Here is a 144,179-nt window from a genome sequence, read left to right as displayed (position 1 = left end):
GCTAGCACCTCCCAAGGCAGGAAACCCTTTGTCCAAGCCATCCTCGCTGGAAGGACTCCCAGCAGCAGGAGGTCAGACTTGTGTCTGTGGTGGCAGCATCCATTTTGTGATGCTGAGGCTCGAGTTAACTTTAACCGGGGTTCACAGTTACATACATGTCGTGCCCCTCTAGAAGGGTGGAATGCTACCCCCGTCGCCAGAATTGGCGAGGGGGTAGTATTCCATATCGTATGACACCTTACTCGACATGTTTTGATAATGTTATACCAGAGTTAGCATTTAACCGCGAGGTTGATAATGCACTTAAGAGTATATGGTATAGTGTTATCATGGAACAGCTATTAGGACTTGGTTCCGCAAGCTGCAAACGGGCTCAGCTCATGCCAGAGCACCATCTCACATAATTCCAAGCACTCTGCCTTCAGGATTGATAAGGCCTTCCATAGGAGTGACTGATAGGAATATATGTGTCCATTTTAGGGTTAGATATAGGTATACTATATCTACAGCAAAGGGTGTCTACACCACCTTGCCCCAGCTGTCATGCAGCCAGTTGTGTCAGATTTAGATGGCCAGCCAGGGGTGGCATAATACATGCTTCAGCCCCTGGTAGGCCCTGGGTACACCTATGCCCTGGGTACAAGGACTGATAAGGTGGCCCAGTACCAATTGGTAAATGCACCTAAAGTACATGGTTGTCAATTTAGAGAGAGAACAGCTAGGCCGTGGGTCTGATTAGCAGGCCCACAGCCAGGGAAAGTCATAAACCAGTGAAGCTAAAAGCAAAAATCTGGGGTGACCATAGGATTGCAGACCCCACTCTCCTACATAACCCCCCCCCCAACTTAGGGACATCAAACTAACCTTGACCAGGTGAGTCTTCCTGTTCTAAGTGGAAATACCTGGAGAGACCATCTGCATTGCCATGGTCAGTCCCTGGTCTGTGCTCCACTGTAAAGTCCATCCCCTGTAGGGAAATGGACCACCTAAGAAGTTTGGGGTTTTCACCCTTCATCTGATTTAGCCATAAGAGGGGCTTATGGTCGGTCTGAATCTTGAAGTGAGTTCCAAACAAGTATGGCCTCAACTTCTTCAGGGCCCAAACCACAGCAAAGGCCTCCCTCTCAATAGCTGACCAACGTTTCTCTCTAGGGGTCAGCCTTCTGCTTATAAAAGCAATGGGCTGGTCATGACCATCAATATTCAGTTGAGAAAGGACAGCTCCCACACCCAACTCAGATGCATCTGTTTGGACAATGAAGGTTTTGGAGTAGTCAGGACTCTTGAGAATAGGTGCAGTACACATGGCCTGCTTTAGGTCATCAAATGCCTTCTGACAGCTAACTGTCCACTGAACTTTCTTTGGCATTTTCTTGCTTGTCAAGTCATTAAGTGGTGTCACAATGGACCCATAATTTTTGACAAACTTCCTATAGTAACCAGACAGGCCCAAGAAAGCTCTGACCTGTGTCTGGGTGGTTGGAGGAGCCCAGTCCTTTATGGCCTGTATCTTGCTCTCCAATGGTTGAACCTGGCCTCCACCCACAAGGTGGCCCAGGTACACAACCTGACTCTGCCCTATCTGGCACTTAGTAGCCTTGATTGTGAGGCCTGCCTTTTGCAGGGCCTCCAAAACTTTCCTCAGGTGGATCAGGTGATCCTCCCAGGTGGAGCTAAAGACAGCAATATCATCTAGATATGCTGCACAGGAGTCATCCAACCCAGTGAGAACTTGGTTCACCAACCTTTGAAAAGTGGCAGGTGCATTTTTCAAACCAAAGGGCATCACCACAAATTGGTAATGACCTCCTGGGGTAGAAAATGCTGTTTTGGCCTTGGCATCCTCAGCTAACCTGATCTGCCAATAACCAACTGTTATGTCAAATGTACTTAAGAAAGTTGCAGAAGCCAACTTGTCTATCAGTTCATCTGCCCTAGGTATTGGATGGGCATCTGTCTTAGTGACAGCATTGAGACCCCTGTAGTCTACGCAAAACCTCATCTCTCTCTTACCATCTTGGGTGTGAGGTTTAGGCACTAGAACTACAGGACTAGCCCAAGGGTTCTCTGAGGGTTCAATGACTCCCAATTCCAACATATTTTGGACTTCTTTCTTTATGCAGTCCCTGACGTGGTCAGGTTGCCTGTAGATTTTACTCTTGACAGGCAGACTGTCACCAGTGTCCACCTCATGGGTGCACCAGTTTGTCTGACTGGGGGTCAGTGAAAACATTTGCCTGAAGGATTGAAGAACCTGTTTACAATCCTCTTGTTGATGTTCAGAGAGGCTGTCAGAAAAGACTACACCATCTACTGACCCATCATCAGGGTTCTGAGTGAGCAGGTCTGGGAGAGGGTCACTCTCTTCCTCCTGCCCCTCATCTGTGGCCATGAGCAAGCCCATGTCCTCCCTGTTGACAAATGCCTTGAGCCTGTTTACATGAAGCACCCTGTGGGGGCTCCTGGGAGTTCCCATGTCCACCAAGTAGGTGACTTCTCCCTTCTGCTCAATGATGGTATGGGGTCCAGACCACTTGTCTTGGAGAGCTGCTGGGGCCACTGGCTCCAACACCCACACCTTCTGTCCTGCATGATACACCGTTAGGACAGCCTTTTGGTCATGCCAAGCTTTTTGAAGTTCTTGGCTGGCCTCAAGGTTTTTAGATGCCTTCTCCATGATGACGGGGAATATTCAAGCATGTGAATCTATGAAAGACACCCCTAATACTGGAGAAGTAGGTCAATCTTATTTACCGATTCATAAATACCGAATTTTACCGATTCTGTATTTATGAATCGGTAAATAAGATGTAGGTAAAAATTTGGTAATTTTGACAGAATCGGTAGGATTCGTTATTTACCAATTCGGTAATTACCGAATCGGTATTTGCCATTGATTCCTATTGGCCTTGAAGCCCGTAGGAATCAATAGCAAATACCGATTCGGTAATTACCGAATCGGTAAAAATACCGAATTGCCAAGGGGGACAGGGTGTCACTTTGACACCCTGTTACACCCCTGTTTTTGGCGTGTGTGCCACGTGGCACAGGTGTACATGCACAGATGTGCATGTACACAGGAATTCGTTATTTACCACCCAATGGTATTAGGTGGTAAATAACGAATTCTAAAGGCCCTGTAGCACTGTTTAAAGTGCTACCTACATAAGAAATTACAGATTCGGTAATTTTACCGATCGGTAATTTTACCGAATCGGTCAAATTTACCGAATCAGTAAATTTACCGAATCAGTAAATTTACCGATTCTGTAATTTTACCGATTCTGTAAAATTAAGGATTCGGTAAATTTACCGAATCTATATGTTTTTGCTACCCCTACATACCAATGTCCAAATACCAGTCGGAAACGGCCGAAAATCGGTATTTTCGGCCGTTTCCAACCGGTATTTGGACACCTACATCTGGCCCCAGAAGTCTTCATCAGGCCCCAAAAATTCTAATGAAGGGGGGTCCCAAACTTCTAAGAAGAAGAAGAAAGAAGGTCCAAAGAAACCTTGGTGTAATTATTGTAAATCTGCCTCGCACTGGTTTAGTGAGTGCACCAAGAAAGGTACAGCCCCTACCACTGTGGCCCCTAAGGCACCTGCACCCCCTAGTACAGTTAACAGTGGTAGTTCCGAACCCAAGGCTATAGTGGGGTTAACCATGGGTACTGAGGTGGATTCTGGCTTAGTCAGGACACCAACCCAGGCTGTTCTTGTCTGTGATGTGGACATGGCTATGTCCTCTACTGTGAGTCCCAGTACTCTGGGCAAGTACAGGCAAACACCTTTAATCAATGACAAAGTGGCTCAGGCCTACAGGGACACATGTGCCAGTGTCACCATGGTGACACCTAACTTTGTGGACCCTGGACAGATTGTACTGGGTGATAATTACCTGGTGACCAATGCAAGCAATGTCAATACTACCCATAGTGTAGTTAACTTCTCCTGGGGAGGGGTAACTGGCCTTAAAAGAGTTGTGGTAAGTGCAGACCTCCCAGTTGAATGTCTGTTGGGCAATGATCTTGAATCCTCAGTATGGTCAGAAGTGGAGTATAGGACTCATGCATAGATGTTAGGCATATCAGCTCATGTCCTTGCTGTGACCAGGTCACAGGCCAAAACGTGCCAAACTGAACAGGCCTTGGATCCTGAAACTATGGACCAAGTGCCATCCAAGAGAAAGCGCAGTAGGGTTAAGGCAGTGCCTTCCCCCCTGCCTACAAGTGAGGATCAGCCTTCTCAGGAAGCTGATTCTGAGACTCCTGAAGGAACTGTCCTAGAAGAGCTTGAACCTGAACAGGTTGAGTTTCTGGGGACAGGGGGACCTTCAAGGGCAGACTTGAGGCAGGCACAGTTAGACTCCCCCTCTCTTGAACCCCTCAGACAGCAAGCTGCTTCTGAGGCTGCTGGGAATGCTACAGGTACCCATAGAGTTTATTGGGATGAAGGACTCCTTTATTCTGAGGGTAGAGACCCCAAGCCTGGTGCATCCAGGAGGTTGGTCATACCTCAGGCCTTTAGGGCTTTCCTTCTTACCTTAGCCCATGATATTCCCATAGCAGGACATCTAGTCCAGAACAAGACTTGGGACAGGCTTGTCCCTCACTTTCACTGGCCCCATATGTCAGAAGATACTAAGGAGTTTTGTTGCTCCTGTGTGACCTGCCAAGCCAGTGGCAAATCAGGTGGCACAACAAAGGCCCCCCTAATACCACTACCTGTGGTGGGGGTACCCTTTGAAAAGGTAGGGATTGACATTGTTAGACCAATGCATCCCCAAACAGCCTCTGGGCACAGATTAATACTGGTGGTAGTGCATCATGCCACCAGGTATCCAGAAGCTATTCCCCTAAGGACCACAACAGCACCTGTTGTGGCAAGAGCCCTCCTGGGAGTTTTCTCAAGAGTGGGCTTTCCAAAGGAGGTTGTCTCAGATAGAGGTGCAAACTTCATGTCTGGGTACTTGACTGCTATGGGGAAGGAGTATGGTGTTAATTACAAATTCACTACACCCTACCATCCACAGTGCAATGGGCTTGTTGAAAGATTCAACAAGACCCTCAAGGGTATGATCAAGGGTTTACCTGAAAAGCTTAGGCGAAGATGGGACATCCTTCTACCCTGCCTTCTGTTTGCTTACAGAGAGGTCCCACAAAAGGGGGTTGGCTACAGCCCTTTTGAGCTTTTGTTTGGGCATCCTGTAAGGGGACCCCTGTGTCTGGTGAAGGAAGGATGGGAGTTACCTCTCAAAAAGCCTAAACAAGACATAGTGGACTATGTACTTGGTCTCCGCTCCAGGATGGCTGAGTATATGAAGAAGGCTCCTAAAAACCTTGATGCTAGCCAAGAACTTCAAAAAGCTTAGCATGACCAAAAGGCTGTGCTGGCTGAGTACCAGCCAGGACAGAAGGTGTGGGTGCTGGAGCCAGTGGCCCCAGCAGCACTCCAAGACAAATGGTCTGGACCCCACACCATTGTTGAGAAAAAGGGAGAGGTCACCTACTTGGTAGAGCTTGGAACCCCTAGAAGCCCCCACAGGGTGCTCCATGTCACAGACTCAAAGCATATGTTGATAGGGCAGACATGGGCTTGCTCATGGCTACAGATGAGGGACAGGAGGAAGAGAGTGACCCTCTCCCAGACCTGTTGACTCAGAACCTTGATGATGGTTCAGTTGATGGTGTGGCCTTAGCTGGCAGCCTCACTGACCAGCAACAACAGGACTGCAGACAAGTTATACAGTCTTTTAGACATATGTTTTCATTGACACCTAGTCAGACTAACTGGTGCACCCATGAGGTGGACACTGGTGACAGTCTGCCTGTGAAGAGTAATCACGAATACGTTTATTTGATTTGTAAAAAAAATCATAAAAGGGTGGAACTTACCACCATGCCTGTGAAGAGTAAGATCTACAGGCAACCTGACCATGTCAGGGACTGTATAAAGACTGAGGTACAGAAAATGCTTGAGTTGGGAGTAATTGAGCCATCAGAGAGCCCCTGGGCCAGCCCAGTAGTCCTTGTACTGTGATGTATTCCTATAGGTTCTGTATCGATCCCCCTATTCCTGACCCTATTTTGGTTAACAAACTAACAAGTTAACTAGCAGCCATCCCATGAGGCAGAAAACCCCCATGATGCAGGAACCGTTATCTGATAAAGCCACACTACGGCACAGGAACGTGTTATCTGATTAGGTCATAACGCTTGCCATCTAATTAGACAAGCGATATTCCTCCAGCCCCTGATAAGGCATACGGAGTTCTCAAAACAAATCAAACCTATGACAACCTGGGAAAAACCCTGCGGCCATTGTTTTGATTTCACCGAGAACTTCAGCAAAAGAATGTGCTAACGACCTGGTCGTATGACATCCTTATTGACGTATCTATGTCCATCCTTACGTCAATCTCGGCACCTTAAAGGTATAAATATTACCGATATTGCCCTATGCAAACACACGCGGTGGTGACGAGATCGGAGCAGCCAGACTTGCCGAAGCCCAGAGCAGAGCAGACCCCGCTGGCGCAGCCCCGCCTTCCTGACGCGCTGAGAACGAGACGCTGCCTTTTCTCCTGCCGAGAAATCCAGCTCCGGCGCTTCCGGGTAGCCCTCGCAGGCAGCCTGGAATATCGAGACCAGAGACGAGAGATACCATCCCTCATCCATCTTAGATTCCAGGTACAGAACTGAATAACCCCTCACAGAGAATTCTTTAGTCAGTCACTTGGCAAAACAAACTTAACTTAAACTGTAACTTTCTATTCCCGCCCACGCATTAGACTTAGGTCAGGTACACGGGGTAGGCGTAGTTAGAAACACCAGTTGAGTACGAGTAGTCAAATGTATATGTGTATGTAATATATCTTATTCATTTTAAACCTTCATATGGCTTAGAAACCATATCAATGTTTTTACAGTATTATTTTATACTTCTGCTTTTAATGTATGCACTTTACTTAACCATAAGTATTGCAATAATATCGATCCATTTCTCTTGTATGAGAAAAGAGACTGATCAATAAATAACATCTTTTATTGAACACGCCCGTCTCTTCCTTTTCTCTACAATCTGATGAGACTAAGAATGCACGTACTGACTGAGTAAAATAAATTGCCTTTTGTTCACACGACTCTCGAGATACACTCTTGATTAGGGGAGAGCAAAGTTGTCATGTTCTATGGTTGTCAGAAACTAAATCCCTTCTTGTCTATCCAGGGAGGTTCAACTCCTCCTTGCCTATTCGAGAAAGTTTCTAGTGAACTCTGAGCTAGCTGGCAAACCCAAAACTTGAAGTCTAATCTCGACAGTAGTAGACCTAGTTAACGTCTGGTCTAGGCCTATACTATTGAAGGTATTATTCCAATGCGCAGAGCCTATTGGGATAATAGGAACTACACTACATGGCGCCCAACGCGTTTGGAAGGGCGATAAAACTAACGTAAGACATTTAGAGAAACTCAGTCGTGCTTTCTCACTCAGACCCCTTTTTCCCATAATACTCCAAAGACGTCTGGAGTGGGTGAAAGGTAATATCCGCCAAACCTCGCAGGAGGAAACTCCTATGTATGGTACTTGGTTTAGTCAACGTTGAAGGATAAACCGTTCCAAAATATTGTGCATCTAATCTTTGTTTCCATAAGAAACCTGATCTACAAACAAACAAAGTAACCATCCTGTCAGTAAAATGGTAGACAGTGATGATGAAAGAGAGGCAGTTAGATTAGCAACTGAACTCGCAGCAGCTGATACTGCACTGCAAGAAGCAGACCAGGATATAATACTCATCCCGGTCATCAAAAGGAAATCTATAACCTTAAAACTTATAGAAAATGGACTGACACCTAGAGGTGGTACAGTCATATTCGTAATTGAGGCACACGAATATCGGCAGACAGAGGTATACTATTCATGGATACATTTTCCAGCAGCAAATGCTGTAACAAAGTACTTCCACTATTACAAAACAGAGGAACCTCCTGAAGAGTATACTCCTTTCGAGGAGGTGGAAGTACCACTTAAATTTCAAGAGCACCTGCTCTTATTTAATGGCGCCCTAAAACACAATAATCACATCACCAGGCTCGGTCCTTTAGGTAGACCAGGAGCAACGTGGCCGGTCCTAGCCGGATACACACCACATCCAGAGTTCGAAAGAATGTCTGCAGCAGATCTTTTAGTACAACTAAAACAATTAATAAAGATACATAGACAATTAGTCCAATATGTGATGCGGACTTCAACAATTCAGCCAGCAATTAAAATTCCACAGCTGACCCCTCACCAGGGGAACACAAATAAAATTACACCACAGAACATACAATCCTGCCTAGGTAAAGTACCAGCTAAACGGGAACAAATACCATTCTGGTTAGCACAAAAAATCACCCAAATAGAGGCTGTGTTTCCAGACACGACCCCGTTAGAAAAACACAGGATTCTGACTATCTGTCTTCCAATGGGAATCGCACCACACATTGAGGACTGTGACACTTGGGGTACAGTCTTTGCTTCCATCTACACAAAAACGCACGGTGTTCCATCCATTTCGGTAATACCAGATGTGCTAAAACAAATTCAAGACGAATATGGTCCAGAACCCGCTTTAACTCTTGGTATGAAATTACTAAAAGACTTCAAGCAGGTCTCGGCTATATTATTAGCCAACATAAAGGGAGAAGCAGCGAACGTGGCGATCCGCCAGAGGCTAAAAGAGACAGATATAGCAGACCAACCAGCTGAAATTGCTAGAATCATAGAAAAATCCTATGAGGAACTAGGTAGAGATAGTTTCGGTGGAATACCAGTAAAACCACAACTGATTGAAAGTCCTGAAAAAATATTTTTTAATAATAACTCAACATCACAAAAAAAGAGCTGGGAATCGAAACAAACAATCCAATCCTAAAGAAAAGAAATTCCAGTCCAGAGGAAGGTCTCCTAGGCGAAGAGAAAAATCTCCGAACCAAAGACACAGGTCACCCCAGAGTGACCCCTCTGGGAAAAGATATAACCTTAGAAATAGGGATAATATAAAGAAGCCTGATAGATATCAAGACATTGATACACGTCCCTCTCAATCTTTTCAGACTTCCTCGCAGAAATCGGAAAGAAGAGGACGATCAGAACAAAGAGAAGAGCACGCCAAGTCCAAAGACAAGGAACCTGCTCAGCTAAAAAAGAAATTACAATTTCCAAAAAAGAAGGTAGCCAGTATCAAGGTAGTTAACAATGCCGAGAATACTGAGGACACAACTGAAAAACGGAGAATGGGCTCAGACAATGCTAGACAGCGCAGCAGAAGTGAGCATAGCTCGCAAAGTCCTTATGAATCATCTGGAGACAGTGGACACGAATGAATATCTTCAAGTGGAAACTGCAGACACCAGAGTTAGCAAACCTCACAAAATATATGAAATAACTTTACGTATAGAGGGGGATAAGACTAGAAAAATAAGGGGACTATTTTGGGATAATCTCTCCAAGGGCTATGACATCCTTCTAGCTGAAAAAGACTGGCCACCAGAGTTTGTCAGGGATTGCCCTCATGGCGAAGAAATAATTATGCCTGCCTTCTCAAATCACATCCCAATTCATAAAAAATACACACTTGCTAGGAAGTGGGCAGTAGCCCTAGCTCCTGCTTTATATAAAAATCACGTAGGATGGGATGAGGACTCTCCTCCTCACAAAATCCAGTTAAAATCACAACCTACTGCACAGAGACAGTACCCAATTAAGCAAGAAGCAAAAAAACAGGTAAAAGAAATCCTAGATCAGCTAGAATACCAGGGGGTGATTGAAACTTGCACCTCACAAATGAACAACCCTTTGTTTCCGGTCTCCAAACCAGACAATTCATATCGTCTAGTTTTGGATTACCGACACCTTAACTCATGTTGCTAAACTTTTGCAGTGCAAAACTCGCATAGTGCTGCACTAATGAATAACATAGTGCGCAAAAAATACAAAACAACATTAGACATCTCTAATTGATTCTTTTGTCAAAACATAGCACCAGAGAGCAGATATTTGTCTGCATTCTCAATAAATGGCACTCAAAAACAATTCTGTCGGTTAGCCCAGGGGTACAAGAACAGCCCGGGAGTATTCTCAGCGAGAGTAACAGAATTACTACAAACATATGACGACGAAGCATTATCGTATGTCGACAACATATACTTAACAGATGATGACTTGGAGACTCACTTGAAGAGAGTGAACACCATAATACTTGGGTTCGCAGCAGAGGGTTACAAATTCAACTTTAAAAAATCCAGAATTGCCCATCTGACAGTCCTGTTTTTAGGATATGAATTATCAAGTGAAGGCAAAAGCCTGGCTGACAATTTTCTAGAGAAATGTGCCGTACTCCAAGCACCTAGAACACTAAAAAACCTACAGTCAATTCTAGGCTTCCTAAATTTCGGAAGAACATACATTGCAAATTACGCAGAAAGGGTCAAACCCCTTTATGATCTAATAAAACCAGATTTTAAAAGAACCAATTGGACTCAAATACACACAGAAATTCTGAGATCCTTACAAACAGACATGCTAATTAAAACAAAATTAGAAACACGTGATAACACACGCAATCTTGTGATTCGAGTCATCCCAGGAAGATGCGGATTCACATACCTGACCTCTAATGAGGGAGAAAAGGTACCAATTGCATTCAAATCACATTTGTACACAGAAACTGAAAAGAAATTCAGCATTAAAGAAAAAATTGTTCATGCAGTTCAAACCGCAATAGCTAGAGAAAAAGATCAAGCTGACGGTAGACATATCACAGTCAGAACAGCAGAATCAGCCTTTGAGGCATTAACAACACCGTGTAATTTACCAACAACAACATTGGATCCGGAATGGATACAATGGGTGAATTCCATTACAACGGACAAAGTATACTACTACTTTGATCCAGAACTAGAGGAACTGAAAAATCTAGAATATGAAAGAACATTCCCTCTGCCAATCGACATTCTGCCCTTACGACAATACGCTTGCGTAATCTTTCCAGACGGACATGCTCAACCATCCGTTTGGGGAGAACAAGCATACAACCCAACATGTGAGTTTACAAAAGAAGTGTGGCGCGGACGTAAACTAAGACCTCTATTAACAAAAACACACTCAGTAGAAACTAATTCAGAACAACAGACTGAAATAATAGCATTGAAAATGGCGCTAGATAATGCGGATCGCGAATTCCCGACACTTATAGTGTCCGATTCATATTACTGCGTCAAATCATATAACAAGGATTTGCAGACATGGATTCAAAACGGTTACAAAGATGACACAGATGCAACAATAAAGCAAAAACTGCTTTGGGAACAAATAGCTCTTTTACAAAAAGAACTACCAAAGACTCACGTGACACACTCACTGAGTCATCAGCGTGATGGCGTTCACGTTGCAGGGAATTCATTGGCTGAGACAGCCACAGCGGTAGCAACTAAATCGGCTTCCGTAGTTCGAAAAAAGCGTACAGTGAAGTATATTGACGGTGAAACAATGCTGGCAGTAAAAACGTCATCAAAAGGTGACTGCTCAGCGCTACCGATCAACTATCCACTCAATTATACATACATAATCGATGCAAACTCCGTCCCTTTTGCTCGAATCCCTGGAGTGGGGGATAGAGGGATTCCAAACATGGACAGGAGAAACTTGTTAATCGCAGACGCACATATGGGCGAGGGTCTCAGACACCTCAAACTAAAAGATTCTCTGGAAGAATTACAATCAAGGTACTGGTGGCCAGGCATGAGCCTGCATCACACCGTGTTAGTCAAAAAGTGCCCCAACTGCAACAGGAATCGCAGTGGTGAGAGAAACGGTGTAATACCGTGTCGTTTCACTCCAGAAAAAATCAACAGTAAAAAGCAAGGCTTGCGATTAACATATACAGGCTAGTTTCCACTTATAATGTAGATCACCAGCCCTCGGCTGACGTCTGGACTGTTATACAAAGATTTGCGAGTCTAAATGGCATATACGCTAAGAGCATGCTACGTTTGACCATTGTTTTCACTCTAGCCCTCCAGCCTGAGGGGAGACATGGCCAAATGAGCATAGCACAGCGGGAATCTTCTCACTTCCTTCCTGAGGGATACGGGATGGTGTAAAGAAAAAACCAAGGCATAAAGCAATCTATAACGGAAAGGATATTAGGTTCGGGAGCTGGGTGGGTCAAACATCTAATAAGTGTCCAACGTAGTCTAAATAACCTGCCAAGAAATTCTCTGAAGGGATTCAGTCCGTACGAATTATTATTTGGAACTAGGATGTTAATCTCTGACCTTGTCAGTCAGACTTCAGTGGTAAAGGAAAAAAGCTTTGATATCAAAGATCGTTTGGCTATTTTACAGGACTTAAACGAAACAAGAAAAGACCTGAGCAACATAAAGTTGAAACAGCAGCCAACAACCACTGAAGAACCACCACCTGTCCCAGCAAGACCTGTCTGGATTCCAAAAGTCGGGGATCTAGTCAGAGAAAAGATCGCGGTAAAGAAGAAATTTGGGCCTTCTTACAGAAAAGCAGTTCCTGTCTTGTCTGTCAACGGGACAAGATCAGTAGTACTACCGCCACTTGCTGGTAAAAAGGAGAACCGAGTTGTATCCATCGACCTGGTAAAACCACAATCATGTGGCCGATAACAAATAGTAGGCCAAGTGGACTCCCCATAAGTAGCAGAACACCAAGGTTCGCTACCAGTACAGAGGTCCTAACAAAGAGGCTAATCACATTCGAAACGCCTACAGAAGAACGACAAGGACTATGCAACAATGCAATGGAACTTAGACCTCTGAACACCCAAATAAAAACATTTAGCAGAGACACACCAACCTATAATGAAGTAACAAACGACTATGCAAGAAACAGTAATCCTGAAGCAATTGGAACAATTGACAGAACCGCATCCGGCTACTTCATAAACTTCGATGATTCCTCCGAAGGTTTCACTGAATCAAAAACACAGCCATCAACAAAAACCTTTAAAGATAAAGTTAAAGTACTTTTGAAACAACTGAAAGAAACATATCTGATTTCTCCATGGATTGAATTTTGGGTGGGTTTTGGCGCATTTATCCTCATACTTTGGCTCATCATGGTACTAACTTTGGGACGCTTCATTGAGGGAAAATATGCTAAAATGGACACAGCAAGTCAGAAAATCAACTTGATCCTCAAACCACACACATCTTCACACGTCGAGAAAAGAGAACTTTCTTCAGTCAACTTCACAGCCAATCCTATACCGGGTGGGGTAGCATGGGACAACACTGACTACGAAATCTATGGTCCGGTTGAAATCCTGAAATATCCACACCAAATTAAAATCTCATTGAGTGACTTCGTAAAACCAAGCACATTTGCTGATGATTGGGACTTTGAAAGTATAAACAATATGATGTCTGACTTAGTGATGTCTGCTAAATTTACCAAACATGATTATTTGCAGGGTTCTACAAATTATGATAGTATGTACTGTTATAACCACTATGGTAACCATTTTCTACATAGATCTGCACAACCTAGAAATGTTTTAAATTATAATCAATGGGAACATTGTGCAACCCCTCCAAAAGGAAGCTCAAGAACCGTTTATGACAAATATTCATACTTTTCAGGTTTTAACATAAGTAATGCTGAAGCATTTTATTTCAAATTGTCAAATAAGACAGGGACAAAGACCATGATAACCAACACAAAATTGATATATTCAGGCTCATTCTTTGAACAAATGAATACTTTTGGTTTTGACTATTGGGACAAAAATGTTGAATTGAAAAGTGTTTGGGGCACAAGAGAATGGCAAGTACAGGGTATAGAATCTTTGTTTAGAGCCTGCATGATCCCAGAACAAATTATATTTTTAAATGACACTGTTCAACAAACTACCTGTCATGGCCTAGCCAAAATCAAAGACTTAAATAAACCGTCTATTCCAAAACCAACAATGAACAGCAATAGCTCTACAGATGAGGAGATAGATGTAAATTATGTATTAAACCAAAACAGAACACATCCTGATTGGAAACAGTGGTTGATCTGGCCCACAGATACTAATAACTGTCAAGACAGATTCCTGAACAAAACACAGGGGTTCAAAATGACCAGGCCAGACCCTAGATATCCCCAAAGACATCACCCAGGGATAATAACCACCTACAGTGTGGGCAAATTATGCCTTCAATGGTTACAAACTTCCACACTGGCAGAAATTAAGCAACACCTAACTTTACTTACTGATGGTGCTGACTTGCGTGATTTCACTATGGGACCACGCAAACAGCGTCAAAAGCGTTTCATAGCAGCCTCTGTATATGCAGCATACAATGAGGCCTGGAAGGTTACTCAAATTGAGACAGCAGAAAGGATACGGGAAATTGACCGTATTAATTTGGAAAAATCACTTTCTGTAGTGGACAATGGGTTAATGACTCTGTCCTCCAGAATTTTTTCTCTGGACAGCATTGTGTCTTCAGCAATCGACATAATATCGCAAGACTTACTGTTGTTACAACACGGTCAGTCTCAATTGCGTTCTATTGTACAGCTTGGCTGGACGTTACAAAATCTGCGTTCAGGCTATGTGCCTTGGCGTTTAATCAACACAACGTCACTTTTCAATATCTTTAACCTTACTGATAAACAAATCAGTATGGCCCAGAAAGGTGCTGATTATATAATCCTGAGCATTGAGAAACTCGAAAGATTACCAGTGACAATGTCAGAACGACCTGTCAGTGAATGGATAATACATGGGATAATTAATATTCCAATATCAACCTTCAGGTTTCAATACTGCCAAAAATATATACAGGCTGGCATGTACGAAAAATTGGGAAAAGGGTACATTAAAACAATATGGAACTTGCCCTATTCACATGCATGTGTCAGTAATAAAGGACAGAAAGTGTTTCTTAGTGGCAATAATTGTGCGATGTCACTAAGCGGTACACTTCTGTGTAATGGAATTAGTTTGCATGGAGCCTGTGAAGGGAACTCAAATAACCTTTCATGTCACCAGCTAGGCACACCTGCGACAGAGATAGAACCATTCTTTCAAAGGCTCTATAATGGGAGTTACATTCTAATTGTGGACCGCAGATGTTGTAGTCTTATGCCCGGGACTCCTTATCTCGTAACTACGACTGCGAAGGTCAAGTGCTGTGGACGCTTATTGTTCCCCAGCTCCTTTCCAGACAGGGAGGCAAGGGCATGGCCCAACTTGAAAATTACTTCTATTCGAATAGATACTTTAAGCAGAATGAAAACAGTGCTTCTTCAGACGCCGACAAGGCTCACGTCATCAAAAGAAACGTATGATCTCCTAGTCGCAAGGACGACTGCAGAGATACATTCATTGTTATCGACTAATTCCCCCATACATTTCGCAGAAATCCTGAATGAAATCTTAAATATTTCTGATACCAGTGGAGTCTCAAAAGTATTTAAGACAGTTTTTTCGATGGCATTAACACCATTCAAAGCCATACTGGGTATTTTTCCAGATTTCGTCCATTCGATTTTTGGCGGACTTCCCCTCATTTTAGGACTAATTGCAGGAATCCTATTCTTGGTCCTAATATTTCGTTATGGCAAACCATGTCACAGACAAAACACCTGCGACAAGGGAAGAAACAATCCTAGCCATTGGATACCGGGACCGGATATCAAAAATCCTGGGACTATCCCGGCTTAGAGACCTGAACATGACTTGGTTTCTTTCATTTCGACCAATGTGGCATCGATGTGTTTTACCTGTATTAAGGTGCCTGATATGCGGAGAAGAATGCATGTTAGACACCTGTCTGACGCTACAATCGGATGCGCCAATGGATGCAGAAACATTGTTGAGTCCAACAAAGGCTCATGCTTTGTGCTGCCCTCAACGGCTACCAATCCTGATGACAGCATTCGTGGAAGCTTCACCACTACGATTAGGGGGTAGTGAAGTTCAAAATGAAAGCAGCATCGATCAGGTACGACCTTCTGTCAGCAATCCAAATCAGAATGTCAATGGAGACAATCATGCGCACGAATGCATGGTTACACCTATTTCCGAGTTAGTGGAACTCTCCCAGGAAGCTGTTGACAACTTTTTCGAGAGTCTAAATGATATGATGTTCTCACCAGAGCAGAAATAGAGACTTTTGAGCAAGCTCGTACACGGCGTTCCCTGAATTTGGCCTTCAACTAGAAAAGCATAATACCATGAACATTTTTCCCTCCAGTTCACGGACGGCAATTTTTACAGCAGCCCCAAAATATTTTTGCATATTTTTCGGGACACTATCTTCTGCTTAAAGTAAGAACTATTCTTAGAGAACTAAGATTTCTACCTTTTAGATAGCTTATAGACATTAGCTGCCCGCTGGTATGTTCATAATTATTTTATTCTGTGATGGAATGGTCTCGAACTTTTTTCTGTATTAAGAGCCATTTCATGTGTAAATTCTCATATACCATTTAGCAATAATGTATACAAATGCGTGATTACTTTAGCATTATTTCACAGCTTGAGTGCATACAATACATGTAAATGCTTTTTTCCCGTATATTTGATAATTTCAAAATGCATTTATGTATTTTGGGGTGGTAAGGTATACACGATACTCTACCGTATGTTTTACTATGCATAGATTAGTAAATATGTCCATAGTTAGCGTGGAGTGGGTGTGATGTATTCCTATAGGTTCTGTATCGATCCCCCTATTCCTGACCCTATTCTGGTTAACAAACTAACAAGTTAACTAGCAGCCATCCCATGAGGCAGAAAACCCCCATGATGCAGGAACCGTTATCTGATAAAGCCACACTACGGCACAGGAACGTGTTATCTGATTAGGTCATAACGCTTGCCATCTAATTAGACAAGCGATATTCCTCCAGCCCCTGATAAGGCATATGGAGTTCTCAAAACAAATCAAACCTATGACAACCTGGGAAAAACCCTGCGGCCATTGTTTTGATTTCACCGAGAACATCAGCAAAAGAATGTGCTAACGACCTGGTCGTATGACATCCTTATTGACGTATCTATGTCCATCCTTACGTCAATCTTGGCACCTTAAAGGTATAAATATTACCGATATTGCCCTATGCAAACACACGCGGTGGTGACGAGATCGGAGCAGCCAGACTTGCCGAAGCCCAGAGCAGAGCAGACCCCGCTGGCGCAGCCCCGCCTTCCTGACGCGCTGAGAACGAGACGCTGCCTTTTCTCCTGCCGAGAAATCCAGCTCCGGCGCTTCCGGGTAGCCCTCGCAGGCAGCCTGGAATATCGAGACCAGAGACGAGAGATACCATCCCTCATCCATCTTAGATTCCAGGTACAGAACTGAATAACCCCTCACAGAGAATTCTTTAGTCAGTCACTTGGCAAAACAAACTTAACTTAAACTGTAACTTTCTATTCCCGCCCACGCATTAGACTTAGGTCAGGTACACGGGGTAGGCGTAGCTAGAAACACCAGTTGAGTACGAGTAGTCAAATGTATATGTGTATGTGTATGTAATATATCTTATTCATTTTAAACCTTCATATGGCTTAGAAACCATATCAATGTTTTTACAGTATTATTTTATACTTCTGCTTTTAATGTATGCACTTTACTTAACCATAAGTATTGCAATAATATCGATCCATTTCTCTTGTATGAGAAAAGAGACTGATCAATAAATAACATCTTTTATTGAACACGCCCGTCTCTTCCTTTTCTCTACAATCTGATGAGACTAAGAATGCACGTACTGACTGAGTAAAATAAATTGCCTTTTGTTCACACGACTCTCGAGATACACTCTTGATTAGGGGAGAGCAAAGTTGTCATGTTCTATGGTTGTCAGAAACTAAATCCCTTCTTGTCTATCCAGGGAGGTTCAACTCCTCCTTGCCTATTCGAGAAAGTTTCTAGTGAACTCTGAGCTAGCTGGCAAACCCAAAACTTTAAGTCTAATATCGACAGTAATAGACCTAGTTAACGTCTGGTCTAGGCCTATACTATTGAAGGTATTATTCCAATGCGCAGAGCCTATTGGGATAATAGGAACTACACTACAGTACCAAAACCTCACACCCAAGATGGTAAGAGAGAGATGAGGTTATGCGTGGACTATAGAGGTCTCAATGCTGTCACTAGGACAGATGCTCACCCAATTCCAAGAGCAGATGAGCTCATTGATAGGTTGGCTTCTGCCAAGTTTCTGAGCACATTTGATTTGACAGCTGGCTATTGGCAGATCAGGTTAGCTGAGGATGACAAGGCCAAAACTGCTTTCTCAACCCCAGGAGGTCATTATCAATTTGTGGTGATGCCCTTTGGCTTGAAGAATGCACTTGCCACTTTCAGAAGGTTGGTGAACCAAGTCCTCACTGGGTTGGATGACTTTTGTGCAGCTTATCTTGATGATATTGCTGTCTTCAGCTCCACCTGGGAGGATCACCTGATCCACCTGAAGAAGGTTTTAGAGGCCCTGCAGAAGGCAGGCCTAACTATCAAGGCCACAAAGAGCTAGATAGGGCAGAGTAAGGTTGTGTACCTGGGCCACCTTGTAGGTGGGGGTCAGGTTCAACCACTGGAGAGTAAGATCCAGACAATCAAGGACTGGGCTCCTCCAACCACCCATACACAGGTCAGAGCTTTCTTGGGCCTGTCTGGTTATTACAGAAAGTTTGTTAAGAACTATGGGTCCACTGTGACACCACTTAATGACTTGACTTCAAAGAAGATGGCAAAAAAGATTCAGTGGACAGTTAGCTGTCAAAAGGCATTTGATGACCTGAAGAAGGCCATGTGCTCTGCACCTATCTTGAAGAGTCCTGACTACTCCAAAGAGTTTATTGTCCAAACAGATGCTTCTACGTTGGGGGTGGGAGCTGTGCTTTCGCAACTTAAGGTAGATGGTCAAGACCAGCCCATTGCTTTTATTAGGAGAAGGCTGACCCCTGGAGAGAAACGTTGGTCAGCCATTGAGAGGGAGGCTTTTGCTGTGGTTTGGGCCCTCAAGAAGTTGAGGCCATACTTGTTTGGTACTCACTTCAAGATTCAGACCGACCATAAGCCCCTCTTGTGGCTAAATCAGATGAAGGGTGAGAATCCCAGACTGCTCAGGTGGTCCATTTCCCTACAGGGGATGGACTTTACAGTGGAGCACAGACCAGGGACTGACCATGGCAATGCAGATGGTCTCTCCAGGTACTTCCACTTAGAACATGAAGACACAACTGGTCAAGGTTAGTCTAATGTCCCTGCGTTTGGGGGGGGTTATGTAGGAGAGTAGGGTCTGCTTACCTATGGCCCCCCCACTTTTTGCTTCACTGGTTTTCGACTTAGAAGTGGCTGTGGGCCTGCTAATCAGACCCACAGCCCTGCTGTTCTCTCTCTAAATTCACACCATGTACTTTAGGTACATCACCAATTGGGAATTGGGTCACTCTTATGAGTCCTTGTACAGTGTACCATAGGTACCCAGGGCATAGGTGCACCCAAGGCCTACCAGGGGCTGCAGCATATCTTTTGCCACCCCTGGCTGGCCATCCAACCTGACATAACTGGCTGATCACTCAGCTGGGGCAAGGTCGTGTAATCACCCCTTGCTTAGATATAGTATTCCTATATCTAACCTTATATCTAGACACATATACACCTATAAGTCACTCCTATGGCAGGGCTTAACAATCCTGGAGGCAGAGTGCTTGGTTTTATGTGAGATAGTGCTCTAGCATGAGCTGAGCCTGTCTGCAGCTTTCGGAAGCATGTGCTTATAGCTGTTCTAGGATATTGCCATACCATATACTCTTAAGTGCATTATGAACCTCGCGTTTAAATGCTAACTTTGGTTTGGCTTTATCAAAACATGTCGTGTAAGGTGTCATACGCTTTGGAATACTACCCCCTCACCAGTTCTGGCGACTGGGGTAGCATTCCACCCTTCTAGAGGGAGAAGACATGTTATTCCTACTAATCAAACTACCACTAACATGAATCCTTATTGTCCTAACTGGGCATCAGTCCCCTCCTACAACAATTCATCTCGACCAATTAGAAGCACCAATCTCCTCTCAGAGAGCGACTTACGCTCCCTGGTGAGCTCATACGACCCCACCCCCTCGAAGCTTACTACTCCCGCATTATCGGGGATACCTACCATCCCCCCAACCCCCATTGGACCACCAAACCAAACACTAGAGGCGTCACAAACAACAACCTTAGAAGAATCACTATCACTCAGGAACCTTCCCCAACCATCAGCACACCCAAACTCAAATGTATGCTCCTAAACTGCAGATCGGCCGCTAGACATGCTGCGAACATAGCGGACGTCATCCTCGCACATGAGCCAGACCTGATAATGCTAACGGAAACCTGGCTAAAGGAATCCTCTACTCCAATCATTGATATTTTAGTTCCACCTAATTACAACATCATCAGGCTAGACAGAGCTCAAGATGATAAGTCGGGAAGAGGCATAGCATGCATACATCGTATTAACATCTCTGTAAACAGAGCCATCTCCCCAGTATTCCAGTCATGTGAATACATGTGCCTTAACATCGCTAGCAAGGTCAAACCTGTCCGCTCTTTGCACATCATCTATCACCCACCAGGGGAGGACCTCGCCTTCACCGAACACTTCATGGACTTAGTATCATCATACGTGGGGCGACAAAATACCCAAATTTTCCTCGGAGACTTCAATCTCCATTGGGCTGATCCTAAAGACACAGCAGTGAACAGTCTTAAGAATTTCCTTGCTGACCTAGACCTAATGCAATTCTGCGACACCCCAACACATGACAAAGGATCGATCCTGGACTTATTAATCTCTAAACCAGGCTCCATTCAGCTAGAGTCGATCCTACCCTGCGATTGGTCAGACCATCACATCATCACCTTCATCATTAAGGAAACGGTGAAATTGAACTCAGCTCAATCCACAAGACCCAAAGTGTGGAAAAGAGACTTGAAAAAACTCAATCCCACCACCTTGACTCCTTCCTGTTCTAACCTTCTGTTACCTCCCGCAGGATCCTCCACAGTTCACGAGCTCACCGACCACTACCTCTCGACTATGACAGCAATAATAGACGAGGTTGCACCTCTGCAACTCAAAAGAGTTTCTTTGAAAGATTCTAAACCTTGGTACAATGGTATACTCAACGAGGATAGGCGCTCACTTAGAACCTCAGAACGGACCTGGAGATGTATACCTTCCGCCAACCACCTCAAGACCCTCAGGACAAAGAGAAATGCATATTTCCGGAAGATCAAGCGCGCCAAAGCCGACTTTTTCAGCCTTCAACTTGATCAGGCAAAAAATCGGCCCAAAAAACTCTTTGATCTGATTAAAACCCAATCTAAGGCGGCACCTCTTCACCTTCAAGATAGAGAAGGCTCTCAACCAAACTGTGAAGAATTCTCCACCTACTTCACCTTGAAGACGGACACCATCAAGAACGACCTCCTAAAGGATCTAACCCTATACGCTAGACCAGACACTAACCTTGCCTGCTCCCAGAACAACGCCTGGACAACTCTCCTCGGAGTCCAAACCTAAAAATAATGCGGATTGGTCATCATTTACCTCCTACTCCGAAGACGCCTTAGGCAAAATCCTCAGCGCATTGAACCCAGCCAACCACTTCTCTGACCCACTTCCGGCAAACGCAGTCAAAGACCTTACCCCACTGCTTCTTCCTCTCTGGTCCAAGATCATAAACAGCTCACTTCAACAAGGATGCATCCCAGACTCCCTCAAAGTAGGCCAGGTTGCACCCATTCTAAAGAAGCCCACAGCAGACCCCAAGGACCTTAACAATTATCGCCCTATCTCTAATATCCCTCCCTTAGCCAAGTTGTTGGAAAAATGTGTGCATCTACAGCTAACGAAACATATTGATCAGTTTGACCTTCTCAACAAATACCAATCAGGTTTCTGTGCTGGCCATAGCACAGAATCAGCCATGACACACATCATTGACGATGCACTGCAAATACTTGATCAAAACAGATCCTGCCTACTCATCCTACTTGACCTCTCCTTTGCCTTTGATACGGTCAAGCATGAGAACCTGCTAGACCTCCTGAAACACAGAATGTGCCTATCTGGGGAAGTGCTAAGCTGGTTCACTTCATTTCTCCAAAATCGGACACAACAATTCAAAGTCAATAACACCCTCTCCAAGCCCGTTCCAGTTTCCCTGGGTGTACCACAAGGGTCCGCACTATCCCCAACACTGTTTAATCTCTTCCTGGAACCCCTCACCGAAATTTTACAAACATCTAATGTGCAATATCACATGTACGCAGATGACACACAACTATACCTCAAGATACATTCCCTAGAGGACATCAAATTACTAAATACAGCTCTTAGGAATACCCAAACTTGGCTGGCAGAAAATCATCTGAAACCGAATGCCCTAAAGACTGAATTTCTACTAATTGCTCCACCGGCTCAAATCCCGAAAATGCAAGATTGGATCAAACATATTACGGCGTTCAACGTTCAACCTATCATTGTGGACTCAGCAAAGTCACTAGGAATAACGTTAGACAGTAATCTCAAAATACAAAAACATATCAGTACTGCTACAAAGGGATCCAACTTCCAGATAAACACACTGAGGTAACTGAAACCCTTCCTACCACAGAATGACTTCAAGCAGGCAGTACAAGCTCTGGTTATACCCAGAGTGGAATACGGATGTGTTTCTCTCTGTGGCTTACCCAAGGCAACTACTGCACCTCTGAGAGCCTCAATCAACGCTGCAGCAAGACTCATAACTGGATTTAAACGTAGCTCCCACATCTCTCCGGACCTTCAATACCTGAACTGGCTACCCCTAGAGGCGAGAATCCAGCTGAAAATTGCATGCATGACGCACAGAGCCATGCATCTTAAGACTCCCAGTTACCTGGCACAGAAATTGACGATCTCAGGTGGTTCCAGAACCTCTAGAAATGCAGAAAAACTACTACTGAAACCACAAAAATTCCATAAGAAAAAAACTTATAACAGATCCTTCTCTGGGATGGCACCCAGAATTTGGAAAGCCTTACCACCAGAAATCAGACTTAACCCGTCCACTACCTCTTTTAAAAAGGAAGTTAAAGCCATCCTCATGGCCAAATACACTTGAGTAGGACTTGCTGAAACCCTGATACAAGACGCACTCGCGCTCCCATCCACAAGACAACTCTTGATGTTAAATCTAGCTATGTTGCAATGACTACATGTTTTATTCACTTGTGTTGATCTGCGCTTTTTTTGATGTATAAGTAACATTTATTGTTTGTATAGCGCTCTGATATCCGCTAGGATCTTGTTCGCGCTTTATAAAACTCTCAAAATAAAATAAATAAATAAATAAAATCCCGGTTAAAGTTAACCAGAGCCTCAGCATCACAAAATGGATGCTGCTGCCACAGACACAAGTCTTACCTCCTGCTGCTGGGAGTCCTTCCAACGAGGGAGGCTTGGACAATAGGTTTCCTGTCTTGGGAGGTGCTAGCACCACCCCAGACAGGCTATAGTGTATTGGGGCAGGGAGGGCTGAATGAAATGACACTGCCTGGGGCACACAAGGTGTCCCATGCATAGTCCAGTTCAAACCGGTGCTGGGGCACTCCAGCCCCAGCTCTGGCGTGAAAATGGGCAAAGGGAAAGGGGTGTAACCACCCCCTTCCTGGGTCCCACCCATAGGAGGAACCTAGCACGTAATCCAGCCCCTAAATTTGGTATATAGGTAGGAGCTGAGTCCCAAGACTTTAGATTTATCCTGACTGAAACTCTGAAACGAAACTCTGGACCTTCGACATCCTACTCGATGTAGAAGACTGAAGAATCTCCCTTGTGGTCAAGGAGTGACCACCCTGCACGAGCAGGCACCATCAAGCGATCAACAGTTTGCTTTGTCGACACTCCCACCGAAGCCCGAGCACAGAGCCTGACAAGACCCGGACTTCCAGACTTCCTTCAGCCCGATCCACAGCCACAGCAAAGCTGAGACCCGTGGAGGCGACGCGAGACGTGGGGCCGGCCATCTTGGAAAGCCAGCGAATTGCTTTCCGTGCAACTTCTGAGGCACCCTTGAAGTTGTGCATTGGGTATTGAGAAGCTCCAGCCCCGAGCACCAACTGCACCGAAGATCAGCCCTCCACGAGTTCTGCGTGGGGCCCTTCTGCATTTTCCTGCTAGACGCGTCTGCCCGGTCACTTGCCCGTTGGCTAGTGGCCTCTGTGACGACGAAACCTCTGATTTACACTGCTGGTCTGGTTGCTCCAGACTGGCCCCTGCTCCCCTGAATAGGAGCAGCCCATCAGACCTTGCTGGTCTGATTAAGAAGCCATCTTCCTTTTCTGCGTGGGTTGCCTTTGCCAAGGCTTGTTGACTCCAATCCGGAAGCTGACACCGCCGACAGCGAGATCCTTCGTGGGACAGTCCGTGCCCAGCTCCTGGTCGTCGTCGACACCTCCTGGTCCACGTGGCTGCAGAGACAAGCTTCATGACATCACCCGATTGCTTCGCGACATCGCCTGGTTCCTTCCTGGTCACTGGCTAGTGACCCAGACTCTGTCCCTTCTGCTTTCAGGTACTCTTCCTCCTCGATCCGCCCTTGGATCCAACCGGACACTTCTCTCCTGGTCGCCTGCAGCATCTTTCTCCCAGGCTCCATAGGAATCAGCGACGAAACCCGACACACTTTGACACCTATGCGCCCGCTTCCTGTGGGTGAGATAACGCGAGTATTTCGGTACTCCTGTGGGTACTGACTATCCTAGTGTCCTAGTTTCAAGTAGCTTTTCCCTAGTCCATCCGGAAGTGTCCTAAAAGAACTAGTTTCCATTTCTTTCGTTCCCATCCTAACTCTACTGTAACTTGCATGTGTGTAAAGACACTGCACACGCATCCTGTGGGCCTCCTGCTCCCTAACCTTTGGTAGTACAGCGTAGCCCCAGCGATTCTCTAGGCCCTAGGCCTATCCTTTGTTCGTGAAGTGGTTCTTATACCACTATTTTAGTATATGGTTCGAAGTGCCCCTAGGGCATTACTGTATTTTGTGCAACTTATTGTATTTTAATTAAGTATCTTGTTATGTGCTGGTGCCTCTGACCTCAAAGAGTTCAGAGGATTGTGTTAGAAATAAATACATATATATTTTGATATACAACCTGTGTGGTGTCCTTTCACTTGGTACTAAAGGGGTTACATATGGTAAAACAGCTGGCTTCACATGCCCTCTTGAGTTTAGCCTAAGACTGCTTTGTCCATGCTACCACTAGGATAGCTGGTCTATAAGGTTGACTTTACAACCATCACCATAAGGGTTGTTTGGACTGGTGCAAGGTGCTCACTAGAATAATGAACATCATATACCAGGCCAACTTCTCACACAGATGTGATGCCTGAGGAGTACATTAAAATTAATGTCTCATGCTGCTGTCAGATGCATCAAGGGTGCAGTGAATGGAGATGTTCGCAATTAATTTACCCTCTGAGATGATCTCGTATGTCCTTTTTTATGTTCCTCAGGGAGATGTTGGCGGAGCTCTTCCATCTCGTTCCAATAAGCTCTGTCATAGCGGAAGAGCAGGCCAAATGAGTTGGCAATTCTCCATTGGTTGGCAGCCTGCGCACCCACCCTCTTCCCTGCTGCATCTATCTTTACTTTCTTGGTCTGGTGGGGGTATCTCACCAGATGTTTGCAGTTTTGCCCATTTTCTTGGGGTGGAAACCATCAAAGAATCAGGAGGAGTTAGACTAACGTATGTAGGGTCACCTAGGTGAAAGTCTATATACTTTTTATTGACTCTTGGAGTAATGAAACATGCCTTAATGGGTCTTTAAGATGTCAGGTGTGTGTCTAAGCATACATTTAAGCATCACCAGATACTGTGCCGAATGTTGACTAGTTGATAGAGTCTCAAACAAAAATCTTCCTCTAGTGTTTGTGTAGAGCTGAACCTTATGATATATCACCATTCTTCCTAGGTCATGGTAGGTAGTGGTGTCGTCTGGGGGAGACAACTTTGCTGGGTAAAGATTAGGGTTTGTGTCAGTAGGTTGGTCCAAATCATAGGTTTCCCACTAATCATCCTGAGGTGAAATGGAATACTGATCTCAGTCAGCCCTGTCCCCTAGGATAGAATTAATAGAAACCTCTAGGGACTATGATGCTGTTGTAAGAGGTGACGGCACTACAGCAGGTGGTGGTGGCGGAAGGTGTGCACAGGACTAGTTGCCTTGTCACTCTTCTTTCTATGCTTTGGAGGTATAGGTATGTCCAAAGTCTCTTCAAAAGTAAGTTATCTCTTTGCTGGTTGTACACCAGCATGAGAAGGTCTGGCCAGGATACAGCCAGAATCCAGGTGAATGACCAGATGTTTTTGGCACAAATCTATTTTCTCCTGCATGCATTGAAGCACAGGCTTCACTGTTTTGGATTCAACCATGCGCTGTGCGAAGGAGATTGATTTAGACTCTGACACAACCTTCAATGCTGAGCCTTTCAACTCTGAGGCCGAGATGCTGAGCCTTCAAATCCTTGACTTTCGATGCTTAGGGTCTTGGATAGATCGAGGGGTGATTTCGACATAGAAATGGAGTCGAATTTTGGCACTGTGGTAAAGATGGGTGGAAAAAGAAGCGAGGAAGCTGTATAGGTGTAATTTTGGCATGAGTTTATTCACAATTAGAACCAAGGTAATTGCTTTAGCTGAAAGTCTTCTATATTGTTCTCCTTTTTTCTTGTCTCTTGAAGGTCTTCCGCTTTCTGTGGAGGAGGCCCCTGGGAAGCTCGAAGATAGGAGGAGAAGAAAGAGACTGTAATTATGTATGTCTCCCCATGAAGGGTAAGGACAGACACCTTCACGACACCCGGGTGGAAGAGAATAATTGAAGAAAAGACAAAAAAAAGAAAATGGCACAAAAGGAAAATTATGTAAGGGCTTTTCCTGGGATTAGAGGTTTCCTATAATGTGTCCTCTGCCACTGGTGAATGTCTTGGTTTCCTAGAATAAACCAAGAGGTGATCAGGTTATTTTCCTTTTTTTTAATACCAGAAAGAATGCTTTAATCCCTTCTTAGGGTTGCTCAAAGGGAATTGTCGCCACACTCCAAGTATATTTTTCCTTTTGTGCAGGTGGTGGGACTGCTTTGTTTTTTACATATCCCCCTCCCCCTCCCCCTTTTAGTGAATAAGGATCATATGTCCCCTTTTAGTTATAAGCAGTGAGAAAAAACCCAAGCTCTTTAGTGGTTCGCCATGCGGGGGTCCCTTTTTTGTCACCTCTTCTGTGTAAGAAAGAAGAAAAAGAAAGAGAAAAAAACAGTAATGAAGGTAAAAAGATATTAATCTACAACCACCCTCCTGACCTCCCCTGACTCTCCACTTCCAACCCCCCTTGCTGCATTACGTACCGCCTCTGCCGCAACTTTCCTGAGTTGTGGCAGCTCCTGCATGTGCTCCTTGGACGACCACTACTCCTCACACCACTCGTCTGACTCCCGTCGAGTTTGGCATCTCCTACTCTCGACTCGGGCGGATAGGTCTCTCTGCCGTTCTCTGGCCTCCCGCTCCGCCTGTGTAAAAGAAAGATAGTCCTTCTTTAGTGTTTTGATGGGAGCTTGTTTCTTCTTCTAGGTCCTGTCGGCGTCGTCGGAATCTGGAAGGGCTGGAAAGCATTGAGGTAAGTCGAGGGGGCTTCTATCGGGGTCCCCTAATGATTCCCCACATCCACCGACACTCTGGCCTCTGATGGCGAGTCAGTTCGAGAGCCTGTCTTCTGCTGTTTTTTTCAACACCGAGCTGTGGCTGAGCGTATCCGACACTTCTGCCCAGTGCAGACCATGGCCAAGGACAGTAGTGACGCAAGTAAAGATTTTGTTTGGTCCAGTGTTTTTGGAAAGCGTTATTGGTTTTGGGGTCAGGATGGAGGGGGCACTGTACTCTCTGTTTGTGGTGGCATGATGTCCTGCAATTTGAGCTCAGAGCCGGGCTGTATATAGGCAACAAGGATACCTCGTCTGCTGCTAACACCTGGGTGTGGGCCTTTTCATGAGGATCTTTGGTTCCAAAAACATCCGGCATGTCCTTAGCACTCCAGCGAGACATGTCAAGCTTGTCGATTGCACAGGGTCTTGTCTTATTGGACCGAAAGGAGTTGAAGGCCTTGCAGGTGGCTTCCTGATGGTCCGGAGAGAGGCACAAGTTAAACACCTTATATAGATTGGTGTGTGGGTACTTGGTGTGGCTTCGAGGGCAGAATCTGAAATGCTTTCGCTCCATCACTGGGTGGCCACGGTGTGGAGGGTATGCAGAAAACAAAGTCCACCCTGAAGGGCTAAGGCCCACCAGGGCCGCGGTCAATTCGAGTCGCCTTGATTTAAATGGAGAGAGGAGGGAGACTGAAAAGAAAATAATTGCTTTTAAAAACAATACTGACGGTAAGATATGCAAAGGACAAACAACGACGGTGTTGAACCGGAGCAAAGAAACACATGTTCGAACAGACAGCGGTAGAAAACAATCTAACAATGGAGTCGATGCCCATGCGAAATACCAGCAAGAGGAGTCACTCACCTTGTGACTAAAAAGACTTGCTTCAAAGAAAAACAACTTGCACACTTCTGAGCCCAACACTAGATGGCAGAATTATGCTAAGCATATGTATCTACAGCCACACATGCCTCGAACAGCCCGTTTCCTCACAATGTAGAAGAATGAGATTGGTTGCAGAGGTTGTTGATGTTCTTTGGCTGTCTACTCCACGTTGCCACAATGATAACCTACATTTCTTTATTTGTAACATGAGCTCCAAAGTTGATACTTGAGGTAAAAAGGTGGAATGTGGATGCTGATGCATTATGGATTTCAAGTACATCATCACAACATTCTTGAAATCAAAACTAAACTTGTTTATTCCAAAACCCATACTAAAAGGCAAGATACTGCATGTCATCTACAACAAATGCTGCACAATCAGAATCTTCTTGTTGATTGAAAGGCAGAGAGGGCTATTGAATTATTCTTTTAACAATCTGGGCCAGATTGGACACTGCACTATCTGGATTTTGAGCCATCGCTCTAGTCCACTGAAAATGGAGCACACCAAACTCACTGGAACATAGATTATTTGGGTCCAGATCAATGTCTGTATGCTTCAGAAACCGGGATCATTGTAAGCTAACAGGATGTATTAAATAATGCTGCTCAGCCTAACACTTGTGCAGTTCCCGTCACTGCACTGTGTTATCTAGTTCTTAAAGACAATGCGTAGAACTCAAACATCCTAAAGACTAGCATCTTCTTTTTTTTTCTAGCGACATGCTACTGAAGCTGTTGGTTATATTCAGGCCATGGGACTTATGTGGGAGGGAGGTGCACATTATACAGCACGAAAAGACATTATGCAGCGTAATGCGGCACATTTTGTAATGGTATTCTCCTCCACTGGCTTGTGAGCCCAATGTTTCCAGTGAAGAACGAGGAGAACGCTGATCAGGAACCTAAAATCGATCAGGAGACCTAATTATCGTGCGGTTGCGCAAATCCATAAGTGCCCTCAGTGGTCTCGGGTATTGGTGACGCAGCACGCATCCCTTGTTTCTTTCCCTGTTTTTTATTTTTCCAATTCTTTTTAGGAAAAACTGGAAGGTCGTCTTTATTAGACAACGCCGCCTGAATTTGCGGTTGTGCTGTTGATTTGGCAAAAGTCTTAACACCCAAGCTATTGCGGCCAATGGTCTTATCGGCCTCCACAATAATTTTCGGTAATTCACTGGGTTTTTCGGCATTCGGGCCGAGGCGCAAAGTATTAGACACTTAAAAGTTAACCACATCTCCCTTAACATTAGTAAGGATGAGATCAGCAACTACGTCAAACACTCCGACAAGCCTCATTCCCAAATCAACTGCCGCCTCCCTCCAGACCGTGCTCATCCTGAACATGCTTGATCATGGTGGACAAGACAGTCATAGATGGTGTGCCGAAGCACTTCGCATATACTGCTGCGAAGACTTTACCCCCATTCTCACAATAGGTCACCTCTGGTACTAAGTCTTTCTGCAAACTAATAGTCAGGATCCTGTGTTTTTCCACATGTGTCGTATTAGGAAATATTGTCTCCAGTTGGTCAAATTTCTCAGCAAGCCAATAGGGTAAATCTCCCTTAATTTGGGGGCGCTTGTCCATAACCAAATTAACCATGACGTGACTAATCGACATCCCGGCCGGTCCAACTGGTTGTGCCGCAAGCCCAAGTGCCCCCACCTGGAGATTGCGAGAAACGTATTGTACTAGAGCCCTATGTACCGCAAATAAGGAGGTATGTAGCAGACGTAAATCGTCTACCGGGGCTGTCCGATAACGTGAATGTGGTGTGAACCCAGCCAAAACTGGCCAAGTGGCCCGAGGTATTGACAAAGGGCCTAACCGGAACGGAGTCACGGTGTGGGGGAGGGCGCCATTAAACCAAATACGGTGGTGCCATGCTAAAATTGGAACTTCTTGTGTCCTATATGGCCTATAATTTGCACGTGTGGCAGCGTGAGTATATGAGTGGAACAATTAGTCATCCCCATCTACTGCACCAAACATTATCCAAGAGTAGAAAATCTCAAAGGGAAACTCTGTGTTAGCACCAACCACAAAGATGAAATGCGTTACTTACCTGTAACTGCAGTTATCCAGTATTGGTATCTTTCATAGATTCACACGCCTGAATCATTCCCCGTCGTCGGAATGGGAGTCCCCAGTACATAAATAAAGTAATGTCCCATAGACATATAGATAAGTAGGCCTAAAGGCCTCACATTAGTAACATATCCATGTCCTTTTGTAGAAAGGACCAAACTCTAGAAAAGAGCCAATCAGCTGTCACCTCCCTCTAGAACCCTCCTGGAAGGAGCGTCAGTCCCTCAGATTTTCGTACGCACAATGCTAAGTAGGTGTATTACTGAGAGAAGTAGGTGAGCCTTTCCAGGGGAGGCGGGAGGGTTGCATGTGAATCTATGAAAGACACCAATACTGGATAATTGCAGTTACAGGTAAGTAACGCATTTCTTATCCAGTATTAGGGGTGTCTTTCATAGATTCACATGCCTGAATCAGAGTAGCAAGCAATGAACAAAGCACATTTCGGATGGTATAGAATATGCAAGTCATTAGATAACATATCAAGCGACTATTAGAAACATACAGTTGCAAGCAAGAAATACCATCAAATTATACAATAGAGAAATGTGCATACATGAGAAGGTTGGAGGGATGAAAAGAGGGCTCACCTCTACTGAAACAGATGACGAAGTACTGCTTGCCCCACTACAGCATCCTTCATGAGTTCTGTATCCAGGCAGAAATGCCTAGTGAAGGTATGTGGCGACTTCCATGTTGCAGCTCTGCAAATGTCTATGACCGGCACTCCTGCAAAAAGCACTATGGATGTAGATATTGCCCTGGTAGAGTGGGTTCGCACTTTAGATTGCAGGGGCTGCCCAGCCTGTTCATGACAAAATGAAATAGCCGCAGAAATCCAGCGAAAGATACTTTGTTTGGTGGGTGGAAGGCCCCTCCTGGGCGTACTGTAAGCCACAAATAGCTGGTGTGACTTTCGGAAGGATTTTGTCTTCTCAATATAAAATTTCAGGCAGCGTTTAAGATCTAGAGGGTGTAACGTCCTTTCCGCTGCAGTACTGGGATTTGGGAAGAAGGAACGCAAGACCACAGGTTCGTTGAGATGGAAGTCCGACGTGACTTTTAGAATAAATTTTGGATTTGTCGTAAAATTACCCTGTCTTGTTTAAATTGCAGAAAAGGTTCCTGTATTGAGAAGGCTTGGAGCTCACTCACCCGCCTTGCGGAGGTAAGTGCAAGCAGGAGGGCTGTCTTCCAAGAGAGGTATTTCAGGTCAGCCCTGTGTACGGGCTCAAAGGGATGCTTCATGAGCTGATTAAGGACTGTGTTAAGGTGCCAGGTAGGAGGCAACATCTTCACAGGGGGAAAAGTCCTGTAGAATCCTTTCAAAAACTGTTTGATCAATCTGTGAGACCAAATAGAAGGGCCAGCAGGTGATCTTCTGTAACGGGATATCGCTGCCAAGTGGACCCTGACGGAAGCATGAGCAAGGCCTGAATTTGCCGGATGGAGAAGATAAGGCAATATTTGTTCTGGAGAGGAAGAGAAAGGATGTATTTCTTGATCCTTACACCAGATGCAAAACCTCTTCCATTTCAAAGAGTATGTTTTATTGGTACTATCCGCTCGTGCTCGAGCCAGGATGGCTCTACAGTCCAGCGGAATTGTCAAATTCTGAAGTTCTCTGAACTCAGGAGCCAAGCAGCTAATTTGAGAGAAGCCAGATTCGGATGCTGGACTTGCTGGTTGTTCATCGTGAGGAGAAACGGAAACTGCCTCAACCGTATTGGCGGCTCCAGAGACAGACGGTGGAGTTCCGTGAACCAATGTTGGCGTGGCCAAGTTGGGGCTATCAGAATGAGCGCACAAGGCTCCACTTTCAATTTCCTGAGGACTCTGGGAATCATTGGAAATGGTGGAAAGGCGTACGCAAAGACGTTGCCCCATGCGATTGAAAATGCATTCCGTAGAGACCCTTTCTGGGCATGCCAACTTGCGAAGTGTGGGCATCTGGGGTTGGATCTTGTGGCGAACAGGTCAATCTGAAGGGTGCCCAATTGAGAGAAGACTTGGTTGAGGATCCCTTGATCGAGTTTCCACTCGTGAGGCGTTGTCCTCTGCCTGCTTAGTGAGTCGGCGAGCACATTGTCCATGCCTGGAACGTACTCCGCCCGAAGAGATATATTGTGTCTGATTAACCAGTTCCAGATTCTCTGAGACTCTTGAGAGAGTGAGTCCTCCCCTGTTTGTTGAGGTAGTGCATCGTCGTAGTGTTGTCTGTACGGACGAGCACCAGGGAATTTTTGATTCTTGGGAGAAAGGCTTGAAGGGCAAGGAAGACCGCCCGCAGTTCGAGGAGATAGATATGGAGCCCTTTTTCGAAGGGGGACCACTTTCCGCTTATCTGCAGTTCCTGATGGAAAGTTCCCAACCTTCCAAGGAGGCGTCTGTTGTGATGATATGCGGCGCAGCTGGAAGCAGGAATGGAAAGCCTTGAGAAAGGTTCTGAAAAGACATCCACCATTGTAGAGCCTTGACCATCTGAGGAATCACTTTTATGAGATCGTCGAACGACCCTGTGCATTGGACCCATTGTTTCGGGGGCGCATCCGCAGACGGCAGTGAGGAACTAATAGGATAGATGATGAAATCATTCCTAGTAGGGATTTGAGCGTTAAGGTCCTCTTTGAAGCCACGAGAATAGCCAGTGTCAAAAGCTGGTCCTTCCTCTCCTGAGATGGGAAGGCTTTTCTCGGTTGTGTGTCAAGGGTAGTGCCTAGGAAGTTGATGCGCTGAGAAGGTTGAAGGACTGATTTCTCCCAATTGAGCGTGAGTCCTAAACAATTGAAAAGCTGCAGACAGGCGTTGGAAGACCTGGACGCGTCTTCTAAAGATGGAGCCTTGATCAGCCAGTCATCCAGATATGGAAAGACTTGATGATAGTGCTGTCTGAGATATGCAGCTACTGGAGATAGACACTTTGTAAAGATGTGAGGTACAGACTTGAGTCCGAAGGGCAGGATGCCAAATTGAAAGTGTCTGCCTGCAACCGCAAATCTTAAATATTTTATGTGATTTATGTGAATCGGGATGTGGAAGTAAGCGTCTTGAAGGTCCAGGGACGCCATGTAATCTTCCCCATCCAGGAGTTGCAAGACCTCCTGGATCGTTACCATGCAAAACGACTGCTTCTTTAGGAATGTGTTGAGGGCTCTGAGGTCCAAAATTGGTCTCCACTTCTTCTCTTTTTTTTTTTAACTAGAAAGAAGCGGGAATAAAATCCTTTCCCTCACTGAGACAGAGGGACCTTCTCGATCGCCCCTTTCTGGAGCATAAGAGAGACTTCTCGGAGAAGCAGACGTAGATTTTTGTGAAGCATAGGTCGGGGAGGTGTCTGAGGAGGTATATGCATAAATTCCAGAGAATGGCCAAATTGAACCAATTGTAGAACCCAACGGTCCGTGGTAATTTGCTTCCAATTTTTTATGAAATGGGAAATCTTTCCTCCAATTTTTGATGATGGAAATGAATCTGAGACTGGCTGAAGCGAAATGTCATTGTCTACGTCAGTTTTTTTTTCATTGGCCTTTACCACGAAAGGACGCCTTGTCATAAGAGGATTACTGGCTATGCTGCTGGCGCTGTTGATACTGGGATCGATTCTGGCCTGAAGAATATGATGACCGGTATTGGTAGTACCCTCTATAAGAGGACTGTCCTCTACCTCTAGACCCACGAAAGGACTGACTTTTGTACTGGAGAGTGCCCAATGCTCTAGCAGTGTCCGTGTCCTTTTTTATACTCTGCAGCGCTTCATCAATCTGTGGACCAAAGAGAAATTGGCTATCATAGGGCATATCCAGAATTTTAGTTTGTATCTCGGGACGAAAGGAAGTTGACCTGAATCTATCATCGTCGACGAGCCCGTTGACGGTGTGGTAGTCGACGGTTCATTCATCATCAACGGGGCCGTCATCGACATCGCTAACATCACTGGAGACTTCGTCGACGGCGTCTTTGTTGACAGTGCCTTTGTCGACAAAGTTTTCGTCAATGGTGTGGACGTCGAAGATGTTGACTTTGCCGTCGAGGTCGTCGCCGATTCCGTCGTCAGTGAGTGCAGCGTCGACGAGTGCTTTGACGTCGACGTGTCTTCTTGATGTTTATCAACGACGACACAGTCTTACCTGCCATCGACGATGGGGGTCGTAGTCGTCGACGAGGACAATGACGACGTTGCCATCGACGTAGAAACAGTAGTCGTCGATGTTGTCACATACAATGTAGTAGACACAGCTCTCCTCGACGAAGTCGTCGTCGACGGAGTCGAAGTAGGTTTTTTGAAGGTGGGAACTTCCTGAGAGGAAACCTTCGCAGAAGTAGCCTTGGAGAGAACCTCTGAAAACTTTTTTGATGCCTTCTTTTGAGGAGTTTGAACCGTAGGGTTAGGAGAAGCCACCCTTGGTCTCTTTAGTGAAGACTTGGAAGAGACTGAAGAACCTTCACTTTCCTCAGAAGATTCCAGGTGGTCCCTGTTTTTTAGCCTCTGGAGCCAGATTAAGCGGCGTCCCTCACGATCTTTGAGGGTTTTAGTGGAAAAGGTACGACATACCTTGCAGTCCTTGGAAGAACGGTCTGGATACAAGCAATACAGACAGTCTTGATGTTGGTCATCTATATACAGCCTTTTCTTTCCACAGGAACCACAGGACCTGAAAAGACCCTTTTTTGGTGTCTCAGCCATGAGGATATTAGTACTCACAGATGGAACAGAATAAAAACACCCAAGAACACTGGAAACCAGTTGTGAAGAAAAAACTGAGCAGAGCTCAGAGGAGACTCCCTTAGCACAACGTGCAGTAGAAACTCTGAGGGACTGAGGCTCCTTCCAGGAGGGTTCTAGAGGGAGGTGACGGCTGATTGGCTCTTTTCTAGAGTTTAGTCCTTTCTACAAAAGGACATGGATATGTTACTAATGTGAGGCCTTTAGGCCTAGTTATCTATATGTCTATGGGACATTACTTTATTTATGTACCGGGGACTCCCATCCCGACAACGGGGAATGATTCAGGCATGTGAATCTATGAAAGACACCCCTAATACTGGATAAGAAATGCGTTACTTACCTGTAACTGCAATTATCCAGTATTGGTGTCTTCAATAGATTCACATGCAACCCTCCCGCCTCCCCTGGAAAGGCTCACCTACTTCTCTCAGTAATACACCTACTTAGCATTGTGCGTACGAAAATCTGAGGGACTGACGCTCCTTCCAGGAGGGTTCTAGAGGGAGGTGACAGCTGATTGGCTCTTTTCTAGAGTTTGGTCCTTTCTACAAAAGGACATGGATATGTTACTAATGTGAGGCCTTTAGGCCTACTTATCTATATGTCTATGGGACATTACTTTATTTATGTACCGGGGACTCCCATTCCGACGACGGGGAATGATTCAGGCGTGTGAATCTATGAAAGATACCAATACTGGATAACTGCAGTTACAGGTAAGTAACACATTTCATCTTTGTGGTTGGTGCTAACACAGAGTTTCCCTTTGAGATTTTCTACTCTTGTGACATTCTGCGTTAGGCACTCCGAATTGCGACAAATGACGCCGGAGTGCTGCGCGACTATGCGGTGCAATGTCGATCGTAGCCATAAAGAGAAAGGAAAACAAGTTATATAACTCGTAGCACAAAAAGGCTTAGTAATTCAACATATGAACCTTTTTGAAATTTCAAGATTGAATAAACCTATAACTCATTTATATAGGTAGGTTATGCCGTCACAACTGTTTCCCGGAAACAGGAGGAGTGAGGGTATTGTGGACAAGTGTAAACACTACTAAAAGTGCCTCGAAAATAAGACCAAACATTAGGTGCACCATGTTGCAGGGATTCTGCTCATGCACCGAACTATGCGCAGGAAAACAGGACCTTGGTGTATTGTGGTGTACCAAAAACCCACCTCACTGCCCAGAACCCCAATCCAACTAGCATCAGTGTCTCATTCGTTTTCCGTGCTACAGCGAAGCTACCAATGATTAGACAACCTAGAACATGTGACTTAGTGAACTCTCAGGAATAGTGGGAATCAAGAACACTCTTCTTTCGTTTTTATTTTCATACAAGTCCACAATGTGAGTAGTCAGAGAAACAATATAGTTTAAAAGAACAAGTTACTTACCTTCGGTAACGATATATCTGTAAGAAACAGTAGTTAGTATTAGATTCCTTACCTTAGAATATTCCCAGGCGTCAGTCTGGATCCGGACACTTTTGCGTAGCAGTACCCCTGCGCGTCGGTAGGCGTCGTCTGCAGGCGTCCCCTGCGGCTCCGCATCCGTCGTCGGCGTCGTGCGCCGTGATGACGTCGCTGGAGTATATAGACGCCGCCTCCGCGCGCTGACGTCAGTTCTTTGCACACAGCTTTTCCGCGCCAGAACACGCAGAGCCATGTAAGAACCAACACTGGTGCCATGCGAAACTAGGGCCCTGAAGGGGATGACCTTAACCCTATGTATCAGTTCGCAGAACGGGGAGGATGGGTGGGGCGGTAAGGAATCTAATACTAACTACTGTTTCTTACAGATATATCGTTACCGAAGGTAAGTAACTTGTTCATCTGAAAGAAACAGGTTAGTATTAGATTCCTTACCTTAGAATAGATACCCCAGCAATACCAACCCCGGTGGTGGGTCTGTGAACCAATACAGCTTACACCAGAAAGTCCTGGAGGACAGAACGGCCAAAAAAGCCATCCCTCCGGACTTGACTGTCCAGGCAGTAGTGCCTTGCAAACGTGTGCAGCGAGGCCCACGTAGCCGCCTGACAAATGTCCTGCAAGGGGACTCCCCGGCCCAGGGCAGTAGTAGCCGCCGTGGCCCGAGTGGAATGGGCCCTCAGCCCAACAGGAGGCTCCTTCCGAGCCAAAGAGTAGCACGCTTTGATGCACAGGACGACCCACCGAGAGATGGTCCGTTTATGCACCGCCCTTCCCTTCTTCGCACCCACGTAACCAACAAACAGTTGGTCATCCACCCGGAACTGGCGAGTGCGATCCATATAAAATGAAAGCGCACGTTTTGGGTCCAGACGATGGAGCCGCTCTTCATCCTTTGAAGGATGCGGAGGCGGGAAGAAGGAGGGTAAGGTGATGGACTGCCCGATGTGAAAAGCAGAGACTACTTTGGGCAGGAAAGAAGGTCTAGTTCTCAGAACCACCTTGTCTGGATGAATGGACATGAAAGGAGGTTTGACAGAAAGAGCCTGGAGCTCACTCACTCTCCTGGCAGAGGTGATGGCAACCAGGAAGGCCGTCTTTAAAGTCAGGAGACGGAGAGGACAGGAATGAAGTGGCTCAAAGGGAGCGCACATCAAGAAGGTCAGAACCAGGTTCAAGTCCCACTGAGGCATCACAAACGGAACAGGTGGATACATGTGCGTGATGCCCTTCAAGAATCTCGTTACAATAGGGGACTTGAACAAAGAAGGTTGATCAGGCAGCCTTAGAAAGGCCGAAAGGGCAGAAAGGTAGCCCTTGACAGTGCCCAGAGCAGAGCCCTGCTGGGCAAGAGAGAGAAGAAAGAGGAGAACCTCGGAGAGAGGGGCAGAAAGAGGGTCCACAGCCTTTGCTGTGCACCATGCCACAAATCTGTTCCACCGGCAGGCGTATACCGACTTTGTGGAGGGACGCCTGGCTGCCAGAATCACATCGCAAACTTCAGGAGGCAAGTCAAATGGCCTCAACTGTCGCCGCTCAATCTCCACGCATGGAGGTGGAGACTGGACAGGTTCGGGTGGAGGACCGTCCCCTACTGCTGCGACAGAAGGTCCTCCAGAAGGGGCAGGCGGATCGAGGGACCGACTGACATGCTGAGTAGCTCGGGATACCAGTACCTTCGAGCCCAGTCCGGAGCCACAAGGATAACTTGGGCCCGGTCGCGCCTGATCTTCTTCAGCACTCTGGGCAGAAGTGGTATAGGCGGAAAGGCGTACAATAGACCGCAACTCCACTCGCGCCGAAAGGCGTCGCCGTGCGAGTGCCGTCTTGGAAACTCCAACGCGCAGAACTGATGACATTGCGCGTTCTCTTCTGTGGCGAATAGATCTAACCAAGGCTCTCCCCATTGCAGAAAGAGGCCTTTCGCCACGTCCGAGTTCAGACGCCATTCGTGATCCACCGAGCACCGACGGCTGAGTTCGTCCGCCCTGGCGTTCAGAGAACCTGCCAGGTGTTGAACCGTCAGAGTCACGCTCTGACGTTCCAGCCATTGCCAGAGACGCAGAGCCTCCTGGCAAAGGGTCCACGACCCCACTCCGCCCTGCTTGTTGCAGTACCACATGGCGGTGGTGTTGTCCGTGAACACCTGCACTACACTCCCGTTGACAAAGGGGAGGAATGCCTTCAGTGCTAGACGGATCGCCCGCAGCTCCAACAGGTTTATATGGAGCCGGGACTCCGCCGGAGACCAGATGCCTCTGATCTGCGCCTCTCCCAAGTGGCCTCCCCAGCCCTGGAGGGACGCGTCAGTCACAACCACGTGCTCCGGTTGGGGAAGGGAGAGGGATCTGCCTCTGACCCAATCGCGGTCCGTAGGCCACCACTGCAGTTGTCTCGCAGTGCCCTCCGAGATCAAGACATGGTCGGACAAGTTGCCCTGATGCTGGGCCCACTGAAACTTCAGGTCCCACTGCAGAGCCCGCATCCGCCACCGGGCGTGATGCACCAGAAGGATGCAGGAAGCCATCAGCCCCAGCAGCCGCAGCGTCAACCTGACCGAAACCCGGGATAACGGCTGAAAGATGGGAATCAAAGCCTGTATATCCCGGACTCGCCGTTCCGGAGGATAAACCCGAAACTGCGCCGAGTCGAGAACCGCTCCGATGAAAAGGAGCTTTTGAGAGCTACACAGGTGTGATTTCGGCACATTGATGGAAAACCCCAGCTCGTGCAGGAGGTCTGCCGTCATCTGAAGGTGGTGGACGACTGTCTGGGGCGAGCCCGCCTTCAACAACCAGTCGTCCAGGTAGGGGAAGACTGAAACCCCCAACCGGCGCAGATGGGCTGCGACCACCGCCATCACCTTCGTGAACACCCGTGGGGCGCTGGTAATGCCGAATGGGAGCACGATAAACTGAAAGTGCTCGTGGCCTACCGTGAACCGCAGGTAACGCCGGTGGGCCGGCAGGACGGGGATGTGAAAATGCGCATCCTGCAAGTCCAACGCCACCATCCAGTCTTGCGGGTCTAGAGCAGCCAAGGCCTGAGCCAAAGTCAACATCTTGAACTTCTCCTTCCGGAGGAAGCCGTTGACGTTCCGTAGATCCAAGATAGGACGTAGGCCCCCTTTGTCCTTCTTGGGTACCAGAAAGTAGTGGGAATAGCAACCACACCCTACTTCTGGCCCAGGAACGCGCTCGACGGCCCCCTTGGCCAAGAGGGCCGTAACTTCCTCCTGCAGAAGTGTCAAGTGGTCCCCCGACACACGGTGGTTCTGCGGTGGCATGGCTGGAGGAGTGGTCTCGAAGGGGAGGGAGTAGCCCCTTCGGACGAGCTGCAGCACCCACCTGTCCGATGTGATAGTGCGCCAGCGGGAGTGGTGATGGCGAACCCTGCCACCCACTGGCGTCACATGGGCCTGAAAGCACTGACTAGGAGGATTTGGAGGCCGATGCTGCGGGGGGAGGTGTGGTCTGACCTCGCCGTTGTCCCCGACCGCCTCCACGGCGGACTCCACGGCCGCCACCGCGTTGAGAAATGTGTTGCGGCGCGTGGCTGGCAGCACGTGTGGGACCGCCCCTTCCTTGGCCACGAAAGGAGCGAAACGAACCCGTTTGCTGGCGCTGGGTCGAAAGACCCAAGGACTTGGCCGTGACCCTGGAGTCCTTGAAGCGCTCCAGCGCGTGGTCCGCTTTGTCGCCAAACAGGCGACTGCCATCGAACGGCATGTCCATCAAGGCATTCTGGACATCTGCCGAAAAGTTGGCGGACCTCAGCCAGGCGTGGCGACGAATCGCCACCGTCGTGGACATCGCTCTGCCCAGCGAGTCGGTCGTATCAAGACCACACCTGATGGAGTATTTTGCTGCGTCTCGGCCTTCAATCATAGCCTTGCCGAGCTTTGCCCGTACCTCCTGCGGGCATTCCGGCAGCAGGTCCGCGACCGTATCCCACAGAGAGTGGGAGTAGCGGCCCAAGAGGCATGCGGTGTTGCAAGACCGCAGTCCCAAACTCAGGGACGAGAAGACCTTTTTTTCCATACTGGTCGTACCTCTTGGATTCCCGGTCGGGCGGGGCCGACGGAAATGCGGTCTGGGAAGTCGAGGCCTGGATCACCAGACTCTCACTCTCAGGGGTGGGATGGGTGGACAGGAACTTGGGGTCATCCGGACACGGACGGTGGCGTCTGGCCACGTTCCTATCAACAGGCAAACCTGAAGCGGGCCTGGACCACGTGCCCAAAAGAACGTCAGATAAGGCTTCGTTGAACGGCAGCAGTGGCTCCTGTGGGCATGACTGCGGTTTGAAGACCTCAGTGAGGATGTTAGGCCTCACGGCCGCGACGGGGAGCTCAAGGTGTAAGCCCTTGGCCGCCCTCATCAACACCACTGAATAAGCAGCCCCCGCCTCCGAAGCCACGGTAGGAGGCGAGACAAAACCAGGGTTAGGAGAGTCGTCCAGACCACTGGCGTCACCCAAATCACCTGTCCAGTCCACATTGTACTGACACTCGCGTGACAGAGGGTCCTCAGACCCCTCCCAACCCCCTCCGTAATCTACATCTTCACCATATTCGGAATCAACAATGTAGACCGGCTCCCCGGGGTCCACAGGCCCCATCGGCGTCGGACTCGGCGTCAGGCGACGCCGGTACGACTCCGCGTCCGGAGTCGGAGAGGGTAAGGGGGCGGCGTCTGGGGCAACCCCGATGGAATCGGCGCCGGAGAGGCCGGTAGACCAGCCGGCGTCGACCCTGAGGGTCCCTGCGGCGCCGGGGTCGGAGCCGTCGGCGGCGCCGGAGCACCCGGCGGCGTTGAGGCAGGAGCACCCGAACCGCTAGGGCCCCCGGACGGGAGCACAGGGCCCGAAGGCGCCGTAGGCCCCGTCGGAGGAGACAGTGCCCTCATGGCCATGAGGAACTCCTCTATCTCCCCGGGCGTCGCGCCTTGCCCAGGGACCGTAGGGTATGGAGCAGGCCGCGCCGGCGACTCACGCGGAGCCGCGGGGGTGGAGCCACCCAAACCCCCGGCCGCTTCGCGCAAGCGTCGGGGGGAGTCGGGGGTACGATGACGACGCCCCGACTTCTTGTGTTTCCTACCTGAGGAACCAGAGGAATGGCGACGACTTCCGGAGCGCTCGTGGCGGCTCCGCGACCGCTCCCTCGACCTCCGGCCGGACCGGGACCGCTCTCGACGCGGGGCCGACACCCGCAGCTCGAGTAGCTTGCGGGACCGCTCCCGACTAGCTTTACTCGTCAGGGCCCGGCAGTCGACAGTCATCCACGGCGTGGTCGGGGCCCAGGCACCGGAGGCAGAGTCGGTAATGATCCGTGACCGACATCGTGCGGTCACAGCCGTCACAGTTCTTAAAACCGGGCATCCTACCGGCACCGTAAGAAGAATCAAGGATTCACAAAACTTTGGTCAAAAGACCGGAGTACTGCACTTCTCGGATCTGCGCTAACTGCCACGGAAAAAAGAAGAACTGACGTCAGCGCGTGGAGGCGGCGTCTATATACTCCAGCAACGTCATCACGGCGCACGACGCCGACGACGGACGCGGAGCCGCAGGGGACGCCTGCAGACGACGCCTACCGACGCGCAGGGGTACTGCTACGCAAAAGTTTCCGGATCCAGACTGAAGCCTGGGGATATTCTAAGGTAAGGAATCTAATACTAACCTGTTTCTTTCAGATTGTTTATTTTAACTACGTGCTCTAAGATGCAGTACTTTAGCCAATACTAGCAAACAGATGCATAAAAATAATACAATCAGCATTGTTACAATTCCGTAAAACACAAAGAGAAATCATATTATAAAGATAGTGGAACCAGGACTACAGTGCCGTGTACCACTCTGCCCAGGCTAGTAGCTAGTTTTATAATAATAGAAGATCTCTAGGTTTCAAAAGGGGGGACCCCATACCTCCAAGATCAGGTGAAGTGAATCACATCCCAGGACAAGCACAGCTCTCTGTAGGTGGGAAGGTTTTCTCCAAGTGCCCTCTATATGCATGCATTGCCATATTAAAAGCACCCGAGTTTGTTATTTGCAGCTGCGTTCCTGTTTTGTCTAAGTGAGTGGGACTGATCAACATGAATTAAAGGCATACATTGTTATTCGACCTTGAACACTGTGAAAACTAATGTCGCTGTGTAAGCCTGCACTAGTGAAAAACAGACCATTTTCATGTGAAGAAAAGCAAGCAGTTTTATTTACAAGAACAGAAGCATGAAGTGTTGTGTGCAAAAGCGGCAAGATGGTGTCTAAGCATATGGTTCATTCATGTTAACATAGCAATGTCTGCAGGCAATATCGTATCCTCACTATAGTGCCACAGTGGAACCCTTCATCTGCTGACAGATGTCGCATTTTAAGACGAAATTCTTTGTTTGTTTAGTTAACCCTGGCTACCAATAGTGTTGTTTCAGTAAAGAAATTGGCATGGTAATCACTGCGTGTGCAGAACCTAGACCCTCATGTGCAGCTAGTATTAAGCCTAATCTGCGATCCAGGTTTGGTACTACTCTAACCCCCACTCCTGGAATTTGAGCATATGGAATGTTATTTGCATCTAACTTGTAGGAGTACTTGAGTGGAAAGACTTTTGGCAAGGCTGTGCTGTGTTTGCTTGAAGCAATGCCAGATACCATTATCTTTTCGTCTACTCTCGTATTTGAACGAGTGATTGCAGCTAAGGCAGCAGTTCATACTGCCCCCTTTGCAGCCTCATCAGCCAATGAATTCCCTTCAACGTGAACACAATCTCGTTGATGACTCAGCGTATCACATGAGCTCTCGATAGTTTGTTTTTCAACTCAGTTCCTGCTCCCATAGCATTTTATGCTTCATTGTGCCACCTTTTGAGTCTTTAAACCCATTTTGACCCCAGTAGTGAAGATATTTATTGTATGACTGGACACAGTAAAACAAATCGCACACAATCAGTGTAGGAAATTCTGAATCTGTATTTAGTAGTGCCAGTAACAGGGCTTTTAATTCTGCCAGCTGAGCCGTGCACTCTCCTAAAGACTGTGTCTTCGTACTGCTAGGATAGAACTTGCCGTCCTGCATTTGACCCTTTACAATCACACACGCAGCGCTGTATTGCTGTTTACTTCCTACGACCGTCTGAGCAGATCGGTCAGTGTAAATAATATTCATACTGATCTAGAAGCATCAGCTCATTTGGAAGAGGATATTCTTGTTCATATTGCAGAAATGCTTATGTTGTAAGTGTAAAGTCAGATTTGTAATCTACATCCATTGCAGTGAGAGAATTAACCCATTGTTTCCATCTTGGATGTAAAGCTTTAGCACTTGGAATGCTTGCTTTTGTAACATCCTCTAAGGCTGGTACCAGAGCGATGACAATTATTCACTTCCCCTGAGCTCTTCCTCTCACTACAACAGTCTGTACTGTGTGATTTGTATGCTATGGGTACTGTTTTACCTTGATTGAAGGTTAGGTAAGTGTACCCAGATTGACCCGCTATAACACAGATCACCAAATTTGTGGTGTTTACACACGTGGATAAGTGTTTTGAAGCTATCTTGTCAGCTTGTAGGTAACGAAGGATATCTGTATTTTCCTGTGTCCAATGCTTAACTGAGTAAACAGGTCTTACTAGGCCGTAGAAAGGTTTCACTATTTCTGCGTAATCTAAAATGTATGTTCTGCCAAAATTCAAGAATCCCAATATGGATTGTAGATTCTTCAAAGATTTAGGAGGTTGGAGCAGCGCACACTTTCTAAAAAGTTAGCTGCCAGGCGTTTCCCTTCACTTGAAAGCTTATATCCCAAAATTAGGACATTGAGGTGGACTATTATCGATTTTTTAAATTACATTTTTAGCCCTCAGATGCGAACCCCAAAATGATGTTGCTCTCCCTGGTCAAGTGATTCTTCAAATCATCATCCGTCAGATAAATATCATCTACATAGGACAATGCCTCTTCACTCAAATTCTGAAGTAACTATGTTACCCTAGTGGAAAACAACCCATGGCTATTCTTATACCCTTGGGGGAGTCAATAACATTGACGCTTAGAACCGAGCGCTGAGAATGCTGTTAAATATCTGCATTCAGGTGCTATATTTTGGTAGAAAAATCCATTTGAGATATCTAATTTGGTTTTGTATTTCTTCCACACAATGTTAGTCATTAATGCGGCACTGTGTGCATTCGGTACTGCAAATGTTTTAGTGCATGTGTTCAGATGTCTGTAGTCTAAAACTAAACGGTATGAATTATCTGGTTTCATTACGGGAAACAAAGGATTATTCACTGAAGATGCAGGTTGGCTAGGATTTCCCTGACTTATTTTTTCGCTTCTTGTTTTATTGGGTACTGTCTCTGTGGAGTTGGAGAAGTTTTTACTGGGATTCTATGGCGAGGTGACTCAGCATCCCTTCCAACAGGGTTGCGATATAATGCTGGAGCAAGTGCTACCGCCCACTCCTGTGCGTATGTGTGTTTTAGGCGGCCAATCTTTTTCAGCTAAAAGGATGTCATAGCCGTAAGTCATGTTCTCCCAAAAGAGAACTTTAATTTTTTTGGGATTGTCCCCCTGAAGTGATCTCCAATGAGCAAGCAGCAGTAAGGAAACAAAGAGTAGGTAGTAAACCAGGAGAAGTTTATTGTACATCTACATCTAAGAGACCTCAGCCACCAACAGCCAGACCAACTGTAAAAACCTTAAAGAACAAAATTCTCTGACTAAGGAGAGAATTCCACATTACACAGAAGACAGGTTGATTAATACATAGTGAAGAATACCACATACCTTCCCCCTTATAGCAGAAACATAAGGAAAAAGTTAAAAGAACAAAAACAATTAGCGAACACAATCCTGCAAAAGATGAGGAGTGATTCTCACACGCAAAGAACTCCTCCTTGGCGCTTGAGGCGCAGAACAAGCCGCAGGAACATCAGTACTTTGAGAATCACGAGGAGAACACTTGGCAATCCTAACAAGATTCCATATCTTATAGTCACTGGTCTTGACAGCATTGTTGAACAACTTAATGATTTGCAAGGGTTTACCAAACTTGGAGACACTGGCACCCTTCCTTGGTAACTTCACTCTGACCCAGTCACCAACACCTACAAGTGTCTTCTTAGCAGCCTTCCCCACATCAAACAATTCCTTCCTCCTCTGCTTACACCCCAACTCTTTTTCTCTCCAAGCACCAGTACTTTTAATCTCACAGTCAACCATTTTCCTACAGGAGGCCACCCATGATGGAATCATTTTTAAAAAAAAAATCTTTTTATTGTTTTAACACACAAACAAGACATCAAGGTGGGCCAGCACAAGCATTCAATATCCAAGTACACTTCTGGCGAGAATACAGTACATGAATAATAGATCAACATTTCTGGGTTTAGTTCCCAGGCGTTCACCATGGGCAGTTCTCTCCATCAATGTTCCTAGTCCGAAACCTCAGTGCGAGGCATGCAACAGTGCTCTATGTGTGGCCCCCAATGTCCACAACAGCCCCCATCCCCCCACCCCTGCTGCCAAAACCATGAGTCAGTGAAAGTGCGTGAGTAGTGTACTGTTCTGGTATATAGTCTGTGCACTAGTTTCTCTCCCTTCACATCAAAAACCTCCCAGTGCTTGCCCTGTCGTCGAGGATCCAACCTCCCGTGAAGCCCCTGAAGCCATAGGAAGCCGCTTACTCCTGCCCCTGCACCTGTACCTCCTCTAGTGACACATCCGATTCCATATCCGCGTCGAGCAACCCAAACCTTAGCACCAGAGCCTCCCACGCCCGCGCCGCCTCCAATGCCCTATCATTGTGGGATCTATGTGCTTGCTGTAGACGAACGGAGCTCTCGCTGCCCGCCCACTTAAGAAATTCTGCCTTCCATCTAGCATAACTTGGGCCCTTCGCCGCCTTCCAGTGTGATGTAATTTCCCTTTTGGCTAGGATGAGGCCCAAATCCATGAATTTGCTAGTTATTTTATTTTTGCTGGTGTGGGGGAACCAATGCAGCAGGCATGCGCCCTTGTCCATGTCCATCAGTCGCTCAGTTACTCTACTAAGAGATGAGGTGACCTCCTCCCAATATGGCCCCACAAGAGGGCAGTCCCACAGCATGTGGCATAGATTCGCTCCCTGCAGATGGCAACGGGGGCAGTGCGCTGTGTCCACACGAAAGTATTGATTAATTTTAGCTGGTGTGAGGTAAGCCCTATGCTGAATAAAATATTGGATAAGTTGGAATCTAGCATTTCTAGTGCCCTTCCAAGCTCTCTTGAGTATCTGAAACCAGGCTGCATCTGGAATATCCTTGCCGATGTCTGTCACCCACTGCTCCCGCAGTTTTTGCAGCGGGTTAGCATCTACTCCCAGCATCCGTCTATAAAGGCAGGTAACCGCCTTAAATGTGCCCGCTTTCATCACAACATATTGACAAGCCTCACTCAGAGGCGGTTCCGATAAACCAGCGCCCCAGTGCTTTTGTATGGCTGTTATCAATGTTGCATGCAGCAAATAGTGACCTTGTGGAAGCCCAAAGGTGTCCTGTAACGTTGCATACGGTAGTAGAGCACCATCCGCATACAAGTCACCTACCACCTGCAGTCCCAGTTCTTCCCACTCCGCTAGCCCAGACCAATCACCCCCATGAGGCAAGGCCGTGAACATGCCCAGTGGTATCTCGGGCGCGTACAGGCGTTGTACCCCAAGTTTAGTGTGAAAACGTTTCCAACATTACCTCAGGGTGCTCTCGGTCAACGATAGATCCACAAACCTCAGCGGTTGCTGTAAAATTATAAAGGAGAGTACGTGCCTTTGTACTTCCGGGACCATCCCATGATGGAATCATGTTAGTAAAGGCCGCCCTTCCTTTTAACAGTCTAAAGGAAGCCACACCAGTAGATAAATGAGGGGTATATCTATACTCACAAACTTTCCTTTTGATAGCAGCCTCCCAATTATCACCAGAAACAACCGCTAACTGCATGGCTTCCTTCAACACTTTAACAAATCTCTCCACAGCACCATTGCACTCGGGATGGTATAAAGCAGCCTTTTTATGCTTTATACTCCTTTCCTCCAAAAAAATTCTCAAAAGAATGAGAATTAAACTGAAACCCATTGTTGGACAATAAAGACATGGGAAACCCTTCTCGTTCGAAACGTTCGTCCAAAAATGTCACGACAACTTGAGATTCAACAGAATTAACAATCTTTACCTGACGCCACCTAGAATACAAGTCCACGGCGGGCGTGGCCAAGCAGCATGGCCGACAGGACGTGAGCTCCTTCGGTTCCCTGCCGGCCGCCGCTTTAATCCTGCATATCTGATCCTTTCAGCTCCCCTCGGCGAGTAACCGAGGGACCCACGATCCCGGACTGCGCTGGGCTCTCCTCTGCCCCGTTTGGAGTCGGCTAGCGGACAGATCGCTGGAGTGCTCGGCCCGGCCAGCCTGGCGCTGGACCTATATGTAACGGAGGCCGGTGACTGCGGCCTAGCCCCAGGCCTTCTTGCTGTCTGGGGCCCGTTCCCCATGCCCTGGCTGAGTCGCTTGACCTGGAGGTGAGGAGGCAGCCTGTCCGGTTCCGGACAGGGCCGCGCAAAATTGAGGCCGGGGACTGGCCCTACTCATGAGAACGGAGAGTGGAGTGTGCCCGGGAGGCCCACTGCCATCAGGGCTTCCCCCCCCCCCCCCAAGTGGAAGCAGTGACGGAGGACGGCCGATCGGCAGAGGCCTGGGTCTAAATTGCCCGGAGGCGGGGCTGTCTGTGCCCAGGCCGGGGGCTCCAACCTAGGCCCGAGTGACGTGTCTCTCCTGGCGCAGGGAGACCAACTACTGCTGCGGAGGCCACCCGCGGTGACTGGGGCATTGGAATTGTGCCGGAGCGTTCAGGCGGACGGTGGCCTGGAGTGAATACCGTTGTGGGCAGCGACCTGAGGGGGCGTGGAGGGAGCGGCTCTCTGCACCTGGATGGGGCCACCCCCCCAGATCGGGGCCTGGCCTGGCGATACAAGTGGCCGAAGGATTGGTCCCGGGGGAGCCCACTGACACAGGGGCCCCTCTGAGTGGAGTGGGAGACGGCGACCGGCCGGGCCCTGGTCAGACTGTGCATGACAGAGGAGGGTGTATTCTGTAGCATCCTACATGTGGAGACTCCGGGAGCTGGAACCGGGGACTGAGCCTAGTTATTTCTTGTGACCCATTGGAACCTGGGACGCATACCAACAGTCCTCCTCAGAATCGGTCCACACGCGTGAGGGAGTGCTTGGGTGGGTGACCGTGGTCTTGCGAGCCGGCCCCTACAGGACAACTTTCCTAGGGAGACACAGGCCGGAGTTGGGACTGTGACGTTCCTGGTCAGTGGGGGGCCCGGATATTGATACTGTGGGCCGAGGTGCCTGGTGCCCGGTACGGGTGGGACATCCAGGCGCTCTGTTGAGTCGAGGGTCTAGTGGAAACATCGGAGAAGTCTGGAAGGACCTCTGTCGCAATTCATGATGCGCAAGGACAAAACGCCTCGGGCTGCGCAGCCCAACACTATAACGCAGTATACTACGCAGAGGCTCCCCTCGCAGAGACTCACACGCCAGTCGGGGCAGGAGGGGGGGATCTGGCACCCGAAGAGCCTTCACGGGCGGAATTGTTGAAAGCGATACAGTGGTCCCACTCGGCCATGGAGCAACAGATCGAGACTGTGTCCATCGACGTGAACCTCCTACGGACTGACCTGCGCAAGGTGGCTGATAAAGTCACGGATGCGGAGGGGAACATCACTCAACTGCAGGGGGAGGTCGTGTCCCTCAAAGAAACGGTCTCACAACTTTCTGCCACGACGGAGGCCCTATAGCGTAGGGCAGAAGATGCGGAAGGGAGAGCGCGCCGCAGTAACATAGGTGTGCTGGGTATTCCTGAACGAGCGGAGGCGAGCAATCCGTACGGTATTGTGCCCTGAAGGTCTGGCTGACATCTTTGTGATAGAAAGAGCCCACAGAGCGTTGGTCCCACCCCCAAGGCCTGGAGTCCCTCCACGGGCTCTCATTGCCAAAATCCTAAACTACCGCGACAGGGACTGCATCCTTAGAGCGGCAAGGGAGTCTAAGGACCTTACGTTTGAGAATACAAGGGTGTCCATCTTTCCACACTATACGCAATTGGTTCAGGAGCAGCGCAAGTCCTTTCTGGCAGTCAAACAAAAGCTCAGGGAGATGAATCTACAGTAAATGCTGCTCTACCCAGCGAAGCTCAAGGTTATATCCCAAGGGAAGGCACACTTCTTTGGAGCTCCTGCAGAGGTGTGGGAGTGGCTTGAGATTCGGGGGGATGCCCTCCCTCCTGGAGAACGGGAAGGGGCCCGTAGCACATGGGGGACTAGGTACTCGCACAAAATGATACAGAGTACTGTCTTGGCTTCGTAGGCATAGGGTTGCGATTGCATGCCTTCAGGAGACTCATCTTACTGAGGAGGAGGCGCAGAAGCTGGGTAAGAAATGGCGGGGCCAGGTGTTCCATTCTTCTTATTCCTCATATGCTAGAGGGGTGTTGAATTGGGTAGCGCCTGGGGTCCCGTTTGCAGTCCAGTATGTAGAGGCAGATATTCAGGGTAGGTATTTGCTCCTCAGGGCGAAGTTGGATGGTAGGGATGTTACCCTTCTGAACACATATGCACCGAATGTGGATGATCCGGGTTTTTTCCTGGCTCTGGAGGATGTCCTGGTGGACGACCTAGGGGCGCCACTTTCTGGCTGGGAGACTTTAATTGTGTTCTGGACCCGGTCCTGGATAGGTCTCCGCCACGGGAGGGCACGAAACCCCGAATGACGGGACAACTTCACGAGGTTATGGAGAATATAGGGGCTATCGATAACTGACGGCAGGCCAATCCGACGCTGCAGGTATATGCCTGCTTTTCTCCCACTCGTAATACACACAGTCGCCTTGATAGGGTACTAGTAGCTAACGCGGAGAGCAGCATGACTAAGATTTTTGCTTTTTGCTTCACTGGTTTACGGACTTTCCCTGGCTGTGGGCCTGCTAATCAGACCCACAGCCTAGCTGTTCTCTCTCTAAATTGACAACCATGTACCTTAGGTGCATTTACCAATTGGTACTGGGCCACCTTATCAGTCCCTTTACCCAGGGCATAGGTGTACCCAGGGCCTACCAGGGGCTGAAGCATGTATTATGCCACCCCTGGCTGGCCATCTAAATCTGACACAGCTGGCTGCATGACAGCTGGGGCAAGGTGTTGTAAACACCCTTTGCTGTAGATATATTATACCTATATCTAACCCTAAAATGGACACATATATTCCTATCAGTCACTCCTATGGCAGGCCTTATCAATCCTGAAGGCAGAGTGCTTGGAATTATGTGAGATGGTGCTCTGGCATGAGCTGAGCCAGTTTGCAGCTTGCTGAACAAAGTCCTAATAGCTGTTCCATGATAACGCTATACCATATACTCTTAAGCGCATTATCATCCTCGCGGTTGAATGCTAACTCTGGTATAACATTATCAAAACATGTCGAGTAAGGTGTCATACGATTTGGAATACTACCCCCTCGCCAATTCTGGCGACGGGGGTAGCATTCCACCCTTCTAGAGGGACACGACATGTATGTAACTGTGAACCCCGGTTAAAGTTAACTCGAGCCTCAGCATCACAAAATGGATGCTGCCACCACAGACACAAGTCTGACCTCCTGCTGCTGGGAGTCCTTCCAGCGAGGATGGCCTGGACAAAGGGTTTCCTGCCTTGGGAGGTGCTAGCACCACCCCAGACAGGATGTTGTGTATTGAGGTAGGGAGGCCTGCAATGAATGAGACATGCCTGGGGCACACAAGGTGCCCTGTGCATACACCGGTTCCAACCAGTTGCTGGGGCATCCCAGCCCCAGCTCTCGCGGGAAACCGGACAAAGGATAGGGGGTGTAGCCACCCCCCTTCCTGGTCCCACCCAGGGGAGGGACCTAGTCAGTAGTGCAGCCCGCTTTAGGAGAATAAAGGTGGGAGCTGGTCCCATTCCAAATTAGATTATCCTGAACTATTCAACAAGAAGAAACTCTGGCCTTCGACATTCTGCTCCACAGAAGACTGAAGAATCTCCCTTGTGGACAAGGAGTGTCCACCCTACAACTGCAGGCACCATCAAGCGTCCAGCGGCTTCACTTTGTCGTCTTCCCTCGAGGATCCAGACTTCAGAGCCCGACGAGACCCAGATTCCCAGACCTCTCCGACCTCAACTCACATCTGCAGCAAAGCTGAGACCCATGGGTGAGACGAGACACGTGGGACCGGCCATCTTGAACGAACCTGCACTTCGCTTCCAGCACGACTCCCGAGGTAAACTCGAACAAGTGCTTTGGGGACTGAGAAGCCTTAGCCCCGAGCAGCCCCTGCACCGAAGATCAGCCCTCCAGCATCCACGAGATCTGCGTGGGGCCCTTCTGCTTGGTTCCTGCTCGACGCGTTGTCTGGTCACTTGCCGGCTGGCTAGTGGCCTCCTAGACAACGAACTTTGAAATCTTCACTGCTGATCTGGTTGCTCCAGATTGGCCCTTGCTCCCTTCCAAAAGAGGGGCACCCCGGACTCTCCTAGTCCGCACCAGACGCTTTCTTCACTCACCGCGTGGGTTGCCTTTGCCAAGGCCTGTTGAGTCCCAGCCCGGATTCGACACCGCCGACAGCGAGAGCCTGCGTGGGGCAGCTCGTGCCTCCATCCTGGTCGTCGAAGACACCTCCTGGTCCACGTGGCTGCAGAGTCAAGCGTCCACTCTTCACCTGATCGCAACGACGACATCTGGTTCCTTCCTGGTTCCACACCGGTCACTGGCTAGTGACTTTGAACATTGTCCCCTCTGCTTTCAGGTCCTCTATTTCACCGATCCACCCTTGGATCGCACCGGACATCTTCCTCCTGGTCGCCTGCAGCATCTTTTCTTTCAGGCTCCATAGACTTCAACGCGAGAACCCGACACGACTTCGCACCTATGCACCCGCAGCCCGTGGGTGAGGTAACGAGAGCATTTCGGTGCTCAAGGATAGTTTAACTGTCCTAGTGTCCAGTTCCACAGTCGTTTTAGTCCTACCTAGTCAGGATTGTCCGTACTCACCTTTTACTTGAACTGTACTGTCCATAGACGTTGTTACGCATCTCGCGTGTGAGTTCACACTCTGCACACGCGTTCCGTGGGCCTCCAAGTACTTACCTGAAGTTAGTATAACGTGGTCCCATCGATCCTACAGCCTCTGGACAGCTCCATTTCCTTTATCGACTCTCACATTCCACTTACTTAGTATATGGTTTGTCGTTCCCCTAGGTCACCATTGTAATTTTGTGCAACTTGTAGTATTTTTCGTAAGAGATTGTCATGTGCTTAGCCCTCTGACCTCATAAAGAGTTCAGAGGTGTTGTTATTAATAAATAGACTGTTTATTTTCATAACAACCTGTGTGGTGTCCTTTCACTTGGTATTCAAGGGGTTATATTGTGGTAAAACAGCTGGCTTCACATGCCAAAAGAGTTTAGCCTAAGACTGCTTTGTCCATGCTACCATTAGGATAGCTGGTCTATAAGGTTGACTTACAACCAATCACCATAAGGGTTGTTTGGACTGATACAAGGTGATCACTAGAACTAGTGAGCATCATATATCAGGCCAACTTCACACAATGGGGAGCTCCAGTTTCCCGTCCACGTACTTGGAGGTTCCCAGTAGATATCCTCCGTGACTCCGTGGGAAGAGCGCATGTTGAGAAGGCCCTATCAGATTATGTATAACTTAATTGGGAGGTGGGAGACTTGTCGCTGGCCACTAAATGGGAGGCCCTGAAGGCAGTGGTGAGGGGAGCCTGTATGGGATTGACGTATGGAGTCCGGAAACAGCTTCTCAGGGACTTGCAGGCAGCAGAGGAGGGGCTATTGCATGTCCAGACTGCGGGGTCTCCTGACGACCTACAGCGTACGGACGAACGGGTAGCCCAAGGGAAGGTCCATGACATACTGGACCGTCTGGATAAGTATACCCTAGGCCAATATAGACTGAGGCTTCATAGAGAAGAAGACAAATCAGGGCGATTGCTGGCCTGGATCCACCGTAAGGAGCAAACTCCGGAACGTATTATGGCTCTGCGGGACGCCCATGAGACTGTGGTCCATTCAGAAGGGGCGATTCTTGAGACTCTTAGGTTCCACCTCCAGCGGGTATACACTGCGGACCCGGGCATCTCCGAGGCCTCTTATTCCCCTTATTTGCAGGGGCTAACCCTCCCTTCTAGGTTATGTTATGTTATTTTTATTTGTACCGCGCACAGCTGCCCCAGCGAAGGGGCGTCCTGGCGCTTTGACGAGGTAAACACAACACCAGAAGACACAGTAGAGGCAGGAAGAGCATCAGGAAACTAAACAAATAAAAAAGTCTTGACAGCCCGTCTAAACTGAAAAAGGTCGTCAATCGCCCGGATATGTGGAGGAAGAGAATTCCACCACATAGCCGCTCGCACACGAAAAGAGCGACCACCCGCTCTGGCAAGTCTGAAGCGAGGAACCACTGCCAGATTCTGACCTAGAGATCTAAGGTTGCGCGGGGGGACATACGGTGTTCGCAAATTCTCCAGAATTTGGGGAGACATACCTTTAAGGATTTTAAACGCAAGGCAAAGAACCTTGAATTTAATTAGTTCTATCTCGGCAGCCGATCAGAAGGACCTGGATGCGGCACTATCAGCGGACGAGGTGCAGACAGCCCTCGCCAGCCTGCTGCGCGCAAAGTCATCGGGTGACCGATACCTGCCGGAGTTTTACCAGGAGTTCGGAGCCACGATGGCGCATCTTTTGGTGCAGGTCTATGCGACGTCTTTGAGACCGGATCTCTCCCGCTGAGCATGTCCAGTGGAGAAATGTGTATGTTCCTTAAACCGGGGGGGGGGGGGGGGGGGGAAACAAGCTCGACCCTTCCGCGTATCGCCCTATCACCATGATCAATACTGACGTAAACATTTTGACTAAGTTATTGACCACCCGGTTTGCCCCGCATATGGAGCAGTTGTCCACCCAGACCAATGCGGCTTTATTCCAGGGCGTAACACCGCCATGAACCTGAGGCGCTTGAACCATATCATTCATGAGGTTCAGGGGTTGGATGATCAGATGGTGCTCGTATCGGTTGACCTGGCCAAGGCGTTTGACACCGTGGACTGGGCTTACTTGCAGGAAGTTCTCCGGGTGATGGGCTTGGGCCCAAACTTTTGCCGTTGGGTCCGTATTTTATACGACTCCCCCAGAGCTCGGGTGAGATTGGGGACTGCGCGTTCGGAGGAGTGGCAGTTAGGGCAGGGTACACGACAGGGGTGTCCCCTTTCACCACTTCTCTTTGCTCTAGCGATAGAGCACTTGGCCGTCCGGATCCGTCTGGAGATGTCGCAATGGGGCATACAAGTGGGAGACACGTGTAACATCTTCTCCTTGTATGCAGACGATGCCTTGTTTTATCTGAGGGCCCTGTGCTGCTCACTCAGTTGGATCGGTTTGGGGATGCGTCGGGACTGCAACTCAACAGACGTAAGTCTTTGATTTATCCGTTGTCGGGATTGGGGTCGGTGCCCGGGGACGACTTGCCGGAGCTCGGGCTCCGATGGGAGACGGATAGTTTCGTTACTTGGGGATTCAGGTGGCGTCTACGGAGGCGAGATCCTTGGCCTGTAATATTGATGCACAAGTTACTACTTGTGTAACGATATATCTGTAAGAGACATTAGTTAGTGATAGATTCCTTACCTTAGAATATCCCCAGGCGTCAGACTGGATCCGGAAAACTTTTGCGTAGCAATACCCCTGCGCGCCGGCAGGCGTCGTCCACGGCTCCGTGTCCGTCGTCGTTAGCGCCGGATTGACGTCAGAGTACTTAGACGACGCCCATGCGCGCTGACGTCAGTTCTGATACACAGCTTTTCCACGCCAGATACGCAGAGCCATGATAGTACCAACACTGGTGCCATGAAACTAGGGCCCTGAAAGGGGATGACCTTAAGCCTAGATATCGGTTTGCAGAACGGGGAGGATGGGTGGGTCGGTAAGGAATCTATCACTAACTAATGTCTCTTACAGATATATCGTTACACAAGTAGTAACTTGTGCATCTGAAAGAGACACGTTGGTGATAGATTCCTTACCTTAGAATAGATACCCCAGCAATACCAACCCCGGTGGTGGGTCTGCGAACCAATAATCACACCAGAAAGTCCTGGAGGACGGAACGGCCAAAGAAGCCATCCCTCCGCCTGGCTGCCAGAATGACATTACAGACTTCAGGAGGCAAGTCAAAAGGCCTCAACTGCCGCTGCTCAATCTCCAAGCTTGTAGGTGGAGACTGGACAGGTTCGGGTGGAGGACCGTCCCCTGCTGCTGCGACAGAAGGTCCTCCCGAAGAGGCAGACGAATCGGGGGATCGATTGACATGCTGAGTAGCTCGGGATACCAGTATTTTCGTGCCCAGTCTGGAGCCACAAGGATAACCTGGGCCCGGTTGCGCCTGATCTTCTTCAGCACTCTGGGCAGAAGTGGTATAGGCAGAAAGGCGTACAATAGACCGCAACTCCACTCGCGATGAAAAGCGTCTCCGAGCGAGTGCCGCCTTGGAAATTCCAACGCGCAGAACTGATGACATTGCGCGTTCTCTTCTGTGGCGAATAGATCTAACCAAGGCTCTCCCCACTGCTGAAAAAGGCCTTGCGCCACGTCCGAGTTCAGACGCCATTCGTGATCCATCATGCACCGACGGCTGAGTTCGTCCGCACTAGCATTCAGAGAACCTGCCTGGTGTTGAACCACCAGGGTCACGCCCTGATGTTCCAGCCACTGCCAGAGGCGCAGAGGCTCCTGGCATAGGGTCCATGACCCCACCCTGCCCTGTTTGTTGCAGTACCACATGGCGGTGGTGTTGTCCGTGAACACCTGCACTACACTCCCCCGGACAGAGGGGAGGAATGCCTTCAGCGCTAAATGGATCGCCCGCAGCTCCAAAAGGTTGATATGGAGCCGGGAATCTGCTGGAGACCAGAGGCCTCTGATCTCCACCTCTCCCATGTGGCCACCCCAGCCCTGGAGGGACGCGTCCGTCACAACCACGTGCTGCGGGTGGGGTAGGGAGAGGGATCTGCCACTGACCCAATCGCGGTCAGTGAGCCACCACTGCAACTGTCTTACAGTGCCCTCCGAGATCAAGACGTGATCGGACAAGTTGCCCTGATGCTGGGCCCACAAACTTCATGTCCCACTGCAGAGCCCGCATCCGCCACCGGGCGTGAGTACCAGAAGGATGCAGGAGGCCATCAGCCCCAGAAACCGCAGCGTCAACCTGACCGAGACTCGGGATAAAGGCCGAAAGATCGGAATCAAAGCCTGAATATCCCAAACCCGCTGTTCGGGAGGATAAACCCGAAAGTGCGCCGAGTCTAGAACCGCTCCGATGAGGAGGAACTTCTGAGAGGGACACAGGTGTGACTTCGGCACGTTGACGGAGAAGGAGTAGTTTCTGTCCTGTAACTAGTTCTGTAGTAGGGGTATCTCTGTTATAGTCATAATCTAGTGAATAGTCCCGCCCATGTGCGAGGACCCCGGCAATCAAAAATAATCTCTTAAGTTGTCAGAAAATTGCGGAACTGCAAAGACACTTAAGAGAAAATTTAAAGACAAATAATGCAGCCTATATTCACAGGCTACACTGTCCAGTACTTCAACTAGAAAATTCCACCAAAAATCCACAAACAGCAAAGCCTGTCCAGATTTCCCTTGCTTTAACAGCAAACACCCTCAGAAATGATAGAGAGGAAGGCATGGACAGACAAGCCCCATAGGCTGCCATTATGTGGCTTAAATAGGATACTGTGCCTTTAAGAGAACTTTCCAGAACTTCTCCCAGTATCCCAGAATGCATAGCAGGTCCCTCTCACTTTCAGTTCTTTTTGAAGGCGTAACACGCCAGACCTGTCGCATTCCTCAACTGAACATCTCTCTCCACCGGGGAGGCGGGAGGGCGCTTATGACTATAACAGAGATACCCCTACTACAGAACTGGAGTTACAGGACAGAAACTACTCCTTCTGTAGTAGGGGATCTCTGTGTATAGTCATAATCTAGTGAATAGAATGGCAAGCCCATCCCCACACCAAAGCGGTGGTGGAGAAGAGAGAATTAACGCCACTATTGTGCGAACAGATTTCGCAGCGAAGCCTGCCCAACCTGAGCGTCTGCCCTGGCATCAGTGTCCAGGCAGTAATGATTAGCAAAGGTATGAACCGACTTCCAAGTGGCCGCCTTGCAGATTTCTGCAATCGGAACATTACGGAGCAAAGCTGTCGTGGCAGCTTTGCCCCTGGTGGAATGAGCCTTAGGTTTACCTCCTAAGGTCTTTCTTAGCTTTTTGGTAACATAACTGTATGCAGGACACAATCCACCTAGAGATAGACTGCTTAGAGGTCGCAAGACCCGTCCTGACAGAGCCATAATTGATAAACAATTGGTCAGACCTACGAATATCTTTGGTTTTATCCAGATAAAATTTCAACACCCTCCTAACATCCAGGGAATGTAACGACCTTTCCGCTGGAGATGAAGGATTCTGAAAAAACGTAGGCAAAGTTATGGTCTGGTTGACATGAAAATCAGAAATAAGCTTGGGAAGAAATTTAGGGTGAGTACGCATAACAACCTTAGCAGCATGAAATACAGTATAAGGTTCTTGGCAACACAGCGCCTGAATTTCACTCACCCTGCGGGCCGATGTAATGGCCACGAGGAACGCCGCCTTCCAGGACAGGTGCTGCAACGAAGCCTTATGAATAGGTTCAAAAGGCTCCTTCATCAACCTGGACAGCACCACATTCAATTCCCATGAAGGCGAAGGAAGCCTGACAGGAGGGAACACTTTCTTCAAGCCTTCCAAAAAATCTTTGATCACAGGGATCTGGAAGAAGGAAGTCTGCGAAGGGCATTTCCTGTAGGCAGTCAAAGCAGCAAGATGAACCTTAATAGAATGGACATTAAGGCCAGACTGTGCCAACTGTAGAAGATAAGGAAGGATGACATCTTCCTTACAAGTCGTCGGATCATAGTTCTTAGACTTGCACCAGATACAAAATCTCTTCCACTTGTAAGCATAGGAAGTCCTAGTGGAAGGTCTCAGACTCCTTCAGTATGTCCATACAATCTGCAGGGAGATTCAGATGACCATATTGCACTAACTCAGGAGCCATGCCGCCAAACTCAAAGACGAGAGGTTGGGGTGCAACATCAGCCCCCCGAACTTCGTGAGAAGGTCCGGCCTGCACGGCAGCTTCATGTGAGGAAGGAGAGACCGGTGAAGCAGGTCCGTGAACCACCACTGTCTGGGCCATTCCGGGGCAATCAGAATCATCTTCACCCTGGATTGGGAGAGCTTGATGAGAACCGCTGGAATCAGGGGAATGGGTGGAAAAGCGTACAGAAAGCTGTTCGACCAGTTGATCCATAACGCTTTCCCCAGCGCCCCCGGCTGGTAGTACCTGGAGGCGAAGTCTCGGCATTTGCTGTTTTTGGCGGTGGCGAACAGATCTACGTCTGGAGTTCCCCACCTTGCAAAGACTTCTCCTAGTACTTCGTCGTTTATGACCCATTCGTGGTTTTCCTGAATCAGTCTGCTCAGCTCGTCTGCCTGAACATTCTGCACACCTGGCAGATGAGTGGCCGTTATCGAGAGTCCCCGAGCCAGAAGCCAATACCAGATCGCCTGCGCCTCCTGAGACAGAGTGCGTGATCTCGAGCCCCCCTGCTTGTTGAGGTAATACATCGTGGTCGTATTGTCCGTCTGTACAAGCAGAGAGTTGGTCCGGAAGGACAGTTGAAAGGCCTTCAGCGCCAAGTGAACAGCCCTGAGTTCCAGGAAATTGATGTGGTACGTGGACTCCGACGGGGACCACGTCCCTTGAATCTGCAGGTCTCCGGAGTGCGCTCCCCATCCCAGGAGAGAAGCATCCGTCACGATAGTCTGAGTGGGAATGTCCTTGTGGAAGGGAACCCCTCTGAGGAGATTCTCCGCTGAACACCACCACTTCAGGGACTGAAGAGCATGCAGAGACAGTCTTATCTTGTCGTCCCAAGAGCCTCTCCTCTGGTCCCACTGATCTTCCAAGCACTCTTGCAGCGGTCTCATATGCAGCCGTGCATGTGGCGTCAGGAAGATTCAAGAGGCCATCGATCCCAGCAGAGAAGACACCGTCCTCACTGTCGTGGATGGAGCGGACAGGAGTGCCTGAGCCTTCCGAAGGAGTGATAAACGTCGCTCTTCCGAAGGAGACACGCTTGCCGACAGTGTATCGATGGAGGCTCCCAAGTACTTGATGCACTGGACCGGAGTCGGGACAGACTTGGACATGTTGATGTGCAACCCCAGCTTGTTCAAGAGAACGCACGTCTTCTGGAAGTGTGCTTGAGCTTCCGAGAAGGAGGAGGCCTTGATCAACCAATCGTCCAGGTATGGGTAGACAAACACCTTGTTCTTCCGCAGGTGTGCCGCTACCACTGCCATGCACTTCGAGAACGTCCGGGGCGCAGACTTCAGCCCGAACGGAAGTACCGTGTACTGATAGTGATTGGTGCCGACTTGAAATTGCAGGAACTTCCTGTGTTTGTGTGCAATGGGCACATGGAAGTACGCATCCTGTAGGTCTATGGCGCAAAGCCAGTCTCCCCGTTGCAGCTGAGGATAAATCTGATGCAACGACAGCATGCGAAACTTTTCTCTGCGAATCCATTTGTTTGCCTGTCGCAAGTCCAGAATGGGCCTGAACTCGTTCTTGTCCTCCTTGCGGACCAGAAAAAACAGAGAGTACAGACCTCTTCCTTTTTGAGACAGAGGTACGTCTTCTATCGCCCTTTTCCTTAACAGGATATCGGCCTCCGCCTGGAGCTCGCGCAGCTGATACTGCGAGCTGACCGGGGGAATCAATGGAGGAGGGCTGGTGAACCGAAGACTGTATCCATTGCAAACAATATTCAGCACCCACTTGTCCTGAGTACTTTTTCTCCACTGCCAGAAAAAATTGAACGCTTCCCCCCACCGGAGCGGGTAACGGACGAAGGGGAAGTAACCGCTCAGGGTCGAGACCCAGCCGGGCCCTTGTTCGCGGTAGAGGACTGCTGTCCACCTCTACCCCTCTGACGTTTCTGGAAGGGCCTTCTGTATTGCTGCTGTTGTTGCTGCTGCTGCTGTTGCCCAGAAGACTGTCCCCTTCCTCTACCCTGCGACCCGAACCGTCGTTGGAACTGGCGGTAGGGTTTCTTTTCTTTGGGCTTCTCCAAGCCCACAGCCGTCAGGGTTTCAGCCTCGGCCTTCATCCTGGCCATTTCGTCATCTGCGTGTTTCCCGAAGAGGGTATCGCCGGAAAACGGCAGATTTGCCACTCGTTGTTGCGCTTCAGGCTTGAGCGACGTCAGCCGGAGCCAAGCATGGCGTCTCTGATTGATACCATGGCAGTATCCATGCGCGGCCAACAGGGAGATATCCGCCGCGGCGCTGATGGCCTGGTTCGAAACCAGCATCCCTTCCTGGACGATCTCCATGAAGTCCTCTTTCCTGTCACGCGGGACAAGATCCGCAAACTGTTCCATGGAGTCCCACAGTGCACGGTCGTACCGCCCCAACAACGCCGAGTTGCTGGAGGCCTTCATAGTCGTGGAAGACGTCCCACACGCCTTCCGTCCAGCTGAGTCAATCCAGCGGCTCTCCTTATCTGGAGGCACAGTGGAGGACGGGGAGGTAGCATGTAGTTTGCGAGCCGCCGTCACAATCACCGAATCAGGTACTGGGTCCTTCCGTAAGAAGGCCGGGTCCGACTCTGGAGCCCTGTACTTCTTGACAAGCCTGGAGGGAGCGGCTTTCACCCCCGCCGGCGTAAGGAAGAGCTGTTCAGCAGGCTCGACCAGTCCTGGCACCAAAGGCAGTAGGGGACGAGACAGGTGCTTCGCGTGCAAAGTCTCCAAGATCACAGAAGTCGTGGGCATAGGGGCCGTCACCTTGATCCCCAACTTCGCAGCCCCTCTCAGGAGAACCTCCTGGAACGTGCCAATGTCATCTATCGGAGACACCCTCGTCTCCGGTGAATCCGACAATGTAGGTGAATACGAACGGGTCGCAGAGGCCGAACGGGACCTGGACCTATGCCTCCTATGGCGATGTCTGGATCTCGAGGAGGATACGTGTCCACTCCTAGATCTGTCTCTCCTCCCTGAGCGTGACCTCGATCTCCTGGGTCTGGGACGCTCCGCCGGCTTCCCCGGGTCGGACGTCTTGGGCTTAGGAGGAACCTTCGACTTAGGAGTCTTCTTCTGAGGTGTCGGAAGTCTGGGCATCGACACCGATCTCGGTGGAACCGGAGGAGGAGCACCCGGCACCGGGGCCTGCGGTCCAGACGGAAGAGCAGGTAGAGGAGGCAATGGAGGAGGAGTCGGAGCCCTCGGAGGAGGACCTCTAGGCAAAGGAGGAGGAGGTGTAATAGTCTTCTTAGGGGTATACACCTCTGAGTACGCCGTTCCCGGCGAGCCACCATCCCGTCCTGACTGAGGGGAGCCCCCCACAGTCTTCGGCCTGTCCTTACGACCCCCTGACGTCGAAGACCGGTGTTCAGACGTCGAACGTGGTCCCCTCGACGTCGAGCGGCCCTTCGGCGTCGACCGTTTCACACGCCTCGGCGTCGATCGGCTTCTATGCCTCGACGTCGACCCCGACCAGATGGACGATCCTCTAAACCTCGACGGGCGCTGACGCCTCGACGGCGACCTCGACCGCCTCGACGACGACCTCTTCGATCGCCTCGACCTCGATCGCCTCGACGTCGACTTCTTCTGCGCCGGAGACCTCTTCCGCCTCGACGGCGACCGCGCCCTCTTCGACGGCGGCCTCGACGACAAGGATCCCCTCGACGAGGTCCTCGCCTTCGACGGCGAACGGCGGTGTCGCCTCAACGGCGAGCGCCGACGCCGGGTCCTCCGATGCCGTCCACTCGACGCCGACGGCGAAGAAATCGACACCGGGTTCGACGGCGGCCTGTGTAAGTCCCTCAACGTCGACGTTTTCTCAACCCAGAGCCCTGGGGAGACCGAGAACTGGCCGTGGACCTTCCTCTCGACGTCGTGGTCAGAGCAACCGACCCAGACGGAGACCGTGGATGTTTGCTGGACTTCCTGCCCCTGAGGAGCCCCCCAGAGGCCTCAGCATGGGCAGTAGAAGCCCTGCCAGACCCACCTTGAGCCTTCAGTCTTCTTTCTTCCAGGCCCTGAAGTCTAATCTTCCTCCTGTCCTTCAGGGTCCTGCCAGAGAAGCCTCTACAGATCACACACTCCTCTGGGATGTGGGAAGAGGGAAGGCAGAGGATACACACCTCATGGGGATCGGACTTGGCCTTCTTCCTGGAGCACTCCGGGCATTTGTCAAATAATGCAGGCATTATGGACAACAAAAGGGTGCAGAAAACCAAGAAGAAAGTCACCAAAGTACTTTAAAAGTACACAAAATCGAATTTAGTGAAAAAACACCAACAAAACCCTTGAAAAGGGAGAGCTCAATGCTCCAGGGTCCTGCTTGCAGGAGCCGGAAAAAAGAACTGAAAGTAAGTTGGACCTGCTATGCATTCTGGGATACTGGGAGAAGGTTCTGGAAGATTCTCTTAAAGGCACAGTATCCTGTTTTGAGCCACATAATGGCAGCCTATGGGGCTTGTCTGTCCAGGTTCTTCTCTCTATCATTCCTGAGGGAGTTTGCTGTTAAAGCAAGGGAAATCTGTACAGGCTTTTGCTGTTTTGTGGATTTTGTGGTGGAATTTCTAGTTGAAGTACTGGACAGTGTAGCCTTTTTAGGCTGCATTATCTGTCTTTAAATTCTCTTAAGGGTCTATGCTTTTCTGCATTTTTTGACACTATAAGAGATTATTTTTGATTGCTCCGGGGTCCACGCACATGGGCGGGACTATTCTCTAGATTATGACTATACACAGAGATCCCCTACTACAGAATTGTTACATTAGAAAGAACATACCCTATGCGAGAGGTACAACCAGTATGGCGTGATGCTGTTGGAGGAGCTCACCCTGTGGCTGCTCATTTCCAGCAAGTTTGGGTACATGTTCCATGGAAAAGATCAGAGGCTATTGCATTAAAACAAAAATCCGGCAGGTTATTACAAGGAATTAACGCAGACATTGTCCTCTTGTACTTTAACATTATCTGATATAGACATGTTGATGGGCCAAATAGTCCCATCCGAAATATGGAATAAGATTCGTAGGGAGGATCACGCAGCTGAGTTAGGCAGTAACTGGGCTGCCATTGTACAAGCAGACCAAAGGCAGGTGGGTGGGGCTAAACCAATTATAGTAGAATTGCACGACAGAATAGTAACACTTATGAAAACTCTGATGCCTGCCCAAGCAGTCAATTGGGATAAATTATCCGCGTGTAAACAAAAGAAAGAGGAGTCGGTGTCCGATTTCTTTACCCGTTTTGAGGAATCATTTGTTGATCATAGTGGACAAGATATGGCCGCACCAGGTGGCCAGAGATTATTTGTGGATAAATTTGTCTCTAACTTACTGCCGGAATTATCTACTAGACTCAAACTGTCTGAGAGCGCATGGCCTGTAACAACGCCCTCAGGGATTTTGACGATGGTTCAATATTATGAGAATAGGGATCTGGAGGAGAAAGAGAGGTTGGATAAGAAAAATAAAGACCTCAAAACGAAGGTCCTTTTGCAACAGTCTTATTCTCCACGGGACCAACAGAGGATCCATCAGAATGCGCCTCAATTTCAGAAACCGTATCAGTAGCAAAGTCAGGGATATAATTTTCCACGCCCACCTCTTGGTCCTAACCAATGTGCCTACTGTAAGGAAGATGGTAATTTCAAAAATAGATGTCCACACTTGGCCCAGAAAGAGAATATGGGACTAGTACCTAGAGGCCGGGGCGGATATCAGTCTGTGCCACAAGGCAGGGGACGAGGAACGTTGATACAAGATCGGCGACCTTTACTACAGTCCAATGCAAATTATTTTGATCAACCATTAGGGCAGACAGGAAACTATTATAATGATGATTATCGAGGAGAAGGACAGGCTTTTGTTTCCCAATAGGACAGCCTAGGACAAAGTGAGGGTGTTGCGACTATTCCTGTAGATCAACGTGGTCCTTATGTTAATGTCACTACATAAGGGGTGCAGGAACAATTTCTATTGGACACCGGCGCATCTAAAAGCTCCATTGTTCGCTCCAAGCTCCCTGGGGCACCTTTGTCTGGCATTACAAATGTTTCAGTAGGATTTTCTGGGACACCTGTACAGAATCCTGTTTCTAGCCCCTTGCCCATATCGGTAGGACCATGTCATTTGGAGGCACCTCTTATTCTTACTACTGGCTGTGCTGAGAATTTGTTAGGTCTTGACCTTTTGAAGAGATTATATGCCACACTATACTGCTCTCCTCAAGGAGTACATTTGACCTTAGGCCAACGAATAGTGTCCCCAGTATTTTTTCCATTAATGCCTTACCACGAGCTCTGACAGTTACCTGTCTCCCTATGGGCACAAGGTCCTAATGATGTCGGATTGTTGCAAATTCCACCCTACTCTATCACATTGAAGAGTAATATCAAGTTGCCACGCATTCCTCAATATAAGATATCTAGTGAAGGTGAACAGGCTTTGCTCTTAATATCTGATACAGAAAGGTGTTGTTGAAGAAACAAGAGGTAATATGTGCAACAGCCCTGTTCTTCCTGTGATTAAACGTACAGACCAGACAGCCTCCTGTTTATCGCTTTGTCATTGAAATTTTTTGCCTCAATTCCCTGTTGTGCCAGACATTACTGCATTGCTTACTAGGATACCTTCTACTGCTTCATGGTTTTCTGTTGTTGACCTCAAGAATGCATTTTTTAGCATTCCGATAGCTGAAGATACCAGGGATATTTTTGGATTCTCTTTAGGAGGTCGCAGTTTTAGATTTTGTAGAGCTCCTCAAGGTTAATGTGAGAGTCCCTCTATCTACAGCCAAGCACTTAAATCTCAGCTTGATGCATTATCCTTACCAGAAGGTACTGCCCTAATACAGTATGTGGATGACTTATTGGTAGCAGCAGATTCAGAGTCATTGTGCAAAGAGGCTACTCTTTTGCTTCTACAACACTTGTTTCAATATAAGCATAAGGTCTCCTTGTCCAAATTACAGTACGGTCAACAAGAGGTTACTTATTTAGGTCATCTCTTGTCAAAAGAAGGGCATAGACTGACTCCTGAAAGAATACAAGCTATTTCACAGATGACGATCCCACGCACACAAAAGGAGGTATGTGCTTTCATAGGCATTACCTCTTATTATCGTCAGTGGATACCAAATTTTTCTCTGATAGCCAAGCCTCTATTAGCTTTGACACTAAAGGATACACAGCACCCTCTCCCTTGGACACCAGAATGTCAGAAGAGTTTTATGGACCTACGGTCCTCTTTATGTTCTGCACCAGTACTAGGTACCCCTGATTATACTAAACCCTTCTTACTGTACGTCCACGAGAGAGAAGGTTGTGCATTATCAGTATTGACACAGCATTTTGGTGATAAACAACGCCCTTGTGCATATTTTTCAGCAGTTTTGGACCCTGTCGCAAGAGCATTACCAAGCTGTCTGAAAGCAGCAGCAATATCAATCCGCCAGTCAGCAGGATTGGTATTAGATTCTCCACTTACTGTTATGGTTCCCCATGCTGTAGATACGTTATTGAACAGAACGAAGACACCGCCCGTCTCTCTGGGTACGAATTACCATTGCTAGCAAGCCACATCACCTTAAAGAGATGTATTACACTAAATCCTGCCACTTTGCTGCCACTTCCATCAGATTCAGACACTATTGAGCATCATGATTGCATTTTTCGAACAGAGGAAGAGACAAAAGGTAGAATAGATCTCAAAGATACTCCGATTCCTAATCCTGATGGAACACTGTATATTGATGGTTCATGTTTTAAATTGCCTAACGGCGATACCACAGCAGCCTATGCACACAATCGTAGAGACAGCTAAAATACCATACAATTCAGCTCAAGCAGCAGAATAGCATTGACGAGAGCTTATGAATTAGCGAAAGAGAAAAAAGTTAACATATATACGGACAGTCAATATGCATTCGGAGTGGCGCACAATTTTGGACGCCTCTGGGAAGAAAGAGGTTTTCTTACCTCTCATGGGACAAAAATACAACACGGGCAGTTAGTCACTTGCTTGAATCACTTACTTTGCCCACATAAGTAGCAATCATTAAGTGTACTGCTCACAAAAAGATAACAGATGACATTGGAAAGGGAAATGCTTATGCTGACCAAGTAGCGAAAGAAACAGCTAGGAATTTGTCCAACCGAATGTATATGGCTGGTCCAGCACAATGGATTGTGGAGGTAGGGATGTGTGAGGATACTCTAGAAAATGTGAAAAACATACAAGCAGAAGCCACTCAAGAAGAGAAAGACAAATGGAGAGAAATGACTGGTCGGCTAGAGGACACTGGTTGTTGGACAGATTTGTCTGATCAGCAAAGATGGTTACTACCCAATGCTTATGTACTTCCTGTTGTGACAATGGCACATGGTCCAGCTCACATTAGTGCCAAAGGGATATGCAAGCTTTTAGCACCAGTTTGGCAAAGCTCCAACATTCCCAAATACGCAGATAATCTAGTGAAAAACTGTATGGTGTGCCTGATGTATAATCCAGGAAAAGGAATGCCGACTCCAGCAGGACACTTTGCACCACCGACATGTCCCTTTGAAGTCCTCCAAATAGATTACATTCACATGGAGAGGTGTAACAACCTAAAATACGTACTTGTGGTGGTATGTGCCTTTTCCAAATGGATAGAGGCCTACCCCCTCAAAGACAACACAGCCTTGATAACTGCCAAAGCTATTTTAAAGGATTTTTTCCCAAGATTCGGCTTACCCCGCATCATCTGGAGTGACAACGGAAGTGAATTTGTGGGCCAAGTCATGCAGAAAGTTTGTACGGGTCTAGGTATTCGACAGAAATTTCATGCAGCAAACCATCCACAATCAGCAGGTTTAGTGGAACGCTATAATGGAACCTTAAAACTTAAAACTTGCAAAAATACAGGCCACCACGGGCCTAGCATGGCCTGATGCATTGCCTCTTGCCCTTCTATCCACGAGGACTACAACACACTCGCGCATGGGGCTTAGCCCCTACGAGATTGTGTTTGGACGTCCAGTCATTGTCTTTTGGGGGTTGGGGGGGGGGGGGGGTGTCCCTAGACCAGAGAAATATTCGGATATTGAATATCCTATATTACTTGATTATTTGCATGATTTAACTAAAAGAATGTCTGTCCTTCATCAACAGGTGCATGATGCTTTGCCTCCAGCTTCCACTGACCAGGGCCATTCCATACAACCCGGAGACTGGGTGTGTGTGAGGAATTTTCAGAGAACCAAGAATCTCAAACCAAGGTAGAAAACTCCGCAGCAGGTCCTACTTTCAACGAGAACAGCCGTCAAGGTTTCCAGAAGAAAAAACTGGGTGCATGGGGTACATTGTAAAAAGGTACCCCTACCCTTGCCTTATGATCAATGGGTAAAAGATGGACTAGGAGATGTTGAGTGCGAAAAAGTTCCAAGATTTGTGCCCTTCAGTGATGCACGCTTAAAGTACACCAAGTCTGAGAAAGAAGACGACGAGATTCTCAAAGCAGCGGTGCCATCTTCACTGAGATTAGACACTACCGAGCCTCACCTCCTTTTTCAGGACCAAACTGTACCTGGTTCAAAAAGATACAATTTGAGGCCAAGACTAAGCAAGAACACTTCGGCATTGCCTCGTTGCTTTTGTCCATGATTTTTTGTCAACGACATTCTGAATTGAACTCAAGTTGCAGGGCCTTGATTGAGTTTTAGACTTGTGACCCGAGTAATGGCATTTAGGCCTGCGGGACCTGTAGGATCATAGGACTGCAAATAATCACGGCTGAGTGAAACAACCACCAAATCACTGGCAACACCTAGAGAATGGAATTGGCTGTCCCTAGGACAATGGACAAAATGCAAATGAAAAGAAAGAAATATTGTAAATTATTGCATAATCATTGTGTCAACTTTAATAATAGTGGTCCTAATATGTATTATGATTTCTTGTATAGGATGGGTGTTTCATATAAAACTCTTGCACAGCCTACCACCAAGGTTATTAGTGAAATGCATTCCCATAATACTCTATCCCCGCATCTTGAGTCAAGAAGTAGCGAGTTCCACAACAATACGTTTGTTTCTATGTTGCATCAACATCAGCTGGCCATTAACACCACTAATTGTTGGGTTTGCGGCCTTCTGCCGAGTTCTGTAAGCACCGGGATACCATATATCCCTCTTCCCTTAATGGTTCCTGTAGTGCGTGGTGAGAGTTAAGCACCAGTTGGGCATTTAATACCAACAGAGATAATACGGACGTATGGGATTTTGGATTATATCTGTACCATTTGAGTTGGCCAGATGGGAAAAGAGTATATGGAGTGACCAGTGGAAAGTCAGAATATGCTGATCGCCAGAACAGGTCTACAGACTTGTATTTCTTTCCCTCTGATAAGACTCCTCGCAAAGGACAAACTCTTTTAGTAACGTTCGAACAGGCACCATTTTGTATTAAAAAGGGGGATCAAAGAACAAGGGTACTAGTAAGTGTCTGCATGTTGTAACACTAAATGGAACAGACTGGCCTCGCATGGTACCCTCACATAACACATATTTCGTGTGTGGGAGTAAGGCCTACACTTCTTTACCTAGTAACTGGAAAGGCACCTGTTATATTGCTTGGTTACTGCCCCCTACATATACAGCAGATGCCAAACACCACCTGCAGAAAAGAGGAGTGCTGTCTACCACACAAGAAGCAGGAGATTTCTTAAAAGGGCTCTTTTCATTCTGGGGTCCAATAGACAACAGTAGAGACACAAGACAACTTATTAGAGTTGTAGAGGCAACTGTCAATGAACGAGGTGGAGCTCTAAGTAATATTACAGCAGAGCTGGCTGCTGACCCCCTTGTCACGCTCCAAAATAGGATGGTATTAGATATTATCCTTGCTGACCGTGGAGGCGTATGCAAATTGATCGGATCTAGCTGCTGTATTTATATTCCGGACAATGCCCCTACGGTATACCAGGCCATCTCAAAACTCCATAAGATAGCTGAGTCTATCCATCAAGACGAAGGAAATTGGTCATTAACAGGATGGTTCTGGGGAATGCTGTCCACTTGGGGTTGGAGGATTATGACATTTATTGGAGCCATTTTAGCTGTGATAACTACCTGTTGCCTCTGCCTGCAATGCGGCCCGGCCATCTGCGGCCTTTGTGCCACATTATGTATACCCCGACCGATAAGCAAGAAGAAAGAAAAGAATGCACAAATAATGCTACAAAAACAAGTCTCCCAACTCATGGCCATTAATGTAAATTCTGACTAGGATTTGCCTGTGCGTGGCAAAAGGGAGGACTGAGGAAATATGAAATATCCAAATACCGCGTCCATCTTGTATTTAGACTCCATTTTGTATTGCCATTACCCAGGCCTTAGCTGTTCCGAGTCATGCCCTCAGCACTCCTTGTCCCTGAAAACACATGCAACGCTCGCTGGGAAAAACAAACTAGTCCTTGTTGGCTCTGCTCAAAAGGATCAATCCTTTACACAAAGGGGATTGTGTAAAATTCCAGCCCGCGTTATGGCTCATGTTTGTGATAGAGTTAGTCTGTCCTTGTGTATTGTGGCTCACGTTTGTAATTGGGCTCGTCTGTCCTTGTGGCGGGTGGTATAAGTCACTAAATAACGTTCATGATTAACCATGTTGCAAAAGATGTTGCACGAGTAAAAAACTAAAGCCCGCGATGATCACGCCGCACTCTGGCAAACAAGAAAGTCACTGGTGATTGGTTCAGATTTATTTGAGTGTGGGTTGGATATGGGTGTGCCTATTGCTATAAAAGATTGTACGCTGCGGATTGAAGCAGCAGTCTCCCGAGAACTTACTATTTTTTACTTCTGGGACCACTGTTCATGGCTGCAGCCAAATAAATATTTACTCTTACTCACGAATAGTGTGTTCCATGTCTCTGTATACCTGGACAGGTGAACTCGGAGATTTCAGGCGTGCCCTGCGCCGCTGGGCCATTAAGAGGTCCGGTTCTTCACCGGAGAGGAAGGATGTTAAAAAAACGTTGGTAACATGATTGTTTGGTTCACATGAAAATCAGAGATCACCTTAGGGAGAAACTTTGGGTGAGTCCTCATGACAACCTTCAATGCATGGAACACAGTATAGGGCTCTTGGCAACACAGGGCCTGTATCTCACTCACCCTGCGAGTTGATGTTATAGCCACATGGCAAGGTGCCTTCCAGGAAAGGTGCTGCAGAGAAGCCTTATGAATAGGCTCAAAAGGCTCCTTCATCAATCTAGATAGCACGGAGGCGAAGGACGCCTAACAGGGGGGGAGGGGGGAGCACCTTCAAACCTTCCAAAAAATCTTTGATGACAGGGATTTGGAAAAAAGAAGTTTGTGAAGGGCATTTCCTATACGCAGTCAAAGCTGCGAGGTGAATTAAGGCCAGATTGAGTAAAATGCAGCAAGTACGGAAGAATGACATTCTCCTTGCAGGTCGTAGGATCAGCATTCTTGGAAGTGCACCAAATGCAGAATCTCTTCCACTTGTAGGCGTAGGAAGTCCTTATAGACTTTCTCTTTGCCTCTTTTAGTATATCCATGCAGTTTTGAGGCAGGTTTAAATGTCCATACTGCACTAGCTCAGGAGCCATGCTGCCAAACTCAACAACGAGAGGTTGGGGTGCACCATTTGCCCTCCGAACTTTGTGAGGTCCAGCCGGCACGGAAGTCGAAGAAGCAGCAGGACAGACTGATGTAGGAGGTTGGTGAACCACCACTGCTGAGGCCATTCCGGAGCAATGAGGATCACCCTGGATTGGGACAGCTTGATTAGCACTGCTGGGATCAGGTGAATGGGTGGAAAAGCGTAGAGAAAGCTGTCCAACCAGTTGATCCACAGTGCATTCCCCAGCGTCCCTGGTTGGTAAAACCTAGAGGCGAAGTCTTGGTATTTGCGTTTTTCTGCAGTGGAAACAGATCAATTTCTGGAGTGCCTCATCTTGCGAAGATGCCTCTTTAACACATCGTTGTTTCTTAAGACCCATTCGTAGTTTTCTTGAACGAGCCTGCTGAGCGCGTCTGCCTGAGCATTCTGCACACCTGTCAGATGTGTCGCCATTATCGTCAGTCCCCTGGTCAACAGCCAGTTCCAGATCGCTTGCGCTTCCTGAGACAGTGTGCGCGATCTTGAGTCCCCATGATTGTTGAGGTAATACATTGTTGTTGTGTTATCAGTTTGTACAAGCAGGGAACTGATCCGAAAGGACGGGTGGTAGGCCTTCAGTGCTAGATGAACAGCTCGGAGTTCCAGAAAATTTCTGTGATACGTGGATTCTGTCTGACACCACGTGCCCTGTATCTGAAGGCGGTCCGAATGCGCTCCCCAGCCCTGGAGAGACGCATCTGTCACATGGTCGAGTTGGTATCTCCTTGTGGAACGGAATCCCTTTGAGGAGATTCACTGGTGCACACCACCACTTCAGGGATTGTAGAGCGTGCTGAGAGACGGATCCTGTCCACCCAGCTCCCACTGATCCTCCAGCCATTACAGCAGCAGCCTCACGTGGAGGTGTGCATGTGTAGTGAGAAAGATACACGAGGCCATCGACCCCAGGAGAGAGGATGGTCCTCACAGTTCTCGTTGGAACAGCCATGAGAGTCTGAGCCTTCCGAAGGATCGATAATCGTCGCTCCTCCGAAGGGCACATGCTTGCCTTGAGAGTATCAATGGCGGCTCCCAAGTACTGCAGACACTGAACAGGAGTCGGGACAGACTTGGATATGTTGATGTGCAGACCCAATTGGTTCAACAGAACAGCCGTCCCATGTCATGATAGAGAGGAAGGGTTGGACAGACAAGCTCCATAGGCTGCCATTATTATAGGGGTCTGAAAAAGGGATACCGTGCCTTTAAGGGATCATCGATATCCCATGATGCACAGCCAAAGGCAAGTTACTTTCAGTTCTTTTTGAAAGTTCATTAAAAGCCAGGCATGTAGCATCCAGGAAAAACAGTTTCTTCCACCAGGGAGGAGGGTGGGTTGCCTATGACTATCACAGAGATATCCTTACTACAGAACTGGAGTTACATGTAAGAAACTACTCCTTCTGTCGTAGGGGATCTCTGTGTATAATCATAATCTGTGAATAGAATGGCAAGCCCATCCCAAACAACCAACCCAGTGGTGGAAGAAACCTAGAAGAAAAAATGCTTACTGAGCAAATAAATTTGTCAGCCAAGCCTGTCCAACTTGCGCATCTGTCCTGGCATCAGAATCCAGGCAGTAATGCTTAGCAAAGGTATGGACAGATTTCCACGTAGCCGCCTTACAGATGTCTGCAATGGGACCGTTACAAAGCAAAGCCACTGTAGCCGCTTTGCCTCTAGTCGAATTAGCCTTAGGCTTACCCCCTAAGTCTTGTTAGCCTTTTGGTAACAGTTGTATACAGGACACAATCCACCTAGATATGGACTGTTTGGAGGTGGCAAGACCAGTCCTGACTGAACCATAATTGACAAACAACTGATCTGACCTACGATTGTCTTTGGTCTTCTCCAAGTAGAATTTCAACACCCGTTTCACATAGAGTGAATGAAGGGACCTCTCCGCCGGAGAGGAAGGGTGTTGAAAAATGTTGGTAAAGAGATAGTCTGGTGGACATGGAAATCAAATATCACTTTAGGGAGAAATTTCGGGTGAATGCTCATGACAACCTTGGAAGAATGAAATGCAGTATAGGGCTCCTGACAATACAGAGCCTGAATCTCACTCACCCTGCGAGCCAATATTATAGCCACAAGAAAAGCTGCCTTCCAGGATAAATGCTGCAAAGAAGCCTTATGAATAGGCTCAAAAGGCTCCTTCATCAACCTAGACAGCACCACATTCAGCTCTCATGGAAGCGAAGGACGCCTAATGGGAGGGGGGGGGGGGGGGGAATAGCCTTCAAACCCTCCAAAAAATCTTTAAGTAAAGGTATTTGAAAAAAGGAAGTTTGCGTTTTCCTAGTTAATGCTGCGAGGTGAACCTTAATAGAATGGAAATTAAGGCCAGATTGAGCTAAATGCACCAGGTATGGAAGGATGACATCTTCCTTGCAGGATCAGCATTCTTGGACATACACCAAATGCAGAACCTCTACCACTTGTAGGAAGTCCTTGTAGACGGTCTATTTGCCTCCTTGAGTATCTCCATGCAGTTGTCAGGCAGGTTTAAGTGTCCATACTGCACTAGCTCAGGAGCCATGCTGCCAAACTCAATGATGAGAGGTTGGGGTGCACCATCTGCCCCCCCCCCCGAACTTCGTGAGAAGGTTCGGCTGGCATGGAAGCCGCAGATGAGGCTGGAGAGACCGGTGTAGCAGGTAGTTGACCCACCACTGCCGAGGCCACTCCGGAGGAGTGAGGATCTTCCGGGCCCTGGATTGGGACAGCTTGATCAACACTGCTGGAATCAGGGTAATGGGCGGAAAAGCGTACAGAAAGCCGTTCGACCAGCTGATCCATGGTGCCTTCCCCAGAGCTCCCGGTTGGTAAAACCTGGAGGCGAAGTCTCTGCATTTGCGGTTGTCGGCAGTGGCGAACAGATCTATTTCTGGAGTGCCCCATCTTGCGAAGATCGTTTAGGACCCATTCATGGTATTCCTGAACAAGGCTGCTGTGTGCGTCTGCCTGAGTTTTCTGCACACCTGGTAGATGGGTAGCCGTTATCGTCAGTCCCCTGGCTAACAGGCAATGCCAGATCGCCTGCGCTTCCTGAGACAGTGTGCGCGATCTCGAGCCCCCCTGCTTGTTGAGGTAATACATTGTAGTCATGTTGTCCGTCTGCACAAGCAATGAGCTGGTCCGGAAGGACAGATGAAAGGCTTTCAGCGCCAAAGGAACAGCTCCGAGTTCCAGAAAATTGATGTGATACGTGGTTTCTGCCTGGGACCACGTGCCTTGTATCCCCAGCCCTGGAGAGAAGAATCGGTCACAGTGGTCTGTATATGAATCATTGTGGAATGCAGGACTGCAGAAGAGGACATCATGAGACTATTTGGATTGCTCCGGGGTCCACGCACATGTGCAGGACTATTCACAGATTATGACTATACACAGAGATCCCCCTACTACAGAACCAGAGCACCGCAAACCACATCCGAACACGATGGCGGGAGAAAAACAGTGGAGTAGATGCCCAGGCACACTATCACCGAAAGGAGGAGTCACCATACCTTGTGACTCAAAAAGACTTTTAAAGAAAAACAATTTGCATACTCCTGCCATCTAGTGTTGGGTCCGGATGTTGCAAAGCATGTGTATCTACAGCACATGCCTCAAACACATTTTCCTCACATTTATGTGATGCAAAGTTATGACGTGCAGGAAACCACAAACTAACCGCCACCAAGCATTCCCCCAAGTTTCTCAATAAAAATGAGGCTTAACATGATTGGGTAGGCCTTCTGCCCGCGACAGGAAACGTCCCAAAACGTACCGTGGAGACTTCAAAATGTTCAATTACAAAAAAGGAAAATGCTACTTACCAGTATGCATCCGTTGTTGGCATGTAGAGCTGCAGAGTTGTACACTTAGCATTAGATCGCCACCTGGTGTTGGGCTCCGATGATTGCATGTTGTCGTCTTTGAAGAAGTCTTTGCAGTCACAAGATAGGAGACTCCTCCCTTGGACGATCGTGCGCATGGGCTCCATTCTTAGATTGTCCTTCGCCATGATGGAGTTAGTAGAAGTAAAGAAAAAAGATGTCCATGCATGTGCATCTAAGTAAGATAAAACTGGAACAGATACAGGTCCCGGGGAGGTGGGAGGAAGTATACAACTCTGCATCTCTACATGCCAAGAACAGATGCATACTGGTAAGTAGCATTTTCCATTCGAGGAATACGAGCTGCAGATTGTACACTTAGCATCGATTGTGCAGCAGTGTCTCCCCTAGCGGTGGTCACCTGTATCTGTTGCAGTGGTTTGAAAGAGTTTTAAGGACAGCTTGGCCTACTGCAGCTGGCTGCTTGGCTTGCACATCAACACAGTAGTGTTTAGTGAAGGTGTGTGTTGTAGACCATGTTGCTGCTTTGCATATGTCCTCTAGGGGGATGTTTCCTAAGAAAGCCATAGAGGCTCCTAGTTTGCGTGTTGAGTGCGCTCTAGGAGGAACTGTTAATGTACGTTTTGCTTTTTGATAGCATATTTGTATACAGTTTACAATCCACCTTGCAATCCCACCTTTAGAGATGGGTTACCTTTATGAGGTGGAGAGAAAGACAGTGGTTTCGTTTTCCTAAAAGACTTAGTCCTATCTATATAGCAGAGAAGAGCTTTTTTTTAACATCTGTGTGTAGAGCCCTTTCTGCCACATGTTGGTAGTTGAGGCATCTATGACCTTGGATTCTTGGTCTGGTGGGGGTGCCTCGCCAGAAGTTTGTGAGTATGCTCTCCTCCTAGCGAATGTAATGGTAGTGGTCCTTTAATGTAGGTTGGATCTGCAGGTGCAGGCCTATATTTTTTCTCCATTCTAGGGTTCAAAATCCTAGTACATACAGGGTCTTAAAAACATTTCTGGAGCATGTTTAGTGACCCCTTTGATCATAGAAAGAATTTGAACAGATCCTTGCAATTGTTCAAATATGTAATAGAAAATCTTCCTCTGCCTAATCGGAATGCATAGTGACCCCATGGTAAATGGCAGCTCTGTTCAATAGGTGCCCAAAACCAATGTTATCCTCTGGGGGAGAAGGTTTTGATGGGTATGACTGTGGGTCAGGACTATCTGGTGTATCCTGTGGGTTTGGACACTCAGTCTGTATCATCTATAGGGAATGGAAAAGGCTCATTGCTCATCTGTGTCTATCCCTCTGTCCATGAAACCGCACATTAACGCGGTGACATCTGCCTGTTTTTTTCACCTTAGGCGAATTCGTAAGATCAGTCGGTTCCTTACTAAAGAAGCATTAATCCAAGTTGTCATCGCGCTCATAACTTCCAGGCTTGACTATGCCAATATTCTGTACGCTGGAATCCCCGCCTGTCACCTCCACCGACTTCAGCTGGTGCAGAATCAGGCTGCCCGGCTGATTTTCTGCCTGCCCAAATATGAACACGTCACTCCCCTTCTCCGCACTCTTCACTGGCTTCCTGTCTCGAAGCGCGGCACTTTCAAACTGGCATGCACCACTTTTAAGGCACTTTCGAACGCAGCCCCTTTGTTCATATCCTCAACTCTGTCTCGTCACATCCCTTCTCGAGCTTTCCGCTCTGCGTCACTCAATCTTCTGGATGTCCCCCGATATAAAAGAAAAAAACATGGTGGTCTGAGTTTCTCAGTCCTGGCCCCATCGACCTGGAACTCCTTGCCGCCTTTTCTCCGTCTCTGCCCTAAATATGATCTGTTTCGGAAATCTTTAAAAACTTTGCTTTTTCAAGCTGCTTTCGACTAACTCCTCTTCCTAGGTCACCGTTTATTGTTTTTGAGCGCCAAGAAACCTATGGTGATAGTGCGCGGTACAAATAATTTTAATAGAATAATTTAATAGAATAAACTATACTCATTATTTAGAGGAGAGTGTGAGGATAAAGGAGGAGAATGTGAAGGAGACATATGTGGTGAATTGTTAAGAGGAGCAGGAGAAGGAAGTATTGGTGAAGAAGGGTGCATAGGGGATGTGGCAGAATCCTTCTTGGCAGGAACCACAGGTGTGGATGTTTCACCTGCCTTCCTTTTCTTGTGTGGTGTAGTGGACGCATGACCTGTTTTTGAGTCAATGTAGATCTTTTGCAGTGGATCTGGCTGGAAAACTTCTCCTTGTGGAACCTTTGTCGGGCACCGATTTTTTTGGTACCAGACAAGGGTGCGGTTTGTCCTTAGCCGTAGGAGTTGTTAGTGTCCTTGAACGTAGTTTTCAGCACCGGTGGTGTTGTTTTCGGTGTCGTAGGCTGTTTTGAGGGCTTTGACGCGTCTGAATCAAGCCTGGTCGGTTTCGGCACCAAAGACGGTGTCTTCGGAGTGGAAGCTGGTCTCATCGGCTTCGAGGCGTCAGACGCTGGCTTCATACCCTTGTCTTTAGAAGTCAACGGTTTTGGAGCCGAGACTTCTTTTGGTTTCGGCGCCGAGGGAGCTGGTGGGAACGGCACGTGCGACTTGCTTGGTACCAAGCTACCGGAAGGCTTGGTTATTTTCTTCGGAGCCGGGCTCGATGGCGGGGCTGTCAAAGTGTTTTTTCGGTCACGACTGGGCCCCGGAGGCGGAATGTTGACCTTTGCCTTCGGTCTGTGTGTGGTGCAGGGGCAGTAGTACTCACGCACGGACCCGATGGTATGGAGTTATCTGAGTAGTCTGCCTCTGATACCATTTGGAAATCATCGGAATCTTCTTCAGGTACGAGCGGAACCTCCTCGAAGATGTCCACCAGTTCCGGAGCTGATCTCTGCATGTCGTGTCGACAGGCCCTCCGATCTCTGATGGTTTTCTTGGATCGAAAGGACGCACAGGCTGTACAGCTGGATTCGTCGTGTTCTGGCGATAAGCAGATTGCAGAGCTCGTGGTGGTCACTGCGTGGAAACTTTGCTCCACACCCGGGGCATCAGAAAAACTCCTTTTGTGGGGGCGGGTGTGGGCATTAGAATGCCTATTTTGGCCAGCCCCCAACCGTTCATTTACAAATAATTTCTGGTGCCTAGTGGGCTTCCTGCCACACCCCCTGGGGAGAGCAGAAAGGCTGAACTTTGCACAAAACATTGAGGGGGAAGCAAAATCCCTTGCTGCCCCGCCCCCCATGGTGTCCAGTTGTGGATTCCCTGCTTGGGGATCACCCTCCTGCAGCGATCTCCAAGCAGGGATCCACTAGTGGGGGGTACGATTAGAAATGGGAGATTCTCCCTTTCAAATGATAGTTCTCCCATCTGCCTACATGCTCAGGGGGGCAGAGATAGCCCCGCGAGCACGTAGGCTCATTTCACTTTTGTTTTCAGTGGAATGTGAGCGAGCCATGAAAAAAATCATAAAGGCCTTGGGAGCTAGATAAGCTCTTCCCCCAGCTCCAGAGGCTGTTTTGGAACAAAGGAAATCCCTCTGGTGCCCGCACCAAAGGGATTTCCAGTGCTATGTGCTCCAACGCGTTGGAGACATCCGACGCACATGAGCATTGTTGCATCGGGCAACGTACAGAACACTGTAATGTCCATACATTGACGTACGAGTTACTTACCTTCGGTAACGATGTATCTGGTAGAGACAATTCTAGCAGCATATTCCTTCATGTAGAATTACAGGCGTGAGTCTGGATCTGGAAAACTTTTTGCCACAGCATCCCTGCGTGCCGGGGGGCGGGACTGCACCCAGGCGTCATCTGCGCACATGACGCCAGCAAGGTCACATAAGACCTGCCCCAGCGCGCCTACATCAGTTTTCTTCTGAGAACTTTTCCGCACCACAAAGCGGAACCACCAGACAAAAAACTGTGGAAGCATGGGAACAGTGTGGGAAAAGCAGAATATGTGGAAAGAAACAGTAACTAACACCACCACCGTAGTGTCACACCGCAGAACCCAAGGCAGGAAAGACGACGAAGAAGCAAAGCCCTGCGCCACCATAGACAACCTTCCACCCCTGTGTCCCGGCGTCCATGAACATGCGTAAGGACACGGTACACATAGGGAACCCACCACCCCAAACCTGAGCAAGGAAAGGGGTCCAGTCCCAACACAGACAGGGACAACAAACAACCAAGCCACCCCAACAGAAGGGCAACCACCCACAAGGGAAGAACATGACCAGATGACCATTAAACAGGGGATCGCAACGGAGGGGAGGACAGGGATAGAAAGCAACCCCCCCCAAAACCCCGGAGTAGGCAGAGCAGCAGGGTACCGGAGCACAGGAACCCCATCCTCCAAAGAACTAAGGAGGAATGAACCATCCCCAGACGGAGTCACCCGTTAAGAACAAAAAGGCACATAGGATAGCTGCCACTACCCCACCTAGGGTAGGATAAGTCCCACAATATGGGAACCCTCTTTGGAAGTACTTTCGCAGCAGAGGAACAAACAAAAGCCACGAAAAAAAAAAGACCCCCGCGAAAGGCTTGACAAGCAGCCCAAGCAAGCAGAAGGCCTAATCTCAGGGACAAATCTGCGCAACAATTCCAACACATACATATGATCAACAAAAGGGCCGTCCAGCAGCCAACAACGCCAAGGCCCCCCCCTCCAAGAAGGACGCAATGGCCAGAACACACTCCACAACCAGACAAGCGGCCTAGGAAGGCTAAGAATCAACCAGACTCAGGAATCACTGAGGAGGGGATGATGGAGGAGGAGGAGGATGATGATAAGGCGGAGGAGGATGACTGAGCACTGCCAAGAGCCTCTGGATGTGGTAAGTCAGCTAGGGCATGGAACAACATGCTGCCATCAAATGGAAGATCAATGAGCCGCTCCTGAATATTCTCTGGGAATACTCCATCCCAAAGCCAAGCATAGCGATCGAGGAAGCCATGGTCCAGCCCAACACCTCTGAGTTGTCCAGGACGGAGTGGAGAATATTTGTCCAGGACGGAGTGGAGAATAAACGCCGCCAGCTCCCGACCATCCAACGCATGATGCCGCGAGTCCGCTTGACCATCCTCCTGGGATGCTGCAGATCCCAGAGACTCAGCAGAGTTCCACAAACAGGAGGCCCAAGCAAGCACACACAAGGTGTTCAGGGCCCGCAGGGCAGCGCATGTCGAGGTGAACATATTGCGCCCCTAAGAGTCCATCCAGCGGGCCTCTCGAAACGGGGGAGTCAGCAGCGGCGGCAAGGAGGGGAAAGCATTCCGCAAAAGAGCACTGGAGGCAGAAGGGTGGAGGGAAAGGTACGCCGGGTCACATGGCACCGAAAGATGCCGGTGCAGAAAATGCTGAGGTACTGGATCCCCTGAGGCAGGACGCCTCCAAGCCCCAGTCAAGGAAAAGAGGAGTGAACCTTCAAAGGGAAGCAATATTTCCCTCCCACCAGAGCTCTGGTGGAGGACCTCCAGTAGATGGTCCGCCGGAAAGTGAACCACCCGGTAACCAATACGCTGGATGCCCACAGCCATGGACACCGTGTGAACGAAGAACGCACCCAGCTCTGTAGGGCCCCGCAGCGGGAAAGCAGCTCCTTCGTGGGAGACAGCTGCAAACTAAGGCGGCCGTCCCTAAGCCCAACAGGGCAGGCGAGGGCCAGACCTGGAAGTCAGAAGGAGCCGAAGAATGAGGGACCTGCCGCTCTTCCGACGAACACCTCTGCCTCAGAAAGGGCGGGGAGCCGCCCTTCGACGCCGGTGAAAAGGACACCACCCAGTGACTAGTCTCCGGGGAAGATGACACCAATATACAGGCTACCTTCAGAGAAGGAGCGTCCGAAGACTAATACGTGGTACGACACCTGCGCGGAGCCGTAGAGTGCCACCTGAGGCGAGGCGCCGGCACAGTCGACGGACAGGGGTCCGGCAAGTTACTCCGTACTGGAGCCCGGAGCGGAGACTGGAGTGGGGCTGCAGCCGAACCGTCTCCGGAGTGGCGCCGCCCCAACCTCCACTGTGGTAGCCATCAGTGTGGGGGAACGAGACTGGCATGGAGATGGGAAACTAAGCCCTCCGCGGCCCAGAATGAGGCATATATCGCTCAGCAACCCATGAGACGGTGCCAGGAACGATTCCACCGCAACTCACCCCCCCCCCGTCAAGGCAGTTGCCTGCGGGGGGAGTACGAGAGGGGCCACACCCAGCCTCAACCTAGAGCGGAACAAGGAGGGTGCACCGACCCCTGTGGCTCCACACGGGCAAGCTGCTGCTGGCGCCGTAGCGGCATCACCTCGGACAGGACCACGCTGTCAAGGGACCAAGAGGGGCTTTGGGGATGCGACCAGAGTCCCGCCGACCTCCCGCAACACCACAGGGACTCCCGCAGTGGTTTGCGGCTAGGCAGAGATGCCGTGCCCTGAATGGGGTGCCCCAGAGAAGCCGCACCCCCTCAGCACCACACCCTCCTACCTGGATCCGAACCAGTCTGCACTAGAGCCGCCAGCGGCGCCGCAGGGGGCCCTGCGCAAGGCGAAGGGTCCGCAGACGCCCCAGGAGGGGAAGGAGACGCCAGCGAGGCCACGGCGTATATCTCCATTTGGACTCTCGACACCACCACACCAGGAAACTATGGATAAGACGACACGCGGGGCCACAGAACTCGCGGAGAGTCCACGCCCCCAGTAGGCTGGAACCCAGCCCCCGGGGACCAGCTGCGACACTTCAACACCGGGGAGCAATGCTCACTAGAGCATCGGAGAAGGGCAAGGGCGACGACCACAGCCGAAACTGAAGCAGTCCGCCAAAGCTGACCGAGGGGAGGACGTCGATCTGGAGAGACGCGACGAGAGAGGTTTGCGACGCTCCCGCCTAGACTTCGGCCTAAACTGTTGACAGGCCTTGCAGTCTGTGGTGCTGTGATCCTCCCCCAACCACCACATACAAATAAAATGAGGTGCAGGTCCATCGCCGACATAAGACTCCCACAAAATGTACAAGTTTTGAAGCCCGAAGGCATTCACACACTGTTCCACCAAAAGAATGGAGAGAAAAAGGGGCCTGTAGCAAGGACCGGATCCGCGTTGCATGCGGAAAAGGAAAAAAAACATATGTAGGCGCGCTGGGGCGGATCTTATGTGACCTCCCGGACGTCATGTACCCAGACAACGCCTGGGCGGAGTCGCTTGTTGTCCCGCCCCCGGCACGCAGGGATGCTGTGGCAAAAAGTTTTCCGGATCCAGTCTCATGCCTGGGGATAATTCTATGTGAAGGAATCTGCAGCTAGTAGTCTATCAGACAGTAAATTTAGGTACCTAAACTCTAGGACTTCAGGAGCCATTTGGCTAATTATTTTGGATCCAGGTGTCTGACAATGCCATGACAAAGCCAGCCAATTGAGGAGCTTCTTGTGAGGGACCAGATTATTCGAGCCAAGGTTCGGTGCCATTCCCATGTTGAAGCCACCAGCATTAGAGAGCCTTGTCTGAACTTCCTCACCACATATGGAATTACAGGGAGAAGTAAAAAAAGTGTAGGGAAATATCCTGGCCCATATCACCAATTGTTCTTCGCTTAACTACTGTGCGATAGCTGGAGATCAAGCATTGTCATTTTGCATTGTCAGTTGTGCAAATAGATCCAACTTTGGTGCTCCTACAGTTCAACGTGTCTGTGGAGGGAGCTCTTTCTTGTAGAAGTGTGGTTTCATCCTGCTTATATCCGAAAAAGCTTTTTTCTCTACCAGCAGGTACACTTGATTTAGAAGTGCTTAATGTAGGATGCTTTGTGCTAGTGGCAATAGCTTAGCAGAGTGTGAAGCCTTTCTTTTGGGGATATACACGTCATGTTAGGTCTTTATCAAGACTACGTTTAGCTAAACTTCTTGGAAACATGCCTTTAGTGCTAGCTGGATGGCCAGAAGCTTGATATAATTCATGCGGAGGCTTCTTTACCGAGGTGACCATGGCCCTTTACAATGTTGAAAAATATGCTCCCCACCTGGATAGAGAGGCTTTCGAGGTGGTCACCTACAGAACTAGGCCCATGAAAGGCCAGCCCTGTAACAGATTGTTTTTCCATCATGCAAGAAAGTGTTTAGTGCTTGCTGGTATCGACACTCGATTATCTCAGCAACTTCTGCGTGGGTTCATAGGAAGATAGGCATTGTTGCAGTTTGGTGAAGGGAACTATGGCTTTTGGAGCTAAGAAATAGGGAGAACAACCCCCCCCCCCACTTGCGGTGATGCTGCAGTGGCACTGGTTTTATTTGCCATTTTGAATTGGCACCTGAACTTCTTCATGAAGGAAGATGTGAGTTCTTCAGAGGGTGAGTAACCAAGTGGAATGTTTGGTGGAGTTACGACAAGCTCAGGCAGTAGCTGTGCTCTATGCTTGAGAGAACCTATTGCTCAGGTATTCTCCCAATAAGTTAGCTAGATACATTTTTTTTACCTTGGGGAATAAACAATCACCACAGGTTAAAAATGTGCACAGGGCTGTAGAGTTCAGCTGCCATTGCCATAGGAGTGTGATGACCCACTCATGTAAAAGTGGTAGAAGTAGAACGTGAGGCAGTGGAGGAGGAGGTAGAGCAGGGAGGATGCTAATGTGCCTGTCCTTATCTTTTATGCATTGGATTCCGAAGTAATGTGCTCCTCAAGAGTCTACTTCTTCTTCCTTCTAAGAACTTCTCTGTTGATTCAGAAGCACCTTGGTAAAGATTTGGCAGTTGACAGGTAGATCAAAAAACTCTTGCCGAGCTTATAACTGCCTTCAGGCGCCAAAAAAATCTGTTGCCCCACAGCAGTCAAGGAAGTTTCCAACACCAGTGATTAATTTGGTGCCAGCGATTACTTCGCCGCTGGAATAGAGGAAGCGGTCAGCTCTGAAGGACCCCGTTTATACATGGCCTTTGTAGCCCAATGAGGGCATTGTCAGCCCCATAAACTTTAGTCAAGGCAGACCATGGCCTGTAGGGAGTGCTGACCCAGTAGGCTGCTTCCGAGTCTCGACTTGATGCCCCCAACCCCCACTGGTATGCCCTGTACACATGGTCACTGAGTGGGTGCAGACCATATTCATGGTCAGTCTTCCACGATTTTGTGGAGCTTTGGGGTGTTGTTGCAGTTTTCCATCATATTTGGAGTGTGAGCTTCACCTCAGAACGGGAACGGATCAGCTGGGCCTCCAATGGTCTGGCCTCTTCCTCCACCTCAACATCTTATTCCCCATAGAGGTCAGGGGTGAGGTCTGCCTCAAACTGCATTCCTAGATGCGGGCCATCTCTTCTAGTTGGTGCAGATATGTCTTTTAGGAATAGAAGGCGAGGCAGGCCTGACACGTGATGTCATGCTCAGTCAAAAGTAATACTGTTGACCTGAAGGTCTGCCTGTCCAGTGGCTCCGAGTGTTGGATGGGCATCTTTCCATCACGGACCTAGCATTCTTTTCAACAGGGTATCAGAGACAGTAAGGGAAAGGCACAGAGGGGAGTCTGGATTCGGTGCTCGATTGTAGCAGAATGGAGGATCAGTTTAAGAGTTCTTCCATAACACATGTGACTAGCGGTAGAAATCTGCAACTATTTAACAGACTATCAATCATGTAGCAAATGGGACAAACACATAACTGTGGAGAAAAGGCTGTGGACACAAAATTGTCATATTCCAGTGGCCCAAATTATAGTCTCTGGTGTGAATTAAGAGAAATGCCTAAGCCAAGATACAAAACAAATTCAACTTCAGACAAGTATTTTATTCATATCTACAAAGAAAAATATATAGTATAAAAAGGGATATTTTACATTTGGATTTTTTTTTTTTTAGAGGCGGGAAGGGGGGCACAAAGAAGCAACCTGACATTTACTTTTATTTCCAGTACAAAAGAACAGTTCAAGTATTGACTGATTCACAAGTTGAAATGCTCATGCCAGGCAAACAATGCTGGCCAACAGATGGGGAAATTAAGTGTTTCTCATTTGGAATGATGATTTACCAAATGCACGACTTGCTACATTTACCTACATTAACTACTGAGACCAATTAAATTACCTCGGGCTGCTCATTCAGGGAGAAGTTTGTTAAAACATGAAGATTCAACCCAATAGAACAATTTGCTATTAAGCAACGTTTTTAATTTGTCCCACTTGTAAATAAAAACTCAGCGAAAAAACCTGTAATGACAAGTCATCCAACTGGTAAGAAGGGTAGAATAGTATATTTTTAACAGGACCCACCCCCCACAAAAAAGTAGCCAACAATTTGTATAGAGGCTACACTACGGATGTTATTAATTGCCTGCTGTACCCCAGTAATCAGACTCTTCCCAACTCCATTAAGTTTAACGCCTCAACAATGCCATTCAATGTGCTGTAGAACTTTAGTCCTCCTAGACGTAGCCATGTAGACTACAACTGGCTCCAATGCTCCCTCAGATTCCCTGTATTAACACCATAAGAGGGATTCACATGCTTAAAACTACACTAGTAAAGGGACAGTTAAGGGAAACAAAAGGACTACCTACCTTGGCCTGGAAAGAAAAAAAGCATCAAGTAAAAAAGAAAAAAAAAAGGTTGGAGAAATCTTATCCCAACATCTGCTTGCCCTATCAGAGTTCCATAGAGGGCACAAAAATGACAAATTATTTTAAAAGGGTAATGTGACGCAAGGGGTAAACTTCACTTAACTAATTCATTTGCGTGCCGGAGGAGGGGGTGGAGGAGGGGGCTGGTACTGGTAAGAGCCAGACTGACCCATATAGTTCATTCCAGATGGTGGAGGGGGTGGTGGTGCAAACTGCTGGGCCATCAGTGGCTGTGGTGCATTTGGACGTGCACCACCACCGAACTGTTGCTGTGGTTGTTGCTGTGGTTGTTGCTGAGGTGGTTGTGGTGGCTGCTGTGCTTGTGGCTGGCCTGTGCTCTGCACATTCCTCCCACCACCAGCATTAGTAGAGTTGGCACCAGTGTTGTAATTCGTAGTATTATAATCTTGACTTCCAAAGTTGTTTGCACCATATGGGGCTCCAGAAGTGCCATAAGATGGCTGGTTGTACCCATACTGGTTTGGTTGACTTCCCATACCCCCATAGGTGTTGCGATTGACCCCATTAAATGCACTAGAGGCACCCCGATCTCTGCCACTATCTCGGTCCCGGAAACTGCTGCTACCACCGTCTCGCCCTCCATCTTTTCCTCGCATTCGTCTGTTGCACTCATCCTGGTACATCATGTTAGGGTTGTTTGAAGTCTGAATGCTGCGATAGCGGGAACGACCACCTAGAAAAAAAATGAATTCAACATCACTTTGATCAGTTTCTAGTTCATAGTATCAGTCACAGATGCCTATTACATTTAATTCTGGGGTAATCAGTCTAGTTGAAAATATTGCCAAAAGGAGTTACAGAAAAAAATAAATATAGCCCGCTTACCTGTATGCAAGAGGTTAATAATCAAATTGTTTAATTCAAGTACAATGTTTTATCCTTAAGTCTTTGTTATTTACTTTATGGAATGCAATTTTCTTAATGTCCTCATTAGTTAAATACTCATCTTAAGTATGCCACAGAATTGTGAGCACCCGCTTTTTAAGGGCAGTGTTAAATTAACCAGAAGCACAAAACCAAGCAAGCACAAAGCATCAAATCAGGGGCCTGCCCTACAAGTCGTCTTAAAACTTCATATCCATAAGTCTCACATTTAGTGAGGTTCAAAATCCTGTTTGAATCTACAGATATTGGCAACTAAAAACCCCCGAGGCTAATAGCATGGACACTTCCACATGAAACTAGCATTGGCATAGCCAAGGACCTTATAAGTGTTTAGCCATGCAACACTTTATGTTGTTGCACCAAAGATATTGTGCAGGACAACTAAACACTTAAGGAATATGCTACTTACCAGTATGCATCTGTTCTTGGCATGTAGAGCTGCAGAGTTGTACACTTAGCAATAGATCGCCACCTGGTGTTGGGCTTGGATGATTGCAGGTTGTCGTCTTCTTGGAAGAAGTCTTTGTAGTCACGAGATAGGGGACTCCTCCCTTGGACAATACTGCGCATGGTCATCGACTCCATCCTCAGATTGTTTTTCGCCATTATGGGAAATGATGCAGTTAGTAGATGTAAAGAGAAAGGATGTCCATGCGTGTGCATCGAAGTAAGATGAGTACTGGAACGGATACAAGTCCCGGGGAGGTGGGAGGGAGTGTACAACTCTGCAGCTCTACATGCCAAGAAAAGATGCATATTGGTAAGTAGCATATTCCGTTCGAGGCATATGAGCTGCAGATTGTACACTTGGCAACGATTGTGCAGCAGTGTCTCCGCTAGCGGTGGTCGCTTGTATCCGTTGCAGCATACTGAAATAGTGTTTTAAGGACAGCTTGGCCTACTGCAGCTTGCACGTCAACACAATAGTGTTTAGTGAAAGTGTGTATGGTAGACCATGTTGCTGCCTTGCATATGTCCTCTAGTGGTATGTTTCCTAAGAAAGCCATAGAGGCTCCTAGTTTGCAAGTGGAGTGCGCTCTAGGAAGAACTGTTAGTGTACGTTTAGCTTTTTGATAGCATATTTGAATATACATTACAATCCATCTGGCAATTCCTTCTTTAGAGATGGGATTGCCTTTGTGTGGGGGAAGAGAAAGATACAAATAGTTGTTTTGTCTTTCTGAAGGATTTAGTCCTGTCTGTGTAGTATAAAAGAGCTCTTCTAACATCTACGGTGTGTAAAGCCCTTTCCGCAACGGTTTTTGAAAAAACACTGGTAACTCTACTGATTGGTTAAGGTGAAAAGGAGTAATCACTTTTGGCAGGAATTTTGGATTGGGCCTAAGAACCACTTTGTTAGGGTGTATTTGAAAAAATGGTTCTTCTATTGAGAATGCTTGTATTTCACTAACTCTTCTGAGAGAGGTGATGGCAACAAGGAAGGCAGTCTTCCGTGTTAGGCATTACAGTTCACACTTGTGTAAAGGCTCAAAAGGGGGACCCATAAGTCTTGTAAGGACCATGTAGGTTCCATACTGGTGCAGGTGGTAACCTAGGTGGGATTATTAGTTTTAATCCTTCCATAAATGCTTTTCATCACAGGTACTCTAAAGAGAGATAGACGCTGTCTTTTGTAAATAGGCTGCAATTGCTGATAGATGCAGTCGTATGGAAGAATAAGCCAAGTTGGACCTTTGTAGGTGTAGAAGGTAGCAAATAATATTTTGGATGGAAACATCCAATGGATCAATGTGATTGTTACAATATATTGCAAATATTTTCCACTTTGCAGCATAACATGCTCTAGTGGTGGGTCTTCTAGTTTCCTTAATTACATTCATACAGTCTGGTGGTAAGTTTAAGTAGCCAAAACTCTAAGACCTCAGGAGCCAGATCGCCAAATTCAGTTGGTTTGGTTCTGGGTGCCTTATTTCTCCATGGTTCTGTGTTAACAGGGATGGCGTCAGCCGTAATTTCTGATGTGGAACCAGTGAGAGATCTAGTAGCGTGGTGAAACACGGCTGACGTGCCCATGTGGGGGCCACTAGTATTAGTTTGAGGAACTTGTCTGAGCTTGCGTACTACTAGTGGAATGAGTGGGAGGCGGAAAAGCGTACGCAGATCTGCCTGACCAGTTCATCCATATTGCATTCCCCTCCGACCGTGGGTGTGGAAACCTGGTGGCGAAGGTTGGTCATTTTGCGTTTTCGTGGGTGGCAAACAGATCTATTTGTGGCTGCCCCCACCTTTTGAAAAATGGTTGGAGAACCTGTGGGTGCAACTCCCATTCGTGAATCTGTTGTGACTGACGACTCAACAGACCTGCTATCTGATTGTGAATTCCTGGTGGCCCATCTCCAAATGTTCCGTGCAAGCTGGGACAGTTGCAGAATGTGCCCCCCCCCCCCCGTTTTTGTATATAATACATAGCGGTCATATTGTCCGTCCGGATTAGAACAGCTTTGTTTTGTACTTGTACTTGAAAAGTCTTGAGTGCTAGGAAAATTGCTAGCAACTCTAAATGATTGATGTGGAACAGTATTTGTTGGCTGTTCCATTGGCCTTGAGTGGTATAGTGCAGGAGATGGGCTCCCCATCCTGTGAGGGATGCATCTGTTGTGAGCACTATTTGTGGAACAGGGTCTAGGAATGGCCGTCCCTGTGTCAAGTTTTTGGTGTTCCACCATTGCAGAGAGCGATATGTACGGCTGTCCACCAACACCAGGTCTGTGAGCTGACCTTGAGCCTGATTCCACTGTTGTGCTAGACATTCTTGTAGTGGACGCATTTGCAGTCTTGCGTGAGGAACTATGAAGATGCAAGACGTCATCATGCCTATTAGTTTCATGAACACTCTGGCTTGAAGAGTGCTGGCATTGAAAAAGTGAGACTAAGCTCTGAATGCTTTGAATCCTGGCTTGACTGGGATATGCTAGAGCTGCCGATGTGTCTATGGTAGCTCCTAGATAATGGGGAACGTGCAAAGGCTCTAGGTGCGACTTGGTGTAGTTTATTGTAAACTACAAGTCGTGTAATGTTTGTATTGTTTATTTTGTGTGTTGTACACACTGGTTGAACGATCTTGCTTTTATGAGCCAGTCGTCGAGGTAAGGGAAGACATGTATTTGTTGTCTTCTGAGATGTGCTGCTTCTACTGCTAAGCACTTTGTAAACACTTGTGGTGCTGTTGTGACCCCGAATGGAAGGACTTTGAACTGATAGTGTTGTCCTTGTATGACAAATCTTAGATACTTCCTGTGCGCAGGATGTATAGGAACATGAAAATAGGCGTCCTTTAGGTCTAGTGTTGTAAGAAAGTCTCCCTGTTCTAGTAATGGGAGTACTTGTTGTAAAGTGATCATGTGAAAATGATCCGATTGTATGTAGTGATTTAGGGGCCTGAGGTCGAGAATTGGTCTTAATGTCCCGTCCTTCTTGGGTATTAGGAAATACAAGAAGTAGACTCCTGTTCCTTGTTCCTGTAAGGGGACCACTTGAATAGCATCTTTTTGTAGAAGTGCTAGAACTTCCTGTTGAAGCAGGGTTATGTGTTCTGTGGACATTGGACGCTGCCTGGGCAATATGTTTGGGGGGGTTGCTATGAGTTCTAGGCAGTAACCATGTTGGATAATTTGTCTTACCCCCTCTGTCTGTTGTGATGGAATTCCAGACAGGTAGGAACTGTGATAGTCTGCCCCCCAAAGGAGTGGAATGCTGTAAGGGGGGGGGGGGGGGGGGGGGGCAGAAGGAAGTCACTGTTTGGGAGTGGAAGAGGAGCGGTTATTAACTCTACCTCTTCCCTTATTGTTGTTGCCTCTGTACCCTCCTCTAAAGTAGCCTTTATTAGAGGGGGTTTGTGTATGTTTTAAAAGATGATGTGTTATCTGCGCCGGTCTGCTTGGAGCCTCCTCTATAAGAGGAGCGACGAAAAGAACTTCTAGTCTGGGTGGATTGTAATGCACCCATAGACTTAGCAGTGTCTGTGTCCTTCATCTTCTCTAGTGGGTCATCTACTTCTGGCCCGAACAACTGGTTCTGATTGAAGGTTTGGTTCAGGATGGTAGTTTGTACTTCTGGTTTGAAACCTGAAATGCGTAACCATGCATGACGTCTGAGGAGAACACTAGTGTTAACTGCTCTGCATGCTGTGTCAGCTACATCTAGTGCGCATTTAATTGAGGCATTAGATATTAATTTGCCTTCTTGTAAAAGCTCTGCTGCCTGATCTTTGTATCGATCTGGTAGGTGTTCCATTAATTTTTCTAGTTGGTCGTAGTGAGCCCTGTTGTAGCGTGAGAGTAAGGCTTGTGTGTTTGCTATGCGCCATATGTTTGTTGCTTGCGCAGCAATCAGTTTCCCTGACGCATCAATATTCTTTGTCAGGCGGGGGTGGGTGTGTCACCAGAAGTCTGGGAATTGGCTCTTTTACGTGCATTTGACACTACCAAAGAGTCTAATGGCAGATGTCCCTTAATGTAGACTGGATCAACTGGTGCTGGTCTATACTTGTTCTAAATTCTGGGATTTAGTACCCTACACCTTACTGGATATTTAAAATTTTCTGGAGCATGTTTAATGACCCCTTTGATCATAGGTAGTATTGGAGTAGACCTTTGTGACTGCTCAAAAGTGTCTAATAAGAAATCCTCCTCAATGGCATCAGAGTGCATTGGAACTCAGTGGTAAAGTGCAGCTCTGTTTAATAGATGATTGAACCCAATACTATCCTCTGGAGGGGAAGGTTTGTTGGGCAATACTGAGGATCAGGGATGTCTGGTGCATTATTTGGAGGGAAATTATATACATCATCCACTTTGGGATATTCTGGGTTGACATCTTCATCCTCATCTAACACCTTCAGCGCGGCGCGAATTCTCGCGCTGTGCTGAAGATTCTAAGAAACGGGCGTGGCCATGACGGAATGGTTCCGTCATAAGCATCGAAGGGGTTAAAGGGTATGTATGTGGCTCTGGTACATCATCCCCCCCCACCTAAGTCATACTCTTCGTCAGTGTGGTGTGATGATGCAGGAGAAGTTATAGGCTCAATATAAGGAGTGATAGGAGAGGAAGAAGGTGAAGGAGAGGGGTGCATTGGAGAAGTTGCACAATCCTTTTTGGCAGGAACCACAGTTGGAAGTGGTGTGTCTGCTGGTCTTTTCTTATGAGGAATTGCTTCCACATGTCCAGTTTTTGGATTAATATAGACTTTTTTCTGCTTAGGATCTGGTCTAAACAGATCTTCCTCTTCTATAATCTTCCTCGACGTCGATTTCTTCGGTGCCGATAGTGGTTTAGTGTTTACCTTAGGAGGAGTGATTGAGTCCTGTGGCAAGTTCTTCGGTGCCGAAGGTGATTTAGGCTGGTCTGTATCAGGCCTTGGAGTCTTTGGTACCGCTATCGAAGATTTTGGCGTGGAGACAGGTTTTGTTGGACCTGCAGCGCCGGAATCTAGCTTCCCTTCTTTATTTTTAGAACCGGATGGTTTCGGAGTCGAAGCTTTCGGGTCCATTACAGTTATTGGGTTGGGCCCCGATGCCTGTTTAGGTTTGGGTGCCGAAGAGTCTTTGGGCGCCGAAGGGCGTATTAGCTTTGGTGCCGAAGAGTCCTTCGGTGCCAATGGAGGAGGTAGAATTGGCACATGTGGTTTTTTCGGTGCCAAGGCACCGGAAGGCGCAGTCTTTTTCCTCGGAGCAGAGTCTGAAGGCGGGGCGTCGGAGGGTAAATTTCAGTCTCGACTGGGCCCCATGGGCGGAGTGCTGACCGTTGCCTTTGGTTTGGGCAATGGCTGTTGTGCAGGGGCAGAGGTACTCACGGGATGTCGAGATGGAATCGAATCGTCCGAGTCCTCTGCTCCTGATATGATCTGGAGATCAGGAGAGTCTTCCCCGGCGACGAGTGGAGCCTCGTCCTCGGAGACGTCTTTGACGATCTCCTCCTCAAAGATGGCCTCCGGTGCTGGCGCTGATCTCATCTCGTGTCGACGGGCCCTTCGATCCCGAATGGTCTTCTTCGATCGGAAAGAGGCACAGGCTGTGCAGGTCGACTCGTCGTGTTCCGGCGATAGACAGAGGTTGCAAACCTCCTGATGGTCGCTACTAGGGAATTTTGCTCGACATACCGGGCATCTCTTGAATGGAGTTCTGTCCATGAGGCGTAGGCCGTACGGCGCCGATAGACCCAAGTCGACGCACTGGGATGTAGCTGGTGATGTCGAAAAGTGTATTCGATGTCGAAAGTTGTTGGTCTAAAGAGTCTTTTCTAGCCGGAGCGGAAAACTTTCATCCGAACCCAGTGGCGGAAAAAAACAATCTGAGGATGGAGTCGATGACCATGCGCAGTATTGTCCAAGGGAGGAGTCACCTATCGCTGACTACAAAGACTTCTTCCAAGAAGACAACAACCTGCAATCGTCCGAGCCCAACACCAGGTGGCGATCTATTGCTAAGTGTACAATCTGCAGCTCATATGCCTCGAACATATGATTTTCACTAGCACAAAGAAAATATACCATTAGTTCTGATTTACTATGTTATGTTATGCTGTTTTGTAACGCGCTCAATTACTGACTATAACCTGAAGCTATAGTTTAAACACAAATATGACTGCGAAAGTATAAATAAAAGAATGGGGAAGAAAGTGCAAAAGTATTGTTCAATCAGCTCTTGCAGTGAAGTGCACTTAGAACGGCGCCCTCAACAGTAGGGTAGGCGGAAGCAGGCAGGGTAACCCAAGGTCACCCAGGAAGAACCGCCCAACATTCCGCAGGACAGACTGCGCCCCAAGAGGGACAAGGAACTCAAGAACCAGCTCAACCCCTGGGGAGGACAGGCAGAACTGAAGGCATGGCCCAGTGGAAGAAGCAATAAGGCCTGGAGGACTGTCCCGCCAAAGTGCTAGACGGCACAATAGTGCAGAAAAACAGTAGGACGGCACTAGCATGCACGGCCAGACTCCCACAACACCACAGAACGGTGCACTCAAGGCAAGCCAGACGCCAGCCTAAGATAGAGACCAGGAAGGCCAAGAAAGGCCCAGACACGTCCCCAAGGGAGGAGTCCACAAACACAGCCCAAATAGAAGTCTGACTAGGCCACAAGGCCGCAGACACCAAGCAAACACCACAGCGACCCTGGAAAAAACAACCCGGGGCACAACTGAAGCCAATCCAGAAGTACCAGCAAGTGGATCACACCTGCTACATACCGTAACGCCACAGAAGGCAGAGGCCCAAAAAGCGACCACACCTCCCCAGCACATGACAGAGCTATATGATATAGCTACCATCACCCCACATAGGGCGTGTCACGTCCCAAAACCTGGGAACCCCCTTAGGAAAAAACATTCAGCAGCAGAAGACAACAGAAAGAGCTGCGGAGAACCCGCAGACGGCTTGTCAAAAGCCCCCCCCAAAAAAAAACCTGTAAAAAAAAAAAAGGGCCGGCCAGCAGCCAACACCACCATAGTCCGAAGGACTAGAATGCACAGTAAGAGACAGATCACACAACTGGGGCGACCCACCCCAACGGAAGAACATCTCCCGAAAATCAGATAAACTCACTAGTCACTGAGGGAGGGGGGGGGAGGCCGAAACTCCGCCAAAAACCTCTGAATGGCCGAGTCCGCAGGGGCATGGAACAGAAGACCATTAAAAGGGAGGTCCACCAGCCGTTCTCGAACATTCTCTGGGAACACGGTCCCGGAGCTAGGTATGTTGACGAAGTGCGACCGAAGAAGCCATGGCACAACCAAGCACCTCCGAGATGTCCAAAGCCGAGCAAAGAATAAACGCTGCCAGCTCCCGGCCATCCAACACATGGTGCCGCAGATCCATACAGTTGAAGGTAAAGAAAAGCTACAAGGGATTTCGTTTGTTTGCTTATTTAGATTGATTTACTGGCAGGAGTCTTAAGAGTTCGTTCTGACAAATCTAACCCAACTGGATCCATAGGATAACACAATTTCTTAGATCAGTACAACATTCTATAACCAAAAAATGGTTAAAGAAAGAAAGCACACGGAAAAATTATATCTGAAAAGGTATTGCATTGAATCCGAGATAAATTCACGGGGATATGATATACAAATCAATGTAGGCAAAAAATGTTATGGACAGATGTATACATGAATCAACAGATCAATACAGAACAGTTCATCAACTCCTTTGTTTGTTAAAGTGTAACCAGGTCCATTCATGAACAAAGGTATACTCTTTGAAAGATGGATTGCGTTGGAGATGATGATATGGTCGACGTTTCGGTCTTTGGTGCAGATGTCTATAAGACCATCATCAGGAATAATATATTTGCAAAGGTGCCCCTTAGCAATAAGGCCAGGGGTAGTCGAACCGATGCGGTCGAGTGTCACTCCAAGATCGCCGTTGTTCATGAAATTAAATCGTGTTTTCATGAGTTGTGTTTCACATACGCTGGACTGACCATTTACAGCTTAGATTCTTGAACACAAGAAACCTTTTTTCAGAAAAAAACACAGAGGTGATTAACTAACTTCAGTGTTCCTCGGGCCTGACTACCATTTTTTGCCTACATTGATTTGTAGATCATATCCCCGTGAATTTATCTCTGTGATTGATTCAATACAATACCTTTTCAGGTATAATTTTTCCGTGTGCTTCTTTCTTTTTCCCATTTTTTGGTTATTGAATGTTGTACTGATCCAAGAAATTGTGTTGTTATCCTATGGATACAGTTGGGTTAGATTGGTCAGAACTAACTCTTTAGACTCTTGCCAGTAAATCAATCTAAATAGGCAAACAAACCAAATCCCTTGTAGCTTTTCTTTACCTTCAACTGTTTATTGCCCAAACCTACAAGGGTCAATTGGGTTACCCAGTATCTCTTTATGCAGATCCATACAGGCACACTCCTGAGAAGCGGCAGACATAAGGGCCTCCGCCAAGTCCCACAAGCAAGAAGTGGCCCTAGCTAAAACACACAAAGTTAAGAGCCCGCAGAGGCGCAGGCGAATACATTAGGTCCCCAGGAGTCAAGCCAGCAGGCCTCCTGCGATGGGGAGACAACAGCGGTGGCAGGGAGGGGAAGGCATTCTGCAAAAGAGGGCCCCTGGTAGAAGACACACTGGATCAGGTGGCGCGGGCCAGGTCTGGAAAGGAGGAAGAGGGACAGAGGAGTGGGGGACCTGCAGCTCTCCGGAGAAAACTGCTGCTGCGGTGATGGCGAGGAGCCGCCCTTCGACAACGCCGGGGAAAAAGCCACAACGCAGCGGCCCGTCTCCGGCATGGACGAAACCAGCAAGCGCCAAACCTCTGGAGAAGAGGAGGCGTCAAAAGAGTAAACGACCTGACGCTGGCCTGGCGCGGTAGAGTCCGCAAGCTGAGGCAAGTCATAATCGTCCAGCGCCAGGGGGAGACGCCGGAACGACATCCGCCCCAGCGCAGGAGACCGGGGCTGGGCCGGAGCGTTGAAGGAATGACGCCGGAAAGGCGTCACCCGACCTCCAACGAGGCAGCCACCTGCATGGAGGAGCAAGAGGGACGAGGTGACCCCCACCAACATTGGCCCACGATGGGACGAGAAGGGCCCTCCGCGAAGCAGCATCACCTCGGCTAAGGCCACCGCCTGTCCCGAGGGGGACTCTGGGATGGGGATGAGATCCGACCGAGCCCCTGCGACACCACAGGGACTCCCGGAGGAGTTCGCGGCGAAGCAGAGGCGCTGTGGTCCAAAGGAGCCATCACCAAAGGGCCGCATACCAACGGCACCACAGCCTCCAAACATGGATCCGAGCCAGACTGCGCCGGAGCTACCGGCGACGCGCGGCGGAGGACCAAGCACACGGCAAGTGATCTGCAGACATCCCAGGAGGGGGAAGGAGGAGCTAGTGAGGCCTGCATGGCCGCCATTTATGTCCCCATCTGGGCTCTAAAGGCACCCACACCGGGAAACAGCGGATTGGGGGAAGACACACGGGCCGCACCACCCGCGGAGAGCCCATGCCCCCAACAGGCCAGGAACCAGCACTCTGGGAGAAACTGCAACACTTACTGACAGGTGAGCGACACTCTTGCGGCCTGGGAGAAAGGGCGATGTCAAAGACGGAAGCGGCTATTACTGAAATCCTCTGATGGGGCCGGGTGTGAAGACACTGTTCACCTGGACATGTGGGCTGCCAGAAGTTTCTTATGGTGCTCCTGCCGGGACTTAAGTTTCATCTGCTGGCACGTCTCACAATCAGTAGAGTCGTGGTTCTCTCCCAAACACCACATGCAGATGGTGTGAGGATCCGTCGCAGACATCTGGCACGCACAAGACGAGCAGGTTATAAAGCCCGAAGGCATTCGTATACTGTTCCCACAACACACGCAACAAGCGAAAGGGAAAGGCCTGAACAGGCGAGGAGCACGATCCGGATTGCACGCGGAAAAGGAAAAAACTGACGTAGGTGCGCCGGGGTGGGACTTATGTGACCTAACTGACGTCACGTACGAGGACAACTTCAGGGCAGTCTCGTGTGATGCAGTCACCCCAGCACGAAGGGATGCTGTGGCAAAAAAAATTCCAGATCCAGTCTCACGCCTATGAATAATTCTACGTTAAGGAATCTGCGGCTAGTAGTCAAATTAGCAAAATACTGTCACACCCTGAGATAGAGCAAAATTGGCTGACCCATTGCCAATGCTATATGCAGCGACAGACGGGAGGAAAATGTGAATAACAGCTGAATAGGCCAGTGGATGAAGAGGGCTGACCGAAGTCTGTCTATGTACGCATTTGTTTATTTAATTAAAAGAACTGGCATAAACAACTAAAGCCGTTTGAGACATTACTTTGTTTATTGGGACAAACTATGTTACCCTATAGAAAAATGAGAATTTTAAGTGGGGAAAGAATAGGTATTTTGACCCTTTATCTTCAGGGAAATAGCTCCTTACAGCAAAGAAGAGAAATTTCGTTGATTAAATCAATAGTTTCTACTCACTACACAGTTTAGGATTTTACTTGGCACGTATTATGTAGACAATCGGAAACTTCAAATAACATAAAATAAGCTTTCATCAGATGTGCTGCATTTAAACAGGACACCCAGCTCAAATGAACAAGTCAACATGTGTTAAAGGACGTCTCTAAACGAGCACTTTAGGGAACAAAACGTTAATTTTTCATCCTCACAAACTTTGCCTAGAAGTAATGTAGGAAACAATGAGAAGCAGACGATCCTGCTCACCGTGTTGAATGGCTACCAGAAATATCTGTGTGCAATCCACAGAAATCAGATTCAAAGCTTAGTGGGGCTAACTCAGCCTTTCATCCACAGGAGTTATAAACAAAAAGTTACTAAAGCTGCAATAGAGAAAACGCAATTTTAAAGCACTCAATAGCTTATGAACCGCTGCTCCTTCGAAACAGTCAATTACACACCAATGGGGGAGTGTCAAAGTGTTAAATTAGTACACCTTTTTTCCACAGCACGTAAATAAAGAGCGCGCCGACATTAACATTCCATCACACAGCTTCATGCGATGAAACAAATTAACTCACAGTGTCTTGCTGGGTCTGGTGCATCCGCGAACTATTAAACGGACAACACATGCACCGCATTGAGCGCTTTAACCATACAGCAAGGAACCTATGCGGTGGCAACTGAACTCAATATAAACGGCAATCCTGCCACAATACCAGTGGCGCTACTTTGGCTCCAGCCTTACCGCTCGACTGAAACATAGAAACGTATAGGACAAAGGAGGCCCTTAACGGAAGTCATGAGTATTCTAAGCCTGTGTGAGGTGCGCGCGATCTGTTTTTAAATTATCGCACCCGTGTCTGGGCACGATAATTGAAAACGGATGTGGCCTGTGCGGGTAACTGCAAGCAATAGGCCGTGGACGGAGCAAAGGCAGGACAAGCACCCACCATTGCCCAATTGGGTGCTGACTTTCTTAGAAAGAGGCACGCTAAGCCCAATAGCCTAGGAGACAAACAAAATCACACACGAGCGCGTGGTGAGCTTTCTGAAGCCCATTACTAAAAGTCTTGCAAGCAGCGCATGCACGCCTCATGGGCTCGATCTGAAAACACGTTAAACTTAAGTCAGGCTTAATATACCTACCAACGCAAGAAAAAAAGGGCATCAGCTGAATTGGCCCCCTCAAACCATACCCAGGCCATTAGAAAAGCATCTTTATTGGCTGCCAAATAGTCAGACCAGCTGTACAATGCAGATTAGACTCAAACGTATCAAGTTATTAAAAGTTGATCTACACTTAACAGAGTGGCGCCTGCCATTCAGAAGTAATCAACAGTTTAGCAGTACCTCCTAGAGAGAAGCACAGAAATGCATATTAAACTACCCTGCAGGGTTTTTACTAGAAGAATGGCATTTTTTAGGCCACACAGACCAGTCAAACTGAAAAATAACTGGGGTGTTTTAAAACAGAATAAAACTGCAGGAACTGAGGGTTTCTGTGGAGTAAAGCATTCCATTATTTCTACAAAATATTACATTTCAGTTCATAATTTGTTTTCTACCACGCATATATAAATGTTACCTTTTACATCCCAAGTTATGACGATCATGCAGCATAATTCAGTCCACTACTGCAAAATCTGAGTAGTTCTGCCTAGAATATAGGCATTACATTAGGAATAATTTTGCTTTGTAAAATTCTTGGCTTTGTAGCTGGGGATGAGGGAGTGACTACACAATAGACAAACATTGTGCACCTTCCTACCACAGTACAGAAAGGCATAACAGGACACACGAGCTGGGTTAATTTCTCTACATTAAACTAAACTGTAAGGATTTGAGATGTGCATAACTGCAACATACAAATGTGGCTATACGTACCACCTCCTCCACCACCACGTCCGTGATCCACCAGCTGCATGAGTTTGGGGTTGATTGCCTGGTTGGCCTCCTGCAAAACTTTAATAAGCTCCCGAGCCTGTTTCAGGTTGCCTGGAGTGAAGAAGGTGTATGCTGTGCCTTTGTTTGTGCTTCGGGCAGTTCGACCAATCCGATGTACGTAGTCCTCGGAACTGTTGGGGTAGTCGTAGTTGATAACAAATTTGATGTCCTCGACGTCTGCAATGGGGCAAGTACCCGGACATGGCAGGATAGCGAGTGCGCCAAGGAGCAGCACATACGCAAAAGGAGGGTCATGGAAGGAAAATAAGAGTCAGCAATTGCATAGAAAAACAGCACAGGCAGGCTCGTCCCAACAGAAGTCCCGCTCCTACTTCTAGGCTTGCAATCATCTGCTACTGCTCTTATTGGCAAGGACAGTGCCTTCATGGGTGGAGCGTTATCATTCACACAATCGGTCATCCCTAGAGCAGCCCACATAAGATTCCACCCCTCTTAAGTGTCCTGTCATATGCACTAGAAGTAGCTGCCCACACCATCACATTCGCCATATTTTAAGTTGTGTGCTTTGAGGTAGGTCAAATAGGCATGACAATCTGGGCTGGTACACACCGGCACACAAGACAAAGCAAATGCCATCTCCCCAGCAAGGGGCTTTACAAGCAGAGCAGGAGCAAATCGTGTAGCCAGAATACATTAAGAAAAAACGCGAGGACGCTGTTGAGAAGCCTGCTCACAATAATTTGTTGTCTACTTACCACCACAACCTATTCAGCGCAGGACATTAAATATATTCAGTTTGTTGCAGACCAGCCTCCCACCTCCCTGTTGCGTCAAAGCTAGGACAGAGCTCTTTCATGTCAATACAGGTCATGAGACTGGGCAAAAATCCAACATCCAGTCACTTCCAGGCCGTTCAGTTGACCCCCACAAAAATATAACCTTTCCTCAAACCGAAACCGAGCTGCATTTACGCATCAATATGGAATTAACCACCGATTGGAGTCTACTTTTAACTCGAACCTTTTTCATCCAGCTCCCCTCATATTCCATAAGGCAGCAGGTATATCTCGCTGCCAAACAGCCTCCTTCACCTGCAGTACTGTGTGCAATGGCTAATGTTGGAATATACGCATAAGAGGGCTAAATTGGAATTGATAAAACTATTCCAGCACAAGTCATGACACAGGATACAAAGATATAGCATGTACTCAAATTAATCACCTGGACATTAGTGGTACCTTCTGAAGCCCAACCACTAAGAATCAAAGGGTATATGGGATGACATCCATGGACACAACATAAACTTAAGCACTTACCCTCACTATACTCCATCTTCCGCCCCCTAACCCGCACTCCAAAGATATTTTTTCTTACCAGTTCTGCTCAATACATCCACCTCACACCAACTCAAATGCTTTACAATTTTTCAAACAGTATTCGTATGTGCAGAAGACATTTACATGTACCAGACCGATGCACACTCCCTCCTGCGGTGAGAAGCAGCTGCAGCCGATCCCGTCTCATGGCGGTCCCCTCACGAAGACTCCGCCCTCTGGGACACGGGACCACTGGAGCGGGAGCATGCATCGATAGTCCATGGCTTGGCGAGCAGTCTCCCACAAGCTCGCTCGTTTAGATGCTTCTGTCGCCCATTGGGATGCCAAGCGCAGGAGAACCAGGTCACATGGGAGGATAAAAGATCCGGTCCTCCAACGCTTTTATCCCCTTCACCTCAGGGGATAAACATTAATGGCTTCCCTACGGGCCCATCTATTGCCCAGACTCATTTCAAAGGGACAGGGTGTGGGGTTTACAGGAGTTATAGCGACATTCATCAATTGGACGGGGAAACAACGTCTGTTTCTTATTACAGGAAAAAGGGCTCATCGGTCTTAGCTGGCACTTTAGGGAAATGGGCTGCTCTTTTTTAAGGACCTAAAACAAGATATTCAGAAGGAAGGGGAAGTTGGAACTTGAGGCCTTTTCTTGTACAGGAGTGGGAATTGTTCAGATCATTCCTTTCATAACACTATGTGAAAGGATATCTCCTGGGCTAGTGTCGCGGTTTAAGATTTCTGGACTGTGTGCACTAGAATACCAGGAAGAATCAAGGGAGAGTGATTGGTTAAGCACACAAACATTGATGGGTTTGAGGCAGCAGCGCAGTTTTTCTTCCAAGTGTAGCTGTACTGCTACTGTTTCCGGAATGAGGCGGCAATACAAGCAGCCCCTGGCTTCAATTGTGAAGAAAACAAGTTGGAGACAAGAACAAGTTTTCTGATACTCGAGACATGTTTTAGCTCCGACATGGTTTTTACTTCACCCACACTGACATCCGGTTTCCAGCTCCAGACAAGTCATCCAATTTCTAGCAGGGAGGGGCATACTTCAGAAGAGATGCACTATTCATCAATCCGAGGGTCGCAATGTTGAGGTTTCTGGGCAGCAGAAACGGTAGTTGTTTAAAATGTTTTCCACTGATGAACTCGTAGCAGCATTAGCCACCAGAGGCAATGGGTCCTTGAAATAAGCAATGGAAACTTGGGAGTGCAGTCCGGGAGCAACATGGAAACATTGCTTGTTCTCAACTGCACTTCTGAGATTGGTTTAAAAACCAGCTTGACACAGTCAAGCACTTGTGTAAAACTGAGATTGCAAGAGGCCCGCTCTTTTACCTTTGTACACCCAATAACTGCAAAGCACGAAGTTAACCAGTGCCACCGAACAACCAGGAGGCAATACACTGCATGGCCTTCTGGTACCAGTGCACAGACATAGGCTCTTGCCACCTGTGCTACATTCCAGCCGAATCCAGCTGCGATTTTTCTGCTGCTGCTCAAATACCGAAGGATTCAAATGCCCATATGGAGCAGCCTCCATAAGGCAAAGCAAAGGTGAGGCAGCCTCCGGCAAGGAACGCATATACACATACAGACAAGCCACAAAGGAAGAGGTAGATGTGTGGAAAAAGATGTTCAACCTACCCATTGGTATGCACTCGGCAGATGCTCATTCCGTAGCCTCAGTGGCTGTCTGCAGTGTCTTTTTGGATGGTGCCGGGGCTGCCCAGGTTGAGTCGCATCCTCTCCTACGCTCACAGAGAGCTAGGTGCTGCTGCTGCTGCCGCCCACCCAGTGTCACTCACTGAGGTCTACTGCAGTGATTGCACAGATGGGTGCTGTGAATGGTGAACACTGGGCAGATGCTGAAATCTTTCCTGCCGCATTAAGGCAGCAGGGGTTCGAGATGAGGCAGCACGGGACTGGGGGAGGGGCAGACAAAATGGGGGTTAAAGCCCCCAAATGGCATAAGATTTATGTCGAGTTGCAGACCATAAAAAGCGCCTCCAGTACAAGACCTCTTAAGGGTCAGAGTGGTCACCACACTAGAGAGCAACTTCAGTGCCCTCCATTCCGACAATCCCAGGCCCTGTACTGAGAGGGGTCTACAGCTCCTGTTTAAAAGAAAAAGAAAAAAGGTTTTAATGTTAAATGGAATAGAATCCGGTGTGAAAATGGTCAAGTCGTGCAACAAGGTTAGGGGACAACTTTGCTATAACGTTATTGCTATACACTAGGACTAAAAGCACAGGAACTTACCTGCTCAAATGGGTGCATGATTTAAGGGGAGGGGTACAAATTTGCACCACCTCTTGGGAATTGGGTTGGTAGTTCTCCATCTGGGATAACAGGATAGGGATGTTATGCTACACCAATATGAACAGTTTGTGAGAGATGCGATTTGTCAGTAAAACCAGTTCCTTCAAACCAGTTTATTCTGAAATTTAATCTGTTCTGCAGGGGCGGCAGCCAATATAGATACACCCCCTTTAAGACCAGCCAAAATGAAGTAACAAGAAACAGACTGTACCTGTCCACGAGGGAAAGTGGGGGACGGGACGGTGAGCTTTAACAAAAGCCAATTTTATAGGTTTGTTTGAAACATGTCTAGGCAAGATGCACAGAGAGAAGCAATCCAGCACTCTGCAAACTTCATTAAAACAGAAAAGAAAAAAAAACGAGAGATCAATGGAGGAGACCAGTCTGCGCTCAGTCCTCCGTTCTAAGGACAGGCCCCAGACATGACCCGGAGGGCGAAATCAGCCAGGTTAATGTAGGACACCCTTTAATGGTGGTCCTGCCGAATTTGATTAAGGACAATAAATGCAATGAGCCACAGGCAATTAAGGAGCACCTGGGGAGGGGGGCGGGCAAGGTTGTAATTTCTACCCAAGGGACTCCTGCACTCCACCCTCTAACATAAACGAGATTTCACGGGACTCCCACCCCCAGAAATCGTCACATCAACTAACAAAGAATCTAATAAAAAAAATAGCAAGGAAAAGGTATTTTAAAGTCTTTTGGTTTAGGATTCCTGAATAAGTACGAATCCTTCGCTTACTTAAAAAGATGCATCTATTTGAAGTACACCTCCAACATAAGCCAACTTGAGCACTAGACTAGGACATTTAGCTGTTGGCACAGTTAATTGTGGATTCCAAGAACCTTCAAGAGGTTGCTCAACTAATTTGCGCATGTACGGTAGAGGGTCCCTTGAACTCCCTCCTTGGAGCAAACTGGTCACGCCTAATCACTGCCCAAACTAAGGAGACTTTTAAGAGAATCTATCAGGTGGGTAGAGTATTCGCTTATAGACTTTAAAATAAAAGCCAAAGCAGCATTTTTTCAGTTTATATACGCACCTAAACCACGAGAGGCCACATCAGTTGCAATGAGGATGGGGGCCTTCCCTGAACGGAACTCTGTGGAGGAAAGCAGTTGGAAAACATCAGTCCATTTGTCTATTCCCACAAAATCACCTAAATGATACCAATGACGCTACTTTTCAAGCACTAGACTCCCTCCGAGAATTGAAAGGGCTCACCAAACACTGTAAAAAGCAAACCCACAAAGCTGCGACCCTTGACGCGATTATCTCGAACAATGATGACCTAGCCCTACAGTACAACCTTCCCATGGACCTGGCCCGACCACCACCCAATTATTTAACTTGAACAATCAAACTAGACCCCACGCCCATAACCACTTGACAAAAAACTGCACGGAACTGAACAAGCAGAGCTAGAATCCCTCATTACCCCACCCAAATCATTACCCCACCCAAATTATCAACCAGACTAGCTCGCTTCTAACTGCACTACCATACTGACTGAATTTCTTAACATCGCCGCTGTGCTTGTGACGAGCTCGGCTCGTCATGAGGCACAGTGGAGCTGCACTCATGACGAGCGGAGCTCGTCACGACCACACAGCACTGAGCTCCTGAGGCGAAAAGCCGGGAGTGCCAATTTGTTTTAACTTGTATTTTAAATATTGCATTTGAGAGTCACTGTATTCCTGTGTCACTACCTACCTACTTCGCCTCCTCACTCCTGGTCACGCAGCCGATTTAGCGCTGGCGCGGCCCCCCTAAACAAACTTCTCTGCCGCCATCGCGGCATGCCCAGAGGCCACGCCCCCTTTTGCCGAGGCCACGCCCCCGACCGCCCTATCTATCCATAAAACATGTGCATTTTCCGGAAGCGCAGCGGATGAGCGCAGCGGGCGCGACGTTTGCGCGCCAAAGGTAAGCCCGTCTGCGCCCGACCGGGCTTAGGGGCGACACATCATGCCCAAACTATTCAATATTCACCGGCGCAGCTTCACTATTTCCAGGGACCATGGCCCTTAGAGGACTCTGTGACTTTGCACATTGGTAAATTGGGTTTGACGGCTCCGTGCCCTCTCCCCCGCTCATGCCCCCCCCCTCTTCCCTCTGATCCTCCTTCCGCCCACCTTGCGCCCCCTGTACCCACTACCCTTTCCGTTTATTACCTCAACACCAGGTCAGCAGTCAAGCACTGCCATGAACTTTTTGTGTTATTAGACCTGCACAAACCAGACCTACTATTTCTCACTGGGACTTGGTTCGCTGACCACTCCCTCCACTCTTTGTTAGCTACCCTTCCCGTCACATACTAAGCTTTGCGCACCGACCGTACTTCCGGCAAATCAGGAGGCGGCGTCGCACTGATTGCTCGTAGAGAGTTCTCTTTTCAGTCCTTAACCTTTTCCTCCATTGGCTCAGCAGACTTTTTAGTTGTGCGCTCAGCGTCTTTTGGAGTCCCACTTACCTGCCTGCTCTTGTACCGTCCCCCCAAGCCTTCCCAACTCTTTCTCCCCGGGTTCCAAGATCTAGTGGCCACCCTTGCGGTCAACAACTCCTCCATATTGGTGTTAGGAGACTTTAACTTCTGGCCCTCCGACCCTGCAGAATGCCCTACTTCCAAAGAATTCTCAGAAACCCTTCGTTCCCTCAACTTCGACTCCCACGTTCACTCTCCCACTCATAATCAGGGTCATATCCTTGATCAGATTTGGTCCCTCAACTGCCCGATAGCCTCCCTGTCTATCTCCCCTTGCACCTGGTCTGATCACTTTCTGATATCCTTCTCCCTACACCTTAACCCAGTCACTAAGCCTCTCCTTCCCAGAAACACCTGGGCGCGCTCTTGGAGCAAGGTGGATGTGGCCGCTCTGTCACACTCTCCGCATCTAGCCCAGACCTAGACGGACTGTCATCTTCCGCCCAAGCCGACTCTATAAATTCCTGGCTCCTATCAGCTTGCGACTCTGTCGCTCCCCTCAGGCGGGTGTCTTCCAGACGTCCGAATGACGCTAATCGCTGGTTTAATGAAGAACTCAAAACCCTAAAACTCTCAGTACGTCATGCTGAGCGGGCCAGGAGGCGTGACTACTCCCCAAACCTTAAAACCCAGTACTCCGTTCTCCTATCCCAGTATAAAAAAGCAATTCTGGCCACCAAGACCGCTTTTTTCTCCTCAAAAATTTTAGCCGCTGAAAATCAGCCCAGGGAAATCTTTTCTATAGTACACGATCTGGCCTACTCTGACAGAACCACCCTCAAACCTTCTCCTTCCCAGGATCTTTGCGACTCCCTTAATACCTACTTTCTAGATAAAATGTCTAATATCAAAGCAAAGATCCCTCCCCCCCCCCCTACTTTTGTCGACCCCCAGTGTCCGTTAGGCGAGGCTCGCCTCGTATCCCTCCCCCTTTGACAGAGGAGGCCTTTCTTACCCTCCTCTCGACGTTCAAATCAGGCTCACCCCTGGATCCCTGTCCCCCTCACATCCTCAGACATATCTACTCCACCTGTGTGCAGCCCCCTCTCAAACTTCTCAACAGTTCACTGTCTCAGGGCATTGTTATCCAACCCCTAAAAACAGCCACCATCTTGCCCATCCTAAAGAAACCTGGAGCCGACCCCACCGCCCTTGTCAACTACCGCCCTATTTCATTATTGCCCTTCCTAAGGAAGGTACTAGAGCGCCATGTCACCCGTACGCTTAGCACCTTTGTGGAGGAGAGCGGGATTTTAGCCCCCCGGCAGGCGGGGTTCCGCCCCGCACACTCCACGGAGTCAGTGGTGCTATCGGTCCTTGACTACCTCAGAGAGGGTATGGACACCAACCATCCCCAGGCCCTGGTCCTCCTCGACCTCTCCGCCGCCTTTGACACGGTTGATCATTCCATCTTACTTTCTCGTGTCAGGGCGGCGGGGATTGGAGGTTCGGCCCAGGTCTGGCTGTCCTCCTTCCTGAGGGACCGCATCCAGGCAGTATGCCTGGGCGACTTCTCTGCGGACTTCCGGAAAGTCCCATGCGGGGTCCCCCAGGGTTCCTCCCTTTCTCCTTTTATTTAATTTGTACATCGCCCCTCTTATTTTCGCCCTCCACCAAATGGAAGTCACCGTTCTTAACTATGCGGATGACCTGCAGCTTATTTTCACCCTGTCCCCATCCCTAGAGTCCATGGTGAATTTTCAGTCCACCATGATCTTCATCCGGGACTGGATGAATTACAACCACCTAAAGTTAAATCCAGATAAGACCGAGTTGATTCTGACAGGTGGTTGCTCCAGTCCCTGGACCTCCCTCTTCTGGACCCCCTCACTAGGTCCCCCTCCATCCCCTTCCTCCTCCGTAAAAACGTTAGGGATCAAACTGAATAACCAACTCACCCTGCACTCCCAGGTCAGTTCGGTGGTGTCCTCTTCTTTCCTTTCACTTCGCACCATCCGCAAAGTTTCCAGTTTTTTTTCGTTCTCTGCCCTTACACTCATTGTCCTAGCGATGGTGGTCTCCCGCTTGGACTATGGAAATGCTCTATATTGCGGTATGCCCGCCTATAGCATGCGACGTTTACAGCTGGTTCAAAGCCTGGTCTACAACTTGGCCAAATTCCATCACGCTACGCCTCTCCTAAAGTCCCTACACTGGCTCCCTATTCGAGAACGAGTCCAGTTCAAGATGGGATGTATCACCTTTCAAGCCCAGGCTGGCTCAGCTCCCGCCTTTATCTCTGCGGAAATCAAGGCATATGCCCCCCCGCCAGGGAACTTCGCTCATCTTCCCAACACCTGTTGGCAGTCCCACGCTTCAGACGTAAAAAGTGGGGGGGCACGAAATTCTCCACACTTGCCCCCGCCTTTTGGAATTCTCTGCCTGCCCACCTCAGATCTTCCACTCAATACTCCCACTTCCGAAAGGCCCTAAAAACCTTTTTTTCACAAGCCTTCCCTTCATAATCCACCCCTCCTCATCTTCCCCGACTTCCCTTCCCTCTAGGGCTCAGTACTTCATTGCGCCATGAAACCGCCAGGTGTACGCGCTAAATAAATGTTTTAAACTCAAACCCGTTTTGGAACGTTCAGCACAGCGGGGAAATTATCCCCGCGTGTGAACGTTCCAACGGTCATGAGCTCAGCTCGTCATGAGCATGGAAAGTGTTAAAACACGCACACATAAAAACAACCCTTCATCCCGTCTTTAGATTTGAAGACCATAACCCAATAACTTGTCCTACCCATGCTAGACTACGGCAATGCTAGACTACGGCAATGCAGCGATTACCGGCACTCCAAAAACCCACCATCTGCCAATGAAGTCCACACAATGCAGCATCTAGACAGATCGCTGCAGAGAGACTATTCAACCACATCACTCCCACACACAAGAAACTCACTTGGTTACAAACCAAAGCAAGCATTTTCAAAACTGCTTGCATAACACAAAGCTCTCCACGCTGGAAATCTTACCCACCTCGCTAACAAAGTCTCAAAAGCAGGCCAAAAAGACCTCTTCAAAGCTTGAACACCTGTCTCCTCATCTCTCCCAAATGCAAGAAAACCAAGTCCCTCACTAGATCCTTCTCTGTTAACGCCTTGAGAATTTGTTACGCAGTTCCCACGAATCTTACCTTTACTTTAAGAAAAACTTTTAACTATCTCTCAATGAATTCCTAAACTAATCCATCTAAACTACCCTGCTTGACCTTCCAAGTAACCCGTTCAACAACCTCGCAGATCGCTCTCATCTCCATCTTAACACCACCTCAGGATACTGAACCACTCACTGCCATATACAGTACTAATATTTGCTCCCCACCTGTATCCTCATCCTGCAATTGAGACCAGTTTACCTGCTCCCAGCCCTATATTGTATGACTTTTTGCTATGCCCACTGTAAACGATTCACATGTAACACTTGCAAAGCTGTATATAGCTCCTGGTAGCAATCTATATGCAATTCTTGTAAAGCGCTGATGCCCTTGGATCTAGTTTGGACAAAAAAAACCTACTGCCTTGTGATAGAAGCAAGAGAGTGCCCTCATGTTTACAGTAGTTCAAAAAGACATTCCACTGCACTTGGGCGTTTAACAGCTATATGATATGCATTTAAGACCATTTCAGGTATCACTTAAAATAAGGCCCCTCCCTCCGGATTGACATGGAGGGACATCTCTCACCCATATCCGTTCTTAATGGGGCTCTAATGCTTTAGCAGAACTCCCAAGCCGCAAGGGATGTGAAAACGTCACAATCTATTTGATGGCCAACATTTTAAGTGACTTACCCGCAAGAACCCAGTCTCGCTCTGGCTGACTCTTATCTCCATGGATGCACATTGCTGGCCACCTAAGAGAAAATATTTTAGTTTTAGAAATGGCAGCTTCTGCACCACTGACATGCCCACACAATCTCATGCTTGAATGATATCTCAATGTTTTCCTGCGAGACAACAGTATATCAAAACAGGAATTAACATGGACAAACATGAATAGATTTTTCCAACGTAGGCACTGCATTTTATCACCGGAAATGTAGTTAATCAGGTGGAGGGGCTCGGAGTCCCGTGCCCCCCTCACCACTGGAGTCAAGCTATCCTGGCTGATAGCCAGAAACCGGTCCTAGGATGCTTGATTTCGGTCCAGGGAAGACATGGCTTGGAAGTTCAGGCTGGACTGTTCCCATGAGGCACACGGTCAAGGCTGATTTGCATATCGCCATGTCTGAACTGTGGTGGTGTGGAGTGCAAAAAAAACGATGGATTTAGGCCCAAATCTCTGTACTGGGGTGAATGAATGACATTGTTCTGCATTCTGTCCATCCAACTGTTTTTACATTTAACAATGCAAACATTCACCCCCAGTCACAAAGATCTGGGTTTAATCCATCGTTTTTTGCTCACCACACCACCCCAGTTTGGACCCAGCCATATGCACATCAGTCTTGACCCAGCTTCTCCTGGAAATAGGCAAGATAAACCTGCCAAGCCAGGTCCTCCCTGGCCCGGAAACAAGCATCATGGGACTGAGGGTGATGGTTAGCATTATTCGGCATTCCACCCATCAATTGTTCCTTTTGTCGCTCTAAGTGGGAAGGGTATGCCCAGACGTGGGTCCTGTGCTCACTGTGCAACTACATTCAAGCTAGTCTAGCAGATATGGGTGGATGCTTCAAAACTGGCACCAGGATGCTAGTTTCGGGTGCTGCTAATTTTCGTCCTGTGAGCGTAAAAGGCGGATATCCCTACCATATTTACATCTCTCACGCCTCCACATTATCCTAGTTCATATGAGTCGACATAGCACCCCATAATGCGGATCACTACTCCTATACCATAGAGGAGACCGTTGCCTCTCTACAGACCGAGCCACTGGAATGATGCGATTAAATCGGAATGTGGCTGCATAATCAATCTGCAGATTAACAAAAAGAAATAAAGTGTTCCTAACTCAAACATGTAAAAAGTTACTAAAAATGCATCAACAGATGCTGCCAGCAGTGGAAGGTCTTTTAGAAAGGTTGACTGATCACCGTACTGTTGCTTATTGCTACATTTGGGTGTTAAAACTGGTACGGAGGTGCACCCAATGCCCAGTTTTAACAAGTGTAAAACGTACAAAATAATGAATACTATTCAAAAATGTGCGGCATTCGGTCGCATAATTTGCTCTAACCACATCATTTACACAAACCTGTCACATGATATCAGTGGCCCGACCTGTAGATGACTTTAGTGATGTCATGGACGCATCAATCCGGCGGGCTCTCGGAAGCCTTGGGGACTCTTAAAAACTGACCGTGACAGCACAATGCCTGACCCCTAGACCAGAGGGAAGCCAGGGAAACCCCCACCCCCTAAACCTACGGGCAGACCAGAGATGCCCCAAAATGCTGGTGCCAAACACCAGGTGTAGATTTAGGCTACTTTGCTCACCTGAAACAGGCCTTCCTGGACCACAGCACCATGGGAGAGGCAGACCCCTCAAATTGACCCCGCAACCCATACCGACCCAGTCTACATATGGGGGGGGCACCCCCACTTCCAGGCGCAGACATGGAGCCGGATAGACCCTATGCTGCCTGACAGCAATGAACCTCCCGCGGCTCCGCAATCTGATCAGCTGGATCCAGATGACCTACATCTCAGATTGTCACACCGGGTCCTGACAGAGAAAGAACCCACCTACGTAGCCAAGCAGCTAAGGAAAGCGATGGACAAAAAAAATGTACACTCGGCTCAAGGCAGAACATTGTCCCCACTCATTGGCAAAGTGGCTCTTACGCCAGAAAGATCTGCATATGGAGACTTTTCTCGCCAAATATTTGAGACACCAAGAAGGGCATTGATCGATCCTTGTGGTCCCGTCAGAACAAACTATTGGATGCAGCAAGCCCCATAACCTATATTCTTGATACGACAAAGGATGCCAAGGTCCCCGGTTCCCTAATTTCACTGCAAATTCTCTACGGATGGGCTGGGAGAGGCAATGTTAGTTTCAGGCTCAATCCAGATTCAGAGGATTCTACCCCACCAGATTCTACCCAAACACTGCGGCTCCACAGGCAGACACCAATGGAACACCTCTCACTGAGTCATCCCAGTTTCAGGTGAAACGGTTCCACCAGTATAGGGTGGGTACCCTGCCAATTAATACCTTCTTAAGTAAATGGACCACTGGTAGGGGTGTTGTGTCCATTTTGCATCACACAACCAGAAAGTTTAGCCCACATCCTGTTTATATGCCCTGTGTATAAACTGCCCCGACAGATGGCTTAGGCCAGTAGGTCTGCAGAAAGGCATTCAAAAAGGAACAGAGGCCCTAAGGATTTTTAAAAAAAAGGACTGTTCGGAAAGTTTAATCATTGCTGTGTCTAAATTTCTTAACTGGATGTGGGCAATTCGAAGGATCAAACTAAAATCAGTAGCTGCCCCAAATGTCTAATTGTCTTCTCTTTATTATGAAAAATTAATTGTTTTCCTTCTTTTTTTTATTAATGTTTTTAGATAAAAATTGGTTATTTATTATTTTAATCGAATCCCTTTTTTAACTATAGATAAGGAATAACCAGAGGACAGATCCAGTCAGTAGGTTTTGTGAAAGGCCGCTTCATCCATGTATAATTGTCAATGAACTAGCTTAGCTGTGTTTATTTTATTTTGAAGGCATTGATGATGTGTTTCTCTTCTACTTTTTAATAATATGTATGTCTTTTATGACATGATGTCGAAATAAAGACTTATCTGACCTGAAAACTAGCAGCACAAGCTACCTGAAAGACATGCATTTGTGATAATGGCAACAAAAGTGCGAGCTACACCAGCGCCAATATTTATAAAACCCACAAGGTCTAATAACCTTTTTCAATTCAGATCTTGTAAAGGCGTGTAGCCGCCCACGTCTCATGCCACTGTATATTTTTAATCTCCCTTCTCCATGTTTTTACTCTCCCCTAGTGTGTGACTACAGGGGGGCTTCCCCCATTTACACGCCAGTTTTAGCATGATAATGGAACTCAGAGTTGGGTTTTTACGTTTCGCTTGTGGGGCCGCTACTAGACCATTCATGGAATGTGGTCTGATTAACTATGATTCTCCTGAAAGTTGTTGAAGGGGAAGTTTCACCAGGCTGGATGACATGTCCCACTAGGGACATCTTAATATTGCAAAACCAATTGGGTCTGCATGAGTACAGAGATGGAACATACCTGTCGCATAATAGCTATAACTTGTGTATGGATATATGGAGGGCAATGGGTTTGCGGACATGGCTGGTATCCTACGCAAAAGCAATTAACACAGATCTTATTGTGTCTTCCCTCATAGATTAACGGATCTGAGTTACTAAGGGTGACTCCCCCTCATTGGAAACTACTGGTTCCAAAAAGACCACATTCCTGGTACAGAGGGATAACTAAGTCACTGGGATCAGAAAGGTCCCGAGGAAAGCTGGAGTGACCCAACACAGGCCACCGCCTGAACGGCGGTAACATGTCGACACTTTAGCAGTAAGGAGGGATGAGAGAACTCCTAATTCTTTCCAATCACACCATCCTTAATGTTTTAGCTCCAGCCGGTGGGTCTAGAAATAAACTGGCGATTGTAGACATCACCGAACTAGTTTTAATCTACACAGCACTTTTTCCTTTCAGTGACCCCAGAAATACATTTGTACGTTATTTTCTTTGCCCCCCCCTCCCTTTTGCTCCACCCCAGGCGGGTCTGCGCAGAGGTGTATTAAAGCAAACCCATTGATGAAGCATAGCACAATTTTGTGAGTGAGGGCAGCATTTTTTTTTTCCACTGAGCACGAGCCACACCATGCTCTAAATGCATTCCTGCCAATGGTTGGCCAACGTATTTGAAGGCGTGGAACGGCAGTGCCATCTTCAGGTCCCAATCGGACCTGGTAATGTACTCAAACGCTAGGGAAGCGGGCGGGGAAGGGAGAGGTGAGGAATTCCACAGGAGGAAGATGGTCAGAACTCGAAAATTCTCTTCTCAAACTCTTTAGCAGATTGCAGGCTCTTTTGGGGTCAAATACTGGAAGAATGGGTAGATGGGCAGGATAATTTAGGTCTCATGATTATCAAGTTCCCCTGGAAGAGAACCAGTTCAAGTATCTTGATTTAGATATAAAAACAATATCTTTAAAAGTTTTTTCCCAAATCACATTATGTACAGTTTTGTGAGAAAAAAAAAAGATTTAAAAGAGAAACCCATACAGTCATAAATAGCATAAAAAGAAATAGCAATTTAAACTGTTTTAAAAAAGATGACCCGACATGTCACAAGCATCTCCCATCGTATTCACTTGTAAGATCAAACCGTACGACAGGGTTTCGATTGGTCTTATTACCCTACCCCCTGGTCGATGGAGATTATGTTACGGAACATTGGTCAGTCTAAAAGGTCAGTGGCAATGCCATGGCGATTTTCTTGGTGTTAAGGCAGCAATACGCTTGTTGAACAAATTTAGCAAATTTTATGTTTAAAACAGTATTGTTCGTGCACAGAGCGGCAATGACGGCATGCCTGCAAGTCCGAACCCCCAACCTGTTCCATTCTGATCTAAGCATGCACCTGGAAGAGAACCAGTTACTAAAAACACAGCCACATGCGTCTGCCTCGGAGTGACAAACCATAAACCCAACTTGCCAAATGTTACCATGAAGAAAATAGATACGTATTTAAGTGGAGGGAAATAATAATCATGATTAGGATCTATTTATCACACCTGAAATTCTGACCAGAGGAGTTACAAAGTGTAACCTCTTATCAGGCACATTATGCTGGGTGCAATAAATGTAACCTTTTCCACGCGGACCTGTAGGGGGTGTATCTCTATTTTAAAGCATTGTTAACAGCAAGTTATTCATTGCAGAAAGCTGCGCAAAGCCAGCAACATAACTAAAAAGGCCTAATTGAGTCTATGGAAACACCGGGTCTGAAATGAATGGTGCAGCAGAACTTGCACCATCTCATGGACACTAACCCATCACGTCGCATTCTGCGTGTTAGCTCATCACAGCGGCGCTTTGTTTCGACGAAGATGATGGTCTTGTTTTCCTTCTCAGCCATTATCTCCTCCATTAGCTGGATGAGCCTACAAAAAACGCAGAAGGAATTAGAACTAGCATAACTAAAGGCTGTACAAATCCAACAGTTTATGGACAGTCACCCAAAAATGTAGATAAGCGAGAAGGACCAACATTGCGTGTCTGGACAAACTGCATACTTACTTGTTATCTTTTTCGCTGTCCTGGCATACATCAACGATCTGTAGGATGTTGTGGTTGGCAGATAGCTCTAAGTTGCCCACGTTAATTTGGACGTAGTCACGAAGGAAATCTTCAGCCAATTGTCGCACTTCCCGAGGCCATGTGGCACTCCACATCAGCGTTTGCCTGTCTGGCTGAGGTCAAGATGGGTACAGAAAGTGTTAAAGTAGTGTTTGTGGGAGGCGGCGATTTACAAGTCAAAGTGCAAACTTACTGCTACAAAACATGCAAAATAGGGACAAGAAAACAAAGATCAATTGCCATGTATGGGTAGTCAATAGTCAAGTAGTCAAATATATCACAACTAAAGAACAATTTTACAAGATTCAATCGAGGGACAAGTTCAAAAAACAAGCATTGGCAAAGCCAATGGGTTTCACCATTGCGAGATACTGACGTAGTTCTGTTTTTTGCTTAAGCAGTGCTATTGCCGTTGCTTCACGGCATCTGCAAAAATAATTGAAGAAATGCAAGTCATGAACGACAGCCAAGCAGGATGATGTATGTGCACAAATCAAACTGTGTACACACAAGCGGCATGATACCGCCGTCATAGTTAGGTCTTGCCTAAGCCAGCACGCGCTGAAGAGACATTTAAGTGACCAGCGCATGCGCTGAGGAGACATTTAAGTGAGTGAGCTTTAAAACGTCAACCACAGCTTTTTGGGTGGCATAGAGCGTGAGGTTACGCGTAGTTACGAGCTGAGGGCGGCATAGAGCGTGCAGTTAAGAGCAGAGGCGCCATCTGGCTTTCCTCTCGCTCTCCCAAGCGTGCGCACCTAGCTCAGCCTGTTTGGCTCGTGCTTCAATGCCCCTCCCCCACCGCAGGGCTCATCTTGCATAGTTATTTTATAGTCGTTAACCAGTGTGGGGTAGACTTAGGTTTAAAGTGTTGCACTCACCGCTGTCGGAGATATGAAATAAATTCTATGGCTTTAACTCTGAATGTGTAATCTACCTACCGATTAAGGCAGTGGTTCCCAATCTGTGCGCCACGGCACCCCAGTGCGCTATGAAATCCAGCTAGGGGCGCAACAAGCACAGTTTCTGCATTTTTTTTTAATAAATTGCATTTCCAGTTGATAGTCTACACGTAGTTTCTCAAAATTCTTGGTGTGTGCTGCCATCTCGTGGTTGCTTTCCAAATGAATCTAGCAGAGAATCGGCCATAAACATGGCAGAAGGCAAGAAGTGGGCCAAAGTTCTAGCGTCTGAAGGAGTGAAAGTGTAACAGATAAATAGCTGCTGGTAAGTTTTGTAGTTCATATGGGCATCATCACCTGTCCAACCAGTCCTTTCCAAGGCTCACTTATTCATGAGCGATTCCTCGCCTATTATTCTGGGCTAGGTTGTTCAGAGCTCTCAAAACCCAACTGCCTCCGCTGGACTCTGCATGCAGCACATTATTTTAACCGGAGTTGGACTCTTAGTATAGCAGGCTCCTTCTTCCCCAGGGGCGGTTAGTTACAAAGTCCAGCTCAGTGTCACTTCACGATTTTCCAACATATAATTTGCAAAATAATGTCACAGGTGCTAACAGCCAGAGCAGATATAATTTCGCCCCCGCAAAATGAATCCACGTTTTATGTTTCACTTTCTTGACCAGATATAGTGGCGCCCCGATGACCAATTGACTTTTTGGTGCCTTTAACACCTTGGATGCTCATGACTAGCTCGGCTCGTCATGAGCCACGGTGCTCGTGACGAGCTGAGCTCGTCAAGACCGTTCGAACGCTGGGCAAATTCCCCTGCTGTGCGAGCGTTCTAATGAAACGGGTGTGGTCACGACGAGCTCAGTTCATCATGAGCACACGACCACCATGGCTCATGACGAGCCGAGCTAGTCATGTGCACCGGGGCGCTGCGCGCGCCCCCCTCCCCCCAGCACAGCGAGGGAATATGCTCGCACGGAAGGGCTTAACAGACCCTGCCAGGGTGTGTAGTATAACCAAGTCTTTATTACAGATTCTTCTGCGAGGTGGTGTACAATACTTTGTATTTCACGTCCACTCTGTATTTGCACACTTGCAATCAGGTTTATTTTAGTCCACTAAAACACACTATTTGAGCGAGCGATAATATCCTTAAGATTAAGATCATTAGTAAAGTAAACCGTATCAGTTGGCATTCCCTGTGTGTGGTCTGACCACTCCCTGATCGAGACCACAATCTCAGTCAGCGATAACATCAGGGCCCCCCCTTTAGAGGGTGGTGTGGCCCGCAAGTGGAGGGCTGTCGACTCCTCTGAATTCCTCTCTTATCTGTCCCACTCTTGCCCCTCCCTTCCTAGCGATATCCGTATCGATGAGCTAGATGGTAACATCTCTGACTGGCTTATGTCAGCCAGCGACATCTTTGCTCCGCTCACCAGGTTTCTCCGTTCACGGCATAGTAACTCCCATAAATGGTTTGACCTCCAACTAAAAACCCAACACCTGGAGCTACGCCAACTGGAGCGCAAGTGGAGAAGAACCTACTGCTCCACGAGCAGAGACATCTACGTGACTGCTCGTAATAAATACAAAAAAGCCATCGCCAGGGCCAAAACAGCCTATGTCTCTAATAAAATTCTATCTGCCCCTTGCAAATCTAAGGAGATTTTCAGAGTGCTTGAAGAATTTTCCTCCGACCCCAGGACGCTCCCAACCCAGGCCCCTACACAGGAGTCTTGTAATGCCCTTCGTACGTTTTTTTTGGAGAAAATTGTTATGATCAAGGACACTATCCCGGCCACCTTTCCTGGCACTGACTTCGCCTGCCCCCCCCCTACTGCCCTCTCCCTCACATATTTCCCCCCTTTAGATTCAAAATCTCTGGCCACCCGGGTTAAATCCATCTCTCCGGACGACTGCTGTCCACCCTCCATACTACGGGACATCTGTCTCCGTTTTCCCGACAATATTCTTTCTCTGCTGAACTCCTCCCTTTCTTCCGGCTCGGTACCCAGCTCCTTCAAGGCAGCCGTTCTGGTGCCTCTACTGAAGAAACCTGGAGCGGACCCCGCAGCCATGGCGAATTATCGGCCATCTCCCTTCTGCCCTACTTCGCCAAAATTCTGGAAGCCCATGTCACCGCCCGTCTCTCCCAGTTCATCGAGAGCTCCAACTTCCTCGAAGCCAACCAGGCCGGTTTTAGACCCGGCCACTCCACGGAGGTAGTAATCTTGGCCGTACTGGATGCTCTCAGAGCCGGCGTGGACAGGGGCACCCCTCAGGCCCTGGTTCTTTTAGATCTGTCGGCCGCCTTCGACACGGTGGATCATAACATCCTTCTCCACCGTGTCGAGCAGGCCGGCATCCAGGGCCTGGCGCTGGCCTGGATCAAATCCTTCCTGACTGGGAGGTCTCAGACTCTTAGCCTGGGTACTTTTAGGGCACCTAGGGAGCGCTCACTCTGCGGGGTCCCTCAGGGCTCCTCGTTATCCCCTCTTCTTTACAATCTGTACCTTCAACCTCTTCTTTTTTCTCTGAGGCAGTGGGACGTCACCGTATTTAACTACGCTGACGACCTGTAACTCATCTTTCCTCTTGACTCCTCTTCCTAATTTCCAGGCGGTTATGGCCCACATTCTCCAGTGGATGAGCCAGAACCAACTCAAATTAAACCCCGGGAAGACGGAGCTCCTTCTCCCCGGCAAGAGCTCTACTCACTGGGGCCCGCACTTTTGGCCGGGAGACCTCGGCCCTTCTCCCACCCCCGTGGCCCCAGTAAAGAGCCTCGGGGTCATCATTGACTCCGAGCTATCTCTTAAACCTCAAATAGGGTCGGTGGTCTCTTCCTGCATGTATCAGCTGCGCAGGATTAGAAAGGTGGCTTACCTCTTGACTCACGAAGCCCTGATTCTAGTCATCATGGCTCTTGTCCTCTCCCGCTTGGATTTCTCGAATTCACTCTACCATGGTCTACCTAAGGCCCTTCTTTCTAGACTTCAGATCGTCCAGAACCAAGCGGCGAGACTGGCCTGTGGGATTCCGAAATGGCAATCCGCCAAACCTCTTCCTACTAAACTTCACTGGCTTCCTATCTCTTCGAGGGCAGCCTTCAAGATCGGCTGCCTCACTTTCAAATCTCTTACCGGCCCCTGTCCTGCCTTCTTGAAATCCCTCATCAGTCCTTATTGCCCCTCACGTAATCTCAGATCTTCTACCCTCCGTCTTCTGGCCGTTCCTGCTTTTAAACTCGGCAGAATCGGTGGCCGGAGATTTGCTCTCCTTGCCCCCAAACTCTGGAATTCCCTTCCTTCCTCACTCAAATTTTCTAACTCGCTCATCCAATTCCGTAAATCTTTAAAAACTTGGCTTTTCCCACAATCTGGTTAATTCTCTCTCCCTTTTTCAGTTTCAGACCAGCACCAGGAAACCCACGGTGACAGAGCGCTTTATAAGCTCCCCTTAACATAACATAGAGGGAGCTCTCCAGAGCCCATTTCTCACATGAGAGGACATCACTCAGAGAAGTATCACACCAGCATGGCAGCAATGCATGGTATGTAATGTGCATTTGGTTTTAATTATGGAACTCCTTATTTAGCGAATTGTTAATGCTGTTTTCGTTCATGAATTCCTCCTATGTACACAGCTTTCTTTGTAATTACGGTGGTCTAAGGAACCCAGAGACAACATGGTCAGTCACTTAGTATACATATTTGATTATAATAAATGCATTGTAATTACTTTCAGGGAGAAAAATTTAGTACTCCCAAGTCCGGGCTTACATCCCTCACTCACCCAAAAAAGTTTGTTATTTGTTATTGCGGGTTTATATCGCGCCAAATCACCTACAGGTCTCAGGGCGCTTTTACCTCATGACATAATAACCAAAAGTACTGAGAGGGGTAGAGGAAGGGACAGGATTTACGCTAGGTTGTGTGCTGTTCTAAAAAGGTTGGTTTTCAGGACTTTCCTGAAACGGAGTAGGTTACCCTCCTTACGGAGTGCCTCAGGCAGGGCGTTCCATAGGTTCGGTAGCACAACCGAAAAGGATCTCCCTCCCATTGTAGCCAGTTTGAAACGTGGGCAAACAAGGAGTTGGGCGTCTGAAGACCTAAGATTTCTTTCCGGTCTATATACCTCAATCCGTTCCTTAATGTAGGCCGGGGCCTGCCCATAGATGGCTTTATGGGCTATACAGAGGCTTTTAAAGGTGGACCTCTGCCCGATTGGCAGCCAGTGTAGACTCTTTAATAATGGGGAGGCATGCGCTCTCCTCGGGAGATTAAAAATGAGCCTGGCGGCATCGTTTAGGACTACTTGGAGTCTATTAATTAGCGTCTTTGGCAGGCCTAAGTAGAGCGCATTTCCATAGTCGAGTCTTGACACTATGGTGGCAGAAACCACTGTGCGAAGCATCTGCTCGGAGAGGAGAGGAACTAGTTTGCGCAGCTGTCTTAAAAGACCAGTGCAGGTACCGACTACAGTGGCAACCTGGTTGGTCATTGAAAGAGCACTGTCTAACTTAATGCCAAGACTTTTGACTGTAGTGACTGGCTGTGGAGTTGGGCCCAGCTCCTGGGGCCAGAACATGTCACTCCAGGAAGAGCACTTGGATGGTACTATCAGCACCTCTGTTTTTTCCGGGTTAATTTTTAGCTGGTTAGTAGCCATCCAGTGAACTGTGTATCTAAGTATGTCCTGGGCGTGTGACTGGGCTTGTACGGTGTCATCTATGCCCAACAGCAGCTGTGTGTCGTCGGCATAGTTGAACACCCGACAGCCCATCTCCGCTAGTGTGTTAATCAGAGGCTGCAGATATAGGTTAAACAGGAGTGGGGATAGCGCTGAGCCCTGGGGGACACCACAGGTCAGACCTCCCACTCCTGATATGCTATCTCCCATCTGGATTCTCTGGGTTCTCCCAGATAAGAAAGATTCCAGCCACCGAAGAGCTGAGCCCTGAATCCCAACCCCAGCCAGCCTGTCCAGTAGAAGGGTATGGCTGACAGTATCGAACGCCGCTGATAGGTCTAACAAAATCAGGGCGCTCGGTCTCTTACTGTCAGCCATCCTTCTGAGCTCGTCCAGCACCGAGAGCATGACAAGCTCGGTGCTGTGATGTGCGCGGAAACCTGCCTGCCTCTCATGGAGTAGATGGTTAGACTCCAGGAAGCTAGACAGATTTAAGCACATGTTGCTCAAGAACTTTGGACAGGAAAGGCAGCTGGGATATGGGCCTATAATTTTTTACGGCGTTGGAATCTGCCCCCACTTTCTTTAGCAACGGTCTTACACGAGCTTCTTTGAAGCTAGTGGGGAGCCTGCCGGTGCTCAAGGATTTATTCAGTGTGGCTAGGATATGGTCCTCTAACATAGGTCATGCCAAGCAGAAAATACTAGGAGGACAGGGATCTGCTGGGGAACCTGATTTTGTCTTCCTCATCAGCGATTCGAGGGTTAGTGAGTCCATAAGGGGAAATGATGCTAGGCAGCTGGCAGCAGGGTTTAGGATAGCCTGTTGCTCGATGGGGCCATGCCCCATATTTTTTATTTCGAGCATAATGGCGTCTGATTGATTGGTAGAAAATTTATATTGCGCAAAAACAATAACCCGCAGGTATCAAGGCGCCTAACAATAATATCGAAAATCTGAATCAGTCATCTTTACACATAGGCTTTCAGAAAAAGGTGAGTTTTTAAGGCACCGCGGAAAGTCTGCAGGGAGGGTAAGGACCTTAGATCCAGGGGAAGATCGTTCCACCATCTAGGAGCTAGAGTGGAAAAGGCCCTACCACCCCATCTTGCTCTTCGCACTCGAGGGACTGACAAAAGCAATTTCCCGGAGGAACGCAGATTCCTTCCCGGGATGTAGGGGGAGATGATAGAGCCTACTCCAGAGACAGTTTCTCGCAATAGCCCTATATGTCATGCACAGGACCTTGAAGCGTACTCGATGCTCTACCGGGAGCCAGTGCAACGTTTTTCTGGCCAGAGTGGCCGATGAGCGACTTGGAGCATCCAGAACAAATCTGGCCGCGGCATTCTGGACTACTTGCAAGCGCTGCAGGAGGGTCTTATTTAGCCCGGCATACAGCGCATTGCAGTAGTCCAGACGAGAACTGATGAGCGCGACAGCTATTTGTTTTCTGGACTGCGCCGAAAGATATTTTCTGATCCTTCGCAGGGTATGGATAAGGCCCCAACAGGTGGAGATGGTCCTATTCACCTGTCTGCTCATATCCAAGGCAGGATCCACCATCACCCCAAGATTCTTTGCGGATATAGTGGGGGAGGGACACACTCCAAGTGAGTCAGGCCACCAACTCGAAGACCAGATGTTTTCGTTCCCACCAAACACCATCACCTCAGTCTTCTCCCCATTCAGTTTAAGGGAGTTCTGTATCATCCAGTGACCAACCGCCTCCATACATGATCTAAATTTGGAGGCGGTCTGCACATCTGAATGGGAGAGAGAGACGAGTATTTGGGTGTCGTCAGCATAGGAAACTACCTCCATCCCGAAAGTTCTTATAAGTCTGGCCAGTGGGGTCACATAGATGTTAAATAAGGTCGGACTAAGAGCCGACCCTTGTGGGACCCCACATAGCACAGACTGGGATGGAGATAGAAACTCGCCCATCTTGACTCTCTGTTCCCTCCCAGTGAGGAAGGAAGTTAAAAGATCCAGAGCTGCGTCCCTCACCCCCACATCCCTCAGACGAGATGAAAGAACTGAGGGAGAGAGGGTGTCAAAGGCCGCAGTTAGGTCTAGCAGGACCAGGAGGGTGGTCTGGCCTCTATCCACTGTCGAGCGGATGTTATCAAGCACGACAGTGAGGGCCGACTCGGTGCTATGTTCCCTCCTGAATCCATGCTGAGAAGAGTCAAGGCAGCCCGAGCTTTCTACGAAAGCGGCGAGATGCTTATTTAGATGTATCTCAAGCATCTTCGCAGGGGCGGGAAGCAGCGAAATTGGTCGGAAATTTTTCAGGACTTCCGGATCCAGGGAGGCCTTCTTTAGCAGAGGTTTTACAACTGCTTTCTTCCATTCCAAGGGGAAGACACCATCTCTTATGGCTAGGTTCATAATTTCTAGCAAAGGTGGTAGGAGGGACTCCCCACACTGCTTGATGACTTTCAAAGGGCAAGTGTCCAAAGGGGAACCAGATTTGATCTTTTTAAGCAGTACTTTAAGATCCTGCAATTCTAGAGGTGGAAAAGAATCCAAGATGTCCAAAGGGGGGGCGTCGAGGACAGGTATATTCGGCAAGACCAGGGTGGTGGGCACACTAATACAAGCTCTTTGCTTCCCAAGAGCTAGATGGATATCAGATATTTTAGTGTGGAAGAATAAGGCAATCTTATCACATAAATCCTGCGAGGGGATCACAGGATCAGGGGATTGTAGAGTGACTAACGAGTCAACAATGGTGAAAAGCTCCTTCGGAGAGGACAGCGAGGTTGTCAGGGAAACAAAGTAATCTTGTTTGGCCCGCACAATCTCGGCCTTGTATCTCTTGACAAGGAGTTTGTGGGCCTCTTTATTCTTAAAATCCCAGCTAGAGTGCCAGAGCCTTTCCTTCCTCCTTACTTCTTGCCTGAGAAGTCTAAGGGAGTCGGAAAACCATGGAGCCGAGGGTCTCTTTCTTGCTCGGCGTCGGGTCTGTATAGGAGCTAGCTCATTCATAGCTTCAGTTACAACTCGTTCAAAATGACCAACTGCGGTCTGTACATTGTCCATGCCTTTAGTAGAGAGGCTAGCAGTCCAAGGCGCAAAAGAATGGCTGCTAATGTCCCTAAGGTTTCTAGCCGTAACCATTGCATGCTTCCCTTTTTTACCCTCATTTCTCCGAAAATATTCCAGGTGGAATGGAACTGCAAAGTGATCGGACCAGGATAGATGCACTGGGTCCCTAGTAGTTATACGACTGTCATTCGTCATTATCCAGAAAATATTTCTGGAAAGTATCACAGTTTATGCTGCTGTTTATATCCTGAGCTTTTTTAGTTAATTCCTTCAGGATTTTGAACGTTTCCTTTTGAACATTGGTCGCCCTATTTATACGAATCTCATAGAATGAGGCTTTAGTTTCCTGGGTGGATTTTTTATAGCTGCGAAGCGCCTTCTTATATTGTTCACAGGAGTCTATATCCTTATTTTTCCTCCAGTTTCTCTCCATGTTACGCAGAGCCTTCCTTTGATCTCTCAAGGCGGGTGTAAACCATGGGGCTCCCTTTATTCCACTATTTTTTGTTTGGAGTTTCTCGGGTGCTAACTGATCGATGGCTGTTACTAAATAGTCCATCATGTCCTTACAGTCTTGGTCTACATCTTTATTAGATGATGTCGGCTGGACAATTCCCCTGAGTGCCGTGGTCAGTGTGTGTTGGTCCACATTTTTCCACTGGCGGGTCAGTCTGGGTTTAGGTGCTGGACGGGAGGGTAAGGTATCCAGAGGGATGTCACAGTAGATCAGATGATGGTCGGACCAGATACAGGGGAGGATTCCAGCTAATACCACCCTGGAATCTGTGGTCCATATCAGATCTAAGGTGTGGCCTTTTATATGAGATGGGGCGTTTACGAGCTGCCTAAAGCCCAGGGAGGACATAGTTGTCTCTAGGGAACTAGCTGCTGGCTGTTTCTGTTCTTTGTCCCAGTGAAAATTAAAGTCTCCTGTGACTATGATGTTTCTATATCTGGAACGCACGTCGGAGACAGAGGACATAAAGGAGTCGTTAAAGCCTGGGGTGGCATTGGGGGGGCGATAAGCTGTAAGAACTGTAACACACATGTTATCAAGCATGATTTTTATCGCCAGCAAATCGGCCAGATCCGCTGACTCAGCCAGTATTTTAGTTACTGCTAGATGTCTCTTGAATATTATTGCCACTCCTCCCCCTCGAGTGTTCCCTGTACGATTCTGCCAGTGAATGTCGTAATTTACAGGGACGGCGGCTATGTCTGGTATGGAGTTGTCCCCCATCCAGGTCTCAGTCAAGGTCAGGATGTCGATGTCTTCGTCTTGCAATAAGGTGAAAATGTCAAGACTATGACAGCACAGTGACCTAGTGTTTAGGCTAACCAACTTTAGGGTAGGGGGGGGGGGGGGCTGGGAACCTACCTATCTGCGGTGCCTGGATGGCCAGTTCCTCTATGCGAGTGAGTATAGTTAGGTCTAAAGTTGTTGTGCCCCCATTCAGTTGACGAATTTCCTCCCCAGAATAGACCTTCCGTTTGAAAAGGGTCCCTGCCCCTGAGCCCGGCCATGCGCGGACGGGCTGGACTCTGGCTTGACTCCGGCGTGCCCGCTGAGCGCGTCCGCTGCGCGGAGTCATAGCCGTTTTTTTTTATACTGTCTAGCCCTACCCAAAATGGCCGCCACCGTTTTCCTTCCGTGTCCCAGGCAAGCCCGCCCTGAACTGGCCGGTTGCTCTGGGGGGAGGCTGAGGTGCTGTCCGTGCAGCGCGGAAGACGGGAGGTGCAGAGGCAAATGTAAAAGATTAATTAAGAACAATGCCTCCACCCTCAATTCGGTGGAGACACGCGCTGCGATAAATCCGCGCGCTGTGCAGAGGGGGGGGGGGGGGGGGGGGGGAGTAGGACACAGAGGAAGTAAATTCACACAAAGCTATTAAAACAGAGTAAAAAGCGTCTGCCCGGCTCAAGCCTCAGGCATCAAATGGCAAAGGTATCTCGAGAGCAGAGTCCTTCCACTATTTTTATACTGTCTAGCCCTACCCAAAATGGCCGCATGATGTAACATGATGAGAGCCATGGCCAACGACCAATAGGTCAAGGGAGCTGCAGGTCAAAAAAGTTTGGGAACCACTGGATTAAGGGCGAACGGCTTCCAGTTTGTATTCAACTGTGCCTTTGGAATACATGGGATCACCAGCAACTCATTTGGACGTTCATGCATGATGCGTATTTTGTTGCACCCCATGGATTAATAATCAGTAACCGGTTCTCCACAGAGAAACAGCGTCCATTAAAGTGCAGCATGCACTCTCAGTAGGATACCTTCTAGATTCGGCCCCGCGGTGGAGCTGCTTACTGTTGTATATTTATTTGGACGTTGCAAGCAGTCTGTGGTCCTCTGCACTGATTTCTAGCTTCTTCTGGTTAATATGGCGGGTTTCGATGTTTAAGTTAAGAACAAAGACTTCCCACCGGCAGTAAAGCACTTTAGTCGACGTGGCGTTTTTCGGAACGCTACTGTGTATTATATTTGTTTTCTAACAACAACATTAAATGTTTTAGATTTGCCACCAGATGGCGCTAGAAATCTGCTATTGCGAAAACAAAGTCTCCTTGCTTTTTCAAACAGTACTTACAAAGAGGATGTGAAATCGATCAGGAAGCTAAGATCATTCGAGTGTCAACAAAGACTAGAAAATGGTATACATTAATTGTTTTTATATTAACATGAAAAGATGCGATTAATATGGCATTCCGTTACCACTAATTGCATCTTTTTTCCTTTCTCCCGATTGTTGCCGGTCCTTAATGGATTACATTGTTTCTGCATCTCTCCCATCATGCAGGGTACAGGGGGCGGTATCGTGATTCACTGGTTAGATGTCATCTCTGGGAAGGTGCCACCCAGTAACTGGTGTCTGGTGTGTGTTTTAGCAGTTACTGTAAGGTGCTGGTGGGGTTAAGTTCGTTGCTTAGGTCTGAAGGCCTCACTTGCTGGTAGTTTCGAATTCCTAAAGATTTAATAACCAAGTCTGGAACAGCAGGCGCCTGTAGGAGGAGCCATTTCAAGAATGCTCAGTAACCTTGGTGTTGGTCTTCATTCCCAGTGGCTGAAGAGTGATTTGTGCCTGTGTACTCACAGCAGGGTCACACGTACTATAATGGTTTGTAACGCGCTAGCAATTCTGAACTAAGCCTTCAGTTTTTAAAATCGTGCAAACTAGTAGGAACATGATCTGGGGCGTTACAGGGAACCACTGAGGCACTGTGATCCGACTTCGAGTAGAAGCAAAGCCTGGTGGCTTGTGCCACAGTCTTTCCTAGGGCATAGCCTATAGGTCTCGCCTTTGGGACCTTAGAAGTGTTTAGCCATGCAACATAGAACATTATGCTGGATAACTTAACACATAGAAGGTCGTAAAGGCAAGACCTATTGGCTATGCTAATGCTTGCTTTAAAATTTACTGTGCAGACATGGCAAAACACTTGGTGCAGTAAATTAAAAAAAGCATTGGCAAAATGTAGGTGTGAAGATAATAAATGTATGTATAAATGCTCCATGCATGCATAATCACTCTGAAATAGGTGCTAAATAGACTGAAGATGATAGATTAATTGTCAGCAAGACCGAAACATAATGGCAGACTTCGCTGCTTTGACGACAAAAAACATTGATCAGAGACCACACTATAAAAAAAAACAGTACATGCAGGCACCACGCTACTGAAGATGTGGAAATGGAGGAAAGATAACAAATACTCCGCTTTCTGGTAAGATGCTCAGATCGGGATTGTTTCACAATTTATTACCATGTCACATCCGATCAATAAATGGTCTAGTCCTTATTTTAAAGAAAAGAAGTTGGTCTTAGGTTTACTAACTAATCTGTGCTGACATTGACCCATGTTAAGTACTTGGCCTACATGTGGCTATTGCTTCTTCACCTTCCCATTCCTCCTGCGACTTTGAAAACCGAACTTTTAGAAAGCTAATTTGAACAGCAGCCTAAGTTTGTTTGGACTAAAAACAAATTGTTTCAAGACAAAAATTCGACTTTGTGTGCGAGTTCTGTCAAGTATTCACCCAAGCACAGCACACCCACACATCCTCCATATACATTACAAAACACTGTGCTCACAACACCGATACAACAACCCTAATTACAATGAGAGCTGACACCAGAAAGGAAATTTACAAGCAGAACATTCTGTTCTGAGCTGTTTGGCTTTGTCAGTTTTTGGCAACATGGCTAGAAGTTAAATACAAAAAAGAAACCATCTAGAGCATTACCCGGATCTGGTCAACGATCTTCCTTATCTGAGGCTCAAAGCCCATGTCCAGCATTCTGTCGGCTTCGTCCAGCACTAGGTAGGTACATCGCCGCAGATTGGTCTTACCAACCTCCAAGAAGTCTATCAGGCGTCCTGGAGTTGCTATGCAAATCTCCACCCCTGCAAAATACAAATTCATCAGTTTCTCTAGCTCTCATAGTTAAGGGATAAGAGCCCGGTTAACGCGTAAGGTCCAAGTAACAAGGTCATCCGCCCACCTCTCTCCAAATCGCGAATCTGAGGCCCCTTCGGAGCTCCTCCATAGATGCAGGTACTCCTCAAGCGAGACGCCTTTCCGTAGTCGTCGGCAACTTGCTGCACCTGCTGAGCCAGTTCTCGGGTAGGCGCAAGGACAAGGCACTTAAGGCGAAAACAGAGATATATGTTTAACATGGAGCATTCTTCGAGAATACCCCAACGCCGGAACGAGACCCACAAACTCAAAACGTACAAAAAGGGACACAAGAACACGTTAAGGAATGTAAACATTACTTTCACGATAACATTCTGTTCCTTTAAGTGTCCCCTTATCCAAATGTAATCAAGTTACGTTAGTAAGGAAGAAACTACTATGACTCACAATGGGACCGTCGCCCCTCTCCAGATACGGCTGGTGGTTGATGTGTACCATAGCTGGAAGGAGATACTGTAAAAAAAATAAAATAGGTGAGCATTAGGGGGTTTCGTAGAGCGCACTAAGTAGACGTACATTAACTAACAACAACGTAAACAACTAGTTGCATGGACTTGACAGACATTTGACTGCATCAATTCTTCTCTGTACCCGAAATAAAATAGAGAATGCCCCGGGTGTATTAAAAAAACACACTAACTCCATAAGGAGGCGACATTCTACAAACGTGCTATAGCCACTGAGCGATCCTACTACAGAAACTTACCGCCAAAGTCTTGCCGGAGCCAGTCTGGGCAATGCCCACCATGTCTCGGCCACTGAGTGCCGCTGGGAACCCCTGGCACTGGATAGGGGTCGGCTCTGTGAAGTTCAGTTCTACCAACGTGTTCATTACATATTCTGTAAGGAGAAATAAACAAAAAAAACATAATCTTCCTACAGACGTCGCGTTGATTGAGAGATTCTGGGATTGTTTTTACAGTTCCACTTACATCATTTGCAGGCTTACGGAGCGATTTCTAATGGGGGGGGTCTAACGGTGTAGATACTCGGTGACGTTGATGCGTTGCTTGATTGTTCATATTTAGAGACTGAGGTACATACGGCCGATAAAACGGATTTAGGGGCATATTACCAACGATTAGCGATATTCATCGCCAACGATGCTTAGCAACGAATTTAACGCTAAGTATCGCCGGAAATTATCGCTGAGATAACTTATTAGTAAGGTTTATCTCATAAGTGATACAAATCCTCGCGCTAACTGCCAAATGAGAGATTATCGCTGGAAAACCAACGATAATCTCTCGAACTTTGGAGTTAGCTTGATGATAGGGGCTCACAAACTTAGCCACGATATCCACCTTCCATAGGATATCATGGCTAAGTCAGGAAAATACCAGGTGTAAAAAAAAGCAGTGCTAACCGCGGTTAGCGCTGCTTTTTTTTATCACTAACAGGGTTAGCGAAATCCTTGATAATAGGAGAAATGCTTAACAACATTTCTCCTATTATTTTTCACTGGATGCCCCCCTTTGCATCTCATTAGAGATGCAAGGGGAAGCGTAGAGAAAAAGGGTGCTAACATGCGAATTTGCATGTGAGCATCCTGTTGCTGATAAAATTATCTCCCTATCTCCGCTTTCTTGGCTTTTAAAGCCAAAAAAGCGGAGATAAATCCCTAGATAATATGCCCCAACATGTTTTGAATGTGCTTCTGCTTTCATCACCCGTCTTAGTCTAAAACTAGTCACTCAGAGAGCGCACACAAACGCACTTCTTAGCTTATCTCAACGCAATCACCACACTTATTGTTGAAGTTTCACACTCTACACCAGCAGCTTTTAAATCACGAGCAACACTTACGCGGAAAGTTATTGTGATGAAAGCTGTAGACTGGTTTAGGACACTCCTTTCCTCTAATCGTTATCTCCTTTTTTCGACGCAATTCGTCAACTTCATACTGTCAAGACAAAGTAAACATTGCGTTGATCACGTTAGCATTTAAAAGGCTGCACGCTATCCTCGCCGAGTCGTCTAAGGTAGAGCAAAACTCACAGGCATCATGCGGGCCACGTCGGGGTGCTCCACATAGAAGTTCTTCTCAAATTTTGGCAGCTCGCTTAGGTCCCACTTCTTCTTGCGCAATCGCTCTCCGGGATTGCCAAACTTTTTTGGTGGTGGTGGACCTCCACGATTTGAGCCGAAGCGAGGTCTAGGAAAACGAACAAAAAGTAATGTAATATTAATGGACATTGTGCACATGTCGTTCGACTCACTCTAACATAACTTGCATTAACGTCACTTCCCTGCACCACAGATTCACTTTAAATTAGTCAACTACAGGGATAATCCGCAACTCCACCAACTAGTTTAGTTGGTTCTAGGTGCGCTCCAATGGTTAAGATGGCGACAGCCAGGATCTCATCCTAAAGAATTAACATTAGTGGGCCACAATCAGATCAAGCTGCAACAAGAAAACAAGGACTATACCGTTATTTTCGCGTTAACTTCCATTAGAGTAAAAACTGGCAAAGAACAGTCATAAATCGCTCAAGTATTTTTTTTTTTCGACATTCGTCTGCCCTCATACAACCAGGCAAATGGGAAGACTAAAACATGGGGCCTTCGAACTAAAGCGACTGGAGAACTACCTTTTGGGGGCGGCAAACAAAACTCGGCCCTGTGCCCTTACCCTCCGCGGTCGCGCCCGCCTCGGTCACGATCTCCGAAGCTTCCCCTCATATTGTTGGAGCCGGGGGTGTAGTCGAGTGACGCTGCGAGAGTATTTCTGGCACTATCTTTTGAAATCTTCCTCCTAATTGACAACCAGCTGTTCAGTTTTCAGGGCGAATCTTCTCTGCAGAGCCCCGTACACCCTCTGCCTCCTCCGTTCCGACAGCACACAAAATGGCGACCTTTCCTATCTTAGTCCTTCAACAAACCTCCCTACGCAAAATGCGTAGGATGCCCCTCCCATTTGAGGCGGTGCCAGCTACAGGATCGTCGACAGGATGATTTAGAACCCACCCAGCTGCTGTATTCTCGACGCTTTGCTGGGCTACATCCAGGACGTTCACGCGCCTTCAAGAGGTGGCTTCCTTAAACGTAGTCCAAACAAAGGGGTGTTCGTAAGGGCTGGGTCTGCTTGTTTTCTTACGCGAGTAGCGTAAAAAGCATCGACAAGGATGACGGCTCTACAAAATGGCGACCTCGCGGATTACTGATATTAGGTTGCGCGACATAGCGTAAAATGGTCATTTTTCAATATTCTATTTTGCTGTTGCGCTCACAGTTTATTTCGTGTTTTGTTTCGGAGATAGCAGGCTGCATGATTTTGCCGCGTCACTGGATATTTTCTTCATACAAAATGGCCGATAGAATTCACTTGTAAACATAGTCGCCAAGTGATCCTATTGTAGGGCCTGTTTATGCTTCGGAAGAGACAGCGGGTCATCCTTCTTGGCCAACTCTGCCGGGCCTGAACATCCATTGGTTTACGCAGAGGGTTTTCCTAAACAATCACATTGCACTTTTCCTGCCAAGATTGCGCTGAGCTACGACTATCGACTTGTTCTAAAGAAAACGCCGAAGTTTTCACATGGATGTGCACTAACTTGTAACGTGTCCTTATGAAATGTGTCCCGTGATAGAAATTCAGGCACGGTCTACTGTACATGTCAGATGACATCTAATGTGGCAGATAAACGAGGAACTGCAGGGTACCGGAAACCGCTGATCTTGTAAACATGCCGATAGAGTGAATGCTAAGAAATAAGGACCTGTTCACACAAGGGTTCTAAAAGGAACACGAATAGTCGTAACAGAGACCCAAAGGACACCAGCAAGCGATAGCATGTCAGAGTGCGCTTTGGAACACGGTAATTAAAAGAGACGGACTTGGCTTTCGAAAATATGACATCTAATTAGAGTACTAAGGATTGTTCAAACGTTACAAGGCAGCCAAAATGCATGAACAAACGTTAATATATTGTGCACATTTGCGGTAAGACTGTGCTAGTCAATGGGAATGTGTTATAACGGAACAAAGGGATGCTAATGTTTCAGGACTGGGTCAAAGGACGCACATTTATTGTAAGAACGGGCCCAAGTATTTTACTTGCTATAGAAGGATGTTATGGTGTCACACATTAGCACCTTACCTTACCTTACAAGCACTAATCGTCTCCAGCTTTTCGTACAAGAAGAAGGATAACTGGTACCAGTACTAACAGAATTGCCAATGGACGTTAACTTAATATAAGAGAATATCAAGTGACTTCACCTTATTTTCAGAAAGCAGCACGTGCAGCAGTTTTGTGTCGAAGAGCACTTGCAAGAGAGGAAAAGTGTGTTGCATGTTAATTTTGTGTTAAAAGAAGGGGTCAAGAAAATAGCATTAAGTCACAGGGGAATATAAAATAAATGACTGTTTCCCATTTGTAAAACGAAGCTAAGAAGGCGCCATTTTATGATAAATGAGTGTCATGGCGAGGACATTGAAGACAAACAAAGGGGCCAGCCAGCATTTTTCAAGGGTCTCCCGACAGTTCATCAGAGAAAACCAACAGCATGTTACGGTGTCGTAGAAGGGCTACACATGTTTTGTAATTGGGATCAACAGTGTCATGAAGCTGTGTCATGAAGTCACAACTGTCATAGAAGAAAGTCAAGGAACCATCATAGTGACAAAGAGTCAAGTTAATAATTTCTGTGTTGCAAAAGTGGCTGATTGGTGTAAGCAAAAGTTAATGCAAGATTGCACAAAAAGTCTGCGATGTACCACTCAAGTGTTTCAACTGGCAGCAGTTTCTTGGGGGGTACCCATGTTATGAAGTCCACAATAGGTTGCTGAGCAGAGACGCATGAATATTATTCTGTGCAGGACACCTTAGAAATAAACTTGAGCAAAAGCAGATCCGTTTAAAGAATAATTCAAAAAAGAAAAGCTTGAAGGTACAAACTAAAATGGACCATGCAATTGGAGCTCATTTAGGATGTCCTAAGGAATACATGTAATTGTCAATTATATTCTTTTCGTCTCATGTTCACCTACACTTGAAGAACTGTGTGTTCCTGTTTAGGGGACATAGTTATTTTCTGCAGCCAGCTTTTCTTCCTGACCATGGCAGCATTTTTTATCCTGGCCATCAGAAGACGCAGACTAGCTGAATTGGAGTATAATTTGGCAACTGAACGTAGACGTAGACGAGGTGAAAGGGTCTTCCGAAACCGTATAACAATTTTTAACATGTCTGAGGAGGACATTGTCAAGCGCTATCACCTGAGTAGTAAAATAATCCTAGATCTATTGCAGGAGCTGAAGCCTGATCTGGAACCTGCCACCTCAAGAACACATGCTGTGCCAGCCCATGTGAAATTATTGTGCTCCTTGCATTTCTTAGCCTCTGGGTCGTACCAGAGCACTGTAGCAGCAGCAGGAGGCATTTCACAGCCAACATTTTGCCGTGTTCTGAAGCAGGTTCTTTGTGCACTGGTAAAAAGAGCAGGGAATGTCATTTATTTCCCCAATACAAAGATGGAGATGAGCAACTTGAAGGCTGACTTTTACAATTTGGCAGGCTTTCCCAATGTCATCGGTGTGGTGGACTGCACCCACATTGCCATTGCTCCCCCCAGTGAGTCGGAACATATTTTCAGAAACAGTAAAATGTTTCACTCCATTAATGTACAAATCATTTGTGATGCAGACAACATCATCACCAATGCCGTAGTGAAGTACCCTGGATCCACACAAGATGCATTCATATTTCAACAAAGTTTGATCTGTTCAAAGCTAAAAGAAAATGTGTTTGGTGATGGATGGCTCTTGGGTGAGTAGTTACTTGTCCTTGCTTATTTTCTTTTAGGAGTTAGTCTGTGCGTTTGTGTAGTTTTAAATATTTCACATCCTTACCAGTACTCTTCAAAATTCTAGTCCTTAACAGGGCCGGACTGGCTACCGGGCAGTTGTGTGTGCTGCAGAGCTAGGGGCTAATTTCTCCGTGGTGGGGGCTTATTTCGTTGATGGGGACCTGCGTGCGATTTGAAATAAAAAAAGCAAAACTAATTTCGTTTTGCACACGCAGGTCCCCATCAACGAAAATAGCCCCCAGCACGACAGCACACACAACTGCCCGGTAGCCAGCAACCCTGGTCCATAATATTTCCCTAGGACATTAAGACATCTGCTACCTTCTCCACCTGTTCCCCCTCTTTTATGCTCTATGATAGATTGAAATCTGTATATTTATCATTCTTCGAGAAAGCATATTCTCTGCATTATGATAAACAGAGATCCATGTCCAAGTTTGCTATGATCCATTTCCTTTTCACGACTCACATGGGCATAAGGTGAACAAAGTACTGTTTTTTCCCTTCCCAGTGGGATGGGTCCCCATCCCATCCCACGGAAAGTTGAGGGTGTAGGGGAAAGTGTGTTTCCATGGAAGAAAATATTTCCTGCTGGAGGAAACAGTTTCAACAAGCAAATTTGCACTTACACGGCAGGTAGTCACATGAACAAATATACACGTGTATATAATACTCAAATGTGAACAAATATACAACTGTATATAATACTCAAATGGAATTAACACATTTTACTAGGAGTACCACTGGAAGCATGCCACTGTTGCAGGTTTCTAGGCCTAGATCCTAAATTTAATAAGTCTGTGCCCATACAAGGTCGTAGACTTGCAAGCACATTTTTTTACGTTAAGAAATGAGACCCTAATTTTTGTACAGTATGGTAATTTTACGCTGATTCGCCGTTATTATTACTGCTACTATTATTTCAAAATATTTGCATGCATCAAAATGTTTTATTGAATTATTTATTCTTTGGAGAAATTGCATTGTATTATAATTTAGCATACTTGTACCTTCATCAGTTTTTTCAAGTTGCAAATAATATTTTTAGGGAGCGTTTTATGTTTAATCGCAGATAGTTGCTTATCTTGCTACCAATCTCCTGCATTTATCTACATACTATCAAGACACATTCTAGAAACATTATAGAAGACCACAAATAGTTATCGATATGAAAACATTTGTAAATGTTTTTATATTGGAACTACTGTCTGTAAAGCAAGCTGGGCTTACGGCTCACTGTATTTACTAAGAGTGTTGCAGTAGCCCCAACAGTATAGGTTATATGTTAATAAATCATATATATATAAGTTAGGAAATCTTATACATCGGGATTCATATGTTGCCTTAGCGACAGATTAAACTGGCAGCCAAAGGACTTGCGCTGCAGTGGTGTGCGTACTTACTTCTCCAGGGTACAAAATAAACATGAAGACTTGTCCTTGGATCCAAACAATATATCCTGAGTATCAAGCAATAGGAATTCTCCCAAACTAATCTCGCTCAAAGCTCCTTCTACTATTTTTCTGCCAGCATCATCAATCAGCCTGCCTTCATCACAACTTCTTTATTATCTTCTGTATTTTACTGAATATTTACCTACTGTAGGTTGACAGACCTTGAAACATGGAAAAAGACAGTAGAGAGTGGGAAATTAAACTTACCGGCTCATGTAAACCACTGCCACGATTGAGTTAGGACAATTAACATAAAGAGAAAGCCCAATTAAATTACAGTTGTTTTCCAAATGTGAACAGTGAAGTTGAGTTTCTTTCACTTTAGTTCTGCAAGCCTATCTAGTGCATACTGTGTCTCACTGAAGTATAGTCCTACATTTCGTCTTTTGCTCCCGTTGTTTCTTCCCGATTAGGGTTCAAAAGGCCAAGGCAAAAGGCAATTATTTTTTGTTAATTTTTATTTTTGGTTTAGCTCTTGACATAGTACACTCAAGACTTTGAGAACAGGTGTCAAACACTTTACAGCATGGTGCAGTGTTACGGACTACAGGTGGAAATAGAGCAGTTTCCTTATCTGCAGAAATTGGCACTACAGCAGTGCATGTTGGAGAAACATTTAGCAATGAATGAGACATTTACCAACATCCAGATTGAAGTGATGGCTGAAGTATATGTAAGATCTCTAAGAAAGTGGTGTGTTAAGTTCCCTTTTGAAGGCAGAGATTGACATGGCCTGTCGGAAATGTACGTGATGCTCAGTCCATGTCTTTGGTTCATTTCCAGAGAAGAATTGTCTTAAAAGAGGAGCTCTTTCCAAATCTGTGTCCGAAGTGGTTGGGAGGTGACTTTTGAAGATTCTCTCTCCTCAGGTGATCTGATTTTTAGTTGTTGCCTAGGCAGCTCATTCGCTGTCTCTTCGAGACATGGTGTTATCAACTGTATGGGCTAAGCACACCCAGCGCTTTCCATTGGTTGTTTTCTCTGGCTTTCAAGATCCCTTTGCTTTCATTGGTAAATACTTTATATTCGTCTCGCCTTTTGGGTTTTTTTCCCCCCCAAGAGACTGCCCCTGCTACATGGATTTTTTCACTCTTGGCCATATGGTTAGTTTCAGTGCACTACTTTTTCTTTACGCTCTCACCGCTTCGCCCTAGTCGCTTGTTTTTTTTGTTTCCTCCTGCTTGTCTTTGGCTCTTGTTCAGCTTCTGCGCTCCTCGCTGCGCATGTCTTTAGTAAGTGCTTGCTTTGGAGCACGTCCTTCCAGTTCACTTCATCTCCCCGTAGCCCCCTCCCGTCCATCATTTTTAGTGTATTTACAATAGTTGAACCCAATACCTCTCATACTTTTATTGTTTCCTGCTTGTTAACAGTCCTCTGGGATTGGAAACCTGCAATCTGCAGGTTACACCCCCTGAGTCACCTTTTCATGAAGCAATGCCGCACAGAAAGCCCCTGATCACAGCCATATCTAAAAAGGCAGGTAGGGGGTCTCAAATGCCCGATAAAATTGTCTTGGAAAAGGTTGTTTTGTTTTATAAGCAAGCAGCATGTCATGTCATTTCTGACAGGTGCCCTGATCACACCTGCACTAGTAGGCGCTACTGTAGAGTCGAGCACCTTGTTTTGTTGGAGCAGGATCCAGGAACCTACTGAGTTGAGATAATTTAGCTACTTTTAAACAGCCAACAAAAGCTCAACCGCTTTCTCTGCCACCGTTATGGAGTGCAGTAGAGGGCAGAGTTTGGGGAGCAGTGGACATCTGCCTAGCTCTGGTACATGTAAGAGGAACGTCACCCTGTGATAAACAAGCCTGTAGGAAAAGGGGCTTGAGACTTTCACATGCTATAAGTAGTAGCACCAGGGCAGAGGAGACTCAGAAAGCAGAGGATGGCGTTTGGGATTCTACGCCCCCCACTCTCGTGAGCCCCCATACCACTGCTATCAAGCCAGCTATGGCTAGGTTTGTGCATACAATACCAGACAACAAGCAAGATCGTATGGTATGTACTGCTCACTAGCTGGCGGAGAAATGGCCTCCGTTTAGTTGGTCAGCAACTACCAGAACACAGGACCCGTCACTCCCACTCAAGGGAAAAAAGAAACCTCTTTCCTCAACATGTATCAAAGCAGGCAGAACCAGGTCACTACTAGCTTATCTGACAACCTTCGCAGAGAACACCACTAAACCGGAAGGACTGATCTAAAAACCACAGTGACAACTTCCTCCCCATGTGCTATTAAAGCAAAGCCACATTAATGTGGGGGACATAATATCTCAATTTTTGCCACTTCGGTGCAGGCACTTTGAGTCAAGAATAACAATTTCAAAAGCAGAACTATGAGTCCCATAATGCTCTAAAAAACAGTAGCTTCTTTATTTGTCCCACTATTGTGTGTGAAACAGTCAGACCTCATCCTGTTAGCCAGCAGGCTAGGCCAATTGCCAACTCCCCACTCCCTCATCTCCTAGGTTGCCCTCACCACCATAGGCAGCAGCCTTAGGGCCAGGCAGCCACCTGATATGAAAGATATGTATGTAACCTCTGGCCACTTTACTCAATCCTGTAATATAGCTCAGGGGTTTAAGGACTGATTTCAAAAGTCCCCTTAACATAGTGCTAATGCTTCTGCTACATGTAGCTTAGGGCAACATACAAGCCATAGTCTTTAATGTCAGAAAGGCCAACTCAGCTTTTTATCTATCTATCAAAGTTCAATACACCGCATGCGTTTGAACTGGTTGATAATAAAAATACCCATCTTTATGGACCTAGAGATGATTGTTGAACCTATGTAACAACGCTTCAGTTCAGTGCACCCCACTCAATCAAGTCCATTCAAGGCTGCTCCTTCACCGTTGCTGTAAATAAACAACAAGCATTCAACTACACATAATTGAACCCTATGTCCCACAATTCCACAGCACGCAATTCAATGCCACACAATTCCACACCACACAACATAATTACAATCCACATATTACCACTCAACACCACATAATTCAACCCCACCTAATTACATGCTACTCAATAACACATAAATCCACTCTGTGCCACAAAACAAACACTCCACATGAATACACTCCATACCATGCCACATAATTCTACTCGCCATAATTTCACTCAACACCACACTGTTCAATGCCACATTATTCAACTCCACTCAACTCCATTCCACACAACATAATTTATAATTCAACACAAAACCACATTATTCCACTCCACTACACACCACATATTTCCACACAACATAATTTATAATTCAACACAAAACCACATTATTCCACTCCACTACACACCACATATATCCAGTTAACAATACATAATTCAACATCATACCACAAACAGCACACCACATAATTCAACACCACTACTTAACACTCACCAACACAAATACCAGTCCACATAATTACACTGCATTACACACAATCCCACTCCACATAATTTTAATGCTCAAATACATGTAATTACTATCCACATAATACAACTGCACATAATTCCACTACACAAATCCACTTCACACCACAGTTTCACCTCACACAATGCCACAACTAACAATGCCACCCACATAATTCCGCTACACACCTCATACATCCACTCCAATCCATAATACATAGATAAGATACATTTACAACGCCAATAGCTTTAACTCTCTACATTTTTTTAACACCCAAATCCAGAGCTTACCTTTGCTCCTACCTTTTTGTTCTTTTTTTTTTTTTTTTAAATTAAAGTTTTATTGATACTGTGACATACATAGAGAAGCATCACATTTCTTGGCATATTGTCATCATGTAATATGTAAAAACGCAAAGCTATCCACACAATCTCACGCCTCACAATTCAACTCTACACATTTCCAATCCACACCTCATAATTTGACACCAACCACACAAAATACAACTCAACAACACAGTTACACTACACAACACATACATTCAATCCACACCACACAATTCCACATTGCCACAAAATTCAATAGCACACCACATAATGAAACTCCACTACATACCACTCCACAACACAAAATACCATTCCACATAATTATACTCCAGAACACACAATCCGACTCCACATAATTCCAGTACTCAATACTACATCATTACTATCCACATAATTCCACTACACAAATCCACTCCACACCACACAGTTCCACACCACGGAATTACACAACTAACGAATCCAATCAAACACACATAATTCCACTACACACTGCACACCTGAACTCCATAACACACCGGTAAAAGACATTGTCATTTACAATGCCAATAGCTCTAAGTCAAACAAATGTGAGGCTAATTGCATTTCCAATGCTTGTTTGAGATGCAAATTCAGGCATGTTCTTATAGTTTGCCTTTCCTCTTTTGACCAAAGCTCAACATACATTTATTTTTTCTTGCTTGAAAACTAAAGTCTTTCTGTGTACCCTTTAAATTGAGTAGAGTACCAGAACATATTTCCATACAAAAAGTAGAGCCCTTTGTTTTACAATTTTGAAATTATTTTAGATTGGGAATATATTATTGCAACATTTGTTTTGCTTTTTTATGGATCATCCTTTGTACCATCTCTGTATATTCTTCTAGTTGTATTTAATTATGTGGTTAGTATTTACGTATTGTTTCATTTTTAGGTTTTGCCTAGTGAAGGCTGCGCTTGCGTAGTCTCGCTGGGAGAAACTGATGTCTTTGAGAGTGGGGCTTGAACCCGCCCCTCTTCTCCATTGGCTGGCTTCCTAAACGGAGGCCAGCCATTGGACGAGAGGGGTGTCACTCCGTTCAAGCCCCGTCTTTTTGGGATTCGGGGGGGGTGTTTTTAACTTTCTTTATCTTTTCTTTCTCTCCTCTTCCTATTGGCTGAAATTTTACCTTCCTACCAATGGGAAGAGGAGAGAAAGAAAACACGCCCCCGAATTCCAAAATGAGACTGCGCTTCTCCGAGGCATTTCTGCCTCTCCTCGGAGAAACGTGGTCGTGTGGAGGGTCCTCTCTTGCTTTTTGTAAATGCACACGCATTTTATCTTGAGGCTTTCACCAGGAAACATTTTTGTAATTGTGTATTTTTTTCCGTCTGGCGCAGGGTTTCATGTGTAGTCCTTATGTAATGTAACTGGTTCTATTTTAAAGCTCTGTTACCTTCGGGTAAAGTTCGCGCAATATGAAAACGCATAAATAAATAAACATTTAAACTCGTAATTCTAACCTACGCGTAAATAGTTCACACATGGGTCTGAATATTACGAGGAACTAGTAACAATCCCCACTCATAGTCTCGTCCGAACCGCGATTTGCGAAGGTAGATACGCATGCGCCAAATTCCAGTTCAGTGGCTATTGAAATGGAAAAGATACACCAAGGAAACAGCTGATTAGAATGCGGCCTCGTATCAATAGTGAAATCGCCACTGTGCAAAAGGAAATTAAGAACAAACAAAAAAAGATATCTTCAGACTTCACTAGGAACTGTGATTCTTTATTTTTCAGATGCATAATAGCCTATAGTAACAGTACCTCTGAAGACGATACAAAATATTTTTCTGAAAAACTACGATAAAGCTGGCGCCCTATATTATCTTTTGGATGCTTTAATACATTTTGGGTTCAGCGACTAGCTACGTGGAAACGAACAAAACACGGTACATTTTTAATATGTAGATTGGAATGGGTACGCGGCATAATCACGAAGACCATCCAATTTTTACGTCTCTAGTTAGGGCTCACTGCGTGATACATTACTTCAGTCTAGGTGTGACGTCAGACGTCGCAGTTAAACGCGCTGCAAGGCTATTGTGTCGTCTTCTTACAGGCTGCGGAGGCTGACAAGCTGCCTGGACGTGCTAGGTTATACATAGAGCTCAAAGCTTTTCTTGAATCCAGGATGCCGCGCGTCTACATTGTCAGATTAAGCTACCAGGTTCGGGATCAGAACATCCAGCGCTTCTTCGGCGGCTATGGCAGGCTCCTGGAGGAGGGTAATGAAAGGAGATCCAACTACAGATTTACTACCTCTTCGTTTTATTGTATAGCCCCATAAGACGATCCTCGTGCCAGCCTTTGGATTTTAAAGCTCTCGGTTGGAAATATTTCATCGGCGATAAGCTGCGTTGTGGGTGGCACATTGCGTGCCAGGACAAGAGTCTTCTCAACTGTTTTTCAATGTACATGTCGTAATTTTACAGTACGCACTGAGCTAGTTGACTGGGGGGGCTCTGTGTGTGTGTTTGGGAGGCTCTGTGTGTGTGGGGGGGGCTCTGTGTGTGTGTGTGTGGGGGGCTCTGGGAAGCTTTTTTGTAGGTGGCTCAATGTGTGGGTGGCTCTGTGTGTGGGTTGCTCTATGTGAATGACTGTGTGGGTGGCTCTATGTGTGTGTGGGTGGCTCTGTGTGTGTGTGTGTGGCTCTGTGTGGGGGGGCTCTGTGTGTGTGAGTGTGAGTCTGGCTGTGTGTGAGTCTCTGTGTGTGGGTGCAAATGCAATAGGTCTCGCATTTGCGAGAGATTAAGCTATTGACATTGTAAATGACAATGCCATTTATCTGTTTGCAAAACCAACACATAAATAAAAATTTTGTCATTTACAATGCCAATAGCTCTAACTTTGGCAAAGGCGAGACCGTTGCATTGTAAATGCTTGTTTAGTTTGCATCCTTTATTTGTGTCAACAGAGTGCTTCCATCGAAAAGGTTTAGCATTTGTCTCATCCCAAACAATAAGTAGGACTGACTTTGAAGAGCTATTTCTACTTCATTGTTACAGACTGACTGAGCTAATTTGATGTGCACTATGGTGTAGATTACTTTTTCCTAATGGCTGGACTGTACGCTCAAAAGCACAATAATTAGTAATGCTTCCCATGTCTATTTTTCAGGTGATAGTGCATATTCTTTAAGTCCTTGGCTTCTAACACCATTCCTGCAGCCCTCCAGTGCTGCACAGCAAACTTTCAACAACATGCACAGATTGACCTGCTCTGTGATGCAGCGGACCCTTAGGATCTTGAAGTGCCGGCTACGTTGCCTGGATCATAGTGGAGGTGGGGCATTACAATACAGCCCAGAAACTGCTTGCCAAATCATCCTAGCATGCTGCATGTTGCATAACCGAGCACAGCGTTCTGGGATGCAGGTGGATGGTGAAGAAACCCTACCCGCGTCTGTGGATATCCCACCCAGTGAAGCTCCACCTGGTGACAGCGAAGAGGGCATCCAGACCAGAGACCAGTTAGTGACAACCATTTTTGCTGGTGAGTTTTTCCAAATTGATTAGCATTTTCGCTCATATTTAGATTTCCAGAATTGGAACCCCGTTTGGTTTTGAGGCAGCCACATTATCTGAATCGATTTGCTTCTTTTGATTTCTCTTACTACTTCAATATTATATGGCTTAATGTAAATACTCAAAATTATTGGATCTAATTAACCCATCTTTCTGTATTCCCCGCACACTTACTCCCGCTATCACCACCCCAAATCCCTCAACTACACTTTAACGCTCCAAGGTTTCCAAGTTTCCTGTCCTGCTCCCTCCTACTCTTGTAGCCCTGTGTGAGGAAATGGGGTGTATTATATGGTGTGGATGTGCACCTCACAGTGTAATACAATTACCAACCCCTTTAGGTCCCTAAGTTTGTCAAACGTTCAGCTGAACCCTGGGAAGCTGTGGATCTGAGCAGCAAGGCTCACACAATGGAACAAGTGTAAAGCATTTAAACAGCACCAAAACAATTGAAGGAGAAATCAACGAGAGACTAAAGAAATTCAACACCAATTTATAAAAATAGACTGAATTGTTATGTATTTGTAGATGCCTCAATGAAAAAGGGAGAGTTCCAAAGATCTAGAATTTGCAAGGTAGAGTAAATTGGGATATTTCACTCAAAAGCGAACCAGCATTGTCACATTTCAACAACTTTGACACGTAGAAACTTTCCCACCAGAAGTTTAGGCTAGCTGTAATGCGGCCAGTTAGATTCACTTTAGGTGACTAACTTCAGTTGGGAACCAGTCCGGGGTCGAGAAGGTCCTCAGAAACTCTTACCTCAAAAAGAGAAGAGTTCTTCAGTCCGTTCCAGGCACCTTTAGCTTTTGCAAGGCTATTCTGTGGAAGTAGTCGACATGCAAGGGATGAAGGATGCTGAAGATGCTCAAAGGATGCTGTTTATGCGATGTGGTTGACTGGGTCTTGCTGCGATTACTCCGTGGTCCACGAAGGGAGTGAGGCGGTCCTGGTCACAGGTCAACGTCCCGCGAAGTCCTCTTGTTGCTGGCTGAAGCCCAGTTGCCACTGGATTACTTGTCGCCCATTGTCACAGTAGCAGGCCAATCCTTCCT

General features: G+C 47.4%; 1 protein-coding gene across 2 annotated transcripts; it reads right to left on the bottom strand.

Moving 5' to 3' along the window:
• Positions 1-85,401: 85,401 nt before the first annotated feature.
• DDX17 (DEAD-box helicase 17) lies at positions 85,402-131,488 on the bottom strand. Of its 2 annotated transcripts, XM_078683650.1 has the most exons (13): positions 131,224-131,488; positions 130,587-130,743; positions 130,395-130,491; positions 129,295-129,428; positions 128,976-129,041; positions 128,614-128,755; positions 128,355-128,515; positions 115,392-115,564; positions 115,145-115,255; positions 109,939-110,000; positions 104,704-104,763; positions 99,981-100,217; positions 85,402-86,944 (listed from the first exon to the last, which is right to left on the bottom strand). In XM_078683650.1, exons 1-13 carry the CDS (start codon positions 131,271-131,273, stop codon positions 86,358-86,360), a joined length of 2,037 nt encoding a protein of 678 aa, XP_078539776.1. In that variant the 5' UTR covers positions 131,274-131,488; the 3' UTR covers positions 85,402-86,357. The 2 variants fall into 2 exon arrangements, with proteins under 2 accessions (XP_078539776.1, XP_078539784.1); XM_078683658.1 differs by lacking the exons at positions 85,402-86,944; positions 99,981-100,217 and adding an exon at positions 102,986-103,455 and having other exon boundaries at positions 131,224-131,478.
• Positions 131,489-144,179: the final 12,691 nt, after the last annotated feature.

The sequence above is a fragment of the Lissotriton helveticus genome, chromosome 1_1 (genome assembly GCF_964261635.1).
Source record: "Lissotriton helveticus chromosome 1_1, aLisHel1.1, whole genome shotgun sequence".
Classification (NCBI taxonomy): Eukaryota; Metazoa; Chordata; class Amphibia; order Caudata; family Salamandridae; genus Lissotriton; species Lissotriton helveticus.
This window is presented reverse-complemented; position numbering and strand designations above follow the sequence as displayed.

What these genes read in the sequence shown, in the direction of transcription:
- DDX17 (XM_078683650.1), bottom strand. Translation starts at nt 131,273, where the DNA reads ATGAGGGGAAGCTTCGGAGATCGTGACCGAGGCGGGCGCGACCGCGGA. An exon ending in GATTCGCGATTTGGAGAGAG is followed by an intron (nt 128,516 to 128,613) that starts GTGGGCGGATGA and finishes TGTATTTTGCAG; the next exon opens with GGGTGGAGATTTGCATAGCA. An exon ending in ACGTGGTGGTGGAGGAGGTG is followed by an intron (nt 86,945 to 99,980) that starts GTACGTATAGCC and finishes TTTTTTTTCTAG; the next exon opens with GTGGTCGTTCCCGCTATCGC.